The 144,179-nt window shown below is 44.5% G+C and overlaps 2 protein-coding genes across 6 annotated transcripts; both read right to left on the bottom strand.

Annotated features, from left to right (window-relative positions):
* Positions 1 to 6,585: 6,585 nt before the first annotated feature.
* CHMP4B (charged multivesicular body protein 4B) lies at positions 6,586 to 53,643 on the bottom strand. The gene is made up of 5 exons (XM_003411661.4): positions 53,386 to 53,643; positions 11,384 to 11,561; positions 9,597 to 9,711; positions 8,254 to 8,380; positions 6,586 to 6,925 (listed from the first exon to the last, which is right to left on the bottom strand). The coding sequence occupies exons 1-5, from the start codon at positions 53,573 to 53,575 to the stop codon at positions 6,861 to 6,863; spliced, it is 675 nt and encodes a 224-aa protein (XP_003411709.1). The 5' UTR covers positions 53,576 to 53,643; the 3' UTR covers positions 6,586 to 6,860.
* Positions 53,644 to 71,668: 18,025 nt separating this feature from the next.
* ZNF341 (zinc finger protein 341) lies at positions 71,669 to 142,828 on the bottom strand. Of its 5 annotated transcripts, none has more exons than XM_064275985.1 (16): positions 142,730 to 142,828; positions 127,650 to 127,760; positions 122,235 to 122,431; positions 115,152 to 115,301; positions 111,970 to 112,221; positions 111,303 to 111,498; positions 109,788 to 109,878; positions 107,991 to 108,184; positions 105,800 to 105,990; positions 102,736 to 102,944; positions 90,330 to 90,426; positions 88,532 to 88,664; positions 83,280 to 83,391; positions 82,957 to 83,027; positions 80,642 to 81,018; positions 71,672 to 78,442 (listed from the first exon to the last, which is right to left on the bottom strand). In XM_064275985.1, exons 1-16 carry the CDS (start codon positions 142,758 to 142,760, stop codon positions 78,377 to 78,379), a joined length of 2,478 nt encoding a protein of 825 aa, XP_064132055.1. In that variant the 5' UTR covers positions 142,761 to 142,828; the 3' UTR covers positions 71,672 to 78,376. The 5 variants fall into 5 exon arrangements, 4 of the variants coding, with proteins under 4 accessions (XP_064132056.1, XP_064132055.1, XP_064132053.1 ...); XR_010319244.1 differs by having other exon boundaries at positions 71,710 to 76,753; positions 78,473 to 81,018; XM_064275983.1 differs by lacking the exon at positions 142,730 to 142,828 and adding an exon at positions 129,398 to 130,421 and having other exon boundaries at positions 71,689 to 81,018.
* Between the last annotated feature and the right edge of the window lie 1,351 nt (positions 142,829 to 144,179).

Here is a 144,179-nt window from a genome sequence, read left to right as displayed (position 1 = left end):
GCAGGTGAGCGATGCTGGTGCCTGGACCAGGGCCTGCTTCGTGGGTGTTCAACCTGTACAGTCACAGGGTCTCGTTTATTACTCCATTGTTGAAGTCTTGAAATTCTTAATTTCTGAACAAGGAAGGGGCCCTGCATTTTCATTTTGTGCTGGGCCCCAAAATTATGTAGCCAGTCCTAACCAGGGCAGAGGAAGAACTTTCCTTAAACACTCAAAGCTATAAGCGGACCGTTTCCAATGCTGTCTTGGTACCTACCAGCTTGTACTAGCCAGAGAGTCCATTGTCAAATTTTCAGAAATTTTGTCTCCAGTTGATAGCTTGAGATTGGCCATGGTGGGAGTATTTACACTATGGAAATTAGCAAATTTACAAATCAGGGTCTTTTTTTTTCCCATCAGTGTTTCTCAAAGTGTGTCCAAGGCCCACCTTGACAGTATGCTGAAAACATAATTTCTGGGCACCCTTCCCAGCCCTGCTGGGTTACTCTGCAGGGTGTAAGGCTGAGGCTCTCTACACATGGGCCCACAAGCTCCACTAAAGGAGAAAGGGGCAGAGGAAACCGCTTTTGAGCAGTTGGGTAAGAAAATCCTGAGGTTGGGGTAGGCTCACAAGAGAGCAGAGGGGCAGTGGTTTGGGGTCTGTGCCCTTTGGGGCCCAGCTCCCGATCGGCATCAAAATGCCCGGCCTGGGAACGCGCGAGTGGGTAGCTGAGGTCCAACCAGGCCAGGGGAGAAGGGTCACCACAGCGCCGCCCTTTTCGCCAGACTATGCGACCAGAGAGGCCGAGACCAGGGAGACCTAGAGGAGGAGAGAGCCGCGCACAACAGCAGCTCCTGGCAGGGCTCGGCAGAGGGGGCGCGCACTGGCCCTGCCACCCTCTGCCTTCCCGCCTGACCCCTCAGCGGACCCCGCGTCGCCTGACGCCCCCCCTCCACCGTTTGCAGACCACCCAGGAGGAGCAAGCCCTGTCCCCGCGGCTCAGTCTCACTCCCTGGGAGATGGCGCCACCTGCAGGCTCCCGAGCGCGCTGAGGCCTCGGCCCCTCAAACGGGCCGACGGCAGGGGGCGGCACCGGGCAGTACCGGGCAAGACGGCAGGGAGGACCCCTACACCCTTTAGGAGTCTGGGCTCGGCTTCCTCATTGGTCGACGTCAACGCCGCTCCCGCGGTCCCGGGCCCCAGAAGGTGGCGTGTCCTAAATATGTTCCATGGAACTCACTTCCCTGGTTCGGTAAGTTTGGGAAAGATTCTCAGTGCACATCTGCCCTTTAAAAGCCCCAGGAAACCCTGAAATCTGACTTGAGTTTACCCTTTGGTTCCCAAACATGAACACTGAGACCTTGAGAAAGTTATTCTTTTTAGGCCTCAGTTTCCTTATCTGTAGAGTAGGGGTGAGGGTATTGTACTAAAATAGGTCACCTCAAAGGCTAAGTGGGATTTTCAGACTTTAATGAGAAAGGGAGTCATGCTTCCCAAGTTTCAGCCCCTCTCCCAAGAAATTCTTCTCGTTCAGAAATCTGATGCAGGTGGACTGCCAACCTCCAGATGAGAAAGGCGAAGGAACTAGCCTTCAGCGAGTCAGGAAAAGCAGGCAGGGACCAGATCATGCCTGACTGACTCTCCCTCCAGAGGCCAGTAGAAACCACCCCACGTCTTGAAGGAGTGACTCTTTAGAGAGAGCACTCTGGCTGCTGCTATGAAAAAAGGACTGATGGAGGTCAGGCAAAGTGGGTGGCAGAAAGACCTCCCAGGTGACTGCTCAAGTCACACAGGTGAAATTTAATGGTGGCTTGAACTAGGTGCTGGCAGCGGAGGAGGAGGGGAGGGGGCAGATTTCAGAAATAAATCCTCTAATTTCTTTGGGATACAGGAAGAAAACAAGGGAATTTTTTATTATATTTATTTCTTATCCCAGCCTTTTAAAACCTCCGGGACTTGTGTATGTACTATGTACACACTATCGGAGCCCTGGTGGCACAGTGGTTAACAGCTACAACTGCTCACCAGAAGGTCAGTTTGAATGTACCGTGCAGTTTGAACCTACCAGCTGCTCCTTGGAAACCCCGTATGTAGCAGTTCTGCTGTCCTATAGGGTTGCTGAGTCGGAATCAACTCGACAGCAATGAGTTTTGTTTTTTTTTAATCAGTACAGTGGTACCTATATAATTTTTAAATAAACACACATTGTATATACTGAAAAATATTTTATCAATAGGAGTTCAGAGACTACAGGAGTTAATATATGTAAAGTGCCTAGAACATTACCTGGCCGATACTAAACATTCAGTGTTAGCTATTGGGGCATTCTGTGTTTCCCAAAGATGGCCCCGACGTATCTCCTGTCCTCTGTGCTCTTTCAGAACTAGCCACACGCCCATCAAGAGGTGGAGTCTACTTCCCCTCGCCTTGAATCTGGGTGGGTTTGACTCACAACCAGTAGAATGCAGCGAAGCAACTCTGCATGACTTCCAAGGCCAGGTCCCAAGATGCGATGAAGCTTCCCCCTTGTTGGCTGGGATAATTGCCTTTAGAGCCCTGAGCTGTCATGTGATTGGTCTGACTACACTGAGGCCTCCATGCTGTAAGGAAGCCGAAGCCACATGGAGAGGCCACTCCTTTCTATTGACAGCCCCAGGGGAGGTCCCAGGCAACAACCAGCATCACCTGCCAGATACTCGAGTGAAGAGGTCTCCAGATGATTTCAGTCTTAGGCCATTGAGTCATTCCTAACCTCAGGTGTTTCCAGGGGAGGTTCCAGTTATCATGGAGCAGAAACAAGTTGTCACCAGGGGGCCCTTTCCAAATTCCTGACCCACAAAATTCATGAGAATAATAAGACGGTTGCTTTCTGAACCAAGTTTCAGGGTGGTTACCGATGCAGCCATAAATAAGGGGAACAGCTCTCTGTCACCATTCAGCTCAAGCCCACAAGCAACCCCAGGGTGGCCTCCAGGTCTTTGCACATGCTGTTGAACACGCTCCTCGTGTCTCCATCTTTTACATCTTTTCCCTTGCTGAGGACTCATCACCCCTTACTTCATCCAGTAAGCTTTTCTGGGCGTGTAGTCTGGGTTTTATTGCATTGATTACCCAACCTTTGGTGGCAATTAGGAGTCCCTGGGTGGTGCAAGGAGCCCCGGTGGTGCAGTGGTTAAGAGCTCGGCTGCTAACCAAAAGGTCAGCAGTTCAAATCCACCAGCCGCTCCTTGGAAAACTATGGGGCAGTTCTACTCTGTCCTATAGAGTCACTATGAGTCGGAATCGACTCAACAGCAACGGGTTTGGTTTTGGTTTTTGGGTGGTACAGATGTTAAGTGCTCAACTACTAACTGAAAGGTTACAAAACGTCACAGACTTGAAAACCCTATAGAGCACAGTTCTTCTCTGCCGTGTAGGGTTGCTGTGAGTCACAATCAACTTGACAGCAGCTGACTTGGTTTTTTTGGTTGGTGGTCAATTATGGTGAAGAGGATGGCTATGCCTGCCTAATTTTCCCACCAAATCATGAGCTTCACGAGAACTGGCCCAGAGGTGCTCAAAATATATATGTTGAACGAATGAATAAATGGATGGCCCTGGTAGGACAGGAAATTTATCTGCATCTTTACTTATTAGCAGTGGGGCCTGAAGGTGGGCACCAGAGGAGGAAGTACTAGCTCCCTGAAAGAGGACTTGCCCAGCTTTGTCAGGAGAGTATGGCCAATGACTGGAGCCCGTGTGAAGACTTGGAGGCCGAGAGCACATGTTCCGGGAACCATGGAATTCTGTATAATGAGAATTTGGGAGAGACACAGGGAGGTGAGAATGGGGGCCAGGTCACGGAAGAGCCACGAACACCATTCTGAGGACTTGCTCCTGTTGACCTGCGTGTTCCAGAGGGTGGGCCCACCTATGACAGAATCACCCAAGGAGTTTGTTAAAATGCAAATTCTTGGACCTCACCCAGCTCTGGGGACAGAGCCCATGAGACTGAATTTTTACCAGGCTCCCTGGGTAATTCCAATGCACCTTCAGTTCTCCAGCCACAGAAGAGGCAAGGGTGGAAGCAGATTGACAGGCTTTAAAGGAACAAGTGTCATGATCGAATCTACTTTTCAGAAGACACTTTCGTAGCACTAACTGACCACACATCTGCTTTTGGTGTCTGCCTGTGTGGTGGACACCCTTGGTGCCACCTAGCAGCAACTATCCCCTCTTCTTCCTTGCTAACAGAAACCTGATTTTGTCCAGGTATCCAGGCCTCAGCCAGTCTGGGTAATCCCTTTGTCCAGTAGCCACTTTCCCAGATTCCCTTGTAGCAAGAAGTGGCCATGAGACATATAGTTGTATGGAGTCTTTTGGAAAAGTTTGCCTTTTGTTAAAATGGGCAGAGGTGAAAGGCTGGCAAGTCCTGATCCTCCTGCTTCCTGACCCTGGATGTGATGACAGGCCATCTCATGACCAAGAGGCAGCAAGCCTTAAGGAAGAGAAGCCAGTGTGCTGAGGCTGGCAGAGCATAAAGGTGCAAAGAACCTGGTTCTTGAGGACATGGCAGCCTCAAACCCACAGGCCACCTCTCCCCAGGATTTTGTATTCTGAGACTGGTAGAACATAAACACCTCGAGGGCAGAGACTTAGTCTGTTGCGTCCATTATCAATGCCTTGAGCAGTGCCTTGCACACAGTAGGTGTTCAATAAATATTTCTTGAATCCTTTTTGAATGAGTTAAGTAAACATCTTCATGGCTTACACCAGTGAAGTTGAGTCTTCTGTTGCTTGTAGACAGGAAATCCTGATGTGGTAACTTCTCTCTCCTGCCCAACTGAGAGCCTCCTGAGAGCAAGAAAGGGACTGGGTGTTACTGAATGCTGTATCCCATAGGTCATGGCACAAGGCACACCCTAACAGGAGTAAGCAGCTATTTCTCAGGGGAGCACCAGACCTGGTTTCTGGGCCTGTCAGAGCTGGATGGTTGGGTCTGGGAGTTCTCACCCAGGGCTGGGGTGAGAACACCTGGGGCAGCTGATGAGAAGAGCTGAAGGCCCCTTTGGATGTCTCGCACCAAGTGACACCCAGTGGAAGGACCACACCAACTGCATGCTGAGCAGGAGGAGGCTGGCATAAGTGTTGCCACTACATTCTTCTTGAGGTGGAAAGGGAACTGCTGAGAAAAGCCAGATCCAAACTCCACACGTTATGAATTCTCTAGTCACTGTCATCAAGTCCCAATTCTGAGTGTCTGTGTGGCAGCGCAGGAAGGCGATCAGGGAATAAGTGGCTTTCTATAGAGAGGGCCTCTGAAATGATCTGGTCCTGCCCCCTTGCTTTACAAACAGGAAAATGAGACCCAGGAAGTACAGACAACTTGCCCAGTTCACCCAGCGAGTGATGGCAGTATCTGAGTGTGAAGCCAGGTTGGTTTTAATCTGACAAGGTTTGAGGATAGACGTGGGGCGGGCGGGGTCTCTCAATTCTGCCAACTTGCATGCAGATTAGGGATGAACGTGCACAGATCCACTTTTCTGAAGCAGAGTCCACAGTGTTCATCAGATTCTCAGTGGGGTACAGAACTAAAGAAAAATGGAGAGAGTGGAAGGGGCTGGACCGAAGTCACATGGCAAGTCACAGCACACCTGAGACTAGCCCGTGCCCTAGATTCTCTGTACTTCCTACCCATGGAAAAAGCTGTTTTCTTCCATGCATCACATGGGCCTTGTCCAGTGGGGGCACCATGGCTTCCAACAGGTGAAGGTTCCTGCTGACAGGAACCTGCTGAAGGTAACCCATGGACACTGACAGAGAAGAATTACGAAGACCCTGGAGCTGTATAAGAACCAACTCATTCCTGAACTGTACCCAGAGGGTCCCAAGCAAAGCAAGGGCGACAGACTTGTGGCCTCCAAGCGTCAGAGCACATTTCTAGTAAGACAGGCTGTACTCTTTAGTTCAAATTGTTGATATATGTCCCGCTCAAGTCTTCCATGTTTCCACAGACTCCACTGGACACCAAGGTGGCCTGGAAAGGGTCAGTTCTCACAGGTAAATGATAGACTGATTGAACACAACAGCAAAGTATGAAAATTAATTGAGATATTTAATAGACAGTGCAAACCATAATTTCATCTGAATATAAATGTATGCACATGTTTTCAATGAGTTATCTATCAGTTATCACAAACAGCAACAAAGACCTTAGAGCTATGTTAGAAAAACATATAGCTGGAATTTAATTCTAACAATCTCATTTGCTCTCAAGAGAATTCCATCCATTTCAAATCAGTGTCACAAACTCCAAAAGAACAGGGACTAGGAGCCAGGAGTGGGCCAGAGTGGTACACAGAAGGGCCAGCACAAAGGGGATGGGCAGAAATACAGCTCTGGCAGAAATCAGGATCAGATGTATCATTACAGCTAAGGACACGGAAAAGCCTATGGCTTCTTACACACGACTCTTCTGCCAGTACCATTACAAAGAGATGTGCCACAGACAAGTCAACTGACTTAAAAGGACAGAGGCTACATTTTCAGATCGTTTCGACTGCGCACGGTCAACCTTTTCCATTGGGCATTCAGCAGTGGAGTTAGTGTAGTCCAGAAGCTCGATGTTGGATTTGCAAATAACAGTTTATTTTACAGAAATTCAACATTATAAACAGCAGGCACCTCCCACCCCGCCGCCCGCCCCCCCGCCCCGCCCGCCCCGCTGGGTGCAGACCATGCTATGCAGAGTGAGCAGTGATGTGGCCCTGCTGCTTTGGAGTGAGATTCAAAGCGATGGCAATCTGTCTGCACCACGTCCTGCCTGCCCCACACGCACATGCGCCTGCCCGCTGCTGCAGGCCACCAGAGTCTGTCTGGGCCTAGCCCGGGGCTGGACCAGTTACATGGATCCAGCCCAGTTCTCCAATTCCTTCATGTCGTCGTCTTCCTCTTCCTTCTTCTTGGCTGTGTAAAGAAAGAAAAGTTTATTTAGGAGGGCTGGCTGAGGTGCTCTCAACACATTCTGGCAGGGTGCCCAGCATTGTGCTACACGGTGTCTACAAAACAGCCCTGCCCTTGCAGCCAGGCTCCACCTCTGGGCCATCAACGGACTCTGCCTCTCTGTGCCAGATAACCAGGCACACTTTAAGCCCAGCACCTGCCCTCTGCCCCCATCAGGGCCAGGCATAACAGTGGAATTTATGCGAGGGCTCACTTCTTTAGCATCTGAGGTTGGGGAGGGTGGGGAAAGAGGGAAGAACCCCAGAGAGAGCCCGTCCTTGACAGCCCACCCAGACTCCACCCCAGATTGCTTAAACCACCTCTATGGACCCCCAGGTGGCTTGTCCACAGCCTTTGCCTACATACTGCTCCTGGCTGCTGACTCTACTTGGAGGGGGCTATTTAACCTTTATACATGGGAGAATGAGATGACTATAGCCTGGGCACAGGGCTCTCTCCTGTGTGGAATACTTCTACCCAGGCATGAAATATTGAGGGGGAAGGTGAGAAGGAACAGGAAGAAGGAAATGAAAGCTCTGTTATTTTCAACAATGTGAGACTATTAGCTAATCATTGAAGGATGTCAACACTTTATAGTACCAGGTCTCTAAAAAAGCCAAAGCTACTTCCTTCTCTCAGTAGCCTTTACAGGTATGCACAACACAGGATAAAGGGGCGAGAGCTACCTGACAGTGAGTTTGCATACACCCCTCCACCACCTCCTCCCCACCCCAGAATGTTTGGCAATATCTGGAGACATTTTCGAGGAGCCATGGTGGCATGGTGGTTAAAGTACTTGGCTGCTAACAGAAAGGTTGGCAGTTCGAACCCACCAGCCACTCCATGGGAGAAAGATATGGCAGTCTGCTTCCATGAAGATTTACAGCCTAGGAAATCCTGTGGCATAGTTCTACTCTGTCCTATAGGATCACTATGAGTCAGAATTGACTCAACGACAGTGGGTGTGGTTTTTTGGGGAGACATTTTCAGTTGTCGCATCGGAGAAGGGGGGTACGCTACTGGCATTTAGTGCCACTAAACATCCTGCAATGCACAGAACAGCCCCCCCACCCCAACATAGAATTATCTGACCCCAAATGTCAATAGTGTCAAACTTAAGAAACTCTTTTCTAGAGAGAAGCTAAGAAAGGGCAGGTAGCATTGTCTCCATGGCATCACAACAGATCCCACCTGGTTGTCAACCCCAAGCAAACTCAGGACCCAAATGGAAGCCAACTGACCACAAGATTACCTACTATGTGGCATCATGACTTTAGATAAGAAGTGCTCACTTGGTTTTGACGGTAGGGCTATAGAAGGAACATTTGGTAGAGGGACTGTTTCGGGTCCACTGATTTCCAGCAAATTCTTGTCTAGTTCCTCCTGTTCCAGTTCCTCTAACTCCGCCATGAGCTCGTCCTGGTGAAAGGAAACACAGAGTGAGAGTGAGACAGACATCTCTGGGAACCCAGCCCCTGCAGTGGTGCCTCAGACCTGATGGCTCAGTGGACACACAGACGTCCCTGTGAGAAGGTCAGAGGGGAAGATGAACTCGGTGGCTCAAACACCCTACACATGCTTCTACTGGTGAACGTAACATAATATCGAGCAATTATTTATATATACCTTTATAGACAGGGCCTCTGAAATTATCTGATCTTGCCCCCTTGTTTTACAAAGGGGAAAATGAGACCCAGGAAGGATAGGCAACTTGCCCAGGGCACCTACTATATGATGGCAGCGTCTGAACGCGAACCCAGGTTGGTTTTAATCTGACAAGGTTTGGGGAGAGGCGTCTGCTGTCCTGTAGCAGGTTGTGAGCATCTAGAGAGAAGGGAGTGTGTTTTTCATTCCTATGTCTTTATCTCGGAGCTGAGCATGCAGAGTAGGTGCTCAGGCACATTTGCGGATTTGAAATTAACTTGATTTTCCATCAAACTGCAGACTGAAAATATGAAAACCCTGGTGTTGAGAGCCAATGGTAAGCTCCCCCAGCTGTCTTCTCAGTTATACAGTGGGAGTTAGAGAGCACAAAGAATTCAGTGCAGGGCAGACAAGCTAACCTCCAGTGGACTCAAGGTTAAGGCATAATGAAGTAACTTCAACAGGGGCTGTAACTGTATTTGAAAAATCTAAGAGACTGAACGTGCCAAACTGCTACAGCAGAAATTGGCAGGTGGCTGAGATCCATGTAGACCCCTCAGGGGTCAGATTCCAATGTCCCTTCCTTGGCTTCACATTTACTACATGTCAGGGTTGTCTGAGGGCAAATCCTGTAAGCTTCTCCAGGGCATGGTCACCTCTGCAGCCCCCAGCTCTGAGCCCAAGATCTACCATGGAAAGGTACAGGGTAACTACTTGTTGAAGCAAATTATTGACCTGAAGCCTGCTGAGGGATCTCAATGAAGCTTCCCTTACTCCAGGTAAGTGTCTACCCCAAATGATGAAAACATCCCTCAAAATCCAGAATTCAGGGGGTTAATACCATGCCTTGTCTCTGTCCAAGTCTCTGGAAGGACAAGAACTGGTGATTTCTAAACCATATCCTCCCTGCCTGAGAGCCTCTAATGGCACGACAAGGCAGCCCGGGTGTCGTCTGTGAAGGTACATACATGATCTATACGAAGCCACTCACCTCATCAAACTCTTCTCCAAACCCTACAGGTTTTGAAATAGCCGTTGAGATCTCCTCTGCAAGTTCTTGCTGGTCAGCAATGTCCTGCATTAACTCATCGACTTTATCGATGTCCCTTTAAATGAAACGGACAGATGTCTTACTGGTCAATCAGTCTGCGTAAACAGTCCGTAAGGCCGGAGGAGCAACCTCGCTCCGCATGATCTGCTTTGCAAGCCCAGTCTCCTACAATTATTCCCTGTGAGGAATAGCTTCTCTGTCATTATTGCCTCCTTCTAAAATATCATTTGGAGCTTTTTTTGTTTCCTTTAAAATAGAGACTCACAAAATCAAGGCAATAGAAGGGTCCTTAGACATTACCTAGTCCAACACCCTGAGGAAATAAGGCTTAGTTCGCAAAGTTAGGCTTCACAAAGACGTTAATAAAAACGTCAAGGTCTCACATGCAAGTTAATAAACACGTCAGATGAGACCATAGGACTTTAACTCCTGGGCTGATAGCTCTTCTTTGAGCCCAGGAGCCCTTCCCACATACTCAAATCTACTTACACTTCCCCTACTAGGCCTCAAAGGAAAGGCAAATATGCAGAATTATTTTATACACACTATCAGGCCTGTAAACATACACTTATTACATATATGCTTCAAAACACACAGTCTTTACTGGGATGTGCTCAGTGCTAGGCATCTTGGAGAATCCAGAAGCAAGATGGACATGGACTTCACTTAAGGAGGTCAGTCCAATAAACATCCACCCTCAGAGAGCACCTCACTTATCTGACAGCTACTTCTTCAACCTCACATTTGTAGAGTAGGGATCAGCAAACTTCTTCTACAAAGGGTCATAAGGTAAACATTTAAGCATTTGTGGGTCAATGGTCCCTGACACAAACTCAATCTACTGTTGTAGCCCAAAAGCAGGCATAGGCAATACGTAAATGAACATGACTTTGTCTCAATAAAACTTTATTGACAAAAATAGGCCACAGGCTCTAGTTCGCCAACCCCTGTACAAGAGCATGGCTGAATACCCAAATGGAAACAAAACAGGCTCCAAACACTCCCAAATATATGCTGTTAATACCAAGCACTAAAACAATACAGAATTCTGTGCATGGAGTAAGCCCTCATTCAGAGCCTAGGTACTCTTTCTTTAATTACAGTCCTAACAAGCTTGGCTATCTAGTTTCTTAGGCTACTTCAAATGAAAAGGAGTCACACAGAGGAGGAAAGACTGCTGGGGGCAAGAACATTGGCAATATGACAGCCGAAGCCAGAGAGCAAGGGAGGAAGCTGAAAATTCCATCAAAAGAAGATGGAAGAACTGAGCAACCTGAAGCCCTCTGATGTACCACACATTTCAGAGCCCCTGATGGCATCAGAAAAAAGTCACAGGCACTGATTCTAGTCCCAGCTCTGTCTAAACTCACATGCAAACCAGGGCAATCACTTCCCTCTCTGGGACTAGGCTTCCCTACCTTCATAATCAGAGGCCTGGGTGAAAAGGACCTTTTAAGGACCCTTCCAGCTTGAAATTCTATGCTCATTACAATAACCCTGAATTACATTTCATTCCATCGAAATCTGTTTCTGAAGGCAGCAAGGTACATAATCCATTTTAGAAGGAATTCCAAAAAAGAATGCATATTAAAACAAACTCTGGTGCTTGAATGGGAAAGTCAAGGGGCCCATCTAAGGCCATGGCCTGAGCATGAGGCCTCCCAGGGCCTGCACGATAGGCTGGCGATTCCCTATCATGGAGGTTCCCCCCTCCACCAGCCACATACATGTTGTCGTGAGCAGCCTTCATGGCCCTGGCAGCGTAGCCCATGTTCTTGAGCACCTCAGTGTTGGTGTTGGCATTCTCCAGGGCCTCCCGCTGGAACTCGATGGTTGACAGTGTGCCATCAATCTGCGCCAGCTGCTTCTCATACCTCTTCTTGCGCTTGAGTGCCTGGAGGGCAGCTGTATATAGGATAAAACAGGGTTTCAGAAGCCCAGACCAGACACAGATAATGTCCAAGAGTTTACTTGAGCCTTCTCCCCAACTGTATGGGATGCACCTCAGTTGTAGCCTACTGTAACAGAAGGTTAGTAATTTATTCAATACAAAGAGCACATTAATTTTCTAAGAAAATTCACATATCCCTAAAATGTAGCTAGTACACGAGCATATAAGCAAGAGTTCAAACACACACACACACACACACCCACCCACCATGGACAGGCACCCAGAGAGAGCATGTGCTTTAAAGTCAAACTGCCTTAAGGTTCAAACTGCAGTTCACAGGCTTAGGTAAGCTACTTAGCTTCTCTAATTCATTGTAAGGCTTAAAAGAGATACTGTATGTAAACACCTAGCACAACATTAAACAGGGGACAACCAAAAATGGCGGCCCTAATTATTACAGAATAACTTTAAAGTACCATTTTATGCTAAGTTTTAAAGATACTAAGTGATGACTGTATCAGATACTAAATCATCTGGGGTCAAACGGCTACCTCACACACAGCTGACAGCTCTGTAAATTGCTATAATGCTTCTGAAAAGTATATGGCGACACACAGCAAGAGCCATATTGATGTTCATGCCCTCGGATCCAGTAACTTCTGTAAATTTATTCAGGCTCAGCACAGACTCTGGCGAAGGAATGGCTAGGCTAGGCTGCGTCAGGGAAGCTGCCCAGTCCCCCGACTTGGGCCTGGATAGCTGTAACCTCAAAACCAACATGCGGACACACTTGCACACACACATACCCCCACCACACATTCCCAGTCCCAGAGCTCCCAACCAGAGCCATTTCCCGTAAGGCTGTAAGTCACAGTAAATCACCTCCCCCACAGGCTGTGGTTTCTCCATATGTCACATGTATGGGTCCCATGCTCCTTCCACTCACAATCTGTTAGCCTAGGATTCTGTCCTGAGAACCTTTCAAGGGAAATGGCCTTGGCCTACTTGTAAGCAGTCCACAGTTCCTCCAACAGCAGCAGATAAAACAACCAGGAAAAATTCCCCAGCCAAAGGACAAAGGAGGTTATTAAAGAGAACTTGCAAAAAATCTGAAGAACAATAAAATGTGCCTCACTAAAATCTGAAAGGCCACTTAATCTATTATTTCTCTTCTGGTGTGAATGGCCTGAAGAAATCAATCAATAAATCCATCCTGCAGTCATGCCCAGGGGTCCCCAAGTCCCCTTCTGAACACCCTTGCCATCTCCTAACACTAGATCATGCACACTGTATCTTATAACAGCAACCCTTCAAGGTAAGAAAACACCTCCTTTTAACAGATGAAGAACCTGAGGTTGAGAAAGGTTATGTAACTTGGCCCAGGGCACCCTGATGGTAAGCAGCACAGAGAGGATACAAACCAGGTGTGGAACTCCAAAGTCCAAACCCAGCCACTCTAAGAATGCTTACACCGCCTCCCACTTGATAAAAAAAGGGATCCTGGAAGGGTCATCCAGTCCAGTGGGGAGTATCCAGGGGACTGTGGGAACACAGAAGAGGTGGTGCAAATTCAACTATGTCATTCATTCTCTTGCTTAAAGGCCCTTAATAGTTCCTCTGCTCACAAGACAAAGCCTTCCCGTGGTTTGATGTGGCCTGTAAGGTCCTGTGGAAGGCAGGAGACGGGGATTCTTGCCACGAACCCAGGTCCTGAGAGTCCTCGTACCAGCTGTAAACAATCGCCCTTGCCATCAAGAATCATGCCAAGGTGAAGATAAGGTGGGAGAGTCGCTTCCCTCTGGTTGCCTTCCTCTGTGACTTTCTTGGTGCTCTGTTGCTCTACTACTGACCCAGATACACCCTAATCACCAAGTGATTCTCAAGTCTTCTCAGGCCAGGCAAACAAGTGATCCAGGCACCACTGTTCCGTAAGGGAAGACCCTTACCCAGGTGTTCCCCAGCTGTCCGAAGCGTAAAGCAACACCACTCACAGCCCAGCACAGCAACTACATTGTAATTTTCAGGACTATATCTGTTATTTCCCTATTACCGTAACAGATTTAGAACTACTTTATCTTTTTCTCTAAGACACTTTCAATTGGCAATGAGTCCTGGTATGCCAACCCTAAATTTCTCTGACCTCCACCTGACTTCTAAAATACTCTAAGCAATAATGATCTGGAAGCAAACACCCCATATACCAGGGATGTAAGCGAGAGTCCCTCCGTGAGCGATATAACAGTTATATTATTCATCTTTGCAGGCCAACATCCAGCACAATGACTGGTACACAGCAAGTGCTTTATATATATTAAATTGAATCTCCAATTTCATCAGTTGTGTAAGTTTGTCATATATTCTATCTGGGCTTCCTTATGTGGGTGCATCTGTATTTTATTTCCTATGCACCTCTGACTCAGACAGGAAATGATAACTTCTCGTTGAAACGCTGGCTAGGCTAGAACAAGCATTTGGCAGCATCCCTTCCCTACATTCCTCTTGGCCCATAAAATAGGAACTTCTATAAGCACTTGCCCTTCCCTCCATTCTCACCATAACGTGTCCCAGCGCTGAGACTGGGAAAAAGTCCTGAGCAAAAGGCCTGGCCCTCCAGAGGTACCCCCGCCTACCTGCAGGGCTCACATAGTCTCCTCCCCTCCCTGCAGTGAACTCCAGACTCCTTGCAGGATGGACCCTGGCAGGGATGGTTGATTTTTTTACTCTGATCTCACTCCTGTATGTATTTCTCAACTAGCTGAAGGGAAAGCATACACCATTAATTTTCCTCTTTAGAAACCACCAAACATGGTTCATGAGTAATGTAACCCTGAAAACAGACATGGGGTCAGCATTTGGGCTACATGAATATGTAAACATAAATATCAACTAACAGTACTTGAGCCATCCTGGATCTTACAAATGTATGGCACCGTGATTAGGTATGACTTTGGGCAAACTAAGGACTTTGGAATCTGAGAGTTTCAGCAAGTAAAACACCCACTCTTCCTGCAAACTGTTAACTTGAAATAAAACCTCCTCCATCTCACCCTCATTTCTGACCACTGAAATCTGTGTCTAGATGTAGCCCAAGTCCAAAGAGCCAAGCCCAACATTTGCATAAATACATACTGGTTCTTAATAGCTTGCCTTACATGTCCCAAATTCCTGATGATTGGATTAAAAAAAGTACTGGGTTAACCAGGAGCTCATGTAAACAAACCAAATATTCAAAGAACAGGAATCCAGAGAAATCCCTTTTCTGCCAAAGAGCCCCGGGGCTCATTCACAAACACGATGGCTTTAAAATTTGAAACCTAATCCAGGCCAAGAGAAGTTTAAAAGGTTGCTTTTAGATGGAAAAAAAATAGTCCTCGGAATCTCCATATTTAATTAAGCCTTTGCTGGTTTCCAGAGAGTAATTACAGCAGCAATTACAGAATCTAATAACCAGCTTTACTGGCTCTGAAAGCCGAAGCAAAAACAACTCCAACCATGTTGAAATAAACATTGGTCTCCAGGCAGTTGCTTCATTAGACCCTCTAAACAGCTATTCTCCTACAGCTAAACAGCTATAGGAAAGATACAGAAGAGATACCCTAAGAAGGAGAGAGACCAACAGTTCCCCCAGAACTGGAAACTCCTTCTGCAAGGCATCTGTTAGTGCCCATGAAGAAACCATTTTCAGAGAACACATCAGTTTAATGCAACTAGATAGGATGTTCCTTTCTCCTAGGCAAAAGCAGATTGATTTCTCTTTGAAGAGTTGTTGACGGCATTCGATGCAGGGGCAAGTAGCCCAGGGCATCTCAATAGGTGCTAAGACATGATAACTGGGTACACCCATTACTATTACTGAGGGGTTCAGGCACTGGGCAGAAGGAGGGCTCAGTAATATGCTCTCACTAAATGAATGTTAGGGGCCCTGGTGGCACAGTGCTTAAGCACTCAACTGCTAACCAAAAGGTCAGTGGTTCGAACCCACAAGCCGCTCTGCAGGAGAAAGCTGTGGCAGTTTGCTTCTGTAAAGATTACAGCCTTGGAAACCCTACAGGGCTGTTGTACTCTGTCCTACAGGGTCACTATGAGTTGGAATCAACTTGATGGCAACAGGTATCTACAGTCCTTTCAGACCCAAGATTCTACATTTGAATTCATCTAGCCAAAGGTGTACCGGCTGAGGGGGGAAGGAGAAGAGTGATGCTGTTTTCTCTCTCTCAGCGTGAACTACACAGCAAACACAAACACACTCCAGAAGATACTTAACACACAATGCAACACCAGGGCTCCAGCCTAAGTGAGAATTCTGAAGAACCCTCAGCAGCCTGGTCCCAGCAGGGCTACTGCTGGTAGGGCGCCCGCTTTGCCAGCCTCCAGCAACCATTCAGATGCTCCTTGCTCATTCTGCACATGAGTAAACCTCAGTCAGTCAGGGTACCTTCCAGCAGGAGAACAACATCTGGCCCTCATGCCACTCATCTGTCATATGCCCTAAGCTTGTAAGCAAGAAAAATACCCAAAGTAAAAACAAAGTTTACCACCAAGGTCAAAGAAGCTCATCGTCCTGTGGGGACCGTTACCAGTAATCATCTTTGCACCACATGGCATCAGAGATCCGTCCAAATGTCGACTAAATAAGAGTCACAATCTTGGCATCAAGAGAGGTAAAGGCTCAAAGGATTCTCAGACGTACTAAAGCCCACCCCTCTCATTAGATAACTGAGAAAAATGAAGCCCAGGAAGACAACACACCTTGCCAGGATCCCAAAGAGAGAGGAAGAATCAGGACTAGAACTAGGGTCTCCAGCCCAGGGCTCTTTCCACCACCTCAACTCTGTTACCTCCAAATTAAGTGGCTATAAATGAACCAGCAGTTCCCCCCACATAAGGAAAATAGCCTGCCTAACGCTCTTTCACCCAGTTAAATTTCCAAACACTGCCCTTTGCAAACTCCATTTAAAAGCTCGTGCTGACACACAAAAGAACCCAAAAGCTATCCAATTTCCCCCCCTAGGCCCCCAGTTAGAGCAAAAAGGAAAAAGAAAGAAAAAGAGGTACTAATCTGCCTGGTTGTAGAGCACATTCCCCAAACAAGTGCTGTTGATCCTGTCTGCAGTTTCAGAAGACAGGGTTCCTGCCCTGTATAAAGGTGACAGGTACAGTACGGTGACATCAGACTCCCTTGGGAAATACTGGTTTCAGAGAGCAAAACAGAGGCTGTTTTGTGTCCATCGTCGCTTGTCCCAGGAAAGAGAGCCTCATCCTACAAAAGCCTTGGAATGCTGTCCCTGACATTGCTGCATGTATTTCCACACAGCTGGAGAGTTCAGGCTAGAGGTGCAGACAGCATTTTTCAGAGCAGCTTCCTTCTCTGTGATGTATCTCCCTGTTCCTCTAATTTGCTCTCCGTGGCCTGGAGCTAATACGCTCCATTTAGAGACGGTGAAATAAGTACTTGTGTATGACCAGGAAAGCCGAGTCTGAAACCCTGCTGACTTCATCAGCAAGCACACAGGGAGTACAGTACTTGCTTCAAGGGGAAAATTCTAGAGAGAAAGAAAGAAGCCCCTTATCTCCTTAACAGGGACAAAGATGAAACAAGCCCCATAATTAGCAGCATAACAGAATATCAAACTGCTCCAAAGTCATTTAAACAGCACACACCAAAGTGTGTTCTGTGGAAGGCAGGTAAAGGCATGATAAGATAGCTCCACAGTCAAACAAGTTTGAGAAATGCTGGGTCACACCGAGTTACAGTGGACATTTATGGAGTCAAATTGCCCAGATGCAAGTTTCAGCTCCACCAGTAAGTGACCCTAGTCAAATTACTTAACCTCACTAACCCTCAGATAATAAACCCACTTCATTAAAATGAGATACAGGCACAGTGCCTGGCATGCCGTAAGTGCTCAGTAAATGTTGATCACTGACATTACTAACTGCAGGACTTCTCAGAACCTACTTTAATACTTTAATAGGTTTAATAGCACAACCCCCCCCCTGAAAAAATCTGCAAAACACAGCTTGGGAAAAACACATTTAAAACCAACTTGATCATGTAGCCAATGCAAGCTTTATCATCCTTTTCTTCTGGCTGACAGCCACCATCACTGGGGCACAGAGAAAAGCACATGAGGCTTGGTGTCAGAAGCCTGGGTCAGAATCATGGCCCTGACAACGGCCGGGGTTAAGTTATTTCACCTCTCTGACTGTATTTCATCAGATGCAGAATAGGAGTGATATCACTACCAGAAGACAGATGAGAAAGATAATCTCTATGATTACACTTGATACACGTGAGCATTTTTCCATCTTGCCTGTTTCTTTCCCCCTTCTGCCTCTCTTTCTCATTGCCTGCGTCTGACATTCTCTCTAGGGTATCTCCATATCTTCCTGTCCCTGTATATAGATAGGTATACCCCTTAGCCCAATGTGTCTCTCCAAGAAAGTGCATACAGTTGTGGCACAATGGAGAAAAATAAAATATATAACAGCTAACATTTATTAACAGCTTCCTGGGTGCTACTCACCATGACTGGTGCTTTACGTGCTCACTGCCTCCTCCCAACAATCCTATGAGGTAGGTATTATTATTAGCCCCATTTGACAGATAAAGAAATTAAGGCTTAAAGAGTATCACCTGCTCACCTCAAAAGAGTTAGGCAGTAGCAGGCCTGGGATTTAAGTCAGGATGTCCATCTACAAAGGGTACATTCTGACTCTCTGGAGGAACGTCTTCCATGCACCAAGCAAGCAACTGGGTCTGCTTCTGCCTAAGCCCAGCAAACTGTTAGCCTCCTGTGCTCACAGGACTAACTCAGTCCAGTATGAAAGACAACCAGGCCACAGCTCAGTGTGCCCAGAAAATCTCATCTAACTGGTAATCCACGAGGGTAGGCAGTTAAAGCCTTTGATGGGAGGGAAAAAACTCTCTAGTATATTTTAAATTGGTTAAAAGCACATGTGATAAAATTCAACCATTTTATCACCCCCTCTGCACTTAAATTAACAAGTTTACATAGCCATGGAGGATGCAGGGAGAATCCTTTTATGATTCATGAGACATATGGTATCCCTCTCACTTTTACCGGCTCTCAGGTTTCTTGGGACTCTACTTTTCCCACGAAAAGTATTTGCTGCCCTCCAGTGGGGAGTTGTGTAACAATGAAAGGTGAAAGAAATGTTCATTGAAACAAACTAGTTGGGCTATCAGCTTTAAATATATGAAGCAGTGCATTCAGGAAGTGTGACTGGGTAAAAATTTTGTCTCTTTTGGCTGTTGCACAGCTCGAAAAGCCTTGTAAACATATTTACAGTTTCCTTGTGATAGTCAGGGAGCCCTGGTGGGTTTGGTTTGGGTTTTTTTGTGTACGTGTTGCAATACATCCTGCCGCCCATGACCAGTGGGACAGATGGGCACCCACCAATCCTGGCACCTGGGAACCCCCCAAGGTTTGTCGGATCCATGTATTTCCAAGTAATATTTCTCAAAATCCATATTAAAAAAAAAAAAAAAACACAATCCATGATTCAGCATGCTCCCATTGATGAAAACACACAGAAACAAACAAAAAATCAAAGCAGAATAGGGTCTTGAAAGGGTTAAAAACATAAACTTCTTCTTCCCTCATGCCTATACCCTATACCACAAGCTCTTCAAGGGTAGAATCATCTCTGTACCCCTAATAGCACTGAGACAGGGAGAAGGGAGGGAGCACTCAGTAATGCCCAACTTTTCCTGTAATTTCTTCTGAGGCCAGTGGGCTCAGTGCTCTCTGTTCTGCCACCCATAATGGCCTCCAGATCTTTCCTCAGGACCTGAAATGATCTTTCTTCTATACTCTTGGAAGGCCCAGGGACTATAATGCAACAAGAACTGGGCAAGGTTTTTCAAACTTCTGTCACTTGCCCACTTTTTTCCTCTATGTTACCCCCATTGAGATACACAGAACTTTAAACAAAAGGGTCTAGGGGTTTGTTTTTAGGGGCAGTATGCCTGAAACCCTCTCTGTAACTACAGCTGGAGGGAGGTAGCAGTGACCCAAGGGACAGGGTAAGTAGCAGACTGTTCCAGGGTGGGCCAGCAGGAGTAGCCTGGAGGTATAGGGAGGAAGAGAAAATGGCCATGGGGAGTCAGGCCACCCAGGGAACAGTGCAAAGGCCTGTGTGGCTGCCTCCTCCTGCTCCCTAAAGGGCAGCTGATGGCTGCCACGGCTCTGCTGCAGAAGAGGGGGTGTTTCACTTCCCAGACACAGCAGGCAGCTGGCAAGGAGCTCTTGGTGGTAAGGGTAACTCAAGGCCAGGATAGAGGAACTAGGGTCATGGGAAGGAAAATGACTTGCCCTTGGTTATTGGGGGCCACATTCAGACAGCCTATGTTTTGAGATCCAAGGCCAAGGTTTTTTCCTGTACCAGCCAGGCTGCAGAATTTCATTTAAACAACTATCAGAGGTTCAAACTGAGAGCCCGTGCAACCCACAGACATGTCTTAATTGTCTCATGTCTTAACTAAGACATGTCCTCATATATAAGTCTAAATGTTACATATTTCACACAGAAATCCAGATTTCTGGGTTTTTTTTTGCAAAACAGATTAATGGCAACACTGAGCCCGCACTCTGCCTGGCAACAATCCATCCCTTTTTGATGGGCACATGCTCTTCTCCAGTTCACCTCGGTGCCCAATGCTGCCCACCCATCATCTTATACCTGGTCACATTACTCATTTACATGTCCTGACAACTCCTGTAAGTACTTGTAATTATAATGCCTGACATCAATCTTCCGGCCTGGAGAAACTATTAGGAGTTATCTGGCACAATCTCTTGCCTTCAGGCAGTTAAGGTTATGCCCAACTTAAAGAGAGACAACTGAAGTCACAAAGATTCTACAACTTGCTCAAAGTCACACAGCTAGAGGTAATAAATGGGCAAGGAGGAATCTAAGCCAGGCACCCTACCCCCTCGCATGGTGCTCCTACTTCAGGGGAGACTTGTGTCTAGACAAAACCTGCAACATGCGTCCTGTGATACTGGATCTGACTTCTAGTTCTAACTCTGCCATGACCAAGTTATGTTACAGAGCCAGGTTCCTCACTTCATAGGGCTTTGGTAGGACATGAGAAAGGGGGACATAATGTTCCCTCTAAGAACTTCTCCCAGCTCTAACAATACATGAACTTGTAAAGTTCTGAGATTTCTAGCAACTGGATTGAGACAAACACGAAAGACTTTTTCTTTTTCTGACTGATCTGTGTGATCCTAAAAATGTAGTTAACATCAATACACTCCATTTCCTGAGTATTTCACATAATCCAGTTTTTCTTGTCCAATGAAATTAGCAGTCTCTCTTTTAACTAGTTTCACAAACTGAGCTAGAAGGATCAGTCTCCAGCTTCTGAACTCAGCTGCTGTAGCTGGGCACAGACGTGAGTACTCAGATCAGATCTTAGCCACAAATGTCATCCAGGGAGAAGTAACTGCAGTTAGAATGTGACCCCAGATGCCCTCACCCTCCTTCATCTCCTTACAAACTCTGGCACTACTGACTTCCTCTTGCCTGCCAGCCTTGAGAATACCCTGACTTGGCTCCCGTGCCCCCACAACCATTCCTTCTTGGCCTTTTTTCCTAGATCCTTTCCTTCTGCTTTTCAACTCCTAATGGTTGGAGCTCAGTACTTAGTGCTGGGCTCTTCTTTGCTCACATACCAACCTGAGCTGACATCTTTTCAAAGCTTTGCATTTTATTTTTTTCATTTAATCCTCACGATAAAAATTCATTTTATTAGCTCCATTTTACAGATAAGGAGACTTGAGACCTGAAGAGATTAAGTAACTTGCTAAGCTTTCAAAGCTTGTGAATAACTGGCAGAATCAGGATTCAAATCCATACTTCTTGAGCTTCCAGCCAAGATAAAATGGTAGGAACCAGATTTACTCTCCTATTAAAAATAGCTAAAAATCAGATGAAATATATGTAACAATAGTTTTCAAGACACTAGACATCAGGTCAAAAATGAAAGTGATCCCTGAGAGATGGAAAACAAACAAGATGAGCCGTATGAAGGTCCCAGCTTATAGCTTTAAGTTTTCCAGGCCATGGTCCAAGGAGCGTGTCATGGATTGAACTGTATCCCCTGAAAGTATCTGTCAACTTGGCTAGGTCAGGATTCCCAGTATTGTATGATTGCTTATCATTTTATCATCTAACATGATTTCCCTGTGTGTTGTAAATCCTATTGCTATGATGTAATAAGGTGGATTAATAATGTGGATTAGTGGCAGTTATATTGATGAGATCTACAAGATTAGATAGTGTCTTAAACCAACGTCTTTTGAGATATAAAGAGAAGAGGGGGGCAAAGAGACATGGGGGCCTCATACCACCAAGAAAGCAATGCCAAGAGCAGAGCATGTCCTTTGGACCTGAGGTTCCTGTGCTGAGATGCTCCCAGACTGGGGGAAGACTGATGACAAGGACCTTCCTCCAGAGCCAACAGAGACAGAAAGCCTTCCCCTGGAGCTGGTGCCCTGAATTTGGACTTGTAACCAAGTGGACTGTGAGAGAATAAATTTCTCTTTCTTAGAGTCATCCACTTGTGGTATTTCTGTTGTAGCAGCACTAGATGACTAAGACAAGGGGAAACCCAGGCAGAGCCCAGCAGACTTTCTGAGTTCTAGGGAGACCAAAGCAGCTAGAGTTTGCAGGAGAGTACCAAAGAGAAGAGAGCTGCACAGAGACAGAACTCTGGAGATTTGCAGAGGGTCTCCCTCATGTATGCAGCAGATCAGTGCATGTGTGTGAAGAAACCATCCAAGATTGAGGAAAGAACCACTCAAAAGGATTAGAGAGAACAGAATCAAGTGCTCATACGGGACCAGTTATAGTGCCTGTCCCTCAGCCAGACTGGAAAACCTCATAATTCACGGGGGTATTAGGTATTCAGAAGGGTCTTATCTCAATAGTGGGGAATAACCAGCCCTATGCTAGATAAGGAAACCCTGGTGGTGTAGTGGTTAAGTGCTGTGATGGCTAACCAAAGGGTCAGCAGTTCAAATCCACCAGGTACTCCTTCGCACCTCTGTGGGGCAGTTCTACACTGACCTATAGGGTCGCTATGAGTCGGAATAAACTCAACGGCAATGAGTTTGGTTTTTTTTTTATACTAGATAAACACACCTAACAAATCTTAAAGCAAAACCCAAAAGGACAACTACTACCAAAAAAAAAAAAAAGTTAAATGTGCTTAGAACAAAGCTAAAGAATATTGACAGGAATACAGAAATATTCAGCACCCAACAACATAAAATTTACAATATCTGGTATCCAATCAAAAATTGCCAGGCATAAAAAGAAGTGGGTAAATACTACCCATAATGAGGAGCAAAATCAATCAATTGCAACTAACCCATAATATAAATGCTAGAAATAGCAAAGACATTAAAACAGTTATAACTATATTCCATATGTTCAAAAAGTTAAGGAGTGACATTGAACATTAAAAAAAGACCCCAAGAAAAGTCCTAGAGATTAAAAATATTGGATGAGACTAATAGTAGATCAGACATTGTAGAAGAAAAGATAAGTAAACTTGAAAAACATAGCAATAGAAACTATCCACAATGAAACAGAGAGAAAAAAGAATATCAAAAATTAACAGAGTATCAGTGAAGGGGTAAATTCAAACAGCCTAATATACATGTAATTGGAGTCCCTAAAAGGAAGACGGAGCAGCAAATGAAGAAATGTTTCAAGAAATAACAGCCAAAATTTTTCCAAGTTAATAAAAACTGTACACCCAAAAATCCAAGAAGCTTAACAGACCCTAAGCACAAGAAACGGAGAAAACTACACAAAAGCACATCATAGTGAATTGCTCAAAACCTGTGATAAAAGGAAAATCCTAAAAGCAATCAGAGAAAAAAACACACATTACATACAGAGAAACAAACACAAGAATGACAGATTTCTGGTAGGCAACAATGCTAGGGAGAAGACAGTGGAACAACATTTTTAAAGTACTGAAAAAAAAAAAAAAAAAACCTATAATTCTAAACCCAGTGAACTCTTTTAAAAATAAAGGCAAAATAAAGCTGGAAAAAATTCATCAGCAGCAGACCCATACTGCAAAATATTTTAAAGGAAGTCTTTCAGGCAAAAGGAAAATAATGCCAAATGAAAGTATAGATCTATGCAGAGGTATGAAAAGCACCAGAAATCATAAGTACATGGGTAAATAAATGACTTTTTATATTATTTAAATCTCTTTAAATAAAACAATAATGTAATATGGGGTTTACAACATATGCAAAAGTAAAACATGACAATAACACACAGACCAGGAGGAGAAAATGAAAATATACTATTGCAAGATTTGTATACTATATGTGAGGTGGTATTAATACCATTTGAAAGCAGACTACAATAAGTTAAAGGGGTATAACTGCAAACCCTAAAGCAAATACTAAAATATTAGCTAATAAGCCAATAAAGGAGGTAAAATGGAATGATAAAAATAATCCAAAAGAAGGCAGGAAACAACAACAACAAAAAAAGGTGAACAGACAACAGATGGGACAAGTAGAAAAAAAGAGCAAGATGGCAGATTTAAACCTAGCCCTATCAATAATCATATTAAAGGTAACTTTCTAAACACCCCAATTAAAAGGCAAAAACTGTCTGACTGGATTGGAAAAAAACAACTATGTGCTGCCAACAAGGAACACTTTAAATAGATTAAAAAGATGGAAAAGTGATTACAATAATCAAAAGAAAGCTATATTGACTAATCAGTTAGTATCAAAGTGATATCAATTAATATTGGAAAAAGAATATTACAAGGGGTAAAGTAGGAAATTCCATAATGATAAAGGGGTCAATTTATCAGGAGGTTATAACAATAGTAACATTTACATACCTAATAACAGAATTTCAAAATACATGAAGCAAAAACTGACAGAATTGCAATTATAGTCAGATTTCAATACTCCTCTCTCAACAATTGATAGAACAAGTAGGCAGAAAATCAGTAAGTATATAAAAGACTTGAATAGTATAACCACAAACTTGGTCTAAATAGCATTTTCAGAACACTCCACCACCAAAGCAGAATACTCATTCTGTTCAACTGCACACAGAACGTTTACCAAGATGGGCCATATTCTGGGCCACAATACAAGTCTCAATAAATTTAAAAGGATTCAACACCAAAGACACAAGGTAATTATGAGCCCAAGAGACAGAAAGGGCCACATAAACCAGAGACTACATCAGCCTGAGACCAGAAGAACTAGATGGTGCCCGGCTACAACCAATGACTCAATGACTGCCCTGGCAGGGGACACAACAGAGAACTCCTGAGGGATCAAGAGAGCAGTGGGATGCAGACCCCAAAGTCTCATAAAAAGACCAGACTTAATGGTCTGACTGAGACTAGAAGGACCCCAGTGGTCATGGTCCCCAGACCTTCTATTAGCCCAAGACAGGAACCATTCCCAAAGCCAACTCTTCGGACAGGGATTGGACTGGACAATGGGATAGAAAATGATACTGGTGAAGAACGTGCTTCTTGGATCAAGTAGACACATGAGAATCTCCTGTCTGGAGGGGAGATGAGAGGGCAGAGGGGGTCAGAAGCTGGCCGAATGGACACAAAAAGAGAGTGGAGGGAAGAAGTGTGGTGTTTCATTAGGGGGAGAGAAATTATGAGTATATAGCAAGGTGTATATAAATTTTTGTATGAGAGACTGACTTGATTTGTAAACTTTCACTTAAACCACAATAAAAATTAAAAAAAAAAAAAAAACTGGGAGCTGGAACTCAACAGAACTGCTTTTTTTTTTTTTTCTAGTTTTACAAATTTTCCACCTTTGACAGGGTGCAGTCATCACTTTTTATTGCTCTCTATTTAGTGGAAAATATTTGAGCTTTCCTTCTCTGACAGGTTTCCACCTTACACAAGTTATAGCTTTTTCAGGTTTTACTGTACAAAGTATATCCTCTGACCAAAACAGAATTAAATCATAAACAGAAAATCTCTGGAAAATCTCCAAATATTTGGACACTAAATAACACACTTCTATATAACCCATAGAGTCTCTAGGTGGTATAAATGGTTAACATGCTTGGCTGCTAACCAAAAGGCTGGCGGTTTGAGTTCACCCAGAGGTATCTCGGAAGAAAGGCTTGGCAATCTACTTCTGAAAAACCAGCCACTGAAAGCCCTGTGGAGCACAGTTCCACTCTGACACCATGGGATTGCCATGAGTTGGAATCTACTTGACAGCAACTGGTTCCCCGTCCCCGCCCCCGCCAGTTTTAAGTAACCCATGGGTCAAAGAAGAAATAAAATGAAAAGGTTAACATTTCAAAATTTGTGGGATGCCACTAATGCAGTATTTAGGGAAAAATTTGTAGCACTAGATACCTGTCCTAGAAAGGAAGAAAGGTCTCAAATCAATGACCTCAGCTTCCATCTTAAGAAACCAGAAAAAGAAAAACCAGTGAACCCCAAAGTAAGCAGAAGAAACAGAATAAAGATCAAAGCAAAAATCAGCAGAATAGAAAACAGCAACAATAGAGAAAGACAATGAAGTAAAAATTTGGCCCTTTGAGAAAATCAATATTGAACTTCTAAGCCAGACTGAGCAGGAAAAAAAGATTTCCAGTAATATCCAGAATGAGACATGTGACACCACTACAGATTCCATGAACATTAAAAAGATAACAAGTGAATATTAAGAACGTCATGCCAATAAATTTGACAACTTAGATGAAACGGACAAATTCTTTGAAAGACCCAAATCCATGCTCCTTCTACAATATGAGTAATTATGCCTTGCTCATGACATTTTGCTAGGGAGCCAGGGACAAAAATGATACAGTCTCAAGGCTCAAGGAGCTCACAGAGCAGCAGGGAGATGGACAATGGGATACAACAGAGGTAAGTGCAGGGTACTACGGGAGCCCAGAGCAAGCGTACCTAACCTTTGGAAGTTATCACAGTTTTTAGAGGATGATAGCCAGGAGGGATATATCCTAAGCAGGAAGAACAAAGAGTCCTGAGAAAATTGGGGAGGGAGTGAGAAAAGAGAAAAGCTCAAGAACAGATTTGTGTGCCTTGTTAAGGAGCTGCTGGACTTTATCCCAGGGTCAGTGGGAGGCCATTGAAAGATTCTAAGCAGGACAGGAACTTGATCAGATTTGCATTTCAGAAAGACCCCTCAGGCTGCTGTGGAGAGAAAGGACTGACAACCATGGCAATAATCCAGGGGGTCTGGATTTCTAAAGCCTGAACTATGGTCACAGCACAGTGAGACCAGGAGAGGATGAGTTTGAGAGACACCAGTAGGGAAGACTCCATAGGCCTGTATCACCCTTTGGAATGTGCAGGGTAAGAGAAGCAGAGGGAGGCAAGAGTGACTTCCAGGTTCCTGGCTTGGGCAACGAGGTAGTCAAGATGCCCTTCCAGGGCAGAGATTCGGGAGAGAAGATGGGGTAGGGGGAAGATGGGGTAGGGGGAAGATGGGGTAGGGGGATAGAAACCATTCTCACCAGACCTTTCTGTGAGGCCTGAAATTTAAATTGTTGTACTCTAAAGCCATATGATGAAGGTGGCGAAGTTCAGGGACTTCTCAGTAGTTCTAAACTACATCACTTCTTACAACACTGCAAAGAGCACAAGGCTCCAAGGTAACCTAATTGTTACCAATCATGGATGTTTTTGGAAGGAGAATCTATAAGTTTATGTTTATCAATGCAGAGACTACCTCTGTACCTTATAACTGGGGAGAGCACTGAGTGGCTGGGGCAGGGGAAGACACCTTTTAAACTCTCTACCATTTACATGACTATCTAATCAAAACAAATAAAAAAGTAACTTAAATAAAATAGCCAATTTCTTCCCCAACCCCAGACATGGAAAGGCAGTTACATGTAAGATAGCAAACATGTACTAGTGACATTTAACTGTGGTCTGGTCTCACCCAGTGGAGCCAAGGTATTGACTGAGCACCTCCCCCTACCTGCTAGGTACCAGGCTTGATGCTGTTGGCCAGGCTTGCTGTGTATGACCAGGTTTCTGGTTGGGACAGCGGGGAAACACAGCCTGCCCTTGGTTTCCGTTCCCAGACTGGGACGCAGTGTTTCTTTCTGATTGGCTTTTCTTTGTCCGCTTCCAGCTGAATCTATGCCAACAAGAGCCCCCTTCTGCCTGAGCAGGCATAGCAGCAGCCTGGCAACCGAGATGAGATGAAAATAGAGGTCTGGGGGCTATGGTTGTCTGTGGGTTGTAGGGAGGGGGAAATGGCAGCAGGGAACACTTCCAGTATGTGTGCCTTTTAGAAAGTAAAGCAAGAAGGAAAACCCAACCAGCCTTTTCCCCTTTAAGAATCAGGGTGACATGATGAGGAGGATGGAGAGAGAAAACACCCTCCCTGCCAAAATGTCAGCAAGGAATGGAAGGCAAGTGGAGCCACAGGAACTAGTGCTTTTCTGGGGAGAGGTGATCTTACCCTGGTCCACAAAAAATGGGGGCACAAACCTCAGAGTCCTAGAACCCTATTTCAAATCTCTATTGTCACACTTTCTGTAATTTAACTAGAAATGGGAGCTCCTGGAGGGCAGAGACCGTGTCCTACTTACCTTGGTATCCTTGGTACATAGTAGGTGCTTGATGAAGGGTGGTTGGCTGGACAAACACATCCTTGGAGAGTTAATCCAAACTTTTTTTTTGTACAGACAAGGAAACTAAGGCCTGGGAAGGTACAGGCTCAGAATAGGTGCTCAGTGAACACCTGCTGGACAGAAGCCTGGCGGGGGGTGAGCCTAGAACCAGAACCCAGGTCTCCTGCCCTTCCCAACAAGCCCAGCTGGGGGAAGGAAAGAATGGATGAGCAGGAGCAGCAAGGGCTGCCAGGGAGAAGGAGGAAAGTGCAGGGGCAACTGATTAACCCCCTCAAACTCCAAGCCTTTGCAAACAGCCAAAGGGTGGAGTAGACATGTGATCCAAGCTGAGCCAGAGTGACACCTCCCACCCCCCATTATGGTGACTGGTCTAGTCATGAGCACATGACCTAAACAGCTAATCTGAATCTTTCTCTAGGATTTTTCTAATGGAGCTAGGAGAAAAATAGGGTATAGGAGAGAGGGAGGTAGAGGCTTTTCCCCCCAGGACCCATGCAGCCTGCAGCCATGGCCCAGACTCATGGAAAAGTCAGTATAAAATGATGTCAACACACAGAAAGAGAAACCAGCTCCACCCTGTCCCTCCCAGTCATGTGAGTCAATACCCACCCCCTCAGAGTAAAATGGTATGACCTGCAACTAAAACCAAACCGGCGGATTCAAGAAATAAGGTAAACAGAAACAGGAGAGAGAGCTATCGAGTAGGGTTTCTCAGCCTAGGATCTGTGAATCCCTGACACAGCAGGAAATATTTCACATGTTCTGTACATGTAGTTTTCTGATAAAATAGCACTTACTGGATTTTCAAAAGGGTTCATGATCTGCCTACCACCCCCACCCCAGAGTTAAAAACTAGGGAGCTTTTTTTTTAGAGAAAAAGGAGACAGAGTAATACATTCTCAAAGCCAGGGCCCCTGATGGGCACCTACCAGGGGTTCTTGATTGGTTCACCAAATTCAGCAGGTCTCCTCCTTACTCTCAATTTCCACCTCCCAGTCCTGCCCCCAACTTCCCCTATGCCTTTACTACAAGAATCTCTGCATGGATCTTTCTGCCTCCAGGGAACTAACAACAGAATTGCTATTTTTTTTTTTACTCTTCACACTCAGCACCTTTTCTGCTGGGTTGTTTCCCTCCAAGCTCTCAGCAGGATGACCATACATCCTGGTTGACTTGGGACAGTCCCAGTTTAAACCCGCTGTTCCAGAGTGTTATAGATTGAATCGTGTGCCCCCAAAATACGTGTTATAAATCTAACCTCTATGCCTGTGGTTGTAATCCCATTTGAGAATGAGTTTTCTGTTATGTTAATGAGGCAGGATTAGTGTAGGATGTGTTTTGAGTCACTCTCTTACAAAAGATAAAAAGAGCAGATTAGGCAAGCAGAAACGGGGGAAGAGAGAGGCCAAGGCACATGAAAATCACCCAGAAGCAGCTCAGAAGAGACTAGAACCTTCTTGCAGAGCCAATAGAGAGAGAAAGACTTTCCCTAGAGCTGGCACCCTGAATTTAAACTTCTAGCCTCCTAAACTATAAGAAGGTAAATTTTTGTTTGTTAAAGCCACGCCCTTGTGGTATTTCTGTTATACCAGCACTAGATAACTAAGACAGAGAGTAATTATGAATGACACCCCCTTTCACTCTCAAAAGTATCCCAGTTTGGATGATATAACATAAGGTCAGCCTACCTCAGGAAGGAATCAGCTGGGAACCTCCCTCTTCCCCGTGTTACCAGTCACAGATCCTGTCCCATGATGAGGAGATGTATACGATGAAGGTTCTCAATACCTTAGGCCAAAAGGGTACCCTCAAGAGGATGTGGCCATTTCTTCCTTTACATACCCCCTGCCCAGTCCACCTAGGTCAGGGGGTATGGTGGGAGCCTGTACGTACACACACACACACACACACACACCCCTCTTAGAAACCAGCAATAGGGGGAATTTGCCACTATTTCTAACTCATCTCCCTGAGGAGCTGGGTTATCAGCATTTCCAGCCTCCTTCTCTACTGTCATTTGCCACCACTCCCCCATACTGACAGACCTGGCCCAAGGCTGGGGCATGGAAGGCAGCTTCAGCCTCTCCCTCCTCAGGGACTCTGGAAGCCACAGCCAAAGCTGAAGCCTCTAGCTCTTCCAAACACTGAGAGAAGGCTCCTTCCAGCAGCTGCGGTAATCAGGACCCAGACGCAAGAGGGCTGTGTCCAGGGTAGGTCTGTTCCCTGTGTGGGGTCGGCTGGATGTGTGTCCCTGGGGGCAAGAGGACTGTGTTGGGTACTTAAGCATAAGGTTATGGGTTGGGCTGTGTACGCTGGGGAAGGGAGGGACGGGGAGAGGGTGTGTGGATGGGTGTGCAGGTTGCCCCCTCTGGTCCCTTCTCCATTTGTCACAAATGGTCTTTCTAAAGCACAGACTTTAACATTCCACTCCCCTGTCCAGAAAACCCTGTACAGGTGCTCCTTCTTTGCAGCCTCCCTGGACTGGGCTGCTACCAGTTCTCCCCAGAGACGCTCTTCTCACTCTTCACCTGGCTAGCTTCCACTGGGCTTGGCTTGCAGGGCTATCCAGGTGGCAGCTTCCCTAGGATGCCTTCACTGATTGCCCTACTCTCCCCAGGCTGGGCTAGATAGAACCTTTCTCCTTCGTGTTCCCACACCATCCCTTGCTGAAAGCTTCTTCAAAGCATGAATACAATACTCTAACTGTTGGCTCCAACCAGTGCAGTGAAACTCCTGTGAACAGTGAAGACACCCAGTCCCTGGCAAAGATTGGGTGTTCAAGCCCACATGTCATTTGAATGAACAAGGAGGAAGTAATGCCTATGGTCTGGTCAGTCACTCTGACTCAGCCAACTGTTTTCAAGGGCCTCTCGGCTTGAGAAAAATGTCTCAGAGGTTCTTCAAACACTAACCATTTTCTGCCAAGCAACAAGTACTTAAACTGAATTCACTGCTTCTCCAGGTAAGATTTTATTTGAAGTCTACCTGATAAAAATTTTTAAAACTCACTCAATGGTCTAAAAATCCCAATGACATTCCGAGATCCTCCTAACTTTGGGAGAGCTCTACTGAGACTTTTATCCTTGCCAGGCCTCATTTTATTTATGAAATCAAGAGATCCCCGCTGCTCTACCTCCCAGCATCAATGACAGAACAAATGAGGAATCTTCCAGGCTCCAGGCTCCTGGGAACATAGCAGAAATTGACAGCAGTTCTGTACTTCTGTTCTTGGTGAAGCTTTTGAGCAGACATGCTAGTAATGGCTAGGAAAGCCCTTCCTTATCCCCACCCCCATACCTTTTATTATTTTGTGATTCAGGTCAAATACCATTACAATTAATTTCCTGGGCCCAGCTAAATTCTAATGCTGGGATGGAATTAATTTTTAACAACTGCTTGAAACAAGTGGGCCACAGCCAGGTAATCCTGAGGCACCATGAGGTGGGATTCAGGCAGACCTGTGTCCACTATCTGGCTCCATCATTTACAATCTATATGACCTTGGGTGAGCCCTGAGCTTTAATTTCCTCACCTATAAGGAGCTCTGGTGGTGCAATGGTCAAGCACTTGGCTGCTAACCGAAAGGTCAGCTATTCGAACCCACAGTGGTTCTGCAGGAGAAAAGACCTGGTGATCGGCTACCGTAAAAACTGCAACCTAGGAAACCCTATGGTGCAGTTCTACTCTGTCCTATAGGGTCGCTATGCGTTGTAATCAACTCAATGGCACACAACAACATACAATGGTGCTAAGACAATAATAAAATAATCCTGGCATGAACTACATTGCCTGGTACCTGGGAAAGGCTTGGCAAATATTAGTTGAATCTGAATCTGTATGGAAAAAAAAAAAAGTCCCCTTAATAGTCACTCCTAAAAGGCCCTTCCCACGACTTAACACCTGGGTAACTTTGGGCAAGACACTTAAGTTCTCTGAGCCTCACTGCCCACATGTGTAAATGAGGAGTATCTGTATCTCACTGGACCACATGGAGAAAGCAAGGCAGCATATGTGTAGTCCAAAACCTGATAGTAAGTGCTCAATACACCTTCACTCCCTTCCGCCTTTCAATATGGCAAAACAGTGGAAGCTGAAGTTTAGAAAAGTTAAGTAACTTCTCCAAGATTGCAGTTAGCAAGTGATGTAGCCTGAATTCACACCCAGTCTGTCTGACTCCACAATGCTTATTATTATTACCCCCATTTTACAGAGGACAAGCTCAGAGAGGTCAAATAACTACTCAATGGCAAAAGCCAAACTTAAGCACCCTTCTGCTCAATATTAGTCTTGCCTCCAAAAAGTCCTCAAAAGTAAAAACATCTGGTTCATGAGTTTGCTATATGGTCTTTCCTGCTTAACACTGTAGCTTACAACCAGGTATGTGAGAAGAATGGGAGGACTCACTCCAAACTGCACAGAATTATCAGAAACACTGAAGGGGAAATAATCTCTGTTCCCTTGAATGATACACAACAGTGCTAGATTATAATCAGATTGCTTAGAAAAGAATATAAAGGAATGTCAGAAAGCAGGCTTCCTACCAAGGAAACAATACCAAGGGTCCCCATGTAGGCAGCAAGAAAACAAAAAATTAAGGACATTAAGAACTGAAGATTCTCCAGCCATTAAAATCCTTAATCCTGCCCACAGTAATCCCCATACCACCTTGCTGAGGGACTCCAGAGCCCTCCCCTCAGATGATTGACAGCCTCAGTAATCTTCCTGCCTCCCCACTTCTACCTCTCTCCCACCTCAGCACCTTGCTCTTCCTGGCTCCAAGTGTTGGAGGAACCATCCAACGACCCTGCCACTCCATTCAACTTCCTCCTCACCATCACCCTTTCCCAGCCAAGCTTCCGGAACGTCTTCATGTTCTACCAGACATGAGACCTGCCTCTGGTTCCAGCCCTGCTGCCAGCCGGTTCAGGTCAAATCAAGGTCTTAGTTTCATGACTCATCTGTAAAAGGGGGCAGGGGACAGATCCAGATGATCTCTCAAGCCCCTCATATTCCCAAAACATAGTAACTCATAGAACCTAAACATGTACTAGGATGTAGTTTTTAAAGTTCAGATGTCCTAGGAGATTGCCTCTTTCTTCATGCTGACCCTACCTTAGGTGCTGATCTTGACAGCCTTGGGAAGTGACTCTTTAAAGACAAAGATCACCTTGCTTCCACTCTGGACACACTATCCCTCCTTCCTACCAGCAACTGAGCCATATGCTTTTCTTAGCAATTAAAAAAACAAAAAAAAAAACTTGTTTCTCACATATGAAAAAGATCAGAAAAGTCCTTCTTGGGTCTGTTTTTTGCTTAAGAAATAGAAAAAATGATGTTTTAAACTGTCAAAGAGGACAGAGAAATTCGGGCCAAAACTAACCCTCAGAAGACTTGTGGTTGTATGAGTCTTAAAGTCCCAAGAGAGAAAAGTCAGCTCCTTGGAGCCTAGAGGCCAAAGAGGGGGAGGGAAGTGCCTCTTGCTTTCCTCCATACTGCCTGTATCACTCCTGCTTCCCAGGGGGTAAGGCAACGCTGAGCCAACACTCCAGAAGCAGATTTCAGCTGGGTAGCTGTGGGCCTGGGCCTCTCCAAGTACCCAATATGGTATAAAAATGAAAAGAACTGGCTGAGAAAGGGGCTGAAGTTCCTAAATTCATTCCTGTATCTCTGGACACTGAGAGGACTGGGGAAAAGTTTGTGTCTCCATAAATACACACATCCCACGCCCCTCTCCCAGGCAAGAGGCAGCCTCTCTCCACCAAATTTCCGCTCATAGCACTTCTCACTTTCTACCCTGGATCTTAGTCATAAACCCTAATGGGTTGTAAACCCGAGACAGCACCCTGCACTACCAGGTGTTGAAGAAACGTATGTTGAATACCGAGAACATTCACATACTGTGAGACAAATAACCAATGTCACTGAACAATCTGTACAGAAATTATTGAATGGGAACCTAAACTGCTTGTAAACCTTCACTGAAAACACAATGAATTATTTTTTTAAAAAGGAAAAGAAACATGTCGAATGAATAACAGAAGAATTATGATGGGCTCTGGGATTATTAAAGGGGCCAGGATAAACAAATACTGCTCTCTCCTTTAGTCCTGAGCTGCTATAAAAATCACCAAGACTGACAGGGTGATCTGGATGGTGGTTACACAGGTATGTACATTTGTAAAAATTCACTAAGCTGACACTTAAGACTTGTCTGCTTTACTATAAATAAGTTATAACTCAATTAAAAAAAAAAAAGAAAGAAAGAAAATCAAGAAACACCAAAAACTGGTATTTATATACCAACTTTCTCCCAGGTCTCTCTACAGACTTCCTAATCTTCTCCAGAGGCCTGTAAAATGGGCTAAAAGTGGCAATTATTCCAATCCCTTGCACAAGAGAAATTTGTGACGCAAGAAAGATAAGACCTTGCTCAGCCTGTCACACAGAAAGTCAAGAATGTAGCAGGGACAAGATGCTGGCGTTTGTGATTCTCCACCCAGGCCGAGCCAGCCCACCAGACCACAAACAGCCAGTTATAACTCAAAGGAAAACAACCCCTAAAATAGCAACTGTTTGCTCCATCTCTCCTGTCAGCTGGCTTTCTGCATGGCAGCTTTAATCTCATTTTCAAAACCATTCTGGCAGGGCTGGGAACATGCCGCCAGTGTCTGGCCTGCCAAGAAGCAGTGAGGCAGCAGAAGAACTCACTGGAATGAGGAGACGGGAGCCATGGGTTCTAGCCCAGCTTTACCTTCTATAAGCTGTCACTAACCACAGGCCACCTAACCTTACGAGGCCTGGGATTTCTCTCCTGTGTAGTCAAGATGAGCTCTAAAGTTCTGTGATCTTCCAGAGCTGCTAAGGAGACAGGAATGTGTTACGGAAGTTAATGAAAGGGAAAGAACTGTTAATGGGCACTAGAAGGGACTTGAGGTTTTAACGGTTCTAATTTAGAGTCAGGAGGGTAAATGTTTTCCATGTTCCTAAGACGCTGAGCTGCTCCTGGTAGAGCCAGGACTTCCACTAAGCACACAAGAGGAGCCCCAACACGCCCCATATCGTTTTTTGTCTCCTCAGTCGCCATCCTAAAGAGCAGGTTTAATTAAAATTGCTCCAGTCAAGCCAGCCCTCAGCAGATCGCCCCTTTCTTCACTACCCTCACAGAGGCGACAAATTCCCTGCATCCCATGGCCTCAGAGGTGGGTCAGTGAGGAAGTCAGGTCCTGTCACACCTCCAGGGTGCTTAACCAGTCAGTACTGGCTTTTTGTGCAACAAGGCTTAAGCCTGCTCAGCCTCCAGCAGAAATCTGTGCCTCTGATTTGTCAAAAGGCGAGCAGTAAAGTCAGAGCCAGGCTACTGATCCAAACAACAGAGTTGCCCTCCGGCCTCTGTGCCGCCCTCCTGGACTGAGGCTCAGGGAAGCAGCTAAAAACCATTATTCAGCTGTGGTCTCTGAACAAGGAATCAAAATGGAAAAATGCCTAGCACCTTCTACAAAACAGCCTATGGCTGCCCTCGACTTTTACAATGAGCAGGGACGTACCCAAGCTTTTAACAGCCAAGATGAATGCTGAGCCACGCCATCTTTTTATGCAGCAAAACTACTTGGAGCAACACCTGGCTCCAGGAAGGTTACTGTAATATGGCACTTGTTGGCTCAGAGAATGTTAGAGCAGGAAGGAATCGTAGCACTCATTTAATCCAACCATCTCATTTTATTGTTGAGGAAACAAAGGCCCAGAGATGTAAAGGTACTTGCCTAAACAGTGACAGAGTCAGAGCTAGAAGCTGGATGCGCAGGGCTCTGCTTCCCGCTTCTGGCAACGGAGGGAGCACTCGTGGGATAGGAAAGCTAACAGCAGGGAAAAAGAGAACGGTTCTCAGATTTTTGTGAATGGAATAGCAACTACAGTCCAGGCTGAACGTGAAACGTATGGCCTCAGAAAAGAGGTCCTTGACATCAGCCAAGGAAAGTAACTAGTTCTCTCCTGGAATTGAGCAAGCGAGCCAGGAAGCTGGGAGTGAAATGCATAATATGAGGCAGCCAAGGACGTGATAATAAACGATGTTGGGCCCGGCTAGTTTAAGCAGGGAAGATTTGCCTGTTTACCTTCAGCACGTAACCTCAGATACGCTGAGAGTGGAGAAAATTGCTGTTCTGCCCCCCACCCAGCTGCCTAGGATGTGCCAGGCTTCGGAAAAGGCAAAGGGGAACCAGAGAGAAGTAAGGAGAGAAAGGTGGTGGACCCACGGGTCCTCCCTTATAGGGGAACTGCCCCTCTACTCGCCTCACTCCCTCAGGAAGTAGTGACTAGGAAGCCTGCCAACGGGAAACTCAACTGGAGGGGTGCCAGGAAGAGTACCACCTGCCCCAGCCAACCGCGCTGTAGAGGCAGAAAGTATGCATTTCACTAATACAGCCTAACACATTCCTCGGCTCGGCCTTCGGGGCCTCCTCAGTTAGGCCCAACCCTCACCCCACCTGAGCCACCACTACCCCTCACCCACACCCTGAAATCCACCCCCATCCACGTACAAACACCACTTACACTAATCTCTGCACCTTGGCTCCCAAATCCCCTCTGCCTGGAATCCACCCCCCCACCCCCACCACCAAATCCTGCTTATCCGTCAAGGCCCAGCTCAGACCCCTCCCCTCCCTGGCACTATCCCAGAGTCTCCCAATTGGAATTCCTTCCCCCCTTCCCCTTCGTTCCTACCACATTTGGACTGAGTACCAACGACAGTGTATTTTATATTAAGGATAGTTTTGCATTGGGTGGCTGGCTTTCTCACAAGCCCTCGCCAGACTGGGTGCTCCTGGAGGATAAGAACCTTGTGACCTGTTCATCTGTGCCCCATACAGTCCCTTCACATGGGGTCTTTCACAGTGGGCACTGAAATGTTTGCTGAATTGGGCAGAAATGAATCTAATGATTTTCCTTTTCTCAACATCAAGTGACAGAAACAAATAGGCCCATCCCCAGATGCCAACCCGGAGTCCCAGCGCCTAAATCTGGGAGCGCTTGGCTCTTTCAGGAACCACTTGTGTGGCCTGGCCTCTCTGCCATTTACGTCTGAAACAAGAATAATGGTTCTTGTCAGAGAAGCTGAGAGGTTCTGGAAACACAGATTCTCAAGTTCAAGGCCATTATTTTAAACTCCCTTTAGACCCATGCACCATTTACCAGCTAATGCTAGAAACTTACGGCTTGTTTCCAGCCAAATGCCTCTTCTTTTATCACAAATGCCCTAGTGTATAGCTGTTGAGAGCTGCACTGAGGACTCTGGGTAGTTTGTTGGCGTTTATTTCCATAGAGTGTGGAGATTTCCATTTCAAGTGTGCAGACAGTTCACAGCTTCAAGAAAAGCCTAGAGTTCCAAGCCTGCTGTCCTCCGAAATCTCATGGTGCAATGCATCAACTGGTTCCCACCCTGTGGGTTGTGAGCACACAGGGCTCACAGTTATCATTCCAGTGCTCTGTGAATGTGCCCACCAAGCACGGCCTGTGCACTGAATATACCACACAATAACAAAAACAACTAACATTTGCACATCTACTCACACTTGTATCAGACACAGTCCTAGTATAAGGACACAGAATAGCAAGCTCAGTAAATACTAGTGTAAGGAAGGGAATGATAACATAAAAAAGCATGTCTAAATACACTGAAATTTTTATAAATATGTATTTTCTCAATTAATGGGTATGTGACAGTCCTTGACATTTTTGGAATTAGAAACTTAGAAATTAGAAAATTCCAATATGAAAAGGCTAGAAACCTCTGGGTTGACGAAAAAGCCCGGGATGGGTGGGTGGGAGGAGACCTGGGTCTGGGTCCCAGCTCTAGCCAGACTTCCAGGGAACAGAGCTGGGCAGACATGAGCTAAGTCTCTAGGCCTCAGTTTCCTCAGGAGGACAACAAAAAGGTAGGATTAAAAGTGCCCACCAGTCCTCCCAGCAATGCTGGTTATGACCTCGTATCCCTTAGGCCAGCCTCTGAAGCTCTAGAGCTGTACCTGACAAGGTCTGACAAGCTCTAGAGCAGAGGTTCTCCACCCAAGGTGTTTTTGCTCCCCAGGGACATTAAGCAATATCTGGGGACATTTTGGTGGTCACAATTGGTGAAAGAAGGGCAGGTACTCATGGTTTCAGGGGACATCTAGGTCAATTGGCATAATAAAATCTATTAAGAAAACATTCTGCATTCCATTTTGGAGAGTCTTAAACGCTAACAAGTGGCTATCTAAGATGCATCAGCTGGTCTCAACCCACTTGGAGCAAAGGGGAATGAAGAACACCAAAGACACAATGTAATTATGAGCCCAAGAGACAGAACCCAACAACCCACTGCCATCGAGTTGATTCAGACTCAAAGCGACCCTCTAGGACAGGGTAGAACTGCCTCACAGAGCTTCCAAGTAGTGCCTGGTGGATCTGAACTGCCGACCTTCTGGTTAGTACCCGTCGCACTTAACCACTAAGCCACCAGGGTTTCCAAGAGACAGAAAGGGCCACATAAATCAGAGACTACATCAGCCTGAGACTAGAAGAACTAGATGGTGCCCGGCTACAACCACTGAGTGCCGTGACAGGGAACACAACAGAGAATCACTGATGAGCAGAACAGTGGGATGCAGACCCCAAATTCTCGTAAAAAGACCAGACTTAATGATCTGACTGAGACTAGAAGGACTCTGGAGGTCACGGTCCCCAGACCTTCTGTTAGCCCAAGACAGGAACCATTCCCAAACCCAACTCTTCAGACATGGATTGGACTGGACTATAAGATAGAAAATGATACTGGTGAGGAGTGAGCCTCTTGGATCAAGTAGACACATGAGACTATGTGGGCAGCTCCTGTCTGGAGGGGAGATGTGAAAGCCACGGAGGACAGAACCTGGCTGAATGAACACGGAAGTACAGGGTGGAGAGAAGGAGTGCGCTGTCTCACTAAAGGGAGAGCAACTAGGAGTATATAGCAAGGTCTATAAGCAAGCTTTTGTATGAGAGACTGACTTGATTTGTAAACTTTCACTTAAAGCACAATAAAAATTAAAAAAAAAATAAGGGCAGGTGCTATGAATATCTAGTTAGTAAAGATCAGAGATGCCGCAAAACATCCTGCAATGCACAGGATAGCCCCTAACAACAAAGAATTATCCAGTCCGAAATGTTAATAGTATCAAGGCTGAGAAACCCTGCTCTAGAGGCCACTGATGAAATGAGATTATTGTGGTAAAAGAAATGGAAACCAAGCTGGGAAATGCATGATGCTGATGTCATAGCAGGCTGTGAATGAACTGTTGCGTGTCATCAAGTTGATTCTGACTCACAGCAACCCTATGACAGAACAGAACTGCCCATAGGGTTTCCCAGGCTGTAATCTTTTTGGGAGCAGATTGCCAGGTCTTTTATCTCACAGAGTAGCTGATGAGTTCTAATCACTGTGCCACCAAAGCTCCTTGAATGAATAAATACAAGTGAATAAAGGCTCTCAAACCATTCCAGGTAATATGAACTGTTTCTCTGCCTCCTCTCTGGGACTGGTCCCACTGTGTATAACACGATCCAATCACTCTAAGGACTCCCAACCTTTGTCCTCCTAAGCCTGACCTGCACCCACTACTGATACACAGCTCTGCTGAGTCTTGCAAGGGAATCTGAGATTGGAAGGAGCCAGGGTGGCAACACAATGTGGCATGAAAGAACGAGACTTAAGAGTCTAAAGTGTTCTAGCTCTGACTCTGCCCCTAGAAACCAAAAAACTACCAGCTGCCATTGAGTCGATTCTAATTCATGACAACCCTGTGTGTGTCAGAGTAGAACTGTGCTCTACAGGGTCTTCAGTGGCTGATTTTTCAGAAACAGAATGCTAGGCCTTTCTTCCGAGGCAACTCTAGGTGGACTTGAACCTCCAACCTTTTGGTTAGCAGCTGAGTGTTTAACCAATTGTGCCACCCAGAGAAATCACTTAATTGCTCTGTGCCTTAGTTTCCTCCTTCACAAAATGCAGAAGAAACAAGAACACGTATGCGAAAATGCTTTGGAAGCTGTAAAACCCCGTACAAATATGAAGTATTCCTCTGCAGAATTTTAACAGGTGCTCACACCATGGAGAGAATGTTATAAAAAATGAGCTTCCAATGACAGGATTCTGTCCATTGATCATTTATGAGCACTCAAGGAGATGGAGCCTTGGCCCTATGAGAAGACACCAGAACCCACTGGGACAAGCCCACCTCAGGATTTCCAAGGCACTGAGCTGGGTTGGCCCAGTGACTTGAAGTCATCTGAATCTCAGCTTTCTCATAATGTTTCTGATAAAGTCTGTAAAGTTCATGGCACTTCCCAAGATGGAAGGAATGCTTTCATTTTCTAAAATTTTTTCTCCTGAAAAATTGTTTTCACTTTTAAATATAACTGCTTTAGAATAATGAAAATAACTTAAGTTAGCTAAGTTGCTATGTATCAGACAGAGGAATGAAAGGGAGGGAAGGAGGAAGGAAAAAAGGGAAGCAGGAAGGGAATGGGGGAGGGAGGAAGGAAGAAGCACCAGTGCCATAGTTTCCAGCACCACAGCAATAGTAAGCCACTAGGGTACAACAAACTGACAGACGGGTAGTGGGTCTGTCCTTTATACCTCCAAAATTACTTCTAAAATCTAAGCACGAGAAGGCCTATCTGCAACCTCAAACCCTGCAGTCTCTGCCACAGAAGGCTAACAGAGCTTACTACAGCTCTGTAGACGGCCACAGAAGGCTAACAGAGCTTACTACAGCTCTGTAGACGGCCACAGAAGGCTAACAGAGCTTACTACAGCTCTGTAGACGGCCACAGAAGGCTAACAGAGCTTACTACAGCTCTGTAGACGGCCACAGAAGGCTAACAGAGCTTACTACAGCTCAACGCCCAAATCTAACGCCAGACTCACCAACCAAACTGCGACAACTTGCCTCCTGTGTGCAAGATTCTAAAGACAGAAAATGCTCTGGGAACGCGACTGATCCACCTGGTAGAGAAGTAAGAAACTAGCAATCATTCAAGTTTTAAATATCAGCCATTGGTGAGCTCTGCCAGTCAATGTCCCCAAGTCTAACTCTGGGCCACCAAGCCAATCAAATTCACATCCTAATGAGGAGTCACAGAAAGTAAATGCCTCTCTCGGGTGGACTGGTCTGGGTAGCAACTCCTCGTCAAATTTATGCAGGCAGGCCACACACATGTACAAGTCTTATTTTTGTTTTTACAGCTATTGGATCTTATAAAGATTACAAACAAAGAACAGTTCCTGCTTGGGCAGAGAGGAAAGAATTCACTTCTCATGTTTATTACTTCCTACTTCTCTTTGTAGAAGATAAGACAAGTATAAAGCAAATGTGTAATAATTATCAGAATAAACTATACTATAAATTTAGCATCCCATAGCTAATTATTTTATGATTAAATGAAGTTAAACATTGACCCCTATGTTCCCCAAAGTGGCTTCTGATTCAACTAAAGAAAGCTTTTAAAAAGTTCTACATATATTTTCACGTTCCAGCATTTTCTTTCCCAAAAATCCTTGTATTAATTCAAAATTTCAAGCACTCGTACATCTTGATTTTCTTTCTGCTCTAACATTCTGTTACTCTCCAAAATAACTATGTAATAAAGCACAGATTTTCAAGGTCTCTTCAGTGAAGCACACACACACCCCCCCAGGCTAAGTTTTGGCCTCCTCCACAGCATACCATGGACTTTGAATTCTACATACGCTTCTAGAACAAACCACACTGTTCCCTGATTATCTACTTTCCTGTTACTCCAGCTAGGTTATGAGCTCCTCAGAGGCAATGACCTGTCTTCACCTGCATTTACCCAACAACTAGACAGTACCTGGCACACAGCTAATCAACACATACTTATTAAAAAACTGTAATAATGAGACAAAAGTTTCCAACTACCTTCCTTTAAAATGAGGTACCTGAAATTAGGAAACCCTGGTGGCGTGGTGGTTAAGTGCTACGGGCTGCTAACCTAAAAGGTTGGCAGTTCAAATCCACCAGGCGCTCCTTGGAACCTCTATGGGGCAGTTCTACTCTGACCTATAGGGTTGCTATGAGTCGGAATCGACTTGATGACAATGGGCTCGGTTTTTTGGTTTACCTGAAATTAAATGCAACTGTATATGGAAACCCTGGTGGCATAGTGGTTAAGAACTATGGCTGCTAACCAAAAGGTCAGCAGTTCAAATACACCAGGTACTCCTTGGAAACTCTGTGCAGCAGTCCTACTCTGTCCTATTGGGTCCCTATGAGTCAGAATTAACTCAACAGCAATAGGTTTGGTTTTTTGCTTTGTCTGTGTACCACTAAGACAAAAAAAAAAAAAAAAAAACTTGGGATTGCAACAACAGAGTCCTCAAATAGTCCACAATATCCTCATCTGTTTCAAAATCCCTAGTTTCGTTTTCTCAAATACATTTCTTTGTATTCAACACAGCCGGGTGAAAGCAAAGGTTCTTTTGCAACTTCTAGTTGTAACTACAGATCTGAGGTGACGTCATAGACAAAACGTGTGTTTACAGCCAATTCCCACCTCACCCCAGAGCTGCCTACCCCTTATTCAAGGCATAACTCAGGAGTTCTCACTGTCACCCCAAACCCTAAACTGAGGTGACTGCTCCCATCTTTGTGCTCCATCGAGCTCCATTTAGTGGCACATACAACCAATTTTGGGCTTTAGTTACTCCTGTCCTAGATTCATCCTCCTACCAGGAATACAGGCTCCTGAGAGGAGGATCATCAGGCAGAAAACACTGATGAGGTGAATGACTGAACTCATGCTTCAGGATTCACAGGGCCTCCTGTCCCTAAGCAAAGTCAACTGCTCTGGCTGCTTAATGGGAGGAACCTTTCCTCGGCAGGTTGTAGCAAGCACCAGGCCTAGTGCCTTGAGCATCCTGGTGCCTGATGCCCACTTCTTTTGAGGGTAAAAAAAAGAAGAAAATGCTCTTTGGTAAATTTTAACCTGATTAGGAATCCCTGCTCAAAAATTCACCATCACGCCAAGATCCAGGAAAACATCATTTTACAGAATCAAATAGGGCAGGTTTGATAGAATTTTCTGTGCTGATTCTCTACTAAGCAAGGGGCACAGTGGACAAATTCCACCTTTAATGCTACCTGTATGGTAAGAATCACCATAAATTCAGATCCCACCTGGAAATGGATGTAGCCTTACCGTCTCACATCTCCACCCTCCTCGCCAGCTGCCCAAGTGGCACACTCTCTCCAACCTCTAGCTACCCAGAGCTGGGCTGGAGTTTATAAGTTAGAAGCACTCTGTCCTTCAGATTGGCTGCCCATGCAGCCCTTCTCTGATCCTGGCCACCCCAAGTCAGGTCAGAACGCACAAGTTAGGAAGACCGTCCTTCAGGTTGACTGCTGGGCAGTCTTTTTCTGACCTTCAGCAGCCACCCAGAGCTGGTTCAGAGTTCACAAGTTAGAAAGACTCAGTCCTTCTGACTGCCAAATAGACAGACACCAGTCCCTGCTGGCTCTTATTGCCTCCCAGTGAGTTTGTTAATTCCTCACAGCTCACAGAATACAGACAGTATCTATACTTATAGTTACCCATTTATTACAACCAAAAAATGATATAAACAAAGAGACCCATAGGTGAGATCTGGGAGCATTCTTGGCGCAGGGCCTCCACATCCTGACGCATCACCACCCTCCCACTACATCAAGGTCTTTCATCAACCAGGAAGCCCCAACTAATTTCATGTTCAGGACCTTTTACTGACACCATTGCATAATCGTGATTGGGGTCTCAGTGCATAGTCATGAGTGATCAAATCATTAAATACGCAAGACTGATTAAATCATGTCCCCTCCCTTCCTGAAGGCAGCTAATTTGGCCCCCACTCACTTGCACACATTTTCAAGTGTTGCCTGGCTGTTTTAGAAGACAGATACTTTGAATACTAGGGATATTCCAAGGGTTATCACTCAGGAACCAAAGACAAAGGCGAAATCAAGTTGTCTGTCTCGCTTCATCATCCCGTAAAATCCTGTCTCCCTCAGCTAAGAAGCTCCTTGCATTTTCTAGTTTGTCTATCCATAGCTCCTGAAAGGAATACGTAGGATAGTTGTAAGACTCAAGTGAGAAAATATATGTGCTATTTAATTGTGAATTTTTTCTTCTTTTTTTTCCCGCTCTATGAAAGCCAAGGATCTGGTTCAACTGCAGGATCCATTGGGCCAGGCTGTGTCTCTTTCACTGCCTGGAAATCTACATAGTATTTCAGATGGCTCAGCCAACAACTGTTCTTCCTGATACAGGAAAGTGGCGGGACAGGACAGTATGAATGCCACAGAAATTAAATAGGAAACAGACACAAAGAAATTAAACAAACAAACAAACAAAATCACTGGAAAAATAACTTCTGGTGGTAAAAGTTTTTTTTTTTTTTTTTAATCATTTACTAATTCCATTCCCAGTGGCAGTTAATTCCTAGTGTTCTTATAACACTCTATACTAAAGTCTTACTGGGTGGAAATTCTTTCTTTACCGACTGGCCCTCTCACCAGGCAGTGGTGCTCTCTCGGGGTCAGAATCATGCCTAACTTATCGTGGCATTGCTGATGCCTGACAACCTCATCAACGACGACTGAATGATCATCAGTTATCCAGATGATATGCCTCTCTAATGAAGAGGACTGCTACCCCATCAACAGAACATGTGCTTCGAGTTCTTTTTCAAGGGGTGAAGACAGATTTCTACTGAACCATCCTCATTCTGTGGGCCCATCAGACTTGGAGGTAAGCAACGGGATTTGGGAATAAGTTGAGTTGAGTGAAGCATTCAATCTTTGAGCAGAAAAAGAGCCAACTGACCAAGGAGACAGCAACCTTGAGTGTCCAGGGATAAATACTTGTGTGGACATATGAAAAACACTCAATATTCTCATTTAATCCTTACAACACAGATAGAGAAGTGTCTCTCAAACCTTAATGTGCATACAAGCCACCTGGGGATCTTATAAAAGTGCAGGATCTGATTCAGGAAGTCTGGATGGGGCCTGAGAATCTGCATTTCTAACAACTTCCCAGATAATGCCACAGACTCCATCCACTTTGTACGCATATACAAGGTTGAACATTAAAAACTGTTTCCTGATTTTGTAGCTGAAGAAGATAATGATCAGAGGCATGAAAAGACTTGCCCATGATCACAAAACTGGCAAGTGGCAGAGGTGGGTCAGGAACTCAGGTCTTCTTCTGACTCCAAATCCAGTGCCTTTTCCACTATACCATACCACTAGCCTCTTGAGCTAAACAGCCACAACCAAACAGATGTACAGCTTTCCTGCATCCCTCACATAAGCCCTTTAGCTAGCTTTGCCATATAAGGAAGAGGGAAGAGGTAACACTAGAAATATTAGCTATGGGAGAATCAAGCTAGCCAGGTGCTCTTGTTAAGAACTTAAGCCATTCAATCCTTCAGCTAAGACTCCGTAAGAAGGGCCAAACAAACTTTAGGGGTTCCTAGATGCTCGTTCCTTTACTAATAAAAGGAAAAAGTGAAGTGTAATTCTCAAAAAGAATCCGTTTCAATGATATGGGGTTGTCAGGGCCAGAGAACACAAAGAATTAAGTTAATTCCTAAGCAAAGGGGTTGGCCCAGACCTTGGCTGGAATTTTCCGCTCTGTCCACTCCACACCTTAAGAGCAACACTGATGAACAGAAGTACGTAACAGAGGAGATTAACAAGGAAGGAACAGAAATACCAGGCAATAACAGAGAATCTCTGTCCTAGAGAGGTACAGATTCGAGACATAAGTACTATAGTCTCTGGTCTGTCACGTCAAAGGGGTATTAGACCTGTTCTCTGTGGCGTCAAGAGGCAGAATTAGCAACCTGTTTTCCCAAAAGAAGAAACACAATTCACAATTGTCTAAAATCAGGGCTGGGATTTGCCCCAGGCCACTCGGCTCCAAATTCCACATTCTTTCCCCAAGCCCAAGCTGCTTCTCAAAGAAGCTACCGCATAGACCTGCAGCAGAGGTAAGCACTACAGGAGACAAATCTCAATTCCAAATAAGAAAGGTCGTTTTACACTGGAGCGGTCCAAAGACAGACTAAGACGTAGAGCGGAGGACAGAGCACCTAATACAAATCCTGTCCGCAGAGGGGTTCAAGCAGACGTTAATCGCTCGGCAGGAATACCGCAGAGGGAGCTTGGGCGCTGGGTAAGTAGCTGGGTGAGATGCGCTTGCCAACCTTCAGAGATGAATTCATCTCTTCTTGCTGTATTCTGCTCGAACACTTCATTTGTACACTTAAAACGGCTTGCCTTTTATCATAGCTACTTGTACGAGTGTGTCTTCCTCACTGAACTGTGAGCCCTTGCAGGGCAAAGGCAGCGAGTGTCCTAATCATCTTTATACCCCTTACTGTGCCTAAGACTACACTTGGGAAACCAAGGAAACATTTACGTCCTTCCTATGTGCTTTTTTTTTTTTTTTTTTTTATGTGCTGGGTTTTCTGCTAGGTACTTTAAATACATCGACTTACTCCCTAACCTTCCAACAACCCTATGAAGTAAGTATTATTATTCCCCTTTTACAGCTGGGGAGATTGAGACTCAGGGAGAATGAATAACTGCCAATATTCTATCGGTGAGTGGTGGAGCTGGCATTCAAACTTGAAATTCTTTGTCTACACCATCAGGCTGCCTTCCTCGTAGGAAGAACACAGTAAAGGTCTGCTGATTTGACTCGAACACCTTAAAAAATAGGCCAGTACTATATCCAGCTGGGTTTAGTTATTTATTCCTGTTGTAATGCTCAAATTTCCTCAAAATGACCAATCTAAAATTGTTGCTGTTGTTTTTAAATATCCTCTCTCACACCCTTTTAAAGAGAGCGGCATGGTGCGAAAACAATTCTGGGCAAGAGAACCCAAAGGAATTCCCTCAAGTCCCCAAAACCTCTGCCTCTCCTCCCAGGCAGCCCTGGCTCTACTCAGGGCTCTGGACCGCTGTGAGCAAATTGGGTCCTGGCTTTCTGCCGCAGCAGAGATATGGCTTGTACACATCTTCCCAGGCTGTCCTCCAGGACCCTGCACTCCACACTCAAACCCAACTCTGAACAACTAAAATTTTCCTCCAGCAGAACAGTCCAGTTCAAAGGTTCTCACATTTAAACTTCCAAACATAACCTGTCTTGAATTTCAAATCACATTATAAACCTACTCTGGCAGGCACCTGAAAATATTTAATCTCCCTGCCAAATGGGGCAAAAAAAGGATTTTGTCATTTGAATCCAAGGCACCAGCATGTTTGGACAGGGCCACTCTGATACTCCATCTGTCTTAAGAAGTAAACCAAACCCAGTCTGGCCAACCATTTCTTCAAATAAGAAACTTAAGCATCACCAAGGGAAATTCCCACTGCTCAGTTCCCTGGGTAGGTTTCCGATTTTCTTCCATCCCTGGGCCTCTGGGACAGGAGATTCAGCTGGCATATGCACCATTAAAACGCTATGCTTTTCAACCTGACACCTTGGTTCCAGAGAACTGAAAGGCCACGTTAACTATAAATTTAACTCATTAAGATGTCTTCCCACATGCTAACATTTTAGAGCAACTTTATTAAACATAAGAGAGCCACCCTGGCTCCAGCAATGAGCAGAACTTAATGAAGATATATTTCCCGTGAGCACCTGGCCTCTCTGCATCCATCAGACATTTTCAGCTGAACCTAAATTAACCCGTAAATGAACTGATGGGCATCCATAAATCTAACATAAATGTACCAGTAGAGAGGATCTGAGATTCCCAGTCTCCATTTTCCAATCTCATTCAAAATAAGTGATACAATTCTCTTGTTAAACTAAAATATGATCCTTTCTACAAATTGTTTTCATCCCTATTAAAACAGGAAGAAAGGGAATGCTGAACCACCTAGGGTAGATACGATGCCTTAAAAAGAAAAGAACCACTGATACTTGATCATCTTAAGAAGAAAACCAACAGGGTACCACAGTTTAGAAAGGTGCCAAAGAGATCTAAATCAGTTCACTCAGACACAATCCTAGTTTCCACCTAGAGAACGTCTTCATTCTGATGAACCAAAGAAGTCTGATGAACAATGACTTTATCAGAAAAGAAATGTGGATTACTTCTATATTACTCAATATCCACAATGTGCCACATTCTTTCATATATTATCTAGATAATCCTCACCACATTCTTATTGTTTTGTGCCGTCGAGTCGACTCTGACTCATAGTGACCCTATAGGACAGGGGAGAATTGCCCCATAGGGTTTCCAAGGCTGCAATCTTTACGGAAGCAGATTGCCACATCTTCCCTCTGAGTGGCTGGTGGCTTCAAATTGGTCAGCCCTTCAGTTAGCAGCAGAGTGTTTAGCCACTGTGCCACCAGGGCTCCTTAATCCTCACCACAGCCATGTGAAATGTGGGTTATTTCTACTTTATAGACAAGAATTGTGGCAGCATTTAGGTCTCTCAGAGGGCAGGGACCATGTCTGGGTCATCTTTGTACACACAGCTCCTGGCACAGGACCTAGGACACGGTAAGTGCCTGCCACACGCTTGAGAGTGAACACACGTCTAAAGAAAAAGAAACCAGGAAAAGGCTTGCAATCTAAGTTCCGCTCTAGGCCTCTAACCAAATTCACTGCCTAGGACACATCTGTGCACCGCAAATAATTTTCTCCAACCTCAAAGGTTTGTTTCAAAGCACAACTCATGATCTTTCCACAAAGAAAGCATCCACATTTCGCTACACTCTCCATGGGGCAGGGCTATCTCACTTCCTTTTCCCACACACAGCACCACACCTTACACAAGTGGGCATTTAATGAGTCAAGTGATGATGAAGGCCATGATGCCTTCACCAGGAGAACTGGTCTGTGAACCAAGCCCCTGGAGCCTCATTCTCTTCTCTGTACAGTGGGAATAACAGAACGTGCAAGATTGTTTTCATTCATTTAATAAATATTATGGACTACTAACTATGTGCCAGGCCCTGGGCTAAGTGCTGGGGCAACAGCAATGAACATGACTGTCACATCCGGTCTTAGTATCTGCATGAGGCTCACACACACAAAAAGAGCTTTACCAACTTCAAATGACTATACAATTATGAAGTATTGCTCCTCCTCCTGAGTTTCTCAACTTGGTTAATGGCATCACCATCCACCCAGCTGTAAACCTGGGAGTCATCTGCAACTCCTCCCTCTCCTTCATCCTGCCAACTCCCACAAATCCAATAAATCACCAAGTCTCTTGGACTCTTCTTCAGAAAAGTCTCTGATGTGTATTACCTCTCTTCTAATTTTCAGTGTGTCTATTCTAGGCCCTTGGTTTCCATCTTAATAACTGCAAGTCTCCTAGTAATTCCAAGTCTCCTTTTACTAATGATAATGGCAAGCATTTATCAATCACATACCATACAGCAGGCACTGCGCTAAGAGCTCTGCATGTGTAACATATTTTAATCCTCTAAGAAAGATACGAGTACCCCAACTGGTAGAGAAGGAATCAGAAGCACCAAGTCACCTGCCCAAGGCACATAGCTAGTAATAGAGCTACAGCTCAAATTCAGGTCTGTGAGATTCTATCCTTGTCCCTTACTGGATTCCTGCCTCCAGTCCCTTCTGGTTGGTCTACACTACTTCCTTTATGCTGCTGCTGGAGTGCTTTTTTGAAAATTCAAGTGGATATTTATGCCTTTTCTGCTTTAAAGACTGCCAATGGCTCCTTGCTATCTCCACATCAAGGCTACAGGCCACCTCCCAGTTTCTCTCTCTCCTGCCCCACCCCACAGGCTCCAGCCCCAAGACACTCTTGCTGCTTCCCAACCACCAAACTCCTTGCTGACCTACCTCACATCCTTGCTTTCCCTCTCCAAACAGGAACCTCCTCCTCCGCAGCCTCAGCCCCATGTGTTGGTTTGCTGCTGTTAGGTGGGTGCTGTCAAGTCGGTTCCGACTCATAGCGACCCTATGCACAACAGGATGAAACGCTGCCCAGTCCTGTGCCATCCTCACAATCATTGTCATGTTTGAGCACACTGTTACGGCTACTGTGTCAATCCATCTCATTGAAGGTCTTCCACTTTTTCTCTGACTCTCTAGTCCGTTCTCCAGGGACTGGTCCCTCCTGAAAATATCTCCAAAGTACGTGAGACAAAGTCTCACCATCCTCACTTCTAAGGAGCATTCTGGCTGTACTTCTTCCAAGACAGATTTGTTTGTTCTTCTGGCAGCCCATGGTAAATTCAATATTCCTCATCAAGACCATAATTCAAAGGCATCAATTCTTCTTCAGTCTTCCTTATTCATTGCCCAGCTTTCCCATGCACATGAGGCAATTGAAAATACTATGGCTTGGGTCAGGCACGCCTTAGTCCTCAAAGTGACATCTTTGCTTTTTAACACTTTAAAGAGGTCTTTTACAGCTCCATGTACACACTCATACTTCAGCACTGACTACTGTTATTATTTCTCTCTCCCACATACACACCCACACACTTCCAGTCTTGAGTTCCTGGAGGGCAAACACAGTGTATTTTCATCTCTGACTCCCAAGGTCCCAGCACGGTGGTGAGTCAGTAAGTGACTAAATGAATGGTATGTGGTGGTGTTAACACCGCATAACACTATACCAATAAGCAGATAAGACATTTCCCAGAGGACTGTAAAAAGAAGGGCAGGTTATAGTAGCTCCTGTTCTCGAAGGCAAACTCAAGACAATAGACTGCTTTCAGCAAAGTCTATTAAAATTGAGTGTCTTGGCCCTCCAGTCTGCTGGCAGCCTCTCTCCAAGCCTCTTGAAAGTCAATTCAATCACCTCTAAAACGGAAGAAACTACACTAGCTCTGACCCAAAGATCACAGGAGAACTGCCCTCTCAGGTAGAATATGGGTAAACTGACACCCACCTCCACCACCCTGCAATGGGCAAAGCCTTCCAAAATGCAGACTGATAAAAAACAATATGACTCTAGTTACCATCAACAATAGAGGATCCTAACTGAGGGACAGTCATCAGAAAAAAAAGATAGAGACAGCAAAATACAATCCCGCTTTCAGTTTCCAGGACCAAGACCAGAGCCCAGGCCGCAAAGAGATGACTGCAACTGGCTCCTCACCGGTCTCCCCGCTCCCTCTCACCAAAACCTGATGCCCGCTCTCCACAGAGCAGTCAGATGATGTTTTTAAAACTACCAGTGATTAAGACACACTCTAGTGTAACACCCTCTAACAGCTTTCTATCCACTCGGAATAAATTCCAAATTCTTTATTAGGAATGTCAAGGCCTATCCCCCTCCCTTATTTTATATCACATTCCCTTTCAATTACTACATTCCAGCACAGGGATAATCTTTCCGCTTCTTAAAAAAAAGCCAACCTCTGGGCCTTTTCATACGCTGTTAGCCCCGCCAGGAAGGCTGCTCCTGCAGATTTTTGCAGAGCTGGTTCCTTCTCAAGGCTCAGCTCAAACTTTACCTTTTCAAAGAGGCCTTCCTGAACACTAAAGTAGCACCCCTGCCCTTCCCATCACTCCCCAACAGATCTTTTTTTTTTTTTTTTAAGCACTCATCATCACCAGACAATATTTTCTTCATTTGTTTATTTTCCTGTCTGTTGTCTTCTCCCCCATCAGGGTGGTGGCTATGTTTTGTTCACCCCTGGGAATACAATGCGCACAGTAGGCACTCAAAAAGAATTTCCAGAATATTTGCTGACTATCAGCAGTATGTGATGGAAACCCTGGTGGCATAGTGGTTAAGTGCTATGGCTGCTAACCAAAGGGTCAGCAGTACGAATCCGCCAGGCGCTCCTTGGAAACTCTATGGGGCAGTTGTACCCTGTCCTATAAAAAAAAAAAAAGACATTTTTTTTTTTTTTTTTGGTCGCTATAAGTTGTAATCGACTCGAGGACACTGGGTTTTGTTTTGTTTTGTTTTTATGAGCAGTGCAGCATCCTCAGAATGTATTCTGTTAGAAGGAAGGAAACGTCTACTTAGCCCCTACTATGTGCACCAACGACAATGTGCTGGGCACTGTCAATCCATGATCTTCTGTATAGAGAGGCAAATTAACTTTTCAAGGAAACACAGCTAGTGACTAGCAGACTTTTGAGCTAAATTCTTGTTTCAAAGGCTTCTAAATCCCTCTCACCACTGTCCCTCTCAGGGCACAGCACGATTGGTTTGCTTTACAGTTAGTAAAGCATTTTCACATTCACTTCACTTAAGAAAAACACAAAGCACCTGTCCAGAAAGTCATAAAACAACAGGAAGTAACATGATCATGCGTCGAAGTCCCAGTAGTGGGGACCTGGGAGGGGGCGGGGACGAATGGAGGATGAAGTCCTTATTTCTGGCTGGGAGGGATGACAGTGAGTCACCAGGTGAAGGTTTGCGCTCAGGGAAACTCTGATAAGGCCAGGTTATTATGCAAAAAGAAGTGAATCACAGAGCTGGAAGACACCCTACGCCTCATGGAGGCCAAACCCAGGCTGAGGGATGGGGAAACTGAGGCCCCAAGAGGAAGAGCAACTTGTTGAAGTTCACTCAACAAGTCGGTGGCAGAGCGAGAACCAGGGGGGGTCTTATCTCCCCTGGAGGCTTCTCTCCATCAAGGAGGCTTTCACGGAGAATTCTGAGGCAGGGGAATAAGGAGAGGCCAAGGGAAGCTCATGCGCCCCATGGAGGCGCGGGGGTGGAGGGGGGATGAAACTAGGAAAGACACAAGTATCAGAATCGGGGACACAGATGAACCGGGGAAGAGGCGGAGGCAGAAACTGGCAAGAGGAGGGCAGACCAGAGGGAGGAGGAAAAGGCGTAAGAGAAAGCAGTAACAGAGCGAGGGCGGAAGAAAGTATTGCGAAAACAGGGTCTGAGGGGGCCTGGCGGGGTGAGGAGAGAGCGAAGACAGAGGATTGGAATGAGAAAGCCTGATGGTGGAGGGAGCCCGGGGCTCGAGGAGACACTGACAGTGAGCTGCCTCGGACCCAGAAAGGAACAAGCGGAGTCTGACAAGGGAGAGTTCCAGGGCCTGGCGGACCCAGACGCGAGTCCTTCGAGGGTGGAGTCGGGGCCCAGGGAGCCTGAGAGGGATGGGCCGCCTCACCGCGCTTGTTTTTGGTGCCGTGCTTCTTGGCTGCGGTCAGCTCCTGCTCGATCTTCTTCTCCAGGAACTCCTGCTTCTTGCTGAGCATCTCCTCCGTGTCCCGCAGCCGCTGGATGGCCTCTTGGGGGGTCGGGCCGCCCTTGCCGGCCTTACCCCCTCCGGTCCCGAACAGCTTCCCGAACACCGACATGGTTGCTACTCGCCGCGCCGGCCTGCGCCGCCCGCTCCGGCTCGGCTCGGCTCGGCTCCGGCGCCCGCTTCCAGCCCCGCCGCTCCCTGCTTGCGCAGGCCTCTCCGCCGCCTCCGCCCCGCAGCTGGGCCCGGCCGCGCCACCTCCTACAGGCCCCCAAGCCCGGCCCGTCTGGCGTCAGGACAACGCGCCGCTGACTACAACTTCCGGCGGGCAACGCGCCGACTGCGCCTCAAATCTAATGGAAGGAGGCGAGCTGCATGCCGGGAGACTATAGTCTTCCGGCTTGAGGCGCTCGGCGGCGCGCCTTTCTGGTCTAACTAGGGTCAAAGGGCGAGGTGGCGTGCTGGGAAATGTAGTCTCCTTGGGATACGCTCTGTAGGGGTAGGAGGAAGAGAAAAAGCAGTATTAAAAATAAGAAAAAAAAATAAGAGCAATGAAAAAATAATAATAACAGTAATTAACATTGTGCACATTCTACGGTCCAAGGATTGTGCAAAGCATTATCACATTTAATTCTCACAACACACCTATGGCAGATAATACCGTTCCTACCTTATAGATGAGGAAATCAAGGCTCAAGAGAAATTCAGTGACTGGCTAGGCTAATTCAAAGTCTAGCCCCACTTTTGCATAAGCTGTTCTCTCTACTTAAAATGCCTTTGTACTCTTTTTTTTTTAATACAGCAATATACATACAACAAAAACTATTTCGTCAACTTATACATGTACACTTCAGTGACATTGATTACATTCTGCAAGCCGTGCAACCGTTCTTGCTATCTTGTTCCAGAATACCCCACTAGTATTAACGTAAATTCTATACATTCTAAGCAAAAAAACCCATTTTTCTCCTCGCTCCCACCCCTGGTAACGCTAATTACTATGGTTTCTTTATAATTGCTTATTTCATATAAGTGATATCATACAGTATTAGCCCTTTTGTGTCTGACTGACTTCACTCAGCATACTGACCCAACAACACCTAAAAACAACAACATGGTAGTTCTATGTTCAGCTTTTTCAGGAACTGCCAAACTGTTTTCCACGGTGGCTGTACCAGTTTACAATCCCCCCAGCAATGGATGAGGGTTCCTGTTTCTCCACAACCTCGCCAACACCTAGTATTTTCCAAGTTTTTTTGTTTTCTATCACTGCCATTCTATCACTGTGGTTTTGATTTGTATCTCCTAATTCTAAAGGGGAAACCCTGGTGGTGTGGTGTAGTGGTTAAGAGGGATGGCTGCTAATCAAAAGGTCGGCAGTTTGAATCTACCAGGCACTCCTTGGAAACCCTATGAGGAAGTTCTACTCTGTCCTGTAGGGTCACTATGAGTTGGAATTGACTCAACTGCAATAGGTTTGGTTTTGGTTGTTAATTCTAAAGGAGGAGCTCTGTGGCACAGTGGTTAAAGTACTCAGCTGCTAAACAAAAGGTTGGTGGTTCGAACCCACCAGCCACTCCATGGGAGAAAGATGGGGCAGTCTGCTTCCGTAAAGATTTACAGCCCTGGAAACCCTATGGGGCACTTCTATTCTGTCTGTCGTATGAGTCTCAATAAGTTGGAATTGACTCTATGGCAGTGGGTTAGGTTTTGGAATTGCTAAAGACTTTGAGCACCCTTTCATGTGCTTGAATATATTCCTTGGTGAAATGTCTGTTCAGGTCCTTTGCCTGTTTTTGGACTGGGTTGTCTTTTTGTTGTAGTTGTACTCCTCACTTATCTGACAGGTTCTTTGAAACCTAGTAAAGGCTAAGAGCCTGGGCTCTGGAGTTAGACATCAAAGGTTCAAAATCTACCTTGACTACTTACTTGAGCAAGTCACTTCCCCTATTCTGTGTGCCTCCCTTAAATGGGAATGTAAACTGGGGAAGGGGGTGGTGATAATAATAGGACCACCTCAAAGCTTAAACAAGATATTGAATATAAAGTGCTTACTCAACATAGGCCTGGTACACAGTTATTGTTGTTAGCTGCCATCAAGCAGCCTCATAGCAATATGTGAGCCACCACTGAGAATGAGTAATGGCTGCACATGAGGTGCACTGGTCAGGGATCAAACCTGGGTCTCCAGCATGGGAGGCAAGAATTTTACTACTGAACCACCTATGCCTGGCACATAGTAGGTGCTCAAAAAAGTGTATTTAGTTCCTAGGTCTTCTGGACCGTGATTATGCACGATAATAATCAAACCAGGGTAAAACCCAAAACTTTCAAAAGTAACAGAAATGTTGGGGATTCTTTGCTCCCAAAGAAAACAGACCCAGCTGGGTGCAGGATCACATTTCATTGTTTTTCCTTGTCCTTTGCTCTCAGGACTCCTCTATCCATTAGCAGTGAAGCTACTTAGAGTAGCCTATACTTTTAATTTGCTGCTTCTAATCTTTCTCATTTGTTAGCCTCGTGAGAAAACAGAGTAAACCAGCTCTGAGTGAGGACCTGAAGTGCTCTTTAACAAAGAAAAACATGGATACTCAAAGGTCTTTTTCATCCTTCCTGGGCCTTTCAGATATATGAAGTTGCTTGAGAATAGTTTAAAATAAATGAATGTCTAACTGGACTTTTTCTCTATTATTTCACAAAGAGGAGTCTTGTCTCCTCCTCCAGAAGTGGAGAAAGGGTGATCTACACATGGACAAAAACCATGTCTTCAGTGCTGTTGTTCACTTTTTATTCTGCCACAACCCCAGCCTACACATACAGGTAGGTAGCCATGCCCAGAGGATGGAGAGAGTTCATTTCACCCAACTTTCCAGACTGGAAGAAAATTTCAAATGTGAGAGACATGCTAGAACTGTCAAGAATTCACAGCAGCATGAATTGTAAAACATAAGTCACAGTTGTGTGTTTTTTCTGTAACTGGGCCAACACTGTGATGTCTTTATGGAAATAAAAAATAAGGAGGCTTCAATCAAGGCAGACTCTGTAGACCTCACCACCACCTGCCCAACGAAGAATGACAACAGAGCTCTTCATGTCATAACTCTGGAAGCCTAGAAAACATTTAGGGGCTATGATAGCAGAAAAATCAGATCTAGTCTTAAATACTAACTCTAAGTGATTGGTGGTGGCCATCTGAACTGCTGGGCTGAGAAGGATTAGGATACAGAGGCCACATCAGCACTCCTTGCAAAAAAAAAGTGCTGAGTTCAATTTGTGATGTCTGCCAAGGGTTAGGATGGGGAATGGTGACACATGGGCAAGGTAGCTAGCACGCTGGCTGAGGACTCAATTGCCTTGGCAGAGATTCACAGGGTGGATTGTCTCAACATTGGAGAAACCTGGACTTCCCTGGCCTTCATTTTTCTAGTTTCTTGGGCAGATGCACCATCTTTTCAAATCTTGACCAGCTAGTAGTTTTTTTTTTAGTAGTAGCTCACTAAAACCTCTGTGAGAGTTATGCATTTGTCAAAACCCATTGAACTATACAATACAAAGAGTAGACTCTAACTAAACCATGGACTTTAGTTAAGAGTAATATACTGATATTTTGGTCTATCAGTTGTAACAAATGTACCACACTAATTAATGGGTTTGGTTTTTTTTTTAATTAATGCAAGATGTTGATGATAAGAGAAACTATATACACCCTGGAGTGTGGGTATCACTCTATACTTTCTGGGCAATTTTTCTGTAAACCTAAAACTACTCTAAAAAATAAAGTGTATATATAAAAAAACTCTGTGAGAAATTTGTTGTTAGGAGCCATCGAATCCGTTTTCGACTCACAAAAACTCCATGTGACAGAGTAGAACCCCCAAAGGGTTTTCTAGGCTATAATCTTTAGAGGAACAGATAGCCAGGTCTTTCTTCCATGAAGCTGTTGGGTGTGTTTGAACTGCCAACCTTTCAGTTACCAGCTGAGCACTTAACTGCTGCACAACCAGGGCTTCTTTGTGAGAGAATACCACACAGTAAAAAAGAAAAACAAGAATGAGCCATCAATAGAAGCAAAAAATTGGATAACTCACAAATATTATACTGAGTGAAAGAAACCAGACACAAAAACCTGTGTGATTCCATTTGTACAAAGCCCAAGAACAAACAAAACTAATCTATGGTGATAAATCAACCAAAACAAAACCTGTTGCTGTCGAGTCGATCTTGACTCATAGTGACCCTATAGGACACCGTGGAACTGCCCCATGGGGTTCCCAAGGAGCGGCTGGTGGATTTGAACTGCCAACCTTTTGGTTAGCAGCCAAGCTCTTAACCCCTGTGCCACCAGGGCTCCAATGTATGGTGATAGGAGTCAAATAATGGTGACCTCCAGGGGCAATGGAGCCCTGGTGTCACAGTGGTTAAATGTTCAGCTGCTAACCAAAAGGTCAGCAGTTCAAATCCACCAGTTGCTCCTTGGAAACCCTGTGGGGCAGTTCTACTCTGCTCTATAGGCTCGCTATGCGTTAGAATCGACCGAAGGACAATGAGTTTGTTTGTTTTTTTTGGCCAGGGGTGATACAGAGCAGGTAGGAGCCCATTACAGGGTGCGGGAAAGGTTCCATATCAGGATGAGCAGTATTCATCTAAGTGTGTATACATATGAAAATTTAACAGGCTTTATATGAAGATCAATGTCTTTACATACCTTATGCACTTTAATAAACACATGTTATGCCTCATTTTTTAAAAAACACCTCTGGAGAGGCGGAGCCAAGATGGCAGACTAGGCAGACGCTACCTCGGATCCCTCTTACAACAAAGACACGGAAAAACAAGTGAATCGATCACATACATAACAATCTACGAACCCTGAACAACAAACACAGATTTAGAGACGGAGAACGAACTAATACGGGGAAGCAGCGATTGTTTTCAGAGCCTGGAGCCAGCGTACCAGTCAGGTACGGCACAAGCACAGAGAGCTGCTCCACCCCCCTGAACTAACCCCGGGAGGGGGACCAGCCGGTTCTGCAGGCGGCGTGGGACGCAGCCGGTAGGAGAAGTCCCCGGGAGGCAGTGACTGGTCTTGGAACGGGGAGAGCAGCGTCCCAGCCGGGGAATCATCCCGCCGGGATTTGGACTGGACGCAGGTACGGCATAAACACGGAGAGCTGCTCCACCCCCCTGAACTATCCGCAGGAGGCATGGGACGCAGCCGGTGGGAGAGGTCCCCGGGAGGCAGCGACTGGTCTTGGAACGGAGAGAGCAGTGTCCCAGCCGGGGAACCGTCCCGCTGGGATTTGGACTGGACGCGGGTACGGCATAAACACGGAGAGCTGCTCCACCCCCCTGAACTAACCCCGGGAAGGGGCCCAGCCGGTTTCGCGTGGGCGGCGTGGGACGCAGTCAGTGGGAGAAGTCCCCGGGAGGCAGCAACTGGTATTGGAGCAGGGAGAACAGCATCCCAGCCGGGACACTCGGTCACGGCACAAGCACGGGGAGCTGCTCCACCCACCTGAACTAACCCTGGGAGGGCGCCCAACTGGTTCATGAGGGCGGCATGGCAACGTGGCTGGAGGGACGTGAAGTCCCCGGGAGGCAGCGACTGATTTTGGAGTCGAGAGTGCACCGTCCTAGCAGGGGAGCCTTGACGCTGGGCGTGGGGCTGGAAGCGGAGGATCTGACCATGACTCCAGCGGGCCAGACCCCCCGGGGGCAATCTCCACACAGCCAGCACACATAGGCGACGCGCCCCGCGGGAATCTCGGATATAATAGTCATTCCAAGCAAGACAAGCAACTCTGGCTATACTCTCAGGTGCTACTCTCCTATCTCTCTGTTCCCTACCCCACCCTCCCCAGGCGGCTTCATTAACATCCGAATAGCCTGAGCCAGAGGGAGAACTCTGATAGGGATCTGACTGCATTTTTTTTTTAGCTGATTTTCTGGAAAAGCTAGTTTCCCAGTGATGGCTAGGAGACAACAATCCATATCAAACCACTTAAAGAAGCAGACCATGACAGCTTCTCCAACCCCCCAAACAAAAGAATCAAAATCTTTCCCAAATGAAGATACAATCCTGGAATTATCAGATACAGAATATAAAAATCTAATTTACAGAATGCTTCAAGACATCACAAATGAAATAAGGCAAACTGTAGAAAAAGCCAAGGAACACACTGATAAAACTGAAGAACTCAAAAAGTTTATTCAAGAACATAGTGGAAAAATTAATAAGTTGCAAGAATCCATAGAGAGACAGCATGTAGAAATCCAAAAGATTAACAATAAAATTACAGAATTAGACAATGCAATAGGAAGTCAGAGGAGAAGACTCGAGCAATTAGAATGCAGACTGGGACATCTGGAGGACCAGGGAATCAACACCAACATAGCTGAAAAAAAATCAGATAAAAGAATTAAAAAAAATGAAGAAACCCTAAGAATCATGTGGGACTCTATCAAGAGGGATAACCTGCGGGTGATTGGAGTCCCAGAACAGGGAGTGGGGATAGAAAACACAGAGAAAATAGTTGAAGAACTCCTGACAGAAAACTTCCCTGACATCATGAAAGACGAAAGGATATCTATCCAAGATGCTCATCGAACCCCATTTAAGATTGATTCAAAAAGAAAAACACCAAGACATGTTATCATCAAACTCACCAAAACCAAAGATAAACAGAAAATTTTAAAAGCAGCCAGGGAGAAAAAAAGGTTTCCTTCAAGGGAGAATCAATAAGAATAAGTTCAGACTACTCAGCAGAAACCATGCAGGCAAGAAGGGAATGGGACGACATATACAGAACACTGAAGGAGAAAGACTGCCAGCCAAGGATCATATATCCAGCAAAACTCTCTCTGAAATATGAAGGCGAAATTAAGATATTTACAGATAAACACAAGTTTAGAGAATTTGCAAAAACCAAACCAAAGCTACAAGAAATACTAAAGGATATTGTTTGGTCAGAGAACCAATAATATCAGATATCAGCACAACACAAGTTCACAAAACAGAACGTCCTGATATCAACTCAAACAGGGGAATCACAAAAACAAATTAAGATTAATTTAAAAAAAATACACATAACAGGGAATCATGGAAGTCAATAGGTAAAAGATCTCAATAATCAAAAAGAGGGACTAAATACAAGAGGCATTGAACTGCCATATGGAGAGTGATACAAGGCGATATAGAACAAAACAACTTAGGTTTTTACTTAGAAAAATACGGGTAAATAATAAGGTAACCACAAAAAGGTATAACAACTCTATAACTCAAGATAAAAGCCAAGAAAAACGTAACGACTTAACTAACATAAAGTCAAACACTATGAAAATGAGGATCTCACAATTTACTAAGAAAAACGCCTCAGCACAAAAATGTATGTGGAAAAATGAAATTGTCAACAACACACATAAAAAGGCTTCAAAATGACAGCACTAAAAACTTATTTGTCTATAATTACGCTGAATGTAAATGGACTAAATGCACCAATAAAGAGACAGAGAGTCACAGACTGGATAAAGAAACACGATCCATCTATATGCTGCCTACAAGAGACACACCTTAGACTTAGAGACACAAACAAACTAAAACTCAAAGGATGGAAAAAAATATATCAAGCAAACAATAAGCAAAAAAGAAGAAGAGTAGCAATATTGATTTCTGACAAAATAGACTTTAGACTTAAATCCACCACAAAGGATAAAGAAGGACACTATATAATGATAAAAGGGACAATTGATCAGGAAGACATAACCATATTAAATATTTATGCACCCAATGACAGGGCTGCAAGATACATCAATCAAATTTTAACAGAATTGAGAAGTGAGATAGATACCTCCACAATTATAGTAGGAGACTTCAACACACCACTTTCGGAGAAGGACAGGACATCCAGTAAGAAGCTCAATAGAGACATGGAAGACCTAATTACAACTATCAACCAACTTGACCTCATTGACTTATACAGAACTCTCCACCCAACTGCTGCAAAATATACTTTTTTTTCTAGTGCACATGGAACATTCTCTAGAATACACCACATATTAGGTCATAAAACAAACCTTTGCAGAGTCCAAAACATCGAAATATTACAAAGCATCTTCTCAGACCACAAGGCAATAAAACTAGAGATCAATAACAGAAAAACTAGGGAAAAGAAATCAAATACTTGGAAAATGAACAATACCCTCCTGAAAAAAGACTGGGTTATAGAAGACATCAAGGAGGGAATAAGGAAATTCTTAGAAAGCAACGAGAATGAAAATACTTCCTATCAAAACCTCTGGGACACAGCAAAAGCAGTGCTCAGAGGCCAATTTATATCGATAAATGCACACATACAAAAAGAAGAAAGAGCCAAAATCAGAGAACCATCCCTACAACTTGAACAAATGGAAACTGAGCAACAAAAGAATCCATCAGGCACCAGAAGAAAACAAATAATAAAAATTAGAGCTGAACTAAATGAATTAGAGAACAGAAAAACAATTGAAAGAATTAACAAAGCCAAAAGCTGGTTCTTTGAAAAAATTAACAAAATTGATAAACCATTGGCTAGACTGACTAAAGAAATACAGGAAAGGAAACAAACAACCCGAATAAGAAACGAGAAGGACCACATCACAACAGAACCAAATGAAATTAAAAGAATCATTTCAGATTATTATGAAAAATTGTAGTCTAACAAATTGGAAAACCTAGAAGAAATGGATGAATTCCTGGAAAAACACTACCTACCTAAACTAACACATTCAGAAGTAGAACAACTAAATAGACCCATAACAAAAAAAGAGATTGAAACGGTAATCAAAAAACTCCCAACAAAAAAAGCCCTGGCCCGGACGGCTTCACTGCAGAGTTCTACCAAACTTTCAGAGAAGAGCTAACACCACTACTTCTGAAGGTCTTCCAAAGCATAGAAAATGACGGAATACTACCCAACTCATTCTATGAAGCCACCATCTCCCTGATACCAAAACCAGGTAAAGACATTACAAAAAAAGAAAATTACAGACCTATATCCCTCATGAACATAGATGCAAAAATCCTCAACAAAATTCTAGCCAATAGAATCCAATAACACATCAAAAAAATAATTCACCATGATCAAGTGGGATTTATACCAGGTATGCAAGGCTGGTTTAATATTAGAAAAACCATTAATGTAATCCATCACATAAATAAAACAAAAGACAAAAACCACATGATCTTATCAATTGATGCAGAAAAGGCATTTGACAAAGTCCAACACCCATTTATGATAAAAACCCTTACCAAAATAGGAATTGAAGGAAAATTCCTCAACATAATAAAGGGCATCTATGCAAAGCCAACAGCCAATATCACTCTAAATGGAGAGAACCTGAAAGCATTTCCCTTGAGAATGGGAACCAGACAAGGATGCCCTTTATCACCGCTCTTATTCAACATCGTGCTGGAAGTCCTAGCCAGGGCAATTAGGCTAGACAAAGAAATAAAAGGTATCCGGATTGGCAAGGAGGAAGTACAGTTATCACTATTTGCAGATGACATGATTATATACACAGAAAACCCTAAGGAATCCTCCAGAAAACTACTGAAACTAATAGAAGAATTTGGCAGAGTCTCAGGTTATAAAATAAACATACAAAAATCAATTGGATTCCTCTATATCAACAAAAAGAACACCGAAGAGGAAATAACCAAATCAATACCATTCACAGTAGCCCCCAAGAAGATAAGATACTTAGGAATAAATCTTACCAAGGATGTAAAAGACCTATACAAAGAAAACTACAAAGCTCTACTACAAGAAATTCAAAAGGACATACTTAAGTGGAAAAACATACCTTGCTCATGGATAGGAAGACTTAACATAGTAAAAATGTCTATTCTACCAAAAGCCATCTATATATATAACGCACTTCCGATCCAAATTCCAATGTCATATTTTAAGGGGATAGAGAAACAAATCACCAATTTCATATGGAAGGGAAAGAAGCCCCGGATAAGCAAAGCACTACTGAAAAAGAAGAAGAAAGTGGGAGGCCTCACTCTACCTGATTTCAGAACCTATTATACCGCCACAGTAGTCAAAACTGCCTGGTACTGGTACAACAGGCACATAGACCAATGGAACAGAATTGAGAACCCAGACATAGATCCATCCACGTATGAGCAGCTGATATTTGACAAAGGACCAGTGTCAATGAATTGGGGAAAAGATAGCCTTTTTAACAAATGGTGCTGGCATAACTGGATATCCATTTGCAAAAAAATGAAACAGGACCCATACCTCACACCATGCACAAAAACTAACTCCAAGTGGATCAAAGACCTAAACATAAAGACTAAAACGATAAAGATCATGGAAGAAAAAATTGGGACAACCCTAGGAGCCCTAATACAAGGCATAAACAGAATACAAAACATTACCAAAAATGATGAAGAGAAACCCGATAACTGGGAGCTCCTAAAAATCAAACACCTATATGCTCATCTAAAGACTTCACCAAAAGAGTAAAAAGACCACCTACAGACTGGGAGAGAATTTTCAGCTATGACATCTCCGACCAGCGCCTGATCTCTAAAATCTACATGATTCTGTCAAAACTCAACCACAAAAAGACAAACAACCCAATCAAGAAGTGGGCAAAGGATATGAACACACATTTCACTAAAGAAGATATTCAGGCAGCCAACAGATACATGAGAAAATGCTCTCGATCATTAGCCATTAGAGAAATGCAAATTAAAACTATGATGAGATTCCATCTCACACCAGCAAGGCTGGCATTAATCCAAAAAACACAAAATAATAAATGTTGGAGAGGCTGCGGAGAGATTGGAACTCTTATACACTGCTGGTGGGAATGTAAAATGGTACAACCACTTTGGAAATCTATCTGGCGTTATCTTAAACAGTTAGAAATAGAACTACCATACAACCCAGAAATCCCACTCCTCGGAATATACCCTAGAGATACAAGAGCCTTCACACAAACAGATATATGCACACCCATGTTTATTGCAGCTCTGTTTACTATAGCAAAAAGTTGGAAGCAACCAAGGTGTCCATCAACAGATGAATGGGTAAATAAATTGTGGTATATTCACACAATGGAATACTACGCATCGATAAAGAACAGTGACGAATCTCTGAAACATTTCATAACATGGAGGAACCTGGAAGGCATTATGCTGAGCGAAATAAGTCAGAGGCAAAAGGACAAATATTGTATAAGACCACTATTATAAGATCTTGAGAAATAGTAAACCTGAGAAGAACACATACTTTTGTGGTTACGAGGTGGGGAGGGAGGGAGAGTGGGAGAGGGTTTTTTATTGATTAATCAGTAGATAAGAACTGCTTTAGGTGAAGGGAAAGACAACACTCAATACATGGAAGGTCAGCTCAATTGGACTGGACCAAAAGCAAAGAAGTTTCCGGGATAAAATGAATGCTTCAAAGGTCAGCGGAGCAAGGACGGGGGTCTGGGGAACATGGTTTGCAGGGACTTCTAAGTCAATTGGCAAAATAATTCTATTATGAAATCATTCTGCATCCCACTTTGAAATGTGGTGTCTGGGTTCTTAAATGCTAACAAGCGGCCATCTAAGATGCATCAATTGGTCTCAACCCACCTGGAGCAAAGGAAAATGAAGAACACCAAGGCCACACGACAACTAGGAGCCCAAGAAACAGAAAGGGCCACATGAACCAGAGACCTACATCATCCTGAGACCAGAAGAACTAGTTGGTGCCCGGCCACAATCGATGACTGCCCTGACAGGGAGCACAGCAGAGGACCCCTGAGGGAGCAGGAGATCAGTGGGATACAGACCCCAAATTCTCATAAAAAGACCATACTTAATGCTCTGACTGAGTCTAGAGGAATCCCGGCGGCCATGGTCCCCAGACCTTCTGTTGGCACAGGACAGGAACCATCCCCGAAGACAGCTCATCAGACATGAAAGGGACTGGTCAGCGGGTGGGAGAGAGACGCTGATGAAGAGTGAGCTAATTATATAAGGTGGACACTTGAGATTGTGTTGGCAACTCTTGTCTGGAGAGGGGATGGGAGGATAGAGAGAGAGGGAAGCCGGCAAAATTGTCACGAAAGGAGAGACTGAAAGGGCTGACTCAAGAGGGGGAGAGCAAGTGGGAGTAGAGAGTGAGATGTATGTAAACTTATATGTGACAGACTGATTGGATTTGTAAACGTTCACTTGAAGCTTAATAAAAGTTAATTAAAAAAAAAAAAACACCTCTGGTTAGAACAGTAATAGAAGAATGTATTTTTTTGTCTGCAGATTACCTTTGCATATGAAATCTCATCCTGTCTTCATCCATCACAGTCCCACTAAGTAAGTATTACTACGCCACCCCCTATTTTATAGTTGAGGAAACTGAAACCCACAGAAGTAGGAACTGCCCAAAGTCACGTGGTTAAAAATCACATATTCACATGGTTAAAGCCATATGTTTATGAAACATGCCAAGAAAAGCTGAATAAATAAAACCTTAGTTATTATGAAAAGACTTGAAGGAGAAGTGGGAAGGACCCATGTGGGTATCTGGGGGAAGAGTGTGGCAGGTAGAGGGTATAGGCCACCCAAAGAAATTCTCTAATGCTGAACGGCACCTGGTGTGCTTGAGGGATGCCAGTGTGGCTGGATTGGAGGGAGTCAGGGGAGTTGGGAAGAAAGAGGGCAGGGACATGACAGGAGGATCATGACCCATGATGTAGGCCCTTGAGGGACACTGAAAGGACTTCAGCTTTTATTCTGAGAGACATGGGGAGCCATTGGAGGGGTTTGAGCAGTGCAGTGCCTATATCTGACATACATTTTTAAAAGGACCTCCTCTGGTTGCCACATAAGGTCTCTGGGTAACATAAATGGCTTGCACTCAACTAATAGCCTAAAGGTTTGTGGTTTGAACCCACCCAGCAGCACCATGGGAGAAAGGTCTGGCAATTTGCTTCCATAAAGATTACAACCAACGAAAACCTAGAGGAAATGGACAAATTTCTAGAAACACACCACCTACCCAAACTAACACAAAATGATGTTGAAAATTTGAATAGGCCCATAACAAGAGGAGAGATTGAAAAGGTAATAAAAAAAAACTCCCAAGAACAAAAAGCCCTGGCCCAGATGTTTTTACTGGAGAATTCTACCAAACATTCAGAGAGCAGCTTACACCAGTACTACTCAAATTATTTCAGAACATAGAAAAGGAAGTGATACTTCCAAATTCATTCTAGGAAGCCAGCATAACCCTGATACCAAAACCAGGCAAAGACGCCACAAAAAAGAAAATTACAGACCAATATCTTTCATGAATACAGATGCAAAAATTCTCAACAAAATTCTAGCCAACAGAATTCAGCATCATATCAAAAAAATAATACACTATGACCAAGTAGGATTCATACCAGGTATGCAAGGATGGTTCAACATTAGAAAATCAATTAATGTAATTCACTTACCACATGAATAAAAAGAAAGAAAAGAATCACATGATCATCTCAATCAACACAGAAAAGGCATTTGACAAAGTCCAACACCCATTCCTGATTAAAAACTCTCAATAAAATAGTTATAGAAGGAAAATTTCTCAACATAATAAAGGGCATATATACAAAACCAAGGGCCAACATCATTTTTAAGGGAGAGAGGTTGAAACCATTCTACCTGAGAACAGGAACAAGACAAGGATGCCCTTTCTCACCACTCCTATTTAACATTGTGTTGGAAGTCCTAGCTAGAGCAACAAGGCAAGAAAAAGAAATAAAGGGCATCCAAATTGGTAATGAAGAAGTTAAACTCTTCCTATTTGCGGATAATAGGATACTATACCTAGAAAACCAAAAGACTCCACGAGAAAACTACTGGAACTAATAGAAAGATTCAGCAAAGTAGCAAGATAGAAGATAAACATACAAAAATCAGTTAGATTCCTATACACCAATAAAGAGAATGATGAAAAGGAAATCAGGAAAACAATACCATTTATAATAGCTCCTAAAAACAAAAACAAAGACTTAGGAATAAATCTAACCAGGGATATAAAAGACCTATACAAGGAAAACTACAAAACACTACTGCAAGAAATCAAAACAGGTCTACGTAAACGGAAAAACATACCATGCTTATGGATAGGTAGACTCAACATTGTGAAAATGACAATCCTACCCAAAGCAATTTACAAATACAATGCAATACAAATCCAAATACCAACAACATTCTTTCGAGAGATGGAAAAATATATCATTAACTTTATATGGAAAGGGAAGAAATCCCAGATAAGTAAAGCACTACTGAAGAAGAAGAATTAAGTAGGACTTGCACTACCTGACCTCAGAACCTACTATATAGCTACAGTAGTCAAAACAGCCTGGTACTGGTACAACAACAGATACATTGACCAATGGAGCAGAACTGAGAACCCAGATGTAAACCCATCCATCTATGGTCACCTGATCTTCGACAAGGGTCCAAAGTCCATAAAATGGGGAAAAAACAGTCTTTTCAACAAATGGTGCTGGCAAAACTGGATGTCCATCTGCAAAAAAAAAATGAAACAGGACCCATATCTCACACCATATACAAAAACTAACTCAAAATGGATCAAAGACCTAAATATAAAGCCAAAAACCATGAAGTTCAGAGAAGAACAAATAGGATCAATGCTAGAGGCCCTAATACATAATATTAACAGGATACCAACCCAACCAACAACATACAAGCTTTAGAAGATACTCTAGATAACTGGGATCTTCTAAAAATTAAACACTTATGCTCATCAAAAAAAAAAGAAAATCCAACACCTCTACAACAAAAAGACAATCCAGTTAAAAAACGGACAAAGGAAATGAACAGGCGCTTCACCAAAGAAGACATTTAAGTGGCCATCAGACACATGCTCATGATCTCTAGCCATTAGAGAAATGAAAATCAAAACCACAATGAGATACCATCTCACCCCAGCATTACTGGCCCGAATCAATACAACAGGAAATAACAAATGCTGGAGAGACTGCAGGGAGACTGGAACTCTTATGCACTGCTGCTGGGAATGCAAAATGATACAACCATTTTGGAAAAATATATATGGCGCTTCCTTAGAAAGCTAGAAATAAAAATACCATATGTTCCAGCAATCCCACTCCTAGGAATATATCCTGGAGAAATGAGTCATCACACGAATAGACATATGCACACCCATGTTCATTGCAGCATTGTTCACAATAGCAAAAAGATGGAAACAACTTAGATGCCTATCAACAGATGAATGGATAAACAAACTGTGGTACGTACACACAATGGAGTATTACACAACGATAAAGAACAACGATGAATCTGTGAAGCACCTCATAACATCAATGAATCTGGAGGGCGTTATGCTGAGTGAAATAAGTCAATCACAAAAGGACAAATATTGTATGAGACCACTAATGTAAAAACTCATGAAAAGGTTTACATACAAAAAGAAACAATCTTTGATGGTTACAAGGAAGGGGAGGGAAAGGGCGCGAATGAAAAAACACTTAATAGACAATAGATAAGTAGAAACTTGGTGAAGGGTAAGATAGTACACAATACTGGGGAAGCCAGCACAACTGTACAAGGCAAGGTCATGGAGGCTCCATAGACAGACCCAAATTCCCTGAGGGACTGAATTGCTGGGCTGAGGGCTGTGGGAACTTTGGTCTCAGGGAACATCTAGCTCAATTGGCATAACATAGTTTATAAAGAAAATGTTCTACATTCTACTTTGGTGAGCAGTGTCTGGGGTCTTAAAAGCCTGTGAGCGGCCATCCAGAATACTCCACTGGTCTCACTCCTTCAAAAGACTTCACCAAAAGAGTAAAAAGAGAACCTACAGACTGAGTTCTTTGGAGCAAGAAAGAATGAAGAAAACTAAAGATACAAGGGAAAGATTAGTCCAAAGGACTAATGGACCACATCTACCACGGCCTCCACAAGATTGAGTCCAGTACAACTAGATAGTGTCCGGTTATCGCCACTGACTGCTCTGACACAGATCACAATAGAGGGTCCCAGACAGAGCTGCAGAAAAATGCAGAACAAATTCTATCTCAAAAAGAAAGATCAGACTTGCTGGCCTGACAGAGACTGGAGAAACCCTGAGAATATGGCCCCTGGACACCCTTTCAGCTCAGTAATAAGGTCACTCCTGAGGTTCACCTTTCAGCCAAAGATTGAACAGGCCCATGGAACAAAACAAGACTAAAGGGGTGCACCGGCCCTGGAACAGGGACTGGAAGGCAGGAGGGAACAGGAAAGCTGGTAATAGGGAACCCAGGGTTGAGAAGGGAGATTATTGACATGTCGTGGGGTTGTTAACCAATGTCGAAGAACAATGTGTGTACTGTTTGATGAGAACTAGTTTATTCTGTAAACCTTCATCTAAACTACAAAAAAGAAAAAGAAAGAAATTGGAAAAAAAAGTAATAATAAAAAAAGATTACAACCAAGAAAACCCATTGAAGCAGTTCTACACAGTCATACACGGGGTTGCCACGAGTCTGAATCAACTTGACAGCAATGGGTTTGGTTTTTAGTTGCCATGTGGAAAAATGAACTGAGGGGTTAGAGCGGTGACAGGAAGGCAGGTGACGAGGTGTATTAGTTTTCTATCGCTGCTGTAACAAATTACCACAGACTTAGTGGCTGAAAACAACATGTTTATTATCTTACAGTTCCAGGGGTCAGAAAACTGACATGGGTCTCACTGGACTAAAATCAAGTTGTTGGCGGGGGCTGCATACTTTCTGGAGGTCCTAGGGTAGAATCTGTTTCCTTGCCTTTCCTAGCTTCTAGAAGCTGCCTGCATTTCTTGGCTTGTGGCCCCTTCCTCCATCTTCAAAGCCAGAAGGGTAGCATCTTCCAGTCTCTGACTCTGACTCTCTTGTTTCCCTCTTATAAGAACCCTTGTAACTACCCCGTGGCCTGGGTGAGAATGTGGGTTTCTCTAAGGTGAAGTCCCAGGGGTCACAAGTCATTTATGGGAAGCTGTGTGGCCCTCTAGGGCACACTGCCTGTTGCATGATCTGCACATGGTCACTTGAATGGGTATGGAGTAGACTTTATAATTCATCATTAGTTCAAGTGCAGGACCCCCACCAGTGCAGTCTGTCCCATCCCTCTACTCACCTTTCTCAGGTTCTTCGGTTCTTGCTTCAGAGTTCTGTGCCTGATCTACACCAGCCACCCTTGGCAATTAGAGAGCCACCTCCAACCCTCAGTCTGAATCAGCTGGCCTCCCTGATTTAGTCTCACAAGAAGCCATGGGGGGCAGGGCGGGGGCGGGGAGGACAGGGAGTCAACATGCTGGGAGCCTTGGGGGTTGGGAGCACCTGTACCTCCACCCCTTCTTCACCAAGAGATAAAACTGGTTCAACCGGTCCTCCTGAGCCACACGGACACCTGCTGTGTCAGCTGAGACTTTCAGGCCACAGCCTTCACCATTTGTCCCAGATATTCTCAGCTCTGTATTTGAACAAATGAAGTGTATTTTATATCAGACATTGCCTCCCAGGGCTCTGGGTCAGCCATTTCTTAGCCTACATAGCAGATTCTTAATGGGGAACATTCACCCTTGGCCTCCCTGGGGTGGGAGGAGGAGACAGGTAGAGGGAAACTTGTTTTCTCAGATTGCTGATGTAATTCATTTGTTCAACATTAATTGAGCACCTACTGTGCACTAGGCACAGCTCTATGCACTGTAGAACTAGTTTTACACCTTGTAGGCCTTTTATTTTTAGTTAGGAGAACAGGCAATAAAGAAATGTCTAATATGATGTCAATGGCGATAAATTAAAATAAAGCAGAGTAAGGAATTAGAGAGAGTTAGGGTGAGGGCAGGGGCTATTTTAGACAGATTGGCCAGGGAAGGCCTCTCTGAAGAAAATGACTTTTGGAACAAAGGCAAACGAAGGGAGGGAGCCGACCATGTGAAAATCTGAAGGAAGAACATTTTAGACAGAGGAAACAGCAAGAGCAAAGGTCCTGTGGCAGGAACTAGCTTATATGGTATAGGAACAGCAGGTGTGGCTGGAGCAGAGGGAGAGAATGGCAGGAGATGACGCTAGAAAGATAGATGGGGGCAGGATCATGGAGAACCTTGAGGGCTACAGGGAAAATTTTGAATTTTATTCTGGGAGATATTGGAAGCCACCAGAGGGTTTTAAACAGGAAAGTGGCATGATCTGATATGGGCTCTAGAAAGATCCCTTAACCACTGTCAAGAGAATGGACCATGGTGGGCGAAGGGAGAAAGCGGGGAGACCAGAGAGAAGGTTGATGCAGTCGTCCATGCAAGAGAGGGTGGTGGCCTGGACCAGAATGGTGTTGAGTGAGAAGAAGAACAGTGATCGGAGCCTGGGAGAAATGGCTCCAAATGAAATCCCGGCCAATTGGAGCTAGCCAGAGTTCCAGAGATCCTAACACAAAGCCATGGGATAGAATCGACTGGACGGCGATGAGTTTGGGTTTTGGTTTGGTTTAAGGCAAAGCATGAGCTTTGGACTCTGTCAGTCCTGAGTTTGAATGTGAGCTCCATATATTCTAGCTGTGAGTCCTTGGGCAGGTCACTTCATCTCTTTGAGACTTGGTTTCCCCATCTGTAAAATAAGCATGATAAAAGAAAGCACTTGCCTCTAAGGTTGTCTTGAAGATTGAATGACATGTAATAAAGCATAGGTCATAGGGCTCAGCACGTAGTAGGCACTTAATAAAGTTAGCCATGACTCAACTTTCCTCATTTGCTGATAAGGAAACGGAGGCCAGCTAGCTTAGAAACAGACTGAGGACTGGAAGGAAAGGAAACAGTATTTACAGGGTTCCTGAAGTCAAACACCCAGGGTCCAGACACCAAGTTGGATGAGTAAAGTGGGCCAGGAACATGAAAAATCACGTGGCCCTTGCTGGCCATCTTGTTTTCCCACTTTTGATAGACATAGTGTCTTAGTTATCTAGTGCTGCTATAACAGAAATACCATGAGTGGCTTTAACAAACAGAAATATATTTTCTCACAGTTCAGAAGGCTAGGGGGAAGGCTTTCTCTCTGTGTTAGCTCTGGAGGAAGGTCCTTATTTCTTCTGAGCTTCTGTTCTTGGGCATCTGTTCTGTTCTTCCCCATCTATCCTTGCTAGCTTGTGTTTAACTCTTATCAATCTCAAAAGAGATTGACTCGACACACCCTACACTACTCCTGTCTCATTAACAAAGACAACTCAGTCCAAATGGGATTATAACCACAGGCATAGAGGTTAGGATTTACAACATATATTTTAGGGGGACACAGTTCAATCCATAACACATGGGAAATTAGAAATATTTCTCTATTGTAAAATAAACCAACATAAGTACAGTGAATAGCAACTGACACTCCGCTGCAATGTCAGGGAGACAGTGGAGAAGAGTAGGGACTACCACCATCCAGAATGCCTATGTCCATCTAAAGGACCTGGCCTAGCACAGCTCAACCTACTGCTGCCCCACTGTGCTAGATACCCCCTTTTTCAACTGAAGTCAGAAATTCAGATTTTTATGTGAAATCTCCCAGTTTCTCGTTACATTCCCTAACTGCTTCTGGAGTATAGGAACACAGTAGACTTTTATACATTTATCTTGAATCCAGCATCGTTGCTATTATTTAATCTGTTATGATCCTCTTGCCACTTGTTTTTCTTGCATTATTGCTCTACCTAGGTCTCCAGCATAATGTTGGAGCCATGATAACAAGTCTCCCTGTCTTGTCCCTGACAACTAGAAGGAATTTTTGCTTTTCACCATCGCTGTAGACTTTTGTGTTATTTTTAAATGTTAGATGATATTTTTCAAGCATTGTGAAAGCCAAAGGAAGTCTTTCTGTAGGCTAGATTCAATGTGTGACCTCTGCTTTACCTGAATTATCTCCCTGAATTGTCAAAACAACTTCATCAGATAGGTACTATTATTGGCCCCATTTGACATATGAGAAAATTGAGGTTCAGAAAGGGGAAGTGATTTGCCCAGTAACACAGCTGAGATGGGGCAGAGCCAGGATTCAAACCCAGATCTGCCTGATGCCAAAGCCTGTGATTTTTCCAGGGGTAGAATGGGAGCCTGGATGTTCAGGCCAGCCCTTCTTTGTGCTACACGCTGTCTAGCATCTCAGGGCTTTATCAGGGCCTCCAGAACCTTGGTAAAGGGTCCCTTGTGTCTGTGTCACCCTTGGACGAGGTATTCCCCATCTGCTGATCTAGGAGTGTTACCAATCGCCAATCTGACACGAAACGTCCCTGTCCCTGTCTTTTCCCGAGTAAGAATACAAGAGAAAGACAAATTTTATCTTCAATAAGCTTTATTTTGCTTGAGTCAAGTAAAAGGAGTCAGTGGGGGACTAAGCCTCTCCAAAAGGCTGACTTGAAAAGGGAAGCAAGGCGAGGGCTTATATGGGTTCAGTGGAGACAACAGAGTAATCAATATTTAGTGGGTTTTTTTCAAGGGGTGGGTACTTCTCAGAATGGCCGTGCAAGTGCATGTTAATCAGATTGCACACGCATCTGGAATCCAAGATGGAACCCGCTGATATTCAAGATGGAGTCCTCTCGGCAGCCCTTGGCATCACTTATTATGGGATATAGCACAAGCACACTTATCTTTGGCACTATATCGCCATCTTTGGAGGGATAAAGAAGGTTAAACAGTAGTCACACTTTGTTCTTTACAGGGGAGCCTGTAAAGGTGGAAGGGACTGGAAAAACACTAAGATAGTAATTCACTGGCTGTTTCAATTTATCTCATGTTGACAGGGTGTGGCTCCTGTTTACCCAACTTCTAGATGGTAATCTTTTAAGAGCTCTTTTGTTCTGCCAGCACAGTTAACCCTATCCGTCTCTGGAGGGGTTCAACTAGGAAAAAGCCCCAGCTCAGGCCTCAGCATCTCCTATCCCAATATTGTCTGGCCTCCTCCCTTCCGATCCAACTCCACATGTTTTAAACACTGGTCTTGATCTTGCTACGGTCATGGTTCTGTGGCCAGGTGCTGCCACTTACCCGCAGTGTGATAACTTTGGGCTGCTTCACTTCACTGTGCCTGTTCCCTCATCTTGAATAACAACAGCACCTCCCTCAAAGTGCTTAGGACTGTGCCAGGGCATGCAACAGGTGCCTAATAAATGTTAGTTCTCATGATTATTGGTAAATGCATATGCATGTGCCCAGTGACAGCAAGAAGAGACAGATATATGACTGAAATAGTTGTTTTGGGATTGAGATGTGTTTTTTTTAATATAATTTATTTTTGTTGTTCAGAATATACACAGCAGAACATATACCAATTCCACAGTTTCTACATGTACAGTTCAGTGACATTGATCACATTGCTCAAGTTGTGCAACAATTTTCACTCTTCTTTTCTGAATTGTTTCTCCCCCATTAACATAAACTCACTGCCCCCTAAGATTCTAATCTGTAGAGTTGTTGCTGTCAATTTGATCCCATATAGATAAGTCTTACAAGAGTATAATGCTCAAGGCAGGCATTCTTTACTAGTTAAGCTAAACTACTGTTTGGTTTTAAGAAGACTTCAGGGGATATTTTTGGTTTAAGGTTTAAAGATTATCTCAGGGCAGTAGATTCAGGGATTCAACCAGCCTCCATGGCTCCAGAAATGCAGAATTTCATGAGAATTTGACATTCTGTTCTGCACATTTCCGCTTTTCAGCAGGATTCTTCTATAGAATCTTTGATCAAAATGTTCAGTAATGGTAGCTGGGCAACATCTAGTTCTTCTGGTCTCAGGGCAAAGGAGGCAGATGTTCAAGGAGGTAATTAGCTGCGCATCCATTCCCTCTTCCTATTCCTGACTCTCCTTCTTCCTCTGTTCCAGGTTAATAAAGACCAATTGTTGTGCCTTGGATGGCCACTTGAAAACTTTTTAAGACTGCAAGAACTAAGCAACAAACTAGAAGGTAGAACAGAAGCACTAACACTTTATTAGGCCAATTAACTGGGATGTCTCATGAAACCATGACCCTAAACCTTCAAACCAAGGAACCAAATCCCACGAGGTGTTTGGTTGTACATAAGCAGCCTCAGCAGCTGTCTTTTTTTTTTTTTTTTTTTTTATCATTTTTGTAAATATACCTATCACACAACTTTTGCCAATTTTTTATAGGTCTACAACTTACTGACAGTAATCACAATATTTGACTGTGCAACCCTACCCTTAATCAATGCGATTTTTCCATCACTGTAAACCGAATCTCAGTACTCCATAAGTAATAACTCCCCCTTGCCCTGTCCCTCCTGCCTCTGGCAACCACTAACTATTGTGAATAGTGCTGCAATGAACATTGGTGTACAAGTGTTTGTTTGAGTCTCTGCTTTCAAGTCTTCAAGTATATACCTAGAAGCGGAATTGCTGGGTTGTATGGTAATTCTATTTTTAGTTTTTTGAGGAACCTGTTTTCCACAACAGCTGTGCCATTTTGCATTCCACCAGCAATGGATAAGAGTTCCAATTTCCCCATATCCTTGCCAATATTTGTTATTATTTTTTTTTAATTTTAGCCATCCTAGTGCGAGTGAAATGATATCTTATTGTTGTTTTGATTTGCACCTCTCTGGTGGCTGGTGACACTGAGCATCTTTTGTTGTTGTTGCTGCTGAGGATAAACCAAAAAACCAAACCCACTGGTGTCGAGTCGACTCCAACTCATAGAAACCCTATAGGACAGAGTAGAACTGCCCCATAGGGTTTCCAAGGAGAGCCTGGTAGATTTGAACTGCCAACCTTTTGCTTAGCAGCGGAACTCTTAACCACTACGCCACCACGGTTTCCCTGCTGAGAATATACACAGCAAAACATACACCAGTTCAACCATTTCTGCATGTCAATTCAGTGACATTGATCACATTCAAGTTGTGCAACCACTCTTACCCTCCTTTTCTGAGTTGTTCCTCCCCCATTAACATAAACTCACTGCCCCCTAAGGTTCCTGTCTAATCTTCATTGAATATCTTTTCATGTGTTTGGTGGCCATTTGTATGTCCTCTTTGGCTCTTTGATGAAACAAACATCTATTCAAGTCTCTTATGGATTGGATTGTGTTCCTCAAAAACATACATTGAAAATCATAACCCCTTAGGGAATGAGTTTTCTTTGTTATGTTAACGAGGTCGTATCAGAGTACTGCTGCAACTGCTTTTCAGTAATCCGAGAAGCTGGTCTATATGCAGAAGAACGAGGTATCAGGATTGGAGGAAGACTCATTGACAACCTGCAATACGCAGATGATATAACCTTGGTTGCCAAAGTGAAGAGGACTTGAAGCACTTACTGGTGAAGATTAAAGACTACAGCCTTCAGTATGGATTATGCCTCAACACGAAACAAAAATCCTCACAACTGGATCAATAAGCAACAACATGATAAATGGAGAAAAGACTGAAGTTGTCAAGGATTTCATTTTACTTGAACCCACAATCAACGCCCATGGAATCAGCAGTCAAGGAATCAAATGACGCATTGCATTGGGCAAATCTGTTGCCAAAGATTTCTTTAAAGTGTTAAAAATCAAAGATCTCACTTTTAGGACTAAGGTGCGCCTGACCCAAGCCATGGTGTTTTCAATTGTCTCATACGCAAGCGAAAGCTGGACAATGAATAAGACTGAAGAAGAACCCATACCTTTGAATTATGGTATTGGTGAAGAATACTGAATATACCATAGATTGCCAGAAAAACGAACAAATCTGTCTTGGGAGTACAGCCAGAATGCTCCTTAGAAGCAAGGATGGAAAGACTTCGTCTCACATACTTCGGACATGTTATGAGGAGGGACCAGTTCCTGGAGACGGATATCATGCTTGGCAGAGTAGAGGGGCAGCGAAAAAGAGGAAGACCCTCAACAAGACAGATTGACACTGGCTGCAACAATGGGTTCAAGCATAACAATGATTGTGAGGATGGTACAGGACCAGGCAGTGTTTTGTTCTGTTGTGCATGGGGTCACTATGAGTCAGAAGCGACTCGACAGCACCTAACAACAACCGTAACATTAGGGTAGGGTGTATCTTGAGTTAATCTATTTTGAGATATAAAAAGGGCAGATTCAGCAAGCAGAAATGGGGGAAGATAGATGCCAAGCCACATGAAGAGCATCGAGGGCCCAAGAAACAAGGATCTTTCCCAGAGCAGACAGAAAGAAAAACCCTTCCCTTAAGGCCCGCACCCTGAATTAGCACTTCTAGCCTCCTAAACAGAGAGAAAATAAATGTTTGTTAAAGCCACGCACTTGTGGTATTTCTGTTACAGCAGCACAAGATAACTAAGACAAAGTTCTTTGCCCATTTTATGATTGGGTTGTCTTTTTGTTAAGTTGTTGAAGTTTTATGTACATTTTAGTTATGAAATTCTTATCAGATATATGGTTTCCAAAGATATTTTCCCAGTTGGTAGCTTGTCTTTTCTCTTTTTTGGTAAAGTCCTTTGATAAACAAAGGTTTTTAATTTTATGAGGTCCCATTTATTTATTTTGTCTTTCGATGTTTGTGCTTTTGTTATTATTTTAGGTAACCCACTGTTAACAGCCAGGCCCAATAGCCCTTCTCCTACATTTTCTTCTAAGAATTTATGGTTTTAGTTTGCACATTTAGGTCCTTAATCCATTTTGAATTCGTTTTTGTGTATGGTGTGAGGCTGAGATGTGGTTTTTAACATTTCCTTTAATGTCCTTGTTGCAATTTAAAAAATGCTTAATGGCTTCCATGACTCCTCCATTCTGTGGAGAATTCCTTCACCCAGTATCTAAGACTCTCTGATTCGACATCAGTCCACATTTCAATACAGCGAAGAGACTAAAAGGACATGGAAGCAGGATGCCCTGGCTCCAATCCCAGCTCTACCACTTATTAGCTGTGTTGGCTTGGGCCAGGAACTTGGCATCTCTGTGTCTCCGTTCCTGTATCTGTAAAATAAGGAAAATAACAGTACTCACCAGACTGGGCTGAGGTGATGTAAAAGGCTTAGCACTGGGTCCAGGTCCACCATGAGATGAGACTTGAAGATTAGAGAATAATCATTATCATCCACTCGTTTCTCCAACTCTCTGGGCACCCTGGACCGTTCGAAGCAGAACATAACAGGCCCTACATGTCACGCCTCAAGGAGCATTTGCTTGTGCCTTGCTCTCTTACCTGGAATGCCTCCCCGTATCTAGCCATTGGAATCCCAGGGTGGCACGAATGATTAAACAGTCAACAACTAACTGAAAGGTTGGCAGTGAGAACCCACCCCCAGAGGCTCCTGGGAGGAAAGAGCTGGCGATCTGCTTCCAAAAGGTCACAGCTGTGAAAACCTGATGGAGCAGTTGTACTCTACCTGCCATGAGTTGGACTTAACTTTTTTTTTTTTTTGGTTTGGTTTTTATCTATTCATCAGAGTGCTCTGTGTGGGGGCCCAGGTCAAATGTCTCTTCTGAGGAGTCTTCCTGTCTCCCACCAGCGCCTCCTGAGGCCTTTTTGAGGGCTGGGTCCACTAACAGCCCTTACCCTCACCAGCTGTGAGTCAATGCCTCGCTTGTCCCTCCCACTGCAACACACCCTTTCTGAGGAGGTGGGGAAGTTGAGCTTGGCTCTGAGCTCCAGCCCTGGGCCCCAACACAGAGATCTGAGGGACATGCCAGCTTCTAGGACTCAGTCATCAAATGGAATCAGATAGCTCTGCTATGTCCTGTCCCACTCCCTCTCCAAGCCTGTCGTTTCCTCTCCCGTAACTGAGGCAGTCTGCCTCAGAAGGGTGGTTGTGAAGATGAATGAGGAAACATTGTCAAGGCCCCTTTCTCCCTTCCAGCCTCCCTTGAAGCCTGGTTTGCTCCGCCCCGTGGACTAGTGGGCGGTGGGGGGGGGGTGCCCTAACCATTGCACCGCTCCAAACGGGGAGTGCTGGAAGAGGGGGAATTATGGCCATCTTTTTTTTTTTTTGAAGTCTGCTCCAGATGAACTTCCGACTCTGGGAATTTCCTGAAGTTAGGCCTAGGATCGTGAATTTTCAAAAGCGAGTATATGCCCCCTTCTCCGGATTTCCCGGGACCATGTTCTATAATAACCCTGTTCTGGGAGCACCAAACCGGCTCGTTTCTAATGCAGGGAGCCAAGACAGAGGAATCAGAAGTGTGTGAGGGGCCCTGGGGACCCCCACTCCCCTCCCCCTCCCTCTCCCCCCAAAGCTTTGGAGGGGAGAGTGCTGCCACCTAGAGGCTAAGAAAGAAACTGCCAAGGCTTGGGCCTGAACCACTGGGACACTCGATTGTGATAAACACATTTATTGAGCACTTTCCCAGCGTCAGGCACCATACCAAACTCTTTACACATTTCATCATTCTGGATCTCCATGAAAATCCTATGAGGTAGTACTATTATAAGCCCCATTGCACAGACGAGGAACAGGAGACTCAGAAGTTAAGTGACTTGCTCAAGGTCACACAGCAGGTGAGTGGCAGCACTTGGATTTGAAGTCAGGTGTGGCTGCTACTTGCACTCTTAACCACAACACTTGAATGCCTCCTAAACGCTTACATCACAGTTGTCTTGAGGATGCCGTGAAGAACCATATATAAAAAGGTCCCAAACATAAGGGCTCTGACCACGTCAGGCCTCCGGAAAAACAGACTGACAAGAGGCCACTGAGTCAGCCCAGTGGGAAAGACGGTCCTGTCTTCTCTTAGGCCGCCAACCACCAGCCTGATGAACCAGACCCTGAGCTGATCAGCCTCCGGCCATCTCTTACCATCGCCCTTATAAGTAGCCCCACCCCAAATCCCAGAATGCTGCAGGGCTCTCCTGCAGGACAGGGGACACAGAAGGGCAGCCACGAGTCAGGGCTTATAAAGGACATTCCAAAAGGATTTCTGCTGAAGGCTCGCTTCCATTGGGAAGAGTCTCTAGTCGGCCCCAGAGGCCTCGGGCCCAACAGGAACGCCAGGCCAGTGTGTGGGAGCAAAATCATGGGTCCATTACTCCGAGGCCTGGATATAGACGGGTACCGCCAGCATGGCACACGGGCCCTCAGGCCCCGCCTGCAGCTCTGCAAGTGCCAGGTTGGAGCCCAGCCCCTCGGTATGCCCGGGTACCACCAGCTCAGGCTCCCCGCCCACCGCGCCACCCACCATGATGGACAGCACGGCATCCGGCTCGGCAAAGGGTGGCTTGCCTGGGGTGGCCTCAGGCACTGCCGCAGCCCCTGTGTCCTTCAGCTCCTCCAGCCCCAGCGGATCAGGCAAGGGCGTTTCCATCTTGCGCCCGCCACTGCTGCCACTGCGGGGGGCTGCCCTCCTCCGAGGGGGCCGCCGGGCTTGCAGGTCCTTGTCCTTTTGGGGGCCGAGGCGGCAGCGGTGATCCTTGAGGTACTTGTGGCGGGAAAAGCCCTTGGCGCAGCCAGCACAGCGGAACTTGTAGTTGCCAGTGTGGGCACGCTGGTGCTCGGCCAGGTGGGCCCGGCGGCTGAAGGACTTGCTGCACAGGGCACACTTGTGGAGCTTCATCCCTAGGGAGTCAGGAGGGGGGTCAGTGAGGGGCCACCTGCAATGGGAGCCCCTGCACCTGAAATATAATCTAGTCTCCTGCCCCAGCCTACAAGCACCTGCATCCTCTCAGCTACCTTATCCCGGCCAGGCTTCCCAATACATCGGCCACAATTGTTCTTCTCAACTGCACCAAGCTGGCTCCCACCTCTATACCTCTGCACTTGCTGTCTCTCTCTGACTGGAACAGGCCGCTCAACCCCAAAACTTGGCTAACTTTGCAAGACACCATCATCTCTCTCCCGGCTTGCCAGAGCAGTAGCCTCCTCTGTGGTCTGCCAGCTTCCCACCCCCTCCCTCCCTAGCCCCCTCAGACTATTCCCCACAGGACAGCCAGAGGCATCTCTGTAAAACACACAAAGTGTTCATGACACTCCCTGTCTCAAACCCTCCAGTGGCCTCCCCAAGTTTCCCAGAAAGCTCCATGCCTTCTAATTACCCATCCCTCTCCCTCCCCCTTCTGCCTTGGTCCCTGTGCTCCAGGCCTCCCCCATCCCTTCCTTCTCTCAAATGCCCGCAGTCCCTTTCCTGCCTCAAGGCTGCTTCGTACTTGCTGCTGCCTCGTCCTGGAAAGCTATCTCCCTGGCTCTTCTCAGGACTCAGCTCTCATGTCACCTCCTCAGGGAGGCCCTCCCCTGGTACCCCCCTGCATTCTCTGCCTCATCACTATGCTTACCTCCATCTTCACACTCAGTGTGCTTTGCTGTTATATACTTATTTGTTCATTGTTTACTTTCACTCTCCCCCACTAAATGCTGAGCTTCCCCAAGAGTGCAGGGGTAGGGTTCTGCCTGTCTGATTCTCTGCAGCACACCCCATGCTTGGTTCGTGGTACCAAAAAAAAAAAAAACCTATTGCTGTTGAGCCCATTCCAACTCATAGCGACCCTACAGGACAGAGTAGAACTGCCCCGTAGAGTTTCTAAGGAGCAGCTGGTGGATTCCAACTATGGCTCATGGTTGGTTCTCAATAATCACTCACTGAATGAATCACTGATGGCTCCACAGCTACCATGAAGTCAAATCTAGCCCACACTCACCCTAGGCCAGGCACCTTTCACAAATGCCTTCAGTTCCCTCAGCCCCTGGAGGCTCAGAGAGGGGCAGTGACTTGCCTGAGGCCACCCAGCAGGAAAGTGGCAGCACCAAGACTCAAATACATTTGTCTCCAAGTCCTAGATCTACCCTCCTAATTTTCAAATGTTCTTCAGTCACTGAAACCTTTGTCTAAACCAGTAGTTCTGAACCAGGGGTGATTTTTACCCCAGGGGACATTTGGCAATGCCCGGAGACATTTTTGGTTGTCACAACTGTGTGCTTCTGGCATCTGGTATGTGGAGGATAGAGATGCTGGCAAATGCCCTACAATGCACAGGACAGCCCCCAACAAAGTCATTAAGCCTAAGATGTCAATAGTGCCAAGGTTGAGAAACCTTGTTGTAGACCAAATAGTATGTGGAAAGCCAGCTAAACTGCTCTGGTAGAACCGCTAGGAACCTGAGGGGTTTGAAAATCTCTCCTCTACATCCCTGCTGCACTGCCCTGCCGAGCGGCCCAAGGAACTTCCTGGCCATGTCTTGGACCTGGTCAGGCTGCCCTCCCTCCACATCTGATCCATACCTCTATCACATAGGGAACCTCTCTGATTTAGTTATGTCTTCTCAGGTCAGCTTCCCCTTCGGACTGGGGGACTATATCTAATTCACCTCTGCACTCCCTGAGGACCCTAACACAGGGCCTGGCTCACAGCCCACAGAAGCAAAAGTCTGCTGCCTGGAGGGTACCAGGCAGAATTAATAAGCCTCAAGGGATGTATCCGTTTTTCTCCTCCTGGCAGGCCTCTCTCATGGGGCTTGAGCCAAACCAGGCCCCTCCTGGGAGGCCCAAGAATGAGCTGCTTACCAGAGTGAGAGAGAATGTGGGCCTTCAGCTTGTCTGGCCGGTTGAACTCCTTACTGCATCCCGTGTGTGTCCTAGAACCCAAAGTCACTGGTTAGGGGAACTCACAAGCTTAGGACCCTCTTGCCAGCCCTGTTTTAGCCCTGGGCATGAGGGACACCCTTGTCTACCCTAAGGGCTGGGCAAGAAAGCTGGGTGGGGAGTAAGACAGGTAGGTGCCAGGACAGGATAAAAGGAGAGATCTTCAGTCTTCAAACTGGACATCTTTCCATCCTGTCCCCCCGGCACAATTGGCCCCCCTCACATCCAGGCCAGCCTCTACTCACGAGAAGGGGCATTTATATTTCTTGAATGGCTCATGGATCAACATGTGTCTCTTCAGTTTGTCCTTGCGGTTAAATGCAGACTCACACACTGAGCATTTGTAGGGCTTCTCACCTGCAGGAGGACACATTGACAGGGAAGAGGGTCCAGTGAGAGGAAGTTTGGGCATGAGGCACAGGGGTCCTCACTGTGTCCCTCAGGGAAGCAGCTCCTGGGGGTGCCCTGGGAGAAAAACAGCCTCTACCATTCCTCATGATTTTGTTTTTCCAAGGAGAAGAGGGGCTATTTTAGATGGGTGGTCAGGAATGCCATCTGTGATGAGGTAACACATAAAGTGAGACCTGAGGTAGTACAGGAGCAAGCCAGGTGGAAATGCACATACAAAGGCCCTGAGATGGAGGCATGCTTGGTGTGTCTACACAACAAAGAGGAGGCCAGTGTGGCTGGAGCAGGGGGAGTAGAGGGAGAAAGAAGCAAAAGGTGAAGTCAGCGAGGTATCTGGGCTCAGACTGGGAGGGTTTGGAAGGTCACGATAAGAACTTTGGCTTTCACTGTGAGCAAATGAAAAGCCACCAGAGGGTCTGAAAGCAAGGAGTCTGAAAGCTTGTACATCAATGTTCATTGCAGCAATATTCACAACAGCCAAAAGGCAGACACAGCCCAAATGTCTATCAACAGAAAAAAAAAATCAACAGAAGAATGGTTAAACAAAATGTGATACATCCATACAATGGAGTATTTGGCCATAAAAAGGAATGAAGTACTGATACATGTTACATCATGGATGAACCTTGAAAACATGCTGAGTGAAATAAGCCAGATGCAAAAGGACACATATTCTATGATCCCATTTATATGAAATATCCAGAAGAGACAAAAGTATAGAGACAGAGAGGAGATTAGTGGTTATCAGGGGCTGAGGACTGGGGGCGGTGTAGTGGGTATTGTCATGGATTGAATTATGTCCCCCCAAAAATCTGTGTATTAACTTGGCTAGGCCATGATTCTCAGTATCCTGTGATTGTTCTTCATTTTGTGATAGTAATTTTATGTTAGAGAGGATTAGGGTGGGATTGTAACACCTTTACCAGGTCACATCCCTCATCCAATGTTAAGGGAGTTTCCCTGGGGTGTGGCCTGCACCACTTTTATATTACAAGAGATAAATGGAAAGGGAAACAAGCAGAGAATGGGAACCTCATACCACCAAGAAAGCAGTGCTGGGAACAGAGAGCATCCTTTGGACTCAGGGTGCCTGTGCTGAGATCCTCCCAGACCAAGGGAAGACTGATGACAAGGACCTTCCTCCAGAGCCAACAGAGACAGAAAGCCTTCCCCTGGAGCCAATGCCCTGAATTTGGACTTCTAGCCTACTGAACTGTGAGAGAATAAACTTCTCTTTGTTAAGGCCATCCACTTGTGGTATCTCTGTTATAGCAGCACTGGATGACTGAGACAGATGTAAGTGCTCAATGGAGGCAGAATTTCTGTTTGGGGTGAAGAAAAAGTTTGGGAAAAAAATGGTCATGGTTGTACAACATGGTGAGTGTGATTAGTGCCACTGGACTGTATGCTTGAAAATGGTTAAAATGGCAAAGTTTATGTGGTGTGTATTTTAACACAATAAAAAATCATGAAATGATTCCTACCATTAGTCCCATTTTATAGATGAGAAAACTGAGGTTCATAGAGATGAAGTGACTTGTTCAAAGTTTACACCTAGTGGTTGGGGGAGCTAGAATTCCAGCCCAGCAGTGTGACCCACTAATGTCCCAGATCATTCTACTGCTGAAGAAGATATAGGAGGGAGATAGGGAGCTGGACAGGGGGCAGGGAGATAGGGAGATAGGGAGCTGGACAGGGGGCTGGGAGATAGGGAGATAGGGAGCTGGACAGGGGCAGCTCTCATCCAAAAGGGGTCAGGGGGCACCTGACGAACCCACAGGAAATCAAGGGAAGTGTCTGCAAAGCTGCAAGGGGGGTCATAACCTACTCTTTGGAAAAGGGTTGCTCCTAGGCTGTTTTGATTTCCTGCTATTACTTTCTCTCTGTTTTCCCTCTGGAATGAATAAAGTGTTCTTGAAAAATGCCAATCCAGTGGTTAAGGAAATTCGGGTCCTTACAATGCAATGCTGTGCAGCCATTAAAAAGGTTAAGGTTGGTCACATTATAGGGACTAAACTAGTGTTACATAACAATATATGCATACATTTTTGCATGAGAAATTAACTTGAACTGTAAGCTTTCACCTAAAGCACAATTAGAAAGAAAAAAAAAGGTTATGATTGATCTGTGTTTCCTGACCTGGAAAGATCTCCCGGACATTTTCCTAGGAGGAAAAGAAAGCTGTCGCACAGCTTAATACAGTCCCATCTTTGTTAGAAGAAAGTACAGTCTCCACCCCGCCAAAAAAAACCCTAGCCATGTGTGTTTCTATATACACAGAACATGCAGGAAAAAAGATGGCGGAGGGTACACGCCAAACTGTCAGGAGCAATTAGGATTTTAAGGGGTCATTTAACATTTTACTTTAAGCATGTCTATATTGTTTCCATTTTTATAAAAAACATATTATTTTTGAATAACAATAATTTTAAAAGCTATGAAGAGTGCAATTTAGCATATCTATCAAAATTACCAATGCATATAGGTTTAACCTAGTATATTCTACTGCTAGGAATATGGAGAAGGACATCATCCTTGCTAAAGTAGAGAGTCAGCAATAAGGAGGAAGATCCTCAAGGAGATGGACTGATATGGTGGCTACAATGATGGGATCAAGCATAGCAACGACTGTGAGGATGGCACAAGATCAGGCAGTGTCCCATTCTGTTGTACATAGGGTCACTATGAGTCAGAACTGACTCAATGGCATCTAACAACAACACGACAAAGAATATACCCTGCAGATATACTCCCCAAAACTTGCCAAGAGACCCACACAGCAGTGTGTATGTAAACAGCTGAAAAATAATTTAAGCATCTATCGATAGGGGGCTGGTTAAATAAAGATGGTAAATCCATACAGAGGAATACTACCAACTATAAAAAAAGAAGGTGCACTTAGGAAACATCTTCAGTGTATATCTATTGATGAGTGAAAAAAAAAAAGGAACATAATAGAGTATATATTTTGTGCCCATTTCTGTAAAAATAAACAAATGTGTTGTATAGACGAAACAACAAAAATGAGTGGCCATCGAGTCATCTACCACTCATGGCAACTTCCTGTGTGTCAGAGCAGAACTGTGCTCCACAGGGTTTTCAATGGCTGATTTTTTTTTTTTTTTTTTTTTACTTTAAATGAAGGTTTACAGAACAAACTAGTTTCTCATTAAACAGTTAGTACACATACTAATTTTGACATTGGTGACCAAGCCCACGACATGTCAACACTCTCCCTTTTCAACCTTGGGTTCCCTACTACCAGCTTTCCTGTCCTCTCCTGCCTTCTAGTCCTTGCCTCTGGGCTGGTGTGCCCCGTTAGTCTTGTTTTGTTTTACGGACCTGTCTAATCTTTGGCTGAAGGGTGCAGCTCAGGAGTGATTTCATTACTGAGCTAAAAGGGTGGTGTCTGGGGGCCATTCTCCAGTCTCTGTCAGGCCAGTAAGTCTGGCCTTTTTTTGTGAGTTAGGATTTTGTTCTACATTTTTCTCCAGCTCTGTCCAGGACCTTCTATTGTGATCCCGGTCACAGCAGTCAGTGATGATAGCCAGGCACCATCTAGTTGTGCTGGACTCAGTCTGGTGGAGGCTGTGGCAGTTGTGGTCCATTAGTCCTTTGGACTAATCTTTCCCTTGTATCTTTGGTTTTCTTCATTCTCTCTTGCTCCCAACCAGGTGAGACCAGTGGATTATCTTAGATGGCTGCTCACAAGCCTTTAAGACCCCAGATGCTACTCACCAAAGTAGAATGTAGAACATTTTCTTTATAAACTATGTTATGTCAATGGCTGATTTTTTTTTTTATTAACTTTTATTGAGCTTCAAGTGAACGTTTACAAATCAAGTCAGACTGTCACATATAAGTTTATATACACCTTACTCCGTACTCCCACTTGCTCTCCCCCTAATGATTCAGCCCTTCCAGTCTCTCCTTTCGTGACAATTTTGCCAGCTTCCAACTCTCTCTATCCTCCCATCCCCCCTCCAGACCGGAGATGGCTGATTTTTTTAAAGTAGGTCACCAGGCCTTTCTTCTGAGGCACCTCTATATGGACTCGAACCTCCAACCTTTTGGTTAACAGCCAAGCACATTAACCATCTGCACCACCCACGGAGTCCATAGACAAAATAACATTAAGTTAACAGCTGCTTGGAGTCCCTGGGTGGTGCAAACAGTTAATGAGCTGGGCTATTAACTGAAAGGTTGGAGGTTTGAGTCCACCCAGAGGCGCCTCAGAAGAAAGGCCTGGCAATCTACTTCCGAAAAATCAGTCTTTGAGAACCTTATAAAGCACATTTCTGTTCTCACACATGGGATTGCCATGAGTTGGAGTCAAATCACTGGCAACCTATAAATAGCTGTTACCTTTGGGGAGGGAAATAGAGGTGTTTGTCAAACAGCAAACCCCAAGTCACAGCCTGCTGGTAGTTATTTTAAAAACTAAAACTGAAAACAAAAGCTGAAAAGAATAGAAAATATTATTTTGTAAAACTTTTGTTTCAACATATTCTGTACATATATGCGTATACTGCGCTGCAACACAGTGTATTTTTTACCATAGGTCACAGTGAAAAAAATACTGAAAATTGGTGACCTGAGGTGAGAGGGAGGTTTATTTTTTATTACGTGGCTTTTGTATTGGTGAAGATTTCTTTCCCCAGGTTTTCTCAATCTTTGGATCTTTTTCAATACTTCATTATTTCTTCAATTAAAAAGACTTAATTAAAAAATAGTACCTAATAAAAATTTAAAGACTAAAATAAAATAAAATGTTGTCTTTCAACTAGGTACCACGGAGAGAGGGTTTTATCTGGCTTGGGTGGGAGTTTTGTAGCAAGGACAGTGCCCCTACCCCCAGGGGCCCAGAATGGTCCCGGGGGGCTGACTCTTAGGGGGTAGAGTCAAGAGTCCCCCCCTCCCCGACCTCTGGGGGCTCACCTCTGCTCTAGCGTAGGGAGAAAGCTTTGGTTCAGGAAATGAGGGCAGATGGTAGGGGGCCAGGAAGGGGATGGAGACAGGAATGGGGAAGGGCCAGCAGGGGCATGGGGAGGAAGCTGGGTGGGAATTGGGTGGAGGTGGGGGCACTCACCTGAATGGATATGGGCATGTAGCTTGAGGTAGTGCTCCCGCCGGAAAAACTTCTTGCATACCTGGCACTTGAACCTGCCCCCGCTGCCATGGGTGGGCAGGTGACGCCGCAGGTAGCGTTCGCAAGGAAACACCTGGCAGAAGAGAGGAGTCAGCTTCAGGTCTGACTTACCAGGCTTCCATGTAGCAGAAGAGGAATTGACGTCAGGTCACCAGGCCTCCATGTCCTCAACATATTTTGAGATCAAGGGGCCCTTTACTTCCAGCCACTAAGGAAACACGTTCCTTTCTGCCCAGCAGGGGCCAGGGCCCACAGTGTCAGACTTAGCCCTTAGAGTCAAGTTCTGGAACCTTGTGGCTTCCCCCACTACTCACCCATACCTGTTGCTGTTGAGTTGATTCTGATTCATAACAGCCCTATAGGACAGAGTAGAACTGCTTCATAGGGTTTCCAAGGAGCAGCTGGTGGATTCACACTGTCGACCTTTTGGTTAGCAGCAGAGCTCTTAACCACTGCACCACCAGGGCTCCTGCTCACCCATAAGCGCAGCCAAAACACGCCTGCCCTACCTTCTGCCCAGGTTGTTCTTTCTACCCACAGAGCCTTTCTCTCTTAGCCTGAGAACTCCTACTCATCCTTCAAGACCCAGCTCAGGTGTCACTGCTTCTGTGAATCCTTCTCTGACTCCTTGATGCCATGCCAGGCAAAGCAAATTCCTCCCTTGAATGTCTACCCACATTTTATAGTCTTCTGGTATAGCCTTTAACCCACTGGATTACATCCCTTTGCTTACATAGGGAGCCCCATTCATTCATTCAGTATAGAAAAGTGGTCAAGAACACAGACTCAACTGCCCTACTACTTATGAGCCCCACTATTTCCTTGTTCGATGACCCTTCTGTGCCTCGGTTTCCCCATCTGTAAAATGGGGAAAATAAAAGTACGCCTTCCTCCTAGGGATATGGTGAGGATTGAATTAGCCATTTCATAAAAAAATGCTCAGAACAGCGTCTGGCACAGCTCGTGATACCTTTTACTTGGACCATATATTCCAAAGGCCCGAATTAGGGTGTGTCATCAGACACAGCTGCAGTGAAGCAGAAGCAGTGAAACCAGGGCTGTCCTGGAAAATCTGTCATGTAAGGTTGTAAGAAATGAGTAAAACAAAGAAGCTAGCTAAACACACCAGGAGATGCCGTCAGCAAAATCCAGACCACGGGAAACTCCACAGGACCAACGGCCCAGTTTCTTCCAAAATAAGTTAAAAGGAAAAAAAAAAAAAAAAAAGAACAATGGTGGGAGGAACCAGCAGATTAACAGAAACTTTTGTCCTATCTACCAATCGTAATATGTGGACCTGATTCGAACAAACTTTAAAAAAATGATAGTTTTTTGGAGACAACTGGAAATTTGCATGCTGTCCAGATATTTGATGACATTAAGGGCCAGCCTTTAGTAAGGGCTCCCTGATTCACTGAAGAGAAGAACAAATAATAGCAGTGATAATAAGAACTCAGTAAGCTGGGAGGCTGCTGTTCAAACTCAGGGCCTGAGCCCAAGGAGAGGCCTCCCTGTTTGTTAGGCAGCCTGGCCTAGCTCAGCAGCAGCCACCACCGTGGCCGTGTCTGGTAAGATAGGCCAAGCGCAGTTCTCACTCTTCAAAGATAAAGCATCCTCTGTAACTACGTCCCCAAGCCCTCCTGCACGTACTGAGGTGGAAGGGGAGAAGGAGAGGACGAGGTGTTCCCACCTCCTCACCCTCCACTGCCGCCCAGGCCCTGAAGACAGCAGCACCCACCTTCTGGCAGTGCGGGCAAGGGAAGTTGTGAGTGGCAGTCTGCAGGTGGTGCTCCAGGGCCTCAGGGGTGGAGTATTTGTTGACACATTTGACACACCTGAATGGGAAGAAGCAGGAGAGGTAACAGAGGAGTGCGTGGGGGCTGGGCTTGCCCAGCAGGTGCAGGAACTAGCCTATTCCCCAGCACCAACATTCAAAAAAAAAAAAAAAACCTATTGCCATCGAATCTATTCCAACTCAGAGTTGATTCCAATGCATAGTGACCCTATAAGACAGAGCAGAACTGCCCCACAGGGTTTTCAAAGAGTGGCTGGTGGATCCGGATGGCTGAACTTTTTGGCTAGGAGCCGAGCTCTTAACAACTGTGCCACAAGGGCTCCTAGCACCAACATCACGAGGTAAAAACCTATCTTTAATTCATTCTCAAATTCATCCATTCTTCTTGCTTGCTACTGCTGCCATCATCCCTCATTCAGATATATCCAGTAGATTCCCCACTGGTCTGCTTCCACCCTGCCCCCTATAGTCCATTCTCCAGAAAGCAGCCAGAGGGGACCTTCATAAATAAAAATCAATGATCATGTCATGCCCTTGCTTAAAACCCCCACCTCAGCCTACAAGACCCTTCCCACCTCATTCTTTCTTCTCCAGCCACCCTGGCCTCTTGATGTACCTCAAACACACCAAGATCCTTCTCACCTCAGGGCCTTGGCACTTGGTGTTCCTGTTACCTGGAACACTCTTCCCCCAGATGGCTCCTTCATATCTCAGCTCAAATGTCACCCCCTCAAAGAGGCCCTCCCTGAATTCAACACACCACTTTCGGTGAAGGACAGAACATCCAGAAAAAAGCTCAATAATCACACAGAAGATCTAAACGCCACAATCAACCAACATGACTCCATAGACATATACGGAACATTCCAACCAACAGCAGCTAAGTATACTTTCTTTTCCAACGTGCATGGAACATTCTCCAGAACAGACCAAATATCAGGCCATAAAGCAAGTCTTAACATCCAAAACATCGAAACATTACAAAGCATCTTTTCTGACCATAAAGTCATAAAAGTAGAAATCAATAACAGAAAAAGCAAGGGGAAAAAATCAAACACATAGAAACTGAATAACACTTTGCTCAAAAACTACTGGGTTACAGAAAAATTTAAGGACGGAATAAAGAAATTCACAGAATCAAATAAGAATGAAAACACATCCTACCAGAACCTTTGAGACACAGCAAAAGCAGTGCTCAGAGGTCAGTTTATAGCAGTAAATACATACAAAAAGATGAAAGGGCCAATATCAAAACATTAACCCTACAACTTGAACAAATAGAAACAGAGTGGCAAAGGAAGCCCTTAGGCACCAGAAGAAAGCAAATAATGAAAATTAGAGCAGAATTAAATGAAACAGAGAATAGAAAAACAACTGAAAGAGTTAACAAGACCAAAAGCTGGTTCTTTCAAAAGATCAACAAAATTGATAAACCAGTGGCCAAACCAACAAAAGAAAAACAGGAGAAGAATCAAACAACCTGAATAAGAAATGAGATGGGTGATATCACAACAGATCCAACTGAAATGAAAAGAATCATAAACAGAAAAACTGTACTCTAATACATTTGAAAACCTAGAGGAAATGGACAAATTTCTAGAAACACACTACCTATCTAACACAAACAGAAGTAGAACAACTAAATAAACCCATAACAAGAGATTGAAAAGGTAATTAAAAAACTCCCCCCCCCCTCAAAAAAAAAGCCCTGGACCTGACGGCTTCACTGGAGAGTTCTACCAAGCTTTCAGAGAAGAGGTAACACTACTACTACTAAAGGTATTTTGGAGCATAGAAACAGATGGAATACTCCCAAACTCATTCTACGAAGCCAACATAACTCTGATACCAAAACCAGGTAAAGACACCACAAAAAACGAAAATCACAGATCAACATCCCTCATGAACACAGACTCAAAAATCCTCAACAAAATTCTAGCCAAAAGAATTCAACAACATATCAAAAAAACAGTTCACCATGACCAAGTGGGATTCATACCAGGTATGCAGGGATGGTTCAGCATTAAAAAAACAATCAATGTGCATCAATTGGTCTCAACCCACCTGGATCAAAGGAGAATGAAGAACACCAAGGACACAAGGCGATTACAAGCCCAAGAAACAAAAAGAACCACATGAACCAGTGACTACATCATCCTGAGACCAGAAGAACTAGATGGTGCCCAGCTACAACCGATGACTGCCATGACAGGGAACACAATAGAGAACCCCTGAGGGAGCAGAAGAGCAGTGTGATGCAGACCCCAAATTCTCATAAGACCAGACTCAATGGTCTGAATGAGACTGGAAGGACCCCGGTGGTCATGGCCCCAGACCTTCTGTTGCCCCAAGACAGGAACCATTCCCAAAGCCAACTCTTCAGACGGATTGGACTGGACAATGGGTTGGAAAGGGATGCTGGTGAGGAGTGAGCTTCTTGGATCAGGTGGACGCTTGAGACTATGTTGGCATCTCCTGCCTGGAAGGGAGATGAGAGGGTGGAGGGGGTTAAAAGCTGGCAAAAAGGACACGAAAAGAGAGAGTGGAGGGAGAGAGTAGGCTGTCTCATTAGGGGGAAAATAATCGGGAGTATGTAGCAAGGTGTATATGGGTTTTAGTGTGAGAGCCTGACTTGATTTGTAAACTTTCACTTAAAGCACAATAAAAATTACTTAAAAAAAAAGACAATCAATGTAATCCATCACATAAATAAAACAAAAGACCATATTTCTTATCAACTGATGTAGAAAAGGCACGTGACAAAGTTCAACACCCATTCATGATAAAAACTCTCAGCAAAATAGGAACAGAAGGGAAATTTCTCAACATAATTAAGGGCACTCATACAAAGCCAACAGCCAATATCATCCTAAATGGAGAGAGTCTGAAAGCATTTCCCTTGAGAACGGGAACCAGACAAGGATGGCCTTTATCACCACTCTTATTCAACATTGTGCTGGAGGTCCTAGCCAGAGCAATTAGGCTAGAAAAAGAAATAAAGGGCATCTAAATTGGTACGGAAGAAGTAAAAGTACCTCTATTTGCAGATGATATGATCTTATACTCAGAAAACCCCAAAGAATCCACAAGAAAAACTACTGGAATCAATAGAAGATTTCAGCAAAGTATCAGGATACAAGACAAATATACAAAGATTAGTTGGATTCCTTTACACCAACAAAGCAAACTTCAAAGAGGAAATCACCAAATCAATAGCATTTACAATAGCCCCCAAGAAGATAAAATACTTAGGAATAAATCTAACCAGAGATGTAAAAGACCTGTACAAAGAAAACTACAAGACACTACTGCAAGAAACCTACATAAGCAGAAAAACATAACTTGCTCATGGATAGGAAGACTCAACATTGTGAAAATATCTATTCTACCTAAGCGATCTACAGATACAATGCAATCCCAATCTAAATGCCGTCGGCATTTTTTAATGAGATGGAGAGACAAATCACCAGCTTCGTATGGAAAGAGAAGAAGCCCCGGATAAGTAAAGCGTTACTGAAAAAGAACAAAGTGGAAGGTCTCACACTACCTGATTTTAGAACCTATTATACCACCACAGTAGTCAAAACAGCCTGGTAGTGGTACAACAACAGATACACAGACTAATGGAACAGAATTGAGAATCTAGAAGTAAATTCATCCACCTATGAGCACCTGATATTTGACAAAGGCCCAAAGTCCATTCACTGGGGAAAAGACAGTCTCTTTAACAAATGGTGGTGGCATGACTGGATATACATCTGCAAAAAAATGAAACAAGACTCATACCTCATTACCATGCATAAAAACTAACTCCAAATGGATCAAAGACCTAAATATAAAATATAAAACGATAAGAGTTCACGGAAGAAAAAATAGCGACAATGCTGGGAGCCCTAATACATGGCATAAACAGAATACAAAATATTACTAACAATGCACAAAAACCAGAAGAGAAACTAGATAACTGGGAGCTCCTAAAAACCAAACACTTATGCTCATCCAAAGACTTCACCTGAACAGTAAAAAGACAACCTACAGACTGGGAAAAAATTTTTGGCTACGACAAATCTGATCAGTGTCTAATCTCTAAAATCTATAAGATACTGTAAAATCTCAACAACAAAAAGACAAATACCCCAATTCAAAAATGGCCAAAGGATATGAATAGGCACTTCACCAAAGAAGACATTCAGGTAGCTAACAGATACATGGGGAAATGCTCGCAATCATTAGCCATTAGAGAAATGCAAATCAAAACTACAATGAGATACCATCTCACCCCATCACAGCTTGCATTAATCCAAAAAACACAAAATAATGTTGAAGAGGTTGTAGGGAGACTGGAACACTTATATACTGTTAGTGGGAATGTAAAATGGTACAACCACTTTGGAAAACAATTTGGCATTTCCTTAAAAAAAAACTAGAAAAAAACAAACAAACTAGAAATAGAACTACCATACGATCCAGCAATCCCACTCCTTGGAATATATCCTAGAGAAATAAGAGCCTTCGCACTCCCACATTTGTTGCAGCACTGTTCACAATAGCAGTAAGATGGAAACAACCTAGATGAGATGAATGGATAAACAAATTATGGTACATACACACAATGGAATACTACGCAACAATCAAGAACAACGATGAATCCATGAAACATCTCATAACATGGAAGAATCTGGAAGGCATTATGCTGAGTGAAATTAGTCAGTTGCAAAGGACAAATATTGTATGAGACCACTATTGTAAGAGCTCAAGAAAAGGTTTAAACACAGAAGAAAACATTTTTTGATGGTTACGAGGGTGGAGAGGAAGGGAGAGGAGTATTCACTAACTAGACAGTAGACAAGAATTATCTTAGGTGAAGGCAAGGACAACAGACAATACAGGGGAAGTCAGCACAACTGGACTAAACCAAAAGCTAAGAAGTTTCCTGAATACAACTAGACACTTCGAGGGACAGAGTAGCAGCAGCGGAGGTCCGGGGACCACGGTTTCAGGGGACATCTAGGTCAACTGGCTTAACAAAGTTTATTAAGAAAATGTTCTGCATCCCATTTGGTGACTGGTGTCTGGCATCTTAAAAGCTAGCAAGCAGCCATCTAAGATGCATCAATTGGTCCCAACGTACCTGGAGAAAGGAGAATGAAGAACACCAAAGACACAAGGAAAACATGAGCCCAAGAGACTGAAAGGGCCACATAAACCAGAGACTCCATCAGCTTGAGACCAGAAGAACTAGATGGTGCCCAGCTACCACCAATGACTGCCCTGACAGAGAAATCAACAGAGAGTCCCTGATGGAGCAGGAGAAAAGTGAGGTACAGAACTCAAATTCTAGTAAAAAGACCAGACTTAATAGTCTAAGACTGGAGGGACCCCAAAAGATATGGCCCCCGGACGCTCTGTTAGCCTAAAACTGAAACCATTCTCGAAGCCAACTCTTCAGACAAAGACTAGACTGGATTATAAGACATAAAATGATACCGGTGAGGAGTGTGCTTCTTAGCTTAAGTAGACACATGAGACTATGTGGGCAGCTCCTGTCTGGAGGAGAGATGAGAAGGCAGAGGGGGACAGGAGCTGGCTGAATGGACACAGGAAATCCAGGGTGGAAAGGAGGAGTGTGCAGTCACATTATACGGAGAACAACTAGGGTCACATAACAATGTGTATATAAATTTTTGTATGAGAAACTAACTTGAACTATAAACTTTCACTTAAAGCACAATAATAATAATAATAATAAAAGGCCCTCCCTAAACACTCTGTCTCAAGTTGCCTCCCATGCCCCAAACCCAGACTTTCCCTGTTATGTTCCTCAGTTTTATTTTCTTATTGTTCTTAGGTCCAACCTTAAGTACAACAGAATGAAACGCTGCCTGGTCCTACGCCATCCTCACAATCGTTGCTATGTTTGAGCCCACTGTTGCAGCCACTGTGTTAATCCATCCCATTGAGGGTCTTCCTCTTTTTCTCTGAACATCTACTTTAGCAAGCATGATGTCCTTCTCCAGGGGCTGGTCCCTTCCGATAACATGTCCAAAGTACATGAGACACTCTGCCCATCCTCACTTATTGGGAACATTCTGGCTGTACCTCTCCCAAGACAGATGTGTTTGTTCTTCTGGCAGTCTACAGTATGTTTAGTACTCTTCGCCAACACCACAATTCAAAGGCATCAATTCTTCTTCAGTCTTCCTTATTCAGTGTCCAGCTTTCACATGCATATGAGGCGATTGAAAACACCATGGCTTGGGTCAGGTGCACCTTAACCCTCAAAGTGACACCTTTCCTTTTTAATACCTTAAAGAGATTTGCCCAGTGCAATACGTCATTTGATTTCTTGACTGATTTTCTTCTTAGCACTTATTATCTGAAACTATTTTACTTTATTGATTTGCTTACTTGGTTAGTATCTGTCTCCCACACTAGCAAGTGAGCTCTGGAGGCAGGGATATGTCTGTCCTATTCACAACTGGCTCCAAGCTCCAGTGAGAATCTGTTATGTGAAAGAGTCAGCGAGACAGGGATCTAGGCCCGGCTCCTTCCCGGGTCTGATCCTCAGTTTCCTTACCCCAAAAATGGGGGTAAAAATCCCAAATGGGCTTGCCTCTCATTCATTCTTAAGATTGTCACAAGAATCAAAAGAGACAAGCGTGCCAAACAGCTCATAAACCGCAAAGCACTATAAACATGGTATTTATTCTTAACATCACTGTGGCTAACATGACTTCCAAATAGCAGTTTCTGGCCACAACCCACTCTGAAGAAATAAAGGCTCTGCTATTTCCCCACCACGAAAATATTTGCTAATGAGGAATGCAACAGGTAGGTGAGCGATTTGTGCCCAAAACAGGAACATGGGCCCTGCCTTCTGCACACCAATGCCACAGTGAGAAATCTACAGGCAGGCCACACATGCGCCAGGTCCAGCGGAACCTCTGAGACCACAGTCTGGAAACTGCACACTAAACGCCTCCAGATGGCAAGGGAGAAAGGGGAGGTGGTGATGGGAACAGAGTTAAAGAGAATGTGCGTGCTACCAGGTCAGGAAAATGTACTTTGTATTATGCTGGTGAGGGTGAAAGTGGACAGAAATCTCACTCAGTACTAAGTGTGTTAGCATATGCGTGCTACAGTGGGGAGGAGACATAAATTTGTTTGGGACGTAGTTTAACAATAACCATGAAAATCAAAACTCCCTGCCAGAAACACTACCTTAACTAAGTCATCCAAGTTACCACCCCCAGTAATGCGACCAGTCAACACCCTGTGCCTCCTGATACAGTGCACGGAGAAGGACTCAATGTCGCTTAGTGATACTCCTGCTCAAAGAGCACATCCTGACTCGACTCATGAGGTGAAATCAGACAAACTCGTAACAGCTAGTTTGTACTCTTCAAAAATATCAAGGTCATGAAAGACAAAGACAGAATTAGGAACTGTTCCAGCTTAAATGAGAGCAGAGATGTGACAACTGAATGCAACATGTGATCCTGGATTGGACTCTGAACCAGAAAAAAACATTTTTTTTTTCTTTTTCTATAAAGGATATCATTGGAAGAATTGCAAAAATTTGAGTAAGGTCTGTAGATTAGACAGCAGAATTGTATCAATGTTAACTTCCTGATTTTGACAACTATACTGTGCTTATGTAAGACTATCCTTGTTTTTAGGAAGTATACACTAAAGGTGGTAAAGTAAAGGGTCAACAAAAAAGAGAAAGACCCTCAGGGAGATGGAATGACACAGGAGCTGCAATAATGAGCTCCAACATAACGACAACCGTAAGGATGGCGCAGGACCAGGCGGTGTTTCGTTCTGTTGTACATAGGGTTGCTATGAGTTGGAACCAACTCAATGCCACCTAACAACACACTAAAACTAAAGGGTAAAGGGACATCATGTCTGCATATTACTCTCAAATAGCTCCCAATATGATAAAGCAACAGGGGTTAAAAAGTTAACATTTGGGAAATCTGGGTGAGGGGTACCTATGGAAGTCCTTTGTACTATTCTTGTAACTTTCCTGTAAGTTTGACATTATTTCAAAATAAAAAGTCTAAGAAGGACATTTTTTAAAGTGATTGCCTATGGAATGAGGAAGTGGGCCAGGGTGGACTGAGTATTCCTTTTAACTCTAGGCCCTTTTATAGTTGTACTGTGTGCATATACTATTGTTTGAAGTAGGTAATTAATCTTTTTTTAAACCCTCTTTGATCTTTGACCCTGCAAAATTACTTCTAGAAGCTTACATACAAATGAGCACAGATATAGGTCCAAAACTGTTCCTTGTAGCATCATTTATAATAACAACAAACTGGAAATGACCCAACTATCCAGCAACAAGGGACAGGTTAAATAAATTAAGGCAGATCCATGTGCAATGGAACACTAAGCACCTGTTTAAGAGAATGAGGTAGGTTTGTTTGTGCTAAAATGCAAAGATGTCCATATTATAGTTTTATGTGCAAAAGTTTTAAGTGACAACAACAAATGCATAGAATGACCTCCTTAAGTTTCACTCTGTTTGTTGGAAGTTGTGCAACACGAAGACAGCATGATGAATTTTCACCAAATTCAGTGACTGTGTTTGGGATGACCTGACTCAAAATACAGCCTGTAACATTTATTTATATTTATATCCAGAGGTCTGTACATATTTTGGAAACCCCAGTGGCGTAGTGGTTAAGAGCTCAACTGCTAACCAAAAGGTTAGCAGTTCGAATCCACCAGGCGCTCCTTGGAAACCCTATGGGGCAGTTCTACTCTATCCTGTAGGGTCACTATGAGTCAGAATTGACTCGATGGCAATGGGTTATACATATTTTATACAGATATATATCAAAGGACATATATCAAGAAGTACCAGTGATCATCTTTGGATGGTAAGGTTTTGTTTTTGTATTTTTTATTTTATTTTTTTATCCTCTTTTCTGTATTGTACATGCATTACTTCTGTAATTAGGAAAAAAAAATAAACCTTTTTCAAATGAAAAAATTAAGTATGTAGTACATATATACTGGCATGCATGAAATTCATTTGGGGGGTTTGGGAGGCACCTCAAGGAGACAGCAGGCAAAGGCATTGTAGCTGGGGGTGAGGAGAACAGACTCACCAGACCGACAGGGCCTGGGCCTCTGAAAATGTGATGAAGCTACCATACCCACTCTGATATTTCCGTGAGAGAGAAACTCTAACCGTGTTTAAGCCATTGTTATTCCGAGTCTCTGTTGCATGCAGCCAAACCTATATCTAAATAATAGAAATAATCATAATTGCTGCAATAACATTTATTGAGCACCTACTATGTTCTAGGCACCACGTCTAAAAGCCTCATACTCGTCTTACTTGATCTTTACAAAGAATCTAATAGGGGAGGTACAATCATTATTCCCATTTCAAAGATGAGGAAACTGAGGCCCAAAGTCACCCAAGAGGTTTGCAATCAAGCCAGAATTAACACATAGGCAAGCTGGTTTCAAAGGCTTTATCATTACCCATAACACCATTCCAACCTCAGGCTATCCAGATGGTGGTCTGCCTCCTTGGGCCTGATCACTGGACCAAGATGGCAGCTCCAACAGCTACAAAGGGCCTCCTGGCACTCTGACCCCAGCAAGGGAACCTGGGAGAAGTGACCGACTGTATGCACAGAGCTGTGTCAGTGTTGGGCTTAACCCTCAACCTACGAACCCCAAGATCAGTGCTGTGAGGCTTCCAAGGTTTCAGACTTGGGCTCAAATCCCAGCTCTGTGCTTACGTCTGGTGGGCAGGTCACTTGTCTCTGCACCTCAAGGTCCTCATCTTCAAAATGGGGAAAAGACTTCCTAACTCCCAGGATCGCAGGGATCAATGTCCTTAAGTTAGAGCTTGGCGCATAGTAAGTGTTCCCTTCCCTTCACTTGGCATCTCACTTGAGAGGGCAACACAGCCACAGAAACTCACAGATAATCCATAGGCTGACAGGGTAACAGCAATACTAGTTCCCTGAGTACAAATGCCCAGACACCTTTGCCTGACTTCCCTGCCTTTCTGGCCCCATTTCCCAATCTGCCCCAGGGCAACTGCCCTATACTCTATTTCTCGAGTTCTTGTTCCCCCTACCAACTTCTCAAATCTTGTGTGATTGCTACAAGGCCCTTCATGCCCTGGACTCACTTTCTCTTCCAGGTCCCTCCCACTTCCATTCTATACAGCTTACTATTTTATATCTCTGCACCTGCTATTCTCTCTGCTAGAAGGGACTCCACCCCAGCCCTTGTCTACCTAGAAAACTCCTACTCATCGTTCAAAACCCAGTTCATAAATTACTGTTCCTGGGACAGCTTCCCTACTCTGCACACCACCACAATACTTTTATAATTCATATATACATCGATATGATAGCATTTGATCACAGTATATGGCAAGCATTTGTTGACAAGCCTATCTCCCTGAGCAGCCTATACATTGCAAGCTCAAGGTCTGTATTTCATGTATTTCTGAACTCCAGAAATCTCACCCAGGAGTTACTGCGCACCCCATTAGTACAGGTCATGAGCCAAGTCTCTACAGGGAAGTGAAAGCCATTTTAACATGAAAATAGTCACTAATGAACTGAAATAAGTGCCCAGACAAACACGCCCCAGGTTTTTCTCTAACATCGATCCCCATGCTATGTCCTGGGCTTGGTAGAGCAGGTGCTTCCAGACCACATCAGGTAGATGCACTGTAAAATGACTGCAGAGTAAAAATTCGGGATTTCATGAAGTCGTGGAAGTGCCATTTGATATCTATAAATAATACCATCGGCGGAGCACGGTCTGGCACAGGGACTCCCACAAAAAAAATCAAGGAAGAGAAACTTAACAAGGATGGCAGGATCAATAGCACCAGAGAATGGTTTGAAGATCTAAGGATTAAGAGCACGGGGCAATTTTAGCTTAACTAGTAAAGAATGTCTGCCTTGAACATTGTCCTCTGTTAAGATCTGTCTTTGTGGGATCAAACTGACAACAGCAACTCCAGAGATGAGATGGGAACCTTAGGGGGCAGTGAGTTTATATTAATGAGGGAGGAACAACTCAGAAAAAGAGGGTGAGAATGGTTACACAACTCGAAGAATGTAATCAGTGTCACTGAAATGTACATGTAGAAACTTGAATTGGCGTATGTTTTTCGCTATGTATATCCTCAACAACAACAAAAATAAAATAAATTAAAAAAAAAAAAAGAGCATGTGGCAATGAAATTCAGACTTTCTGGAGCCATGGAGGCTGGATGAACTCCTGAAACAATTGCCCTGAGATAATCTTTTAACCTTAAACCAAAATACCTCCTGAAGTCTTCTTAAAACCAAACAATAGTTCAGCTTAACTAGCAAAGCATGTCAGCCTTGAGCATTATCCTCTTTTAAGAGCAATCTACCTGGGATCAAACAGACAACAATCTGAAAGATTAGATAGGAACCTTAGGGGACAGTGAGTTTATGTTCACGGGGTAGAAACAACTCAGAAAAGGAGATGAGAATGGTTGCAGAACTCAGAGAATGACATCAATGTCACTGAACTGTACATGTAGAAACTGTTGAATTGGTGTACGTATTCCTGTGCAGATTCTCAACAACAAAAATAAATAATATAAATTATATAGGTATGTATGTGTATATATATGTACGTATGTATGTGTGTATATAGAGCATGTGAAAAAACTGAGGGGTTTATTCCTTCAACGTTTCTGCAAAGGGGACGCTCTTTATGACTGCATGGAAGAGGCTACAGTGACATGAACGACAGTGCATCAAGCTATCATATAATTTTGTCTGAAAAAATGACCCCAAATAAAATCTACACTTGATCCACTCCTTGTTCAGTCTACAAATCACCATACAGCTTTAATTCTGATCTAAATTTTATAGATTATAAAACAAACTAGTCTTATTTTTATGATGTCTGCTTTTATATCCATGTTTAGTCATTCTTTTTACAGCCTAAGCATCAGTGTACACTTTCAATTGTAATCTGAATTTTGTAGGGTATTAGACAAAATAATATTTTCATAACTTCTTTTAGTTTAGAAAAAAAACCAATCTTCTTACTAGTATGAATGAGGAAATACTGATTTCCCTTTTTTAGGATAAAAAGGGCCTTCCTTCCTCAATAAATGCCTGCCAAGTTGAAGAATGATGTGAGAAGGGTCAGCGAGGCCCAGAACACTTGCTGCCAGCCTGAACCCCAACCTGGACCCTCAGTTTCCCCTCCGAAGTGTTTCACTGGTTCTGAGGAGGGTGAAAACCACCAAGGCCATAGCAGCTGGGCTCCTTGCCCACCCGCCCGGGGCGACGGAAGTGGGGCGAACACGTACTTGTAGATGGCGCTGTCCTTCTTGGGGCTGTGCTGTGGCAGCAGGCTGTGGGAGTACTGATGGACACCCAGGTCGTACAGCGAGGGGAAGTCCTTGCCACAGAGATGGCAGCGGTAGCTCAGCTCCTCCTGGTGGCTCTTGATGTGTTCCAGGAACGTGTCGAGCTTTGCGAACGTCTGGGCACAGCTTTTGACTACACATTTGTATACCTGAAAGGAAGATGCAGCGCAGGTGAGGGGAGGCAGGGGCTGAGAAGAACTGCCTCCACCGCTGCCCCCTACCCTGAGGCATATACGTTGCCCTGCTGCTGGATCCCCAGTTTTATTTTGATTAGAGGGTCCCTTCCTCTAAGCCTGCCACTATGGCCCCGTGGCCCATGTCTCATGCTCTGCTTGGCAGGAACTCGTTTATAAAAATTATCCGCAACTTGGAAATATGGTGAAAGGACTACTGATGTCCTGTCAATGTCATGCTAGAGTAGTGGCTCTCCAATGTGAACAAGCATCAGAACCACAAATCTGTAGGGACCATTCCCAGGGTTTCCGATTCAGCAGGTCTGGGTGGCCTGAGAACGTGCATTCCTAACAAGTAAGTGCCCCAGTGATGCTGATGTTGCTGGCCCAGGGGCCCGATTTTGAGAACCGCTGTTCAGAGTACTGCCTAACAAGCCTGCCTAAGACCCATCTCTGGGTGTGCAGCTTGTTTTCACTCACTATTTACTACCGATTAGGATCCAGGCTGTAAAGTCAAATGCTAACTTGTAGAAAACTGGTCAGAAGCAAGTAATTTTGTCAGGTAGATCAACCCCAAAGGCTAATGGCTTCTGTTGTCCTGTAGGACACGGAGCAGTTGTGGGTCTAACTCGGTGATCCTGTTTGAGTATTCCTTTTTTTCACTGATAAATTTATATACAGATAGTAGTTTCTCATATAGTACAGGGGACCTCTCCGTGCTATCTCGGCAACTTCTTGTAGATCTATAATTATTTTTAAATAAAGTTTTTTAAAAAAGGCTATCTCAAAAAAAGGGGCACAATTCAAAATTATATGTGTATGCATGACCCCAATTGTTAATAAAAAAATACAGAAGCTCCAAAAAAATAGACTAGATTTTGTGCTGCACGACCAGGGTTGTTTCTTGGATTGCGGGATTACGGGCGATGACTGTTTTCTCAGGAGGATGTATTGCAAGGTGGTTAACGACATGGGGTTTGGAGTCAAACTGACTTGGCTTTGAATCCTCACTTGGTCACTTACTGGCAGTGAGACTTTGGACGGGTCACTTTACCTCTCCGAGCCTCCATTTCTTCATCTGTAAGATAGACATACTGAGAATGCCTATCTCTAAGGTTGTTTTGAGAATTAAGTCAAATATTGAGTAACGCATTTAGCAGAGCATGGAGCACACAGTAAATACATTCTTTAATTTTCTGAATTTTCTAATTCTACTTTGGGTACCTTGGTACTTTTATAAAGGAAAAAAATAATAATAACATTTATTTAAAAAAAAAAAAAGAGCATCAATTGGTCCCAACCTACCTGGAGCAAAGGAGAATGAAGAACACCAAAGACTCAAGGTAATTATGAGTCCAGGAGACAGAAAGGGCCACATAAACCAGAGACTACATCAGCCTGAGACCAGAAGAACTAGATGGTGCCCAGTTATAACTGATGACTGCCCTGACAGGGAACACAACAGAGAATTCCTGAGGGAGCAGGAGACCAGTGGGATGCAAACCCCAAATTCTCGTAAAAAGACCAGACTTAATGGTCTGACTGAGACTAGAAGGACCCTGGAGGTCATGGTCCCCAGACCTTCTGTTAGCCCAAGACAGGAACCATTCCCAAAGCCAACTCTTCAGACAGGGATTGGACTGGACTATGGGATAGAAAATGATACTGGGATAGAAAATGATACTGGTGAGGAATGAGCTTCCTGGATCAAGTAGACACATGACACTGTGTGGGCAGCTCCTGTCTGGAGGGGAGATGGGAGGGTGGAGGGGGTCAGAACCTGGCCGAATGGACATGAAAAGAGAATGGAGGGAAGGAGTGTACTGTCTCATTAGGGGGAGAGAAATTAGGAGTATATAGCAAGGTGTGTATAAATTTTTGTATGAGAGACTGACTTGATTTGTAAACTTTCACTTAAAGCACAATAAAAATTAAAATAAAATAAAGACTAGAATAGTTACCACACGACCCTGCAATTCCACTCCTAGGTATCTACCCAAGAGAATTGAAACGTATGTTCACACAAAAATTTGTACATGAATGTTTGTGGGAACATTATTTATAATAGCCAAAAAGCAGAACCACCCAAACATCCATCAGCTGATGAATGGATAAATATAATGTGGTATAGTCATACAATGAAATAGTATTTTGCCATGAAAAGGAATACAGTAAAAAAACTTAAAAAAGGGAAGAAGTTTTGACACATGCTATGACATGGATGAACACTGAAAACGTTATGCTGAGTGAAAGAAGCCAGACACAAAAGGTCACACACTGTATGAGTCCAGTTTATATGAAACGTCCAGAAGAGGCAAATCCATAGAGACAGGGGCTGGGGACAGGGAGGAGTGGGGAGTGACTGCTAATGGGTAGAGGGTTTCTTTCTGGGGTAATAGAAGTGTTATAGAATTAGATAGTGGTGATGGCTGCACAACCTTACGAATATACTGAAAACTACTTGAACGTATGCTTTAAAAAGGTGAATTCTTGTTAGGTGAATTACATCTCAATTACAAAAAATACTGCAGCCCTAAATCCCCTTAGGTAGGTTTTTAGACATTGAATCTTCTGAGGGCATTATGAATATTTCCTGTACCTGACCTTCATCAAACGACCCTCAAGAGGAGAGCCTTCTCCCCGGGGCTGGCACCACAGCAGGGCAGCAAGCTGGCCCTATCCAGGTAGAGGAAGCTTGACCCATCATGGGTGGTAAGGGGACATCTCAGGGCAACTGAGTTCGACTCCCATCCCTTTCTAGGCAGCATTCAAGGCCCCATCATCAGCCAGGCTCATGACAGGATGGCTGTGGCTGCCTGCCAACCACCTACCTGCTCGTTTTTATGCTGGGTCATGTGAGACTTGAGTTGGAAGTAGGTGCTGAACTTGCTGGGGCAGAACTGGCACAGATAGGAGCTATCAATGAGGACCACCTGCTTGGTCTCCAGCTTGTCCCCCTCATCCTCACCTGCTGTGGGCAAGGCCTGGGCCTGAGGGGTGCTTGACAGGGTCTGGCCCAACCCTATGGAGAAAGCCAGGGAGGAAAGTCACTGAGAAGGGCAGAGTCAGGACAGAGAACCACAGCATTGAGGAAGGATCCACAGAGCACCTACTACATGCTCCACTGTGTTTACCCAGCCACCTACTATGTGCTGGGTGCTGGACACTGTATTCAAGGCATATTGAGCTGGTATGTACTGATACAGCCGTTCCAGATAATAAAATATTGAAATACTTGCATACTGGTGGATAAATAGCTGTTGCCTCAAAGCCCCCTCCCTGCTCTTCCCCTCAGACCCTATAGGCCTCTTCATGGTCGTTAGAAGTCCTAACGCTCTTCCTAGCTATACTTATAATGCCTCCCCAGCTCCCTCTTCTAATTATAATCATTTGTAAGTTGTCCCACCCTCACTAGCAGTAAAGATAGGTGGTTAATTAATGATGTGACCAGGAGCCTGGGACTTCATCTTTGTAAGTCCAGTGGCCTGGCACACAGGAGGACTTCACAGATGTTTGCTAAATGGTTGAACTCTTGGTACTAGACATTATAGAATTTTGAAAGAAATGGTTTCTTCCCCAAAGAGCTCACAAGAACTCAGAGGGCACATATGGAATAGCCAAACATACAGTATGGCTAGTTCCAACAGGAAACGCTGATGGAAGGAGGTCATATAAATGCAGCCACACGTTGCTTGATCAGCAAAACTTTCCCTTCGTAGCCAGCATGTGGCTGGTATTCCTCATCCTTGGGCTGCACAGGAAGGGCTCAGGCTCTGGCCTTGTACTTTCCAATATGGTGGCCATGAGCTACATGTGCCTACTAAGAACTTGAACTGTGGCTAGTCCAATTTCAGATGTGCCATACATGTAAAATGCACGCTACATTTTGAAAACTTGGTATAAAAAAAGGATGCAAGATACCTCATTAATGATTTAATTCTACAGAAGAATCCTGATCAAAGGAGGAATATGCAGAACATAATTCCAAATTCTCATGGAATCTAGACTTTCTGGAGCCATTGAGGCTGGATGAATTCCCAAAACTACTGCCATGAGATAATCTTTAAACTTTAAACAAAAAATATCTCCTGAAGTCTTCTTAAAATCAAACAATAATTTATATTACCTAGTAAAGAATGTCTGCCTTGAGCATTGTGCTCTTTCAAGCTCTATCTATATGGGATCAAATTGACAACAGCAACTTGAAAGAGTAGGTAGGAAACTTAGGGAACAGTGAGTTTATGCTAATGGAGGAGGAACAACTCGGAAAAGGGGGGTGAGAATGGTTGCAAAACTCAAAGAACGTAATTAATGTCACTGAATTATACATGTAGAAATTATTAAATTAGCATATGTTCTGCTGTGTACAGTCTCAACAACAAAAATAAATTATAAAAAAATTATATTAAATGTTTAAGTGATCATATTTTAAATAAAAAAAGAAATTTTTTTTTTAAATATGCTGGGTTAAATATATTATTAAAATTAATTTCACCTTTTTTGGTTTTACTGTTTTTAATGTAGCTACTAAAACATTTTAAATTACATGTGTCACTCATATTACATTTTTGGACAGTTCTTCTCTAGACCTGGTAGTTTCCTCCCCCATGTAAAGGGGGCTAAACCAACATCAGAGACAGGACCATTTACTCAAGGATAAGTGATGGCTCAAATGAGAAACCCACAAAGTATGAACGGCTTTGGAGACCATCTGTCCACAGAGGTCAAAGACTGCCTTCAGCAAAGTATTAAGAATAAATTCTGAGGTGGGATTCAGGCTCAGTAGTAAAGATAGGTGGTTGATTAATGATGTCTGCCATGGTATAAGAATACAGCAATGCCACCCATATGGTATATTTATTGTCCCTCCTTTTATCCTGTGCCTCATTTTACATATAAGCTTTAGAATGAAGCCAGAGAGGTCAAGGAGGATGAATACTCAGGGGCACACAGCTACCAACAAAACATGTGAGGCTGCAGGGGAGAAGTGTAGGCAGGGTGGCATTCCCCACCTCCACCCACCTGTGCTTTCCTCGTCCTCCTGCCTGTTGGGGTTCAGGGCCATGACTTGCACGGTCACAGAGTTCCGAGAGACAGTGCCGCCGCTGCGCCCTGGGGGCCACACCTTGTGGGTCTGCATGTGTTTCTTGACATTAGATTTCTGGGCAAAGGCACGGCCACACGCAATGCACTGGAAGGGCTTCTCACCAGTGTGGCTGTGGGAGACAAAGGTTGTCAGGACCCTCCTGCAGGGACAGAGACATGGCCTCAGTCCAGGTGCTCACAGCTACCAGATGCTGCTGGCAACCATCGTGACACTATGAGCACAAGGCCTCATGCTGAGGAATGCAGACAAGACTCTGGGCTCTTGATGGCATTGCTGAGCTGCTGAATAAACCTGACCTGTGGTCATCTCCCACTGTGAGATAATACATTTCCTGATTGTTTAAATCCATTTAAATGAGGATTTCTGTTATTTGCAGGAGAAAACATCTTAGATGATATAACACACTTATTATTTAATATTTTTCTTCAAATCAACTCACTTTTTTTAAAAGGTTTTGAAAACTTAAAACAACTTTAAAAGGAAGCTTTCTATCATTATTATATATGTAAAATTACTTGTCATAAATAAAAAGTAACTAAAAAACAAATGCAATAATGAAATATCAATGTTAATAAGATCTATGGTTTCACTGTCTAAAAACGGTAGACACAAGTCATATGAGACTATTTAACTTTTTTAAGTTAAATAAAATTAAAAATTCAACTCCTTAGTCACACCAGCCACATTTCAAGTGCTCAATAGTCACATATAGCTAGTGGATATCATATGGGACAGCACAGGCTTAAGTATTTCCATCATGGCAGAAAATTCTATTGCATAGCACTAGTTTAGGCCAGTGGTTCTAACCAGTGTTGGTTTTGCCTCACGGGGACATTTGGAAATGTCTGGAGACACTTTTGGTTGTTACAGGTGAGGCGGGGGAGGAGGGGAGGTGCTAATGCCATCTAGTGGACCGAGGCCAGGGATATGGTAAACACCCTACGGTGCATAAGCACCTCCCTCCAAGCAAAGAATTATCTAATCCAAAATGTCAGTAATGCCGAGGCTGAAAATCCCTGGTCTAGAGGGAAACCGTTGCCTTCTACGGTTAGAACCTGAGGCTCCCTTTCTCTCTTTCTTTGTTATAAAAGGAGATTACCAAGTGAGAGATGTTAAAGACAGACTAGCTCCATACTGAGCCTTTTTCCACTGACTCTCCAAGGATGGAAAGAAATTGAAAAGGGAATCATTTTTTCACTCTATCTTTAAGAACTTTTCAATACCATATCCATGAACCACCTAAAATCATCTCATGTCCCAATGTATCTCACTCTATGCAAAACACTCAACAAGTCTACCCCTCCATTTTACAGACGGAAAAACTGCTCCTTATATGTTCTTGGGGCAAGAGGAATCATGGGTAGCCCTGAGCTGAACAAAGAGCTTGAAGGGCAGCCCTTTCTGCAGAGGTGACGAATAAGGCACCCCTTACATGCCGGCAAAGCCACTATCAGTTCAAAGAAAGTGCATCTCCCACTGCTCTACCCACTCCATTGCAGTGGACAGGCACCATAACTTTCACAGAGCCTTCCCATTGCTCCTGCGAGATAAGAGGGGAAACCATCCTGGCCTGGACCACAGGCCTGAAAACCATGACAGGACAGATGGGGGCTTGCCCACCACCCGGACTGGTGGGCGGGAAGGCAGCCTGGCTTCCACTGCACAGGGCCCCTGGCCAGGGCTTCCCAGGGGCCACCTGCCCCACCAGGTACCTTCGGATATGCTGCTGTAGGTCAAAGTTTTTGGTGAACGACTTGTCGCAGTACGAGCACTTGAGTTTCTGAGCCTTTGGCTTTCCTGCAGCTGAAAGAGAACATGAAAAGAGAATGCAGGAAAAGAGAAACAGAGGCCGGGAACACAGCTGAGGAGTCAACGGCACCATCCAGGCACTCCACCTCTGGACCTGGGGCCAGACAGTCCACACCCTGGAAGATCTGGACCCCCGGACACGCAAGGGAAGAGGCACTGGGGAGCTTCTCACAGTGCCAGGAGAGGAAAACCCGGGACATGTTCTGGTTGACAGAACTGGACAAACCCCTCAAAGGCTCCCCTCTGCTCCAGGATAAAATCCAACCTGTTACAGTCTATAGGCCTCAGTATCCTCTGCTTCCTGCCAACCTCATCAGTTCTCTCCACCCAAGTGCAGTGGACTCCACGCTAATCCTTAGAAGACCCTAAGCATAGCTCCACCTCAGGACCTTTGCACCTGCTGTTTTCCCTTACCTGGAATGCTTGTCCCTCAGATATCCATAAGGCTGCTTTCTTCTCATCCTCAGAGAGGTCTTTTCTATCCAAGTAACATCATTTCCCAGCCCCTCCCCAGCTATTCTCAATCACTGTATCCTGTTATTCTCCTTCCCAGCACAATTCCACAACTCATAAATATTTCTTTATTCCCTGCCTGTCTCTCTCATTAAACTGTGAATAACGTGAGGGCAGAGGAATCACGGACCAAGATGCTGGCTCCTAATGTCTGACGCCAAGCCCGGCACACAGATGCTCAACAAGTATTTGTGGAAGGAGGAAATCAGTTGACTGGAAAGGCCCTGAAAAATTCTGTTTCTCTCCCCTCCACCTCCATACTTAGCATCTCCGAACGGGTGGCAGATACTGCTGTTTGCTTTCCCAATATCTACTCTCCCCCTCTTCCTTTCTCACAAGTTCCTTACTATCTACTCTCCCCTTCCTCCTTCCTTACAAATTCCTTGCTTAATAGGAACATCAACATGCCTGGCTAAAAAAGACATTTCCCAGCTTCCTCTGTGCTAGATATGGCCATGTGACTAAGTTCTGACCAATGAGATGCAAGCAAAAGTATCACTTAGAACCACCGCAAAGAGCTAATGTTGCTGGGAGGCACCCCCTTTTGTCCTGCATTTCCTCCTTCTTACTGCCTGGAACATGCAATCAATGACTGGAGCTCCAGCAGCCATCTTGGACAAAAAGGAACCCTGATAAAAGAAGCCATGCACTAAGGATGGAGGCTCAGAAAGACAGAAGAAACACGGTACCTGATGACCATACAGTCACAGCCAGATTGCCTGCCTCGGGCCTTGTTTTACACAAGAGAGAACAGCGTTCTATTTTTGAAGTTACTGTTAGTTTGGATTTTCCATGACACACAGCCAAACTTAATCCTAACTATCATAAAATGAAAGACCAGAACTAAGCACCCTATGGACAGAGTGATGCTGAGGTAGGACACCCATGGCAGGCTGGGGACCCACCTTCTGGGAGTCCACTGCCACCTTTGGCCCGTCTGGTCTTCAGTGTTGGTGGAGAGTCAAAGGTGGTCACCGTGCCACCAGTGGCGCTGGTCATGGGGGCAGCAGGGTTTGGTCCTTTCGGTTTGAATCCCTGTTTGCCCGGGCTGTACACTGGAGGGGTGGCATACACTGGAGCCTCCACACACTGGTTTGGCACCTAGGACAGTACAGTCAAGTAAAGAGTCCTGGGAAGGGAGGGAAAAGCTGTCCCAGCCAGAGGAACCCTCACCGTGGCCCAGGCTGATCTCAGCCACTCCTCACCTATAGCCACCATTTTAACCCCTCCACCTAGCTCAGACACCACAATCACTCCCAAGACCCCTTAGAACTTCATGAAGCCAACAGGTCAGATGCAGCTTTGGAGCTAGACTGCCTAGGTTCAAATTCTGACTGTGCCACTTATCAGTTAAGTGACTTTGAGCAAATCTTTTAACATCTCTTTCTCAGTTTCCTCATCTGTAAATTGGGGCTAATCAAAGTACCCCTTTCATAGCGTTGTTGTGAGGACTAGGTCTGGTTTTGCTGCCCACAGTATCCGCAACACACAGTAGGTGTTCAGGAAAGATCAAGGTTACTCATGATGACCGTGACCAGTTCTCCCCACTCCCCACCCCTGACCTCTGCTCACCTCCAGCGGTGGGTAGGGCTGCATCCCCAATGCCTGGATCTCCACCGTTCCACTTCCTGCCAGGGGCGCAGTGGCACTGTACACCTCTACCACACCATTCCTGCCAGGGTTGGGACGCCCAGGGGGGCCTAGGCTCTGGGGTGGGGGTGGCGGGGGCTGGGGAGGTGGGGGTGGGGGCAGTGGCGGAGGGGGCGGAGGAGGTGGCGGAGGCTGGGTGAGGTAGCTGGGCGCAGAATGCATGTTCAGGCTGTTCTGAAATCAAAATGAAGAGAAAAGGAAAGCAGCATAGCCTCTTGATAGCAGCTGCCTTGTTTATCAGGGAGGAAAGACATTTGCTTTAGTCAGCCATGTTGAAAGGCTGCTCTCCCTTTTCTCTATGAAAGTCACGGAAATGACCCAGCCTGTGCAGGAAAGAGTTAACATAGCAGGCCTGATGTTGCTGTCTTTAGCAGGGTCTGCTTGTAGGACTGGCCCTTAAGTGGTGCTCTGAGTACTTGGCTTTTAGAACATCCCTACATTGATAAGGTTGTTTCACCCACATGTGGGACGGAACCATACTATACCAGCTTGCCTACATTGTTTGTACACGCAATGTGATTTATGGTGAGCACCTCCTTCCCTTCTGGGAGTCTGGAATTTCAGCCATTGTGACCGCTCACCTGCAAGACCAATCCTTAATAAAAACCCTGGACTCTGAGACTTAAGCAGGCTTCCCTGGGCAGAAACATTGTGCACATATTGCTACACTCCACTACTGGAGGAAGAAATGGGTCTTGTGCAGCCTCTCTCCTCTCCCCCAGGAAAGAGAACTGTGGAAATTTCACCTGGATTCCTGCAGACCCCACCTGATGAGTCTTTCCCCACAGCTGATCCTACTGTGTACCCTTTGGCTGTAATATGCCAGCCAGCAGTACTACTGCTTCCAAAGCCTGTGAATCCTTCTAGAGAGTCCCTGAATATGCGGGTGATTGAGGACCCCTGAAACACAGCCACTGACTTCTACAAATTTATTTTACAAAAATAATCAAACAGGTCAGCAAAAATATCTGTGGATGGTTATTCCAGTGGTTTTTATAATAGGAAAAAATGGAAATGATCGATGTGTCCATCCATAGAAGCCTGGCTAAATTAAAGATGGTCCATCCATACGATGGAATAATTTGCAGATATTAAAATGACAATGCTAATCAGTATTTCATCGAGTACTCCTATTAACTGCAGCTGTTCCTTGGGGAAGAGGTTCTACAGCCAAGTACATTTGGGAAAAAAATCTGGGTCGACAAAATCAAAAGTATTTCTTTACTGCAGGAAACAGCCCAGGACAGAGCAGGGGGAGGAGAACACCTTCATCCTGGGCTGGTTTGACCAGGCAGCCTTTTTCTCCTGGAAAATCCCAAGGAGCCACTGTTTCCAGAGGCATTTTAGGAAATGCTAATGTAGAGTTATAGCCATAGACAGAGTAACATTAAAAGAAAGGCAGAGTAATAAAAGCAAGTTTTAAAACAGTACATATAACATGACCCATTTATATAGATATGCATATTATAAATATATTTATATAAAAAGCTATTTATATCTCTGTATTCAAAAGGACAGGAAAGCTAGACACCAAAATTTTGGCAGTGTTATCTCTAGGTGGGAAAAGTATACCAAACCTGTTGCCATGGAGTCAATTCCAACTCATAGCAACCCTGCAGGTCAGAGTAGAGCTGCCCCACAGGATTTTCAAGGCTGTAATCTTTATATACATATATATATATATATATATTTTTTTTATAGAAGCAGACTGCCACATCTTTCTCCCATGTAGTGGCTGGTAGGTTCAAACTGCTAACCTTTTGGTTAGCAGCTGAAGCACTTAACCACTGTGCCACCAGGGCTCCTTGGAGGGGGTATAAAAGGCTTAAAAACCAAAAGCCTGATGCCACTGAGTCAATTCTGACTCATGGCAACCCTATAGATCAGAGAAGAACTGCCCCATAGGGTTTCTAAGGAACGGCCGGTAGATTCGAACTGCCGACTTTTTGGTTAGCAGTCAAGACCTATTTATTTATTTCCCCAACTTGTATTTTGAAAAATTTCAAACCTACAGAAAGGCTGCAAGAGGAGTACACTGAACATCCTTCACACTTCACCTAACTCACCAATTATTACCATTTGCCACATTCGCTTTGTATGTGTGCGTGCGTATGCATGTATATGTACATGTACATATATACATACATATGTAACACACGTGTATATATATTCTCTGAGCTGCTTCAGAGTCAGTTATAAAAATCATACTGCTCTTTTCTGCAATACTGTACTCAGTATTTACCTCGTAAGAACAACGATACTCTCTTATCACACTGCTATTCAGTGATCACACTCAGGAAATTTAACATTGATACAATACTGTGTTTTTGTTGTTGTTAGGTGCCAGTGAAGTCAATCTGACTCATAGTGCCCCCACGTGACAGGGTAGAACTGCCCCATAGGGTTTCCTGGGCTGTGATCTTTACAGAAGCAGATTGTCAGGTCTTTCACCCACAGAGCAGCTAGGTGAGCTGGAACTGCCAACCTGTTGGTTAGCAGCCAAGCACTTAACCATTGCACCACCAGGGATCCTTTTGATACAATACTATTATCCAAAATACTCAGCTTTGTAGTTTTTTTATTTTTCCTGATCCAGCCAAGAATTACACACGGCAGTTAATTGCCATGGAAACTCTTCAGTTTCCAGATGAATGATAAAATTTTTTTTTTTTACTCTCATTTTGTGTATTTTCTAATGGTCATGGGCCACTTTTGTAAAGAATAAAAACAGGAGTCAAAACAGCTTGACTGTTTGAAACAATTTGGGAATGGATAAGGGTGCTGACTGAATTGGTACATGTGAAGACAGTAGAAATGGTAAATGCTTTGTTACGTATATGTTTACCACACACACACACACACACATATATACACAAAATAGCTGGAATATGGTTGTGAAACCCCAGAATCAGGTTCTGGGTCCCTTCCTGAATGTGGCAGCTTCCCCACCCAAAGCAGGGCCAGCCAAGGGTAAAGCTGACAGCCCCTCTCTATGTGGGGTGAGCTGGGGCCAAGCCCCCTTCTTTCACCAAGATTGTGAATCCACAGAAGTCAATGTGTAGGCCTGGAATCAAGACCCTGTGAGAAGCCTGCCTCCTCCTTACCTGCACAGGTGGGGGGCCCTGGGACATGGGCTGGTCCAGGGACGTGAAGGCCGACATGGCGGACATGAGCACATCATCGCTCACCAGGATGTTCCCCTGCACCAGGGTCTGGATCAGCGGGGACGGGGGCACTGTGATGTATGTGGAGATCTGGGCAGCAACAGAGAGAGGACATGTCTGCAGCCCTGTAAAGAAGCTGAGGGAATGATGCAAAATATCTGGGTTCCAGAGTTCCACAGACCCAAGTTCTATTCCCTCCTCTGCTGCTCCCTGCTGCATGACCCTAGGCAAGTCACACCACTTCTCTGAACCTCCATTTCTTCATCTACCAAATGAGGAGAACAAGTCTCATCTCCCTATAAGTCACATAGCCTGTGACCCAGCAATTGTATTTCCTGATATCCGTCTCAGAGAAACCCTCACACGTGTCCACAGCAAGTCCGTGAATGAGAGTATTCGCACAGTCTTGATTATAACAGTGAAAAACTGGAAATAACTTCAATGTCCATCAATAGGGGAATGAACTTTAAAATGGCAATATAGTCATAGATGGAATACTATATAGACAGTAAAAGGTATTGTGTGAAAAAGCAAATCTCATGATAATACATAGACTATATATTCTCATTTTTTAACTAATGACCAAAGACCAGATGAGTTGTGGAATGACATCAAGGACATCATACATAAAGAAAGCAAAAGGTCATTAAAAATACAGGTAAGAAAGAAAAGACCAAAACGGATGTTGCTCTTGAACGTCGAGTGGCTAAGACAAAGGAAAGAAATAATGAAGTAAAAGAGCTGAAAAGATTTCAAAGTGTGGCTCCAGAAGACAAAGTCAAGTATTATAATGAAATGTACAAAGACCTGGAGTTAGAAAACCAAAAGGGAAGAACACGCTTGGCATTTCTCAAGCTGAAAGAACTGAAGAAAAAAATCAAGACTTGAGTTTCAATACTGAAGGATTCAACAGGCAAAATACTGAACGACACAAGAAGAATCAAAAGAAGGTGGAAGGAACACACAGTCACTGTATCAAAATGAACTGGCTGACTTTCAATCATTTCAGGAGGTAGCATATGATCAAGAATTGATGGTATCGAAGAAGGAAGTTCAAGCTGCACTGAAGACACTGGCGAAAAAGAAGGCTCCAGGAATTGACGGAATACCAATTGATATGTTTCAACAAAGAGATGCAACACTGGAAGTGCTCACTCATCTATGCCAAGAAATTTGGAAGACAGCTACCTGGCCAACCGACTGGAAGAGATCCATATTTGTGCCCATTCCAAAGAAGGGTGATCCAACAGAATGTGGAAATTATCGAACAATATCATTAATATCACACGCAAGTAAAATTTTGCTGAAGATCATTCAAAAGTGGTTGCAGCAATGTATAGACAGGAAACTGCCAAAAATTCCAGCCAAGTTCAGGAGAGGATGTGAAATGAGCGATATCACTGCCGATGTCAGATGGATCTTGGCTGAAAGCAGAGAATACCAAAAAGATGTTTACCTGTGTTTTATTGACTGTGCAAAGGTATTCAACTATGTGGATCATAACAAATTATGGATAACATTGTGAAGAATGGGAATTCCAGAACACTTAGTTGTGCTCATGAAGAACCTGTACATAGACAAAAAGGGATTCATTCAAACAGGACAAAGGGATACTATGTGGTTTAAAATCAGGAAAGGTGGGCGTCAGGGTTGTATCTTTTCACCATACTTATTCAAACTGTATCCTGAACAAATAATGAGAGAAGCTGGACTAAATGACGAAGAATGTGGCATTGGGATTAGAAAAAGACTCATTAACAACATGTGATATGCAAATGACCCAACCTTGCTTGCTGAAAGCAAAGAGATCTTGAAGCACTTACTGATGAAGATCAAAGACTACAGCCTTCATTGTGGATTACATCTCAACATAAAGAAAATAAAAATTCTCACAAATGGACTGTGATGGTTAAGGCTAGGTATCAACTTGGCTGGGCCATGATTCTCAGTGTTTATATGTGATCACTCCCATGATGGGATCTGCTGTAAGTAGCCAACCAGTTGCAAGGAAGTTCCCTTGTGTGTGTGGCCTGCATCCAAATATAAGCGGACATTCTGGCTTTTGCCTGCTCTGGATCCTGCAGCTGCCTCCTGTTTGTTTGACCTCCGGTTCTTGGGAACTTGAGCTAGCAGTTTATCTGCCGATTTTGGGATCTGTAGATCTTCACTGCCTGTAAGCAAGAGCCCTGCTCTCCAATCTGTAGATCTTGGGTTCACCAGACCCTGTGGCTATGTGAATCAGGAGAAGCCTCTATCCTGATCCACAGACTTGGGACATTCCAGCCTCTACAATCGTGTCAGCCGTTTCCTTGACATAAATCTCTATATATACTTATTTACATGCTTTACTGGTTTTGCTTCTCTAGAGAACCCAGCCTAAGACATGGACCAAAAAACAACATCACGATAAATGGAGAAAAAGATTGAAGTTGTCAAGGAGTTCATTTTACTTGCATCCACAATCAACACCCATGGAAGCAGCAGGCAAGAAATCAAAAAATGCATTGCATTGGGCAAATCTGCTGAAAAGACCTCTTTAAAGTATTAAAAAGCAAAGATGTAACCTTGAGGACTAAGGTGCACATGACCCCAGCCATGGAATTTTCAATCACCTCATATGCAAGCAAAAGCTGGACAGTGAATAAGGAAGACCAAAGAACTGATGCCTTTGAATTACGGCCTTGGTGAAGAATACTGAATATACTACGGACCGCCAGAAGAACGAACAAATCTGTCTGGGAAGAAGTACAGCCAGAATGTTCCTGAGAAGCAAGAATGGTGAGACTTTGTCTCACAGACTTTGGATATGTTATGAGGAGGGACCAGTACCTGGAGAAGGATATCATGCTTGGTAAAGTAGGGTCAGTGAAAAAGAGGAAGACCCTCAACGAGATGGATTGACACAGTGGCTGCAACAATGGGCTCAAACATAGCAATGATTGCGAGGATGGCTCAGGACCAGGCAGTGTTTCATTCTGTTGTACATGGGGTCATGCATACCTTTGGCTTGACGGCACCTAACAACATTTTTTAAAACCTAAAACAATATATATATATATATATATATATATATATATATATATATATGTATATATATATATATGTATATAAACCAACTGCCATCAAGTCTATTCCAACTCACGGCAACCCCACATGTGTCACAGTGGACCTGCGTTCCACCGAGTTTGCAATCGCTGTGATCTTTCAGAATCAGATCACCAGGTCTTTCTTCCGAGGTACCTCTGGACGGATTTGAACTGCCAACCTTTCAGTTAGTAGCCGAGCACTTAAACCATTTGTAACACCCAGGGACTCCCTCTAAACAACGATACTATATAACTTCTGTGGGAACTTAAATAAGTACGTGAAAGGTTTGGGTCACCCCATCAGGCAAAGAGCCACACCAGCTGAAGTGCTTGCTGAGGGCAAAGGGAATATGGAACGGGTGGTGAAAGAGAGTAGTTCGAAACACCAGTTATGACCACGTGACCAACTGTAGAAAGGAAGACTGTAATTGTTGAGTATTTTCCTCCTTATGCATGTGTCAAATAATTTTGTTTTCTTCACTTATATAAGACGTAAACAGGGCTAGTGTGTTTTCAGTTGTATGCGTGTTTGGTGTATCATGTTAGATGCAAGTATGACTTTGTAATTGTCTTTATTTAGTGACTGTATATGGTTTAAGGAGATGTGTACAGGTGCCAAGTAGACAAAGGGTGGACTGGGATGGTTAAGCTTGTGTGTCAACTTGGCTGGGCCATAATTCTCAGTGGTTTGGCAGTTATAGTAATGATGTAGTTTGGCAGTTATGTAATGATGTAGTCATCTTCTAGGATGTGATCTGATGTGATCAGCCAATCAACTTGTAAGGGGAGGGTTTCCTCAGGGGTGTGGCCTGCATCCTATATATACACACACATATATATACCTATAGACATTCTAGCACAGTTTGCTTGCTTGCTCTGGATTCTGAATCTGGCTTGTCATCATCCGACTTCTGGTTCTTGGGACCTGAGCCAGTGGCCTGTCATATTGCCGGCTGATTTTGGGTTCTTCAGCCCCTGCAGCTATGTGAGTCAGGAGAATCCTCCAGCCTGACACCTGACCCATGGACTTGGGACTTGCCAGCCTCTACAGCCACGTGAGCCATTTCCTTGAGATAAATCTCTCTCTCTCTCTATATATATATACACATACACACTTCACTGGTTTTGCTTCTCTAGAGATATCCATCAACAGCTACCTGAGGGGAGGAGAAAGGAATAGTGCCAAAGGAACCTTTATTTGTAACATTCCAACTTTTTGAAAGGGGAAAGGAAATGTGTATTACTTGTAAACATACAAAGTAGTAACAAAAATAATAATACTGTTCAGAGTATGCAAGGATGAAAGGCAGACTTCACAACAAAGTGCCAATGTGCAGTGCCTGCTCCTCTCAGTAGATGTAAAGGGTGTTTTGCTTATTTTTCTTTATTGATAGGCCCTTAGCATCTTCCTGGGTCACCTGTCTCTGTGGGGACTCTGGGGGCAGCAGTGACTAAGCCTCAGAACCCAGAATCCCTGTTCAGATATAGGATGTTCCAGGCAGCCCAAGCAGGTTGGAAAAGGCCCCATGTTAGGGCCAAGAGAGCATGTAGATTCTGGCTTGTTTACGTCTTTATGTCACATGCATTAGGCTGAGATAAAAACCCAGAAGTCACATTGTGTTCATCCATGTAACTTGAAGCCGGAGGGGCTTCGTGTTTGTTCATAACCAGCTGTTTGCATTCTAAAGCTATTCCCATTCTCAGAACTGAAGGGACTTCCCTTTCTCCTTTTATTGAGAAAAAAAAAAGGGCAGGAGGGTGGTACTCACAATCAAGGAGTGAGAAAAATCACGATATTCTGTTTTATCTTAAACCTTATGTTTGCACAGTTCTTTCCCAATGGTCTCAATCCTCACCATATCCCCTCGTCAGTCATTTTTTTTTTTCTGTTTACAGATGAGAAAACGCAATCTGTGAAAGATAACCCACGAGTGGGAAGATGTGGCCTCCCCTAAGAATAAAAGTTAAGTTAGCAGGTGGGCTTGTAAGGAGACATTTACCTTTTTATAAATGGAGGGAGGGTGTTCCCATGCCTATTAACACACACAGAGTTAAATGACGGTATTTGAGATTATAAAGAATTAGAAATAACCTAAATAATATTACTCTAGCTCCCTCTAAAGCAAGAGGAGATTTAATATTTACTGTATACACTTTAAGATTTGAACCCAGGATGAGGTAGAGAAATGAACCTTCGGAGAAGGAGGGTCACAATATCTCGTTAAATGAACAAAGCAGGCTGGGGGAATAGTATACGTAATACAGTCCTCCTTACGTTAAAAGGAAAAAATACTACCCGTTTGTGGATATTGGTATGTATGCGTAATGGTGGTACTTCCAGGTAACCACAGCTGGCGAAAGATATTTTTTACTTTCTATACTAGTGTTTTATTTATTTATTTACAAGGAGCCTGAATTACTTTTATAATTAAAAAAAGAAAGAGAGACAGAATAGACCAAGGTTATGTATTTTAAAAATAGCTAATGCCAGTGAGAGTGCAGGCCAACAGGCAGTGCAAACTGGTCTGCCCTCTGGGAAGCAGAGAGAGAGAATGCCATATCATCTAACCCTGGAACTGTGCTTCTAGATTGTGCACCAGGGGAAAAATTCTAAAATAAGAAAAGAACTCCTGGTTTCTAGCTAGAAGATGTCTGTGGCAACTTGAAAAGTTTCCGTCTACATGTTCTATAGGTCCTGGGGTGAATGCTTTTATTTTGATGGAAGAAATTCTATCTACACAATAGAGGAAGGCAATGTATTAAAGGAATAAGGATAGAAAAGGAAGCCAGAGGGGAATACGGCCCCTTCGCCTAGCATCCTACGATATGCCCAATCTCCTTTATGAGGGAGATTTTTTTAATCCCTCTAAAAGTCCCCTAACTCCACTCAGGGCGTCTCTGATCCAGAATTGTTTTCTGGACTAAGGACTTCGGAAGCTTCTCCAGATAACTCTGGCCTGGTCCTTACCTATGACCTCCAGACTTGTCTGTAAGTCTGTCTGCATCTTTGCCACCTCCATGGAGAGAACCAATGGGCATCTCAAACCCAGCATATCCAGCTGAACTCCTGGTGTCCCCCGAAAATCTGCTCCTCATGGTTTTCTCCATTTTGGTGGCAGCTCTAACTCTGGAGTCACCCCTGACTCCTCCTGATCTCACACCCATACCCAATCCATTCAAAAACCCTGTTGGCTCCACCTTCAAAATATTTACAAAATCTTACCCTTTCTCACCACCTCTGCTGCCACTCACTGGTCAAGCCACCATCATCCATTGCCTGGATTTATACAACAGCCCCCTAATGCAGAATGGATAAATCTATTCTCCAAGCAGCAGCTGGAGTGACGTGGTTAAAGTACAAACCAGACCATGACCCTCGTTTGCTCAAAACCCTCCAATGGCTCCCATCTCACTCAGAGTAAAAGTCCTCAGCATGGCCCATGGGCCCACTGTATCTTTTAGGATCCTTCTATTGCCTCTCTTACCTCAGTGCCTCCCATTCTCCTCCTCGCTCACTCAGCTCCAGCCACTCTCAACTCCTTACCGTTCCTTAAACAAACCCAGCACACTCCTATCCCAGGGCCTTTGCACTCACTGATCCCTCTACCCGGAACATTCTTCCCCAAACCAGCTGCATGATGCATTCCCCCACCTCCATAGGTCTCTACTTAAATGTCGCCTCTTCACAGAACCCTTTCCCGGGCACCATATACAAAATGGCAAAACCTACACCCTTGTGTTGGCATTCCCTACCCCTCTGCACATAAGTATATATTTATACATGTTTTGTACAATCTATCTCACCCAACTCTACACGGGCAGTGACTTGGTCTGTCTTGTCCCTTGCTGTACCCCCAGTGCCCAGTATGGTACCTGGCACATAATAGGTGCCCAAAAAAGACTTGCTGAATGAATGAGTGAACAAACGAATAAATACCTGGCGGTTGGCAGGAGGTGGGGCCTGCTGAACTGCTGTGGGTGCTGCTGAAGGGGTATAGATGCTGTTGGTGGCCAGCGAGACCGTGGCTAAGGGCGGGGCATTCACCTGACACTGTTCCCGTTTGTGGGTCATAAATGCCGGCAGCGAGTTGAACTGCTTCTTACACTTCCCGCAGAGAAAGACATCTTCATCATCTAGGGGTCACACCGCAGGGGAGCAGGAAGGGGCAGAAGCAGGAGAGGGAATAATGAAAACAAAAAGCAAAAACAAGTCAGAGGCATCGCAGTGAGAAACGGGAGGAGACTTGCAGCTGGGCCATGAGAAGGGCAAATCTGAATGGCATCCCGTGACTCAACACACACATGTCAAGCATCAACTCTGTGCTCCTAAGAGCTTTCAAAACAACACAGGCACCTACAAGAATATCCAGCCAGGTGCACCTATGTTTCAAATGATTAGAAATCAGGATATAGTAAAGTGGATTCGCTTCAAAGTTGAGAAATCCAAAATCTTTATCCTGCCTGAATTTATTCACCAGTCCCCAAATTGGCCACGTGATCACACTCCCTCTTACCTTTGTACTCACTGGTCCCCCTGCCAAGGTGCCTCTCTCAATACAACTCATTTTGTAAGGTGAGGCTCAGATGTCACCTCCTCCAGGAAGTCTCCCCAAAGCCAGTGGCCATCAGTTCCTCGCTCTGGGCCCACCTCCAATATCATAGTTTTCTCATCACCACCAGACTGTGACCCCCCCCCAAGGGAAGGAAACACGTCTTATTCCTTTGCATAACTACAATATCTCCTGGGTACATAGGGAGTCCTCAATGGATTTTTGTTGAATGAATGAAAAACTAAATGAATGATTAAAAAAAAAAAAAAAAATGAATGATTAGCTACAGTTAATATCGCCCATGCATCTGACAGTCTGTCATACTGTGGGGGCTTGCGTGTTGCTGTCATGCTGGAAGCTATGCCACCAGTATACATGAAGAAAGCAAAAGATCATTACAAAGACAGGAAAGAAAGAAAAGACCAAAATGAATGTCAGAAGAGACTCTGAAACTTGCTCTTGAATGTCATGTAGCTAAAGCGAAAGAAGAAACAATGAAGTAAAAGAGCTGAACAGCAGATTTCAAAGGGTGGCTCTGGAAGACAAAGTAAAGTATTATAATGACATGTGCAAAGACCTGGAGTTAGAAAATCAAAAAGGAAGAACATGCTCGGCATTTCTCAAGCTGAAAAGAACTGAAGAAAAAATTCAAGTGTTGAGTTGCAATATTGAAGGATTCAATGGGCAAAATACTAAACGACTCAGGAAGCATCAAAAGAAGATGGAAGGGATATACAGAGTCACTATACCAAAAAGAACTGGTCCAAGTTCAACCATTTCAGGAGGTAGCATATGATCAGGAACTGATGGCACAGAAGGCACTGGTGAAAAACAAGGCTCCAGGAACTGACAGAATACCAACTGAGATGTTTCAACAAACGGATGCAGCACTGGAAGTGCTCACTTACCTATGCCAAGAGATTTGGAAGATAGCTACCTGGCCAATCGACTGGAAGGGGTCCATATTTATGCCTATTCCCAAGAAAGGTGATCCCACCGAATGTGGAAATTATCAAACAATATCACACGCAAGTAAAATTTTGCTGAAGATCACTCAAAAGCAGCTGTAGCAGTGTATCACCAGGGTACTGTCAGAAATTCAAGCCAGATTCAGAAGAGGATATGAAAGCAGGGATGTCATTGCTGATGTCAGGTGGATCCTGGCTGAAAGCAGAGAATACCAGAAAGATGTTTACCTGTGTTTCATTGACTATGCAAAGGCATTCATAATAAATTATGAAGAACACTGCAAAGAATGGGAATTCCAGAACACTTAGGTGTGCTCATGAGGAACCTGTACATAGATCAAGAGGCAGTCATTCGAACAGAACAAGGGGATACTGTGTGGCTTAAAGTCAGGAAAGGTGTGCGTCAGGGTTGTATCTTTTCACCATACCTATTCAATCTGTACGCTGAGCAAATAATCCAAGAAGCTGGACTATATGAAGAAGAATAAAGTATCAGGACTGAAAGAAGAGTCATTAACAACCTGCAATATTCAGATTAAACAACCTTGCTTGCTGGAAGCAAAGAGGACTTGAAGCACTTACTGATGAAAATCAAAGACTACAGTCTTCAGTCTGGATTACACCTCAACATAAAGAAAACAAAAATCCTCACTACTGGACGAATAAGCAACGTCATGATAAAAGGAGAAAAGATTGAAGTTGTCAAGGATTTCATTTTACTTGGATCCACAATCAACACCCATGGAAGCAACAATCAAGAAATCAAAATTTACATTGGGCAAATCTGCTGCAAAGAACATCTTTAAAGTGTTGAAAAGTAAAGATGTTACCTTGAAGACTAAGGTACACCTGACCTAAGTCATGTGAAAGCTGGACAATGAATAAGAAAGACCAAAGAAGAACTGACACCTTCAAATGCTCCTTGGAAGCAAGGGAGAGTACGTCTCACATACTTTGTACATATTTTCAGGAGAGATCGGTCCCTGGAGAAGGACATCATGCTTGGTAAAGTAAAGGGCCAGTGAAAAAGAAGACTCTCAACATGATGGATTGACACAGTGGCTACAACAATGGGCTCGAGCATAACAACGATTGTGAGGATGGCGCAGGACTAGGCAGTTTTGTTCTGCTGTACATGGGGTCGCTATGAGTTGGAGCCAACTCGACAGAACCTAACAACACCACCACCACTCATTGTGAGGGCCTACTGTAGACCACGCACTGTATCAAGCACCTGACATGCTGCTCCTCAATGTCTATGCTCCCCATCTCATATGTTGTTGTTACGTGCCGTCAAGCCGATTTTTGACTCAAAGCAACCCCATGTGATAGAGTAGAACTGCCCCTTAGGGTTTTCTAGGCTATAATCTTTAAGGGAGCAGGTCTCCAAGACTTTCTCCCAAGGAGCCACTGGGTAGGCTTGAACCAACAACGTTTCAGTGAGCAGCCGACCACTTAACTTCCCATCTTACATACTCACCCATCGCCATTGAGTCAATTCTGGCTCACAGCAAACCTATAGGACAGAGTAGAACTGCCCCCATAGCATTTCCAAGGCTGCAAATCTTTACGGAGCTGACTGCCACATCTTTCTCCCCAGGAGCAGATGGCGGGTTCGAACTGCTGACCTTTTTAGTTAGCAGCCGAGTGCTTAACAACTGTGCCACCAGGGCTCTTTCTTCCTATATAACCTGTTGTTGTTGAGCTGATTCCAACTTATAGCGACCCCACAGAGTTTCCAAGGAGTGCCTGGTGGACGTGAACTGCCAACCTTTTGGTTAGCAGCCGTAACAACTTAACCACTATGCCACCAGGGTTTCCTCTTCCTATATAGTACTATAAATTTTAGTGAGGCACATAGCTGCCTAGCTAAAGACTACATTTCCCAGCCTTCTGAGTTCTGACCAATGGGATGAGAGAAGAAGTATACTGCATATGCAACTTCCTCTTAAAAGAAAAGGGCATGACTTTCACTTCCACTTCCTCCCCTTCATGCTGTTGGGCGGAATGAGGAAATGAAAGCGGGAGCTGCAGCAACCATCTTGCACTACAAGTTGAGGGCAGCAGAGCCACAAGAAAGGGTCTGGGTCTCATCATACCTACTGTAGATGCACATCGTGACTTTCATGTGACAGAGAATTAAACTTCAATCTTGTAGAAACCACTGTTTTGTGTTTCTCAATTACAAGAGCTGAAACCAAATCCCAAATACCTCCACAAGAACCCTAGAAGGCAGATACTATTATCCCCATTTCATAGATATGTAAACTGAGGCACAGAGAAGTTAACTCTTTTACCCAAGGTCCAGGAACTATGGGAACAAGGATTCAAACCCAGGCATATATCTCTCTGTCCCAGCATGGTTCCCAGGAAGTCCTCAAAAATGTTTGTGGAATGAATAAATGACCACATGGACTCACATGGGGTTCCAAAAGAAGTCCCCAGCCCTCTCCGTGTCTCAGGCATCTGGCCTGTAAATTGGAGAGATTCGTGCCCAGCCTGTTCCTTCCATAGAGAAGAGGCTGAGAAATGACTTCCAGGTCAAAAGTAAAAGCATTGCAGGCACTGGGGACTCCCAGTTATCGCCTGTGTCATGATCCCATCTTTCTATATTCACTAAGTGATCCAGAGAGGGCGTCCTCAGAGCCAAGCAGAGAAGTATGGCATGAGCCTCAAGATCCAGACCGAGAGGAAGGCGAAAAGGGTCAGAGACCAGATGCTATCCTGAGGACCAGAGTGGGCAGTTCACTCCTACACCCTTGCCATGAGCCCCACGTATTCGTCATGGGGAAACTCGTCCTTCCCGCTGCTGAACCTGAGCAAATACGCACTGCCCCCCCCCCTTTTTTGGTACCTTAGACAAAAGTTTACAGAACAAACTAGCTTTTCATTAAACAGTTCACATATCGTTTTATGACATCAGTTAACAACCCTACGATATGTCAACACTCTCCTTTCTCTACCTTGGGTTCCCTATTACCAGCTTTCCTGTCCCCTCCTGCCCTCTAGTCCTTGCCCCTGAGCTGGTGTGCTCCTTTAGTCTCGCTCTGTTTCATGTACCTGTCTAATCTTTGGCTGAAGGGTGAACCTCAGGAGTGACTTCATTATGGAGCTAAAAGAGTGTCCAGGGGCCTTACTCTCAGGGTTTCTCTAGTCTCTGTCAGGCCAGTAAGTCTGGTCTTTTTTTGTGAGTTAGAATTTTGTTCTACATTTTTCTTCAGCCCTGTCCAGGACCCTCTACTATGATCCCTGTCAGAGCAGTCAGTGGTGGTAGCCAGGCACCATCTAGTTGTACTAGACTCAGACTGGAGGAGGCCATAGTAGTTGTGGTTCATTAGTCCGTTGGACTTATCTTTCCCTTGTGTCTTTAGCTCTCTTCACTCTCCCTCACTCTCAAAGGGATGAGACCAGTGGAGTAGCAGATACTCAATGTCTTAGTTATCTAGTGCTGCTATAACAGGAATACCACGAGTGGGTGGTTTTAACAAACAGAAATTTATTTTCTTACTTTAGGAGGCTAGAAGTCTGAATGCAGGGTGCAGGCTCTAGGGTAAGGCTCTCTCTGTCAGCTCTAAGGGGAGGTCCTTATCTCTCTTCAGCATCTGTTTCTTGGTTCGTTGGAGAGCTCATGTGGCCTGGTCCACCTGGTTGCTTGCTCAGCCTTGCTCTTTTTACATCTCAGAAGAGACTGAGTTAAGACACGCCCTACACTAATACTGACTTATTAACATAACAAACAAAACCCATTCCCAAATGGGATTATAAACACAGGTACAGGGATTAAGATTTACAACAACTATTTTGGGGGGGCACAATTCAATCCATAACACTCACCTAATGGCTGGATGGCAGGAGCCGTGTTGACGCTCTGGCCTGTGGGATCAGGAACTGCTCCTTGGCCATCCAACAATGACTGGACAGCCAGTACAGTCTGATTGTCCATCCCTGAAAAAAAAAAAAAAAAAAAAGGACTCTTGTTGGAAGGTAGGCCCAGTACCCTGCTCAGACTTCACCCTTACAAGCCAGTCCCACTGCAAGACTCCCATGGAAAAGATGGCTGGCAGTGCCCAATGTACATTCTCTCCTATTTCCATTACAATGGAACTCAAGAGTTTTGGCTGGAAACATGGCCCCAGAATAAAGATGATACTTTATTGCAGAAAGGGTGACTGAGTCCTGGCTAACGGGATGTCAGTAGAGGTGCTGTACTGCAGCTTCTGGGAAGTTGTCTTAAAAGCTGCACAGTGGGAGGCAGAGCCAAGATGGCGGAATACACCGACACCTCTGTTGAGCCCTCTTTACAACAAAGACCCGAAAAAACAAGTGAAACGAGTATGTTTGTCACAAGCTGTAAGGCCTGAGCATCAAAGGTAAGCTTAAGACAACGAACTGAGGGGAAGGGGGAGGAAGAGGCCATTCAGAAGTGGAGAGGAGTTACCGGACCTAATTGCAGGGAGCCCTCAAGCACCATTTCCGGAGCTGCGCTGGCGACAGCAGGCTGGTCCTAGCGTTCAGCCGCAGTTTCCTCAGGGAGAAGCAGCCAGCCACACAGCCCACTCATACCTCCGGAACCTGAGGAGAACGGCGCTCTCGGCAAAAGCTAAGTACCTGCCTATATTTTACAGCACCCCCCCCCCGCCCCCCACAAGCCGGCTTCAGCAGCTGAATCCCTGGGCCTGAGAGAGACCCTGGTGAGCACCTGGAGCCATCCTCCTGGCCTTGGGGAAGGAACAAATTTGCAACTGGGGGGAAAAGATAATTTGCTAGCTCCATTAACTGGGCGAGCTCAGGACAGAAGCGGCTCCTGTCCAGGCATAAACCGTCCGTGGACCTTGAGCACCTTTCCCTTCTGCATGGACCTGTGTGGGCCTATTTCAGGAGAACAGGCCCTTGTTGGCAAACGCCAACCATTTCAGCTGTGCTGTGGAGAGGTGAGTGTTTGATGTTTGACATTGCTTTGCCTATTAAACAAGGTCCTCACCTACCCACAACAGGGACCTAAGGACTGGTAGCTCCACTCAGGTCACCCAGCCACCCTTGACAGGCGTCCAAAGATAAGTGGTACCTCCCAGTCCTTAAAACAAAAACTTTGGGTGCCCATTGTCCCTCTGCAGAACCCACCCACCAGCACGCTCTAGGGAACAGAGACGCGTTTTCCTCAGAGACACTTGGGGGTTGGTTCTCAACCCCCTGCCTTGTTCAGAGCGTGACCCCATGCTGCAATCAGATACCGGTATACACGTCAATCACCCCTGCCCCTCTAAGACTGTAGGACAGAGCCTGTACCACACACTTGATATCAGCTACCTGGAAACCTGAGCTGAAATCATACAAGAAAAGTGAATGGACTCCTAGACCGATATACCTGATAACAGCTCTAGCCAGCTGGGGACAGGACATCAGAGCTCCAAAGGCGAAAATAATCAAGCTAGCTCACTCAAGCAACCCACAGGGGTATACCAAAACAAAACAAAGCAAGCAGCTATGACACAGTAAGCAAGCATAAACTAATACAATAACTTCTAGATGGCTCGGAGACAACAGTCAATATCAAGTCACATAAAGAAAGAGACCATGATCACCTCAGTAGGCTCTCAAAACAAAAAATCCAGGGATCTTCTAGATGTAAGTGCATTCCTGGAATTACCAGATGCAGAAAACAAAAGTTTAATATACAGAACCCTTCAAGACATCAGGAAGGAAATGAGGCAATACGCAGAACAAGCCAAGGAACACACAGATGAAGCAACTGAAGAAATTAGAAAGATTATTCAGGAACATAGTGAAAAGTTTAATAATCTGGAAAAATCCATACAGAGACAGCAATCAGAAATTCAGAAGATGAACAATAAAATTACAGAATTAGATAACTCAATAGAATGTCAGAGGAGCAGAACTGAGCAAGTAGAAGCTAGAATTTCTGAACTCGAAGATAAATCACCTGGCACTAATATATTTGAAGAAAAACCAGATAGAAGAATTTAAAAAAATGAAGAAACCTTAAGAATCATGTGGGACTCTATCAAGAGAAATAACCTACGAGTGATTGGAGTACCAAACAGGGAAGGATAACAGAAAATTGAAGATTTGTTGGCAGAAAACTTCCCTGATATTATGAAAGATGAGAAGATATTTATCCAAGATGCACATTGAACTCCACATAAGGTAGATGTTAAAAGAAAGTCACCAAGACATATTATAACCAAACTTGCCAAAACCAAAGATAAAGAGACAATTATAAGAGCAGTGAGGGATAAACAAAAAGTCACCTACAAAGGAGACCCAATAAGAATAAGCTCGGACGACTCAGCAGAAACCATGCAGGCAAGAAGGCATTCGGATGACATATGAAAAAAACTGAAGGAAAAAAATTGCCTGCCAAGAATCGTATATCCATCAAAACTGTCTCTTAAATATGAAGGTGAAATTAAGACATTTCCAGATAAACACAAGTTGAGGGAATTCGTAAAAACCAACCCAGAACTACAAGAAATACTAAAGGGAGTTCTTTGGTTAGAAAATCAATAATATCAGGTATCAAACCAAGACTAGAACACTGGGCAGAGCAACCAGAAGTCAACCCAAACAGGCAAACCCGAAAAACAAAGCAAGATTAAAAAAAAAAAAAAGCCCAACACAGGGTAACAGCGATGTTATTATATAAAAGAAGACAACATAAAATAATAAAGAGGGACTAAGAAATGTAATCATACACTTTCCATATGGAGAGGAAGATACAGCGATACAAAGAAATAAAAGTTAGTTTTAAGTTTAGAAAAATAGGGGTAAATAATAAGGTAACCACAAAGGAGACACACTATCCTACTCATCAAAATAAAATACAACGGAAAAATACAGACTCAGCAGAAACAAAATCAACCACAAATATGAGGAAAGGACAATATATAAAGAAAATCTACTCAGCACATAAAATCAAGTGGGAAAAAGAAACTGTCAACACACAAAGACATCAAAATGATAGCAATAAATTCATATCTATCCATAATTACCCTGAATGTAAATGGACTAAATGCATCAATAAAGAGATAGAGAGTGGCAGAATGGATTAAAAAACAAGATCCATCTATATGCTGCATACAAGAGACACACCTTAGACTTGGAGACACAAACAAACTAAAACCCAAAGGATGGAAAAAAATATATCAAGCAAACAACAATCAAAAAAGAGCAGGAGTGGCAATATTAATTCCTGATAAAATAGACTTCCAAGATAAATCCATCATAAAGGATAAGGAAGGACACTATATATTGACTAAAGGGACAATATACCAAGAAGATATAACCATATTAAATATTTATGCACCCAATGACAGGGCTGCAATATACATAAAACAAACTCTATCAGCATTGAAAAGTGAGATAGACAGCTCTACAATAATAATAGGAGATCTCAACACACCACTTTCAGTGAAGGACAGGACATCCAGAAAGATGCTCGATAAAGACACGGAAGATCTAAATGCCACAATCAACCAACTTGACCTCGTAGACATATACAGAACACTCCACCCAACAGCACCCAACTAGAATTTCTTTTTAGTGCACATGAAATATTCTCTCGAATAGACCAAATATTAGGTCATAAAGCAAGCCTTAGCAGAATCTAAAACACTGAAATATTAAAAAGCATCTTCTCTGACCATAAGGCATAAAAGTGGAAATCAATAACAGAAAAAGCAGGAAAAAGAAATCAAATACTTGGAAACTGAACAATACCCTGCTCAAAAAAGACTGGATTATAGAAGACATTAAGGATGGAATAAAGAAATTCATAGAATCCAATGAGAATGAAAACAGTTCCTATCTGAACCTTTGGGACATAGTGAAAGCCATGCTCAGGGGTCAATTTATATCAATAAATGCACACATCCAAAAAGAAGAAAGTGCCAAAATCAAAGAATTATCCCTACAACTTGAACAAATAGAAAGAGAGCAACAAAAGAAACCCTCAGGCACCAGAAGAAACCAAATAATAACAGTTAGAGCTGAGCTAAATGAAATAGCAGAAAAACAATTGAAAGAATTAACAAGACTAAAAGCTGGTTCTCTGAAAAAAATCAACAAAATTGATAAACCATTGGCCAAACCGACAAAAGAAAAGCAGGAGAGGAAGCAAATAACCCGAATAAGAAATGAGATGGGTGATATTACAACAGACCCAACTGAAATTAAAAGAATCATATCAAATTACTGTGAAAAACTATACTCAAATAAATTTGAAAACCTAGAAGAAATGGATTCATTCCTAGAAACACACTACCTACCTAAACTAACACAAACAGAGGTGGAACAACTAAATAGACCCATAACAAAAGAAGAGATTGAAAAGGTAATCAAAAAACTCCCAACAAAAAAAAGCCCTGGCCCGGACGGCTTCATTGCAGAGTTCTACCAAACTTTCAGAGAAGAGTTAACACCACTACTACTAAAGGTATTTCAGAGCATAAAAAAGGACGGAATACTACCAAACTCATTCTATGAAGCCACCATCTCCCTGATACCAAAACCAGGTAAAGACACCACAAGAAAAGAAAATTATAGACCTATATCCCCCATGAATGTAGAGGCAAAAATCCTCAACAAAATTCTAGCCAATAGAATTCAACAACATATCAACAAAAGAATTCACCATGACCAAGTGGGATTCATACCAGGTATGCAAGGATAGTTCAACATTAGAAAAACAATTAATGTAACCCACCACATAAATAAAACAAAAGGCAAGAATTACATGATTTTATCAATTGATGTAGAAAAGACATTTGACAAAGTTCAACACTCATTCATGATAAAAACTCTCAGCAAAATAGGAATATAAGGAAAATTCCTCAACATAATAAAGGGCATTTATTCAAAGCCAACGGCCAACATCACCAGAAATGGAGAGAGCCTAAAAACATTCCCACTGAGATCAGGTACCAGACAAGGATGCCCTTTATCACCACTCTTATTCAACATTGTGCTGGAAGTCCTAGCCAGAGCAATTAGGCTAGATAAAGAAATAAAGTGCATCCAGATTGGCAAGGAAGAAGTGAAAGTATCTCTATTTGCAGATGACATGATCTTATACACAGAAAACCCTAAGGAATCCTCCAGAAAACAACTGAAACTAATAGAAGAGTTCAGCAGAGTATCGGGATACAAGATAAACATACAAAAATCAGTTGGATTCCTCTAAACCAACAAAAAGAACATCAAAGAGGAAATCACCGAATCAATGCCATTTACAGTAGCCCCCAAGAAGATAAAATACTCAGGAATAAATCTTACCAGAGATGTAAAAGACTTACACAAAGAAAACAACAGTACACTTCTGCAAGAAACCAAAAGAGACTTACATAAGTGGAAGAACATACCTTGCTTGTGGATGGGAAGACGTAACATTATAAAAATATCTATTCTAGCAAAAGCGATCTATACATTTAATGCAATTCCGATCCAAATCCCAAGAACATTCTTTAATGAGATGGTGAAACAAATCACCAATTTCATATGGAAGGGAAAGAGGCCCCGGATAAATAAGGCATTACTGAAAAAGAAGAACAAAATGGGAGGCCTTACTTTACCTGATTTTAGAACCTATTATACCACCACAGTAGTCAAAACAGCCTGGTACTGATACAACAACGGATACATGGACCAATGGAACAGAATCGAGAATCCAGAAATAAATCCATCCACATATGAGCAGTTGATATTTGACAAAGGCCCCAAAAGAGTTAAATGGTGAAAAGACAGTCTTTTTAACAAATGGTGCTGGCATAACTGGATATCCATCTGCAGAAAAATGAAACAAGACCCATACCTCATTCCATGCACAAAAACTAACTCAAAATGGATTAAATACCTAAATATAAAATCTAAAACGATAAAGATCATGGAAGAAAAAATAGGGACAATGTTAGGAGCCCTAATGCAAGGCATAAACAGTATACAAAACATTATAAAGAACGTAGAAGAAAAACTAGATAGCTCGGAGCTCCTAAAAATCAAAGACCTATGCTCATCCAAAGACTTCACCAAAAGAGTAAAAAGGCTACCTACAGACTGGGAAAAAGTTTTTAGCTATGACATTTCTGATCAGCACCTGATCTCTAAAATCTACCTGATACTGCAAAAAATCAACTGCAAAAAGACAAATAACCCAATTAAAAAATGGGCAAAAGATATGAATAGACACTTCACTGAAGATATTCACGTAGCTAACAGATATATGAGGAAATGTTCACGATCATTAGCCATTAGAGAAATGCAGATCAAAACTACAATGAGATTCCATCTCACCCCAACAAGGCTGCTATTAATCCAAAAACACAAAATAATAAATGTTGGAGAGGCTGTCGAGAGATTGGAACACTTATACACTGCTGGTGGGAATGTAAAATGGTACAACCACTTTGGAAATCGATTTGACACTTCCTTAAAAAGCTAGAAATAAGAACTAGATGGTGCCCAGCTACAACTGATGACTGCCCTGACAGGGAACACAACAGAGAACCCCTGAGGGAGCAGGAGAGCAGTGAGATGCAGACCCCAAATTCTCATAGGACCAGAATTGGTGGTCTGAGTGAGACTGGAAGGACCCCGGTGGTCATGGCCCCCAGACCTCCTGTTGGCCCAGGACAGGAACAATTCCCGGAGCCAACTCTTCAGACATGGATTGGACTGGACAATGGGTTGGAGAGGGGTGCTGGTGAGGAGTGAGCTTCTTGGATCAGGTGGACACTTGAGACTATGTTGGCATCTCCTGCCTAGAGGGGAGATGAGAGGGCGGAGGGGATTAGAAGCTGGCGAAAAGAGAGAGTGGAGGGAGAGAGCGGGCTGTCTCATTAGGGGGAGAGTAATTGGGAGTGTGTAGCAAGGTGTATACGCGTTTTTGTGTGAGAGACTGACTTGATTTGTAAACTTTCACTTAAAGCACAATAAAAATTATTAAAAAAAAAAAAAAAAAAAGCTGCATAGTACATGACCCTCTTCTTTGTCCTAACCACCATTCTGCCTCCTAGAACAAGAATATGATGGCAGGAATTCAAGCCACCATCCCGGACCATGAGGACCTGGGCCACCCCATGGAGATTGCAGAGTACAAAGCTGGAAAGATCCTGGGCCTCTGAGAACCTTGTAGATCAGAACCATCCTCAGAGCCCTAGACTACCTTCTTCAGGACTTTCATGACAGAACTAACATCTGGTCCGCTTACGCCACTGCTGCGTTGGGCTTCTCTCTTACTCATGGCTGATGTAACTGAAGGAGATACAGTCCCTCCAGAAATCATGTTTCCAAGTCTCCATCCATACCCACAAATCCCACAAGTCCGCTTACACCAGGCATCCTTGTTTTCCAAGGTTTTCTTGTCTTTTCTTTTCCTCAATAAACAGCATAATCTGAATTTGTTTGGAGGACTCTTGAGAAGCTGACTTCTTCCATGTTTTCCCATCGTTTATCACTGTCAAGGGTCACAGTAATACACTAGCCAGCCATGTCAAAGGCCTCTTCACATCTAAGTTGCCTCCCTTCCAAACAACCCAGAGCATGCCTCCCTCTCCTCCCACAGCCAATGCTCTGCCTCCCACCTCACCAGCTCTTATCTAGATGCCTCCTCCAGCTTCCTAACTGGGAGGCTCCTTAGCCTCCTGCCACCAAAAACCACTCCCCACAAATGAGCCCCTCTCCCCACACTGTGCCTTCAACCTCTCCTTCCCATGAACAGCTGCACATGCTCAGGTCTCTCCAGAATCCCCTCCCTCACACCCATGTTCCCATCTCTCCTCCCTTCAACATCAAGCATCCCATGAGGATTGTCTACACCCTCCATCTCCTCTGCCCATCACCCATTTCTCCTCCATCCACTTCAGTGGGGCTTAGGTCTCACACCATTCCACCAGAGCCACTTTCCCCACATCACCAAAGACCTTTGGGCAGCATCAGACACTCTTTGAAAGTCCCTTCTCCGTCTCTAGGACGCCACCCTCCCTGGGTCTTCTCTATCTTTCCGGTCATTGCTTCTGAGCCTCCTGCACTCTTTCGTCTTGTCCACATTCTAAATATTTCTATTTCTAGGCACTCCTCTGTCTGAACTCTCTCTCCTTTCCCTCTTATATTCTCCCTGGGCAGCCCCACTCACTCCCAGTCTAGTTCCCTTCAATATCCGGAGTCCCTAACCTGGGGTTTATGCCCCCTAAATGAGCTTCTGTATATCTTCTACCATTTTATAAAAAATTGTGAGAATGTGAGCATTTTTCAGGGAGTAGTCAGTTTCTTCAGGATCTAAAAAGGTGACTGGATACAGTGACATTGTGGTGGTGGTGTTAGTTGCCGTCGAGTCAGTTCCGACTCATAGCAACCCCATGCACAACAAAACAAAACACTGCCTGGTCCTGCGCCATCCTTACAATCCTTGTTATGCTTGAGCTCATTGTTGCAGCCACTGTGTCAATCCACCTCGTTGAGGGTCTTCTTCTTTTCTGCTGACCCTATACCCTGCCAAGCATGATGTCCTTCTCCAGGGACTGATCCCTCCTGGCAACATGTCCAAAGTATGTAAGACGCAGTCTTGTTATACTGGCGACATTGTGGTAGACAACAAAAAATGGCCAAAAATTCCTCTTTTCCCAGTGCATTCGTCCCTTTGCAATGCGATTTTGCCACTCTTGTTGAGAAATGTAGTCTAACTCTATACTCGTTGAATCTGAGCCTGGCCATGTGTCATGGATTGAATTTATCCCCCAAAAATGTGTGTATCAATTTGGCTGGGCCATGATTCCCAGTATTGTGTGGTTGTCCTCCATTTTGGGATTATAATTTCATGTTAAAGAGGATTAGGGTGGGATTGTTACACCCTTACTAAGGTCACATCCCTGATCCAATGTAAAGGGAGTTTCCCTGGGGTGTGGCCACATTTTATCTTATAAGAGATAAAAGGAAAGGGAAGGGAGCAGAGGGGGACCTCATACCACCAAGAAAGCAGCTCCAGGAGCAGAGAGCATCCTTTGTACCTGAGGTTCCTGAGCTGAGGTGCTCCCAGACCAAGGAAAGATCGATATTAAGGACCTTCCTCCAGAGCCAACAGAGAGAGAAAGCCTTCTCCTGGAGCTGATGCCTGCAGTGAATTTGGACTTCTAGCCTACTAGACTGAGAGAGAATAAATTTCTCTTTGTTAAAGCCATCCACTTGTGGTATTTCTGTTATAGCAGCACTAGATTACTAAGACACCATGGGACTTGCTTTGACCAACAAACATTACCAAACATGACACAAGCAGAGGCTTAAAAAGTGCCAGTGCATTGCAGCTTGCTACTTTTGGAACTCAGCCACCACATGAAGGAGGCTGGGCTTGCCTGCTAGATGATAGACACACATAGCCCAGTTGCCCCTATTGCTCCAGATAGCTACACAATAGGTGAATGAGGTCATATGGGACCAACCAGGTGCCAACTGGCCCGTCAGCTGATATGGCTGCATGAGTAAGTCAGGTGAGACCAGCAGAAGAACCCCTGAGTTGGGCCCAGCCTGAACCTGTGACCCACAGACTCGTGAGCTAATTAACGATTGTTGTTTTAAGCCACTATGTTTTGAGATGATGTATTGCATAGCAATACTGACAGACAACTGCAAATCTCTACTTCCAATCCCCATCCGTCCACTCCAAACATCAAACTACTTGGTCCCATCTTCACTAAGGTGGGCCTCGGTGACCTCAAGATGTGCCTACCTGTCTAGAGGATGAAAACACAAGCTACAGACCAGGAGAAAATAGTTGCAAACTACTTACCTGACAAAGGACTAGTATCTAGAATATATAAAGAACTCTCACAACTCAACCATTAAAAAAAAGAAATCCAACTAAAAAATGGGCAAAAGACAAGAACAGACGTTTCACCAAAGAAAACATACACACGAAAAGATGTTTAACATCATTAGCTGTTAGGGAAATATAAATTAAAATAATAAGGTATCACTATACACGTATCAGAATAGCTAAAATAAAAAGCAGTGATAACACCAAATCCTGGCAAGGATGTGGAAAAACTGTATCACTCATACATTGCTGGTGGGAACGTAAAATGGTACAGCCACTTAGAAACACAGTTTAGCAGTGTCTTATAAAACTAAACACATAATTACCATAAAACCCAGTAACTGAAATTCTGGGCATTTATCCCCAAGAAATGAAAACTTCCATCTGCACAAAAATTTGTACACAGATATTCTTAGCAGCTTTATTGGTAACAGCCAAATGCTTGAAACAACCCAGATGTCCTTTAACAGGTGAACAGTTAAACAAACTCTGGTATGTCTACATCACGGGATACAACTCAGCAATAAAAAGAAGGCGAAAAAAAAATCTCGATATACACAACTTGGGTGAATCTTCAGGGAATATGCTGAATGAAAACAGTCTATTTCAAAAGGTTATATACTGTATGATTCTCTCAAGGTCATTGCCATTGAGACAATTCTGACTCATAGCAACCCTGCAGGGCAGAGTAGAACTGCTCCATAGGGTTTCCAAGGCTGTAAATCCTTAGGGAAGCAGACTGCCACATCTTTCTCCTGCCTCAACATCATCAGTCGTTAAAAAAAAAAAAAATTGCTGTAGATTCAATTCCAACTCATAGCAATCCTACAAGGCAGAGTAGAACCGTCCCATAGGGTTTCCAAGGCAATAATCTTTACAGAAGCCATATCCTTCTCCCACAGAGCAGCTGGTGGGTTCCAACCCCAGACCTTCTGGTTAGCAGCCAAGTGCTTAACCACTGTGCCATCAGGCTCCTTAGCACCAGCCATTGGGGAAAAGCAAATCAAAACCACAGTGAGATGCCACTTCATACCCACTAGATGGCTAGTATCAGAAAAATGGAAAATAAGTGTTGGTGAGGATGTGCAGAAATTGGAACCCTCATCCATTGTCGGTGGAAGTGCAAAGTGCTGCAGCTGTCGTGGAGAACAGCTTGGAAGTTCCTCAAAAGGTTAAACATTAAATTACTATAAAAACAAAAAAAACCCAGTGCCGTTGAGTCGATTCCCACTCATAGCGACCCTATGAATTACTATATGGCCCCGCAATTCCACTTCTAGCTATATAATCAAAATAAATGAAAGTAGGGAATCAAACAAATACTTATATAACATTGTTCATTGCATCATTATTCACAACAGCCAAAAGGTGGAAACAACCTCAGTGTCCATCAACAGACAAACGAGTAAACAAAATGTAATATATCTATACAATGAAACAGTATTTAGCTACAAAGAGAAATGAAGCTCTGATACATGCTAAAATGTATAAACCTTGAAAATATTATGCTCGGTGAAATAGATGCAAAAGGACAAATATTACATGATCCTACTTAAACAAAATATCTAGAATAGACAAATTCATAGAAGCTGATGTTTATTAGTGCTTACCAGAGGAAGGTGGTGATGGTGGGTTATTACTTAAGGGCTGCTGAGTTTCTGGGAGACGAAAAACACTGGAAATGGATAGTGGCAATGGCTGCACAACATGGCGAATGTAATTAATGTCTTTGAATTATATACTTAAAAATGTTTACAAGGCAAATGTTCTGTTACATATACTTTACCAAAAAAAATTAAAAAAATAAAAAGCTTATATAGTGTATGATTGCATGTACATAACATTCTTAAAGTGACAAAATTTTAGAAATAGAGGACAGATTAGTGGTTGCCAGAGGTCAGGTCATGCCAGGGAAGGAGATAAAGAGTTGGGGATAGCTACAAAAGGGCAACACCTTGTAGCGACAGAACTGTTTTTTACGTTGACTGTACTCAATGCCAGTATCCTGGTTATGCTATTGCACTATGGTTTTGCAAGATAAGTGTTATAGATGCATCATGCGGGGGGAAGGAGTGGGTAAAGGATACATAGAATCTCTTTGTAGTATTTCTTTTAATCGCATATGAATCTATAGTTATTTCAAAGTTAAAACTTTAAAAAAAATACAGTCTGTGTAGAACTGAACTCAACTAATGTGTCATCCCCCACCTCTAAACTCATTCCTCCTCCAAGACTCCTCAACAAGAACGGGGCACCAACTGTCCACCCTGCCACATTCCCCAACTCCCTCATTTCTAGTCCTTCAGCAAGGCTGGCCTATTCTGCCTACCAAATGTCTCTCAAATCCATCTTCTCTCCACCCCCACAGCTGTCCCCCTAGCCCAGGCCACCTCATTTCTCACCTGGATGATTGCAACAGCCTCCTCACTCACCTCGCCCGTGCCTTCCAGACTCCCTCCAGTCTGTTCCTGGATCAGCAAGGGTGAACTTCATAAACATATATCAGATAATGTTGCTCCCCTGCTGAAAACCCTTCCTTAGCTCCATGGTGATCCCATGATAAAATTCAGAAGCCTCATCAAATGTTTGGAGGCCTAATCTCTCACTGCTCATCCATACCACACTTCCCTGAATCCTAGGAGACCCCTCTCTCTCTCCCTAGGCCTTTGAAACCACAGTTCCCTCTGCCTGGGTCATTCTGATCCCCTTCCTCTCCCGGTCATCTCCGGACTCCCACAGCCCTGCTCCCCCTGCCCCAAGCCTAGAACGCATCCTACTGTCCTGGGAACTGATTTTTCTTTTTAATTTCCTCATTACTCAATATGCAAACACATTCTTGCAGAAAAAAATTCAAATAATGAAGACGTCCAGGGAGTGTAAAGAGAAAGCAAGCCTCATCCCATCTTGCTGCCCTCCCCAGAGGGAACCACCACTGACTCTGGCCCTCCACGTACTACCCCACCCCGCTGCTTATTTTATTTTTTTCTTTTTTAAATTGTGCTTTAACTCAGAGTTTACAATACAAACTCAGATTAAATGTACTAAAACTTATACATACATTGCTATGTGACCCTAGTTGCTCTCCCTATAATGTGACAGCACACTCTTCCTTTCCACCCTATTTCCCATGTCCATTCAACCAGCTCCTGTCCCCTTCTGCTTATCCGCAGCACTGAGCACCAGCTGAAGTTACCTTTTACTGTTTTTTTAATTCTATAATCTCTATGATCGCTAGGTGGCGCAAACAGTTTGCACTCCTCTAAAAAAAGAAAAAAAAACCAGTGCCATCGAGTCGATTCCGACTCATAGCGACCCTATAGGACAGAGTAGAACTGCCTCCATCGAGTTTCCAAGGAGCACCTGGCGGATCTGAACTGCTAACCCTTTGGTTAGCAGCCATAGCACTCCACTAGAAACCAAAAAGTTTGCGGTTCAAACCCACCAGGAGGTGCCTGGCAAGACAGGCCCGGCAATCAGCTTCGGAAAGATCACAGCCTTGAAAACCCCGTGGAACAGTGTTCTACTCTGTACACATGAAGTCACCGTGAGTCTGGATCAACTCCACAGTTACGGTTTGGTTTGGGTTTTGTGAACTTTTATAATTGCTTGTTCTATCATTCCTCTCTTCCCCCGCCAGACTGGGACAGGAGCTGTGCCTGGCTCAGTGAAGAGTCCCAGAAACTGGGGTTACCCCCTCCCCCATTTCACGGTGAGAACTCTGATCCTCCAAGAAATGAAGAGATGTGGCTGAGATCTCATAGGGAGTTGCTGGACTCAAAAGCTTGGCCACAAAATGCCAATCCAGCCCACTTTCGGAGAGTGATGGCACAGTGGTTAAGAGCTCGGCTGCTGAGCAAAAGGGCAGCAGTTTGAATCCAGCAGCCGCTCCTTGGAAACCCTATGGGGCAGTTCTACTCTGTCCTGTAGGCTCACTGGAAGACTCGACGGCAACGGTTTTTCTTTTTTTGTACTCTAACAATCTGTGTGCTCGTGTTATCACACCATTCTAAGAACACTGTGTCTGTCTTCCTCCCAGGTCTGCCCTGTGCCTCTGAAGTCGCTAAGGCTGCCCTTCCTCCCTGAGGCGCAGCAGGCGCACGCAGGCACTCCGTGTTTGCGGCCTCCAGGGCCCACAGTTCTCTGAGCCTGAGGGCCACCCCATCCCAGGACCTTGCAGAGCTTGATATGATTAATCGGAGCCCAGAGTTTGCTGGTTTGGGTCTGGACCACCGTGTGGGCACAAGCGACACCTATCTTTCCTGGTCTTAATTTGAGTGCACCCCATTATGGGGTATACAGTTGGCGCTCAACAGAAGTCAGTCGAGGTGAGGGCGCCCAGCGCAGATGCGCCGGCCACCAACCTTCCCCCACCCCGCAGCTGCTCCTGCACCACCGCCCAGCTCAGTGCAGCCCTTCCGGGTCCCCGGCCCTGGGAGCGGCCTCCAACGACTCGGTTGTTCCACGCCCAGCCTGCCCCCCGCCCCGGGCACGTCCAGCCTCCTCCCATTCCCACCCCTCGGCTGTTCCCTCCAGAAACCCCCGCTTCCATGCCGGGCCGAGGCCCCGGAGACTGCGGCTGTTCCGGCCCCAGTGCCCCCCCGCCGCGCCTCGGCTCCCAGGGCTGTTCCGGCCCCGGTGCCCCCCCCGCCGGCCGCTGCTCCCGCGGCTGTTCCGGTCCCGGTGCCCCCTCCCCGCCGCGCCTCGGCTCCCAGGGCTGTTCCGGTCTCGGTGCCCCCCCGCCGCGCCTCGGCTCCCAGGGCTGTTCCGGTCTCGGTGCCCCCCCGCCGCGCCTCGGCTCCCAGGGCTGTTCCGGTCTCGGTGCCCCCCCGCCGCGCCTCGGCTCCCAGGGCTGTTCTGGTCCCGGTGCCCCCCCCCGCCGCGCCTCGGCTCCCAGGGCTGTTCCGGTCCCGCTGCCCCCCCCCCGCCGGCCGCTCCTCTCGCGGCTGTTCCCGACCGCCCCTCCCGCCCCGCGGCTATTCTGGCCCCAGCGCCCTCCGCCCCGCGGCGACCGCGCGCCTTGGCCCGGCGCTGGGAAGATGCGGCGGGAGGGGCGCGGCGCGGAACAGCCGCCTCCCGCAGCCCCGTTGCGACTCACCCTCCAGGGCTTCGAAGATAGTCTGCGCCATCTTGGAGCCGCCACCGCCGCCGCCACGGTAGCCGGAGCGGGGTTACGCGAGCATTGTGGGAGACGCAGCGGCGGCGCTGGGGTCGGGGCCGCCAGGGGGCGCCCGGGACCAGCCGCCGAGCCCCCCTCCCCGGAAACCCTGCTACGGCTCGCGGGACCCCCAGCATCCTTGGGCACCCCCGGTCCCTTTCGGTGACTCGGTAACCGGTGCATGGAGGCGTCTATCTCCGCCTCACCCATACCCCCCACTTCTGCTACCCCAACCCCATCCCTGCAGCACACAGGACGTCCCAGCCGTATCATCTGGACCTGTATCCCCGCTTTACAGGACCTCGCCCCCCAACTCTGTGATACAGACTCCCAATCCCTACTGCACGTGAAGACTCCCAACTCTGCAACCCCAGTCCCACCTCACGCAGTATCCCCCAGCTTTGCAACACCGACCCCATTCCCGTCTCACCTGGACTGGACAACTCTCTCACAAGGACCCCCAGTTCCACCTAACACAGGACCTCCCCCAACTGTGCAACACTGATTCCCATCCCTGTTATCGGCTCCCCAACCCCCCTCCCATAGTGACCCCCATCCTCTCCTCCACCTGTCTCCTCAGGTGACTCCCATCTTTGCCTACTGTTAATTCTCCCATCCTCATCTCTCAGGGATCCCCCAATTCATGTTACTTAAACCCTCATTTCCACCTTTTAGGGACCTCCGTTTCCTCTTCACACAGACCTCCCGTCTCTTCCTCTCTGGGACCCCGTTTCTGTTACATTAACCTCCAGTACTCACCCCAGTGACACCATCCCAGCCTCACAGAGACCCCATTTAAGTCTCACAAGGATCCCCCCCCCAGCTTTCTTAGAGCACCCATCACACACAGACCCCTCTCTCGTCTTCATTCATCTCCCATCAGCTACTTGTTGAAGGCCTACTGTCCACCAGGTCTTACAGTAGCTCTAGGAATGCAGTGGTCCCTTCCGTGGAGTTGGGAATAGACGGAGCAGATAAACATTAAATCTTAAAAATTAATTATAAGATGTGATAAGTAGTTTCAAAGATGTACACATGGGGACAACGAAGAGTTGGGAGATGGGGGGAAGGAAAACGAGGGAGGTGCTATCAGTCATGGATCTCTCCCATGATCATGGCCATATCAACACAATCAGACTATCATGGATTTAACTCTAAATGTTCTCATTGCTTTTACTTAAATAACCATTTTAACCTCAACCAAAGCAATCCAAAAATCACAATTCTGATTTTCTTATATTCATTAAATAAATATGTAACTCCTCAATTAAAAATATATATATTCAAAAGAGAAAAAAAGAAACCAAAGACTCAAAGAAGAAAGTAGTCTGTAGGACAAATAACCAAAAAACCAAACCAAACCCAGTGCCGTCGAGTCAATTCTGACTCA

This window comes from Loxodonta africana, chromosome 24, assembly GCF_030014295.1.
Source record: "Loxodonta africana isolate mLoxAfr1 chromosome 24, mLoxAfr1.hap2, whole genome shotgun sequence".
In the NCBI taxonomy this organism is placed as follows: Eukaryota; Metazoa; Chordata; class Mammalia; order Proboscidea; family Elephantidae; genus Loxodonta; species Loxodonta africana.
This window is presented reverse-complemented; position numbering and strand designations above follow the sequence as displayed.

What these genes read in the sequence shown, in the direction of transcription:
- ZNF341 (XM_064275982.1), bottom strand. Translation starts at nt 142,760, where the DNA reads ATGGCGCAGACTATCTTCGAAGCCCTGGAGG. An exon ending in AGGGCCCCCCACCTGTGCAG is followed by an intron (nt 112,222 to 115,151) that starts GTAAGGAGGAGG and finishes TTTTGATTTCAG; the next exon opens with AACAGCCTGAACATGCATTC. An exon ending in TGGCAGTGGACTCCCAGAAG is followed by an intron (nt 109,879 to 111,302) that starts GTGGGTCCCCAG and finishes GTTCTCTTTCAG; the next exon opens with CTGCAGGAAAGCCAAAGGCT.
- CHMP4B (XM_003411661.4), bottom strand. Translation starts at nt 53,575, where the DNA reads ATGTCGGTGTTCGGGAAGCTGTTCGGGACCGGAGGGGGTAAGGCCGGC. An exon ending in AAGGCTGCTCACGACAACAT is followed by an intron (nt 9,712 to 11,383) that starts GTATGTGGCTGG and finishes TTTCATTTAAAG; the next exon opens with GGACATCGATAAAGTCGATG. An exon ending in TTGGAGAAGAGTTTGATGAG is followed by an intron (nt 8,381 to 9,596) that starts GTGAGTGGCTTC and finishes TCCTTTCACCAG; the next exon opens with GACGAGCTCATGGCGGAGTT.